Below are 133,078 nucleotides of genomic sequence, written 5' to 3'. Positions count from 1 at the left end.
ATATATATATATATATATATATATATATATATATATATATATATATATATATATATATATATATATATATATATATATATATATATATATATATATATATATATATATATATATTAGTTCCACCTAAGGTCTTTGTTTTAGAAGTCATTTATTTAATTATTTGTAACTTTAAGTAACATTTAATGTTAATTAACACTATAGTTGAAACATCGTATAAGATCAACCTTTTTTACTTCATAAAATTTATTTTGTAGTATTTCTGGCATGTTGTGCACAAGCCAGTACTTAAAAAGGTTTGTAATCTTAAAAAATAGAATAACTTGCTTTGCTTCCTAAACCTTTTCATATAATATTACAAATCTCTCAAACCACCCATTAGATCTGGCTCCAATCTGGTATGATGCCCACTTTTCACAAGCCAATCAATTTCCTATGGATATAATCAAGTGCGGCACAACATTTTTTTTGAAAATACATAAAATTAAGGAAGTAAAACAGCTCATGTACATTTTTAGTTATAAGTTATTAGTTATATATATTAGTTATATAAAATATATATATATATATATATATATATATATATATATATATATATATATATATATATATATATATATATTTGAATATTTTTACAATTAAATAACATGCTTATCTTGTGGCTTTGTGGGTAATATAAATATCTAAGTATGGATAAATTCACTTAATCGTTTTGAATTACTGATGGTTTAGGAAAAATATTCTTAGAACTCTCTTCCTTTTTTATGGAAAAAAGATTTATTTAACTTAACAATGATACGTGACAGGTTAGCTGTGATCTCATTGAGAATATGAGAGTCAGATTGCAGTACCATCATGCTTCTCATCCATCCATGCATCATTTAAACCCGACACATGATGATAAGAAAACATGATGATGCTCCGATCGGCTGTGGCTTGTCTTGAGAAGGGAGTTCTGCAAACAGAAACAAATAAAGGAGTTTCATAACATGTCTCCATGTGGATGGAATCTGTGTTTGACAGTGGAGTGGAAAAAAATGAAGAGGATGACTGTTGTTTATTATGTCTGAGCATAAGGCACTCATCTCATTGAAATCAAATTGAGGGAAACGCTGCTATATCACGTACAGCATCTGAGATGTGATGTAACTCAACACCAGGAAACTCTCTGAGATTGATTTAAGAGGAATCAGCATCTCAACTTTGATGCCACATGAATCTGGCTGGATCATGAGCACAGCCATTAATCAAGCTTTCTGCCTTCATACGGGCTTGCTGTCAACCCCCTGTTGAGTGGTGTGTGTTTTAGGCAAACATAGTTCTTCACCTTTGCCCACACATTTAAAATAAACCCCTACAGGCTTTAGTGGAGTTCTGCCCAGTGGAAATGAGTCTAGCTGGAGATTTAGAACTGCAAACCCTTGTGAATAAAGAAGGACATTTGCGTATACTTAAAAAAAAAAAAAGAAAAAAGTACTCATTATGAAAATGATATATTCTTTAAAATATCTTCTTTTGTGTTCAGCAGAAGAAAGAAATTCATACAGGTTTGAAACAACTTGAGGGTGAGTAAATGATGACAGAATTTTCATTTTTGGGTGAACTTTCCCTTTAAGTGCAAACTGAATGTAATGTCTTCATCCACTTACTCTGTCATTTACAATTAAATGAAAATGTATTATATTTTAAATGCAAATTAATTTAAAGTGTACTGCCGAATGTACTATAAAACTTTGTCACTTTTATCTCATCATGTAATTATTTGTAAGTCTTTTGTAATTATAAAGTTGCAATTTAGTACATTTAAGAAAATATTTCCTTTAAAAGTAATATTGAATAACACTGTTAAAATGATAAACAAGTACTTCATATGTGCTTTAGTAGGCTATTAGTCAAGATGTACACCAGTAATGCTTTTTTTACTAGTGAACATTTATAAAAGCTACTTAAATATCCTAATTGAACTAAAGCCTGACCCTGGCTAGGCTAAGCCCTGTCTGTGAAACCGAGCCTAAGCGTAAGAAACATGAAAGTGTACATTCTTTAAAGGGTTAGTTCACCCGAAAATACAAAATTATCCCATGATATACTCACCCTCAAACCATCCAAGGTGTATATGACTTTATTCTTTCAGACGAACACAATCGGAGATATATTTAAAAATATCCTGGCTCATCCAAGCTTTATAGTGGTAGTGAATGGGGGGCGTGATTTTGAAGCCCAAAAAATTCATCCATCCATAATAAAAGTAATCCATATGACTCCATATGGCTATTAGGCCTAATAAAGGCCTTCTAAAGTCAAGGGATGTTTTTTTTGTAGGAACAATATATATATTTAAAAACTTTAAAGGTGCCCTAGAACTTTTTTAAAAAGATGTAATATAAGTCTAAGGTGTCCCCTGAATGTGTCTGTGAAGTTTCAGCTCAAAATACCCCACAGATTTTTTTAAATTCATTTTTTTAACTGCCTATTTTGGGGCATCATTATAAATGAGCCGATTCAGGGCTACTGGCCCTTTAATTCTCGTGCTCCACACCCATGGAGCTCGCGCTTGCCTTGAACAATGCATAAACAAAGTTTACACAGCTAATATAACCCTCAAATGGATCTTTACAAAGTGTTCGTCATGCATGCGGCATGCATGCGTCGGATTATGTGAGTATTGTATACTGTTATATTGTTTACAATGATTCTGAATGGATTTGAGGCTGTGCTACGTGGCTAACGGCTAATGCTACACTGTTGGAGAGATTTATAAAGAATGAAGTTGTGTTTATGAATTATACAGACTGCAAGTGTTTAATAATGAAAATAGCGACGGCTCTCGTCTCCGTGAATACAGTAAGAAACGATGTTAACTTTAACCACATTTAACAGTACATTAGCAACATGCTAACGAAACATTTAGAAAGACAATTTACAAATATCACTAAAAATATCATGATATCATGGATCATGTCAGTTATTATTGCTCCATCTGCCATTTTTCGCTATTGTTCTTGCTTGCTTGTTGATTCACCTGTGCAGATCCAGACGTTAATACTGGCTGCCCTTGTCTAATGCCTTTCATAATGTTGGGAACATGGGCTGGCATATGCAAATATTACGTAACAGTCGGTGTTATGTTGAGATTCGCCTGTTCTTCGGAGGTCTTTTAAATAAATGAGATTTATATAAGAAGGAGGAAACAATGGAGTTTGAGACTCACTGTATATCATTTCCATGTACTGAACTATGCCAAGATAAATTCAATTTTTGATTCGAGGGCACCTTTAAAAAAAAAAAAAAAAAAAAACTTTATAAACTAAAATAACTAGCTTCCGGCAGAGGACCGTACACATACTACACAAGGTCGACTTGCACCACAAGAGTAACCCCTGACGCCATGTATGATGTAGGCTGTAGGAGTATCGTAAGTTTAAACAACTACACTTAGTAGACAAAAGTCATGCTCCATCCTTGATTATTACTCCAAGTAATAAGACAGACAAGCTGCATTAATCGACACATTTTTAGACAATATTGGACCCACATCTGAATAGCATAACTACAGAAGCGTGAGTTAGCCAGTTAGCAGGAGACGGACTAGGGTGTACGGTACACAACATAACATACAAACCTATGAATTTTGAATGATCGCTAGAAATTATAAACATCAATTATTAATCATACTTACAGTTTGAGATTCAAAGGAGCAAGCTGGTCCAAATAAACTGGGCACTGATCCATTTTTTGAAGGTTTGAGAAGCAGTCGTCAGTAAAATGATTGTACTGCTGTGGTATTGTTGAAAAAATGAATTTTTCCTGGTGTCTGCACACACAATAAGTGGGCAGGCAATATGCTAATGTTTCGTTGTGATGTCACAACGAAACGGCTTGGGATTCGTTTTACAAATGACTCGTTTAATTAACTCAGAATCGACTCTTACTTTTGAGAGGCAGTAACTTTATATACGGTACACTTTCAGATTTAAAACTTTGCAGGATGTTTTCATTCACTTAGAGCTATGTTGCATACAACATGAAAGGTAATTGTAAAAAATCCATAATAGGGACACTTTAAATATATCTCCGATTGTGTTCGTCTGAAAAAAGATAGTCATATAGGATGGCTTGAGGGTGAGTAAATCATGAGATATATTTTTTTGGGTGAACTATCCCTTTAAGTTCACTTATGACCTTTTATTTCACAATATTATATTTACTATTAAGATTTGAAGTACACTACAAGCATTGCACATTCCATACAAATTAGAGTACTTCTTTTTTACAGGGAAGACTTTGACATGGATAAGAGCAAATTAGATTGACATCCAGCATCAGTACCTGGATCAGCCATTCAAAAGACAAGATGACCACCTCATCATTAAAGTTATTGATAAATATGATTTTATTATGATAATGATTTCAACACTACACTTCGTGACTGCAAACATGACGTGAATGGTTCATTCACATTTTTGTATAATTTCTTCCATACAAACATATGCCGTGCGTAAAATGGGTCTGCACAAACATGTGGCACGTCAGGCCATGGCCGCTGGCAGGACAATAAACAAATCACCAAATGAAAACAGCATAACGCATGTTTCCTTTTCCTAGGCGTACTGTAGATTACAGTAAAAGCTCAGACACATGCTCAGAATCAGCAAGAGAAGCAGAAAATGAGAGCTGAGCTTTTCTTGGAAGCGCCCACACTCTTTTTTTTTCCGGTTATGTGCCGTTTGTTGGGAAGAGGGGTGGTATGATCATTTAAAGGATGAAGGGTTGGATGTTTCCTAGGCTTTATCATGTCTCTCCTGACAGCTTCTCTTTGCTTCTGGGTTGAGCCAGAGAGCAACAACTGTTTGTGAGCTGAAATTGAAAACATGTAGCGGAAGAAAAGGCAGGCTCTGATTGTGCTGTTTACTGACAGTACAGGATGAAAACAAACTGTAGAAGAAAGCACGATTGTGGTGTCAGAGAGTGCAGAATCTGTCATGGCAACCAAAAGCGGAGAAAAGTCCTTTTTTCCTCCTGAGAAAATTACTTGCATTTTTAGTATCCCTGGAGAGCTTTCAGTCATTGAATTTGTTTTAGTCTACCCTTTCAGTCATTCAAGACAAAAAAATGCTGGACAGGACTTTTATTTATCCAGTGAAGCACTTAGAGGCATCATCTCTTGTTCAAAATTACACAGGCATGACAGGAAAGTGATTATGCCAAGACAAGAAAGTGATGTAGTTTGAAAGAACCCGTAATGCACTTCTCCAAGCATTTAAAAATGGCACTGAAATTCTGTCCACTTGACAGACTGGGGAAGCAGTCCACAACTCTCTCCCATGGCCTGCTGGCCTTTTTTGATTTATCTATGATTGTAGAGACAGAAATAATCAGCACAAGCTCAAATCACAACGCGGGCACACAAACATTTAAAGGTGCCAACATGAGAAAGATAACCATCAGTTCAGCTATTTTTGCAGGACTTCGGAGATGTCTTTATACCAAAATATGATCTAAAGAGGTTCTTTTGTAAAACATGTCAAAAGAGGAATGGGGAAAAATACATTCCATTATCGATTTTGATCAGTTGATACTAATTTTTATACTAAAAGTAATAGAAATTTTCATTTTCATTCCTTTCACCTTATTTAAAGTCACCATGAAATCAAAATGAAAAAATTCTTATTTTTTTATGGAATATTACAGTATTTATTATACACAACTTGTCTGTACAAATCTTTTTTTTTTATTATTATTTATGTGCCCTCATATTCTTTAACCAAAATAACTTTCCCTCCTTCTTGCAGCAACATATCTTCTATGATGACGTGTTTAACGGCGCAAGGATGGGACAACCTCTCACATGATCACAGCAATAGCAAACCACAACCATCCAATGATCCAGTCAATTCACGATGGACAAAATCAAATCCCGCCCTACATTTTTTGTTTGAGAAGCCGTTCACTCTGATACTGTACGTCACAATAGAGAAGAAAATACTATTGCAACTTGTTTGATGCCGACTTATAATATATATTTTTTAATTAATAAAATATATGTATTATTTATGAAATATACATTGTTGTTAATAATAAATATATTTATTATTATTACATTTTTATACATATTTATACATTTTTACCTATAAATATTGTTGTAAATTTAGTACTTTTATTAAGGTACAAAATTTTGCAGAGATGTTGTCCTGTAAGTAATTAACTGGATTAATAATAATAATAATCATCATTATCATCATCTTTCAGCATTTACATATTTTCCACTGTAAACAATATACATAAAAATACAAAATTCTGTCATGAAACTCTAGATGGCGCAGACTAGGATAGATCCTTAAAGGGTTAGTTCACCCAAAAATGAAAATTTTCATGTCGTTCCCTTAAAGGTGCCCTAGAATTAAAAATTGAATTTATATTGGCATAGTTAAATAACAAGAGTTCAGTACATGGAAAAGACATACAGTGAGTTTCAAACTCCATTGTTTCCTCCTTCTTATATAATCTCATTTGTTTAAAAGACCTCCGGAAAACAGGCGAATCTCAACATAACACAGACTGTTACGTAACAGTCGGGGTATATGCCCCCAATATTTGCATAATGCAAGCCCATGATTGAGGTATAACACAAGGGCAGAACGTCTGGATGTGCTTTGCTGAATAATCAGACTAGGTAAGCAAGCAAGGAAAACAGCGAAAAATGGCAGATGGAGCAATAATAACTGACATGATCCATGATAACGAGATATTTTTAGTGATATTTGTAAACTGTCTTTCTAAATGTTTCGTTAGCATGTTGCTAATGTACTGTTAAATGTGGTTAAAGTTACCGTCGTTTCTTACTGTATTCACGGAGACAAGAGTCGTCGTTCTTTTCATTATTAAACAATTGCAGTCTGTATAATGCATAAACACAACTTCATTCTTTATAAATCTCTCCAACAGTGTAGTGTTAGCCAGTTAGCCACAGAGCACAGCCTCAAACTTATTCAATATCAAATGTAAACACCCAGATAAATACAATACTCACACAATCCGACGCATGCATTCAGTATGCATGACGAACACTTTGTAAAGATCCATTTTGAGGGTTTTATTAGCTGTGCAAACTTTGTTTATGCTGTGATAGAGTGGAGAGCTTGGGAGGGGGCGGAGACCGCGCGATTTAAAGGGGCCGCAACCTGAAATCGGCTCATTTCTAAATATGCCTTAAAATAGGCAGTTAAAAAAATGAATAAAAAAAAAAATCTATGGGGTATTTTGAGCTGAAACTTCACAGACACATTCAGGGGACACCTTAAACTTATATTACATCTTTTAAAAAAAAGTTCTAAGGCACCTTTAAGACCTTTGTTCATCTTTGGAACACAAATTAAGATATTTTTGATGAAATTCGAGAGCTTTTTGACCTCCAATAGACTGCAACGTTACTAACACTTTGAGGGTGAGTAATTGATGACAGAATTTTCATTTTTGGGTGAACCCAGTCTCCTTGCAATCACATCATTCTCTATAGGGCACAGCTGATTGGTTCCTGCTGTATCAGTAGTAGCCAATGAGCTCGACCTTAAAACATTGGGTCAGCATTTGCTGTAGCAGTTGCAGCACGCTTTCAGAAAGCCACCATCTTCCCCAGCTCCACCTGTATAGATCTGCTATGGGTAAATCATGTATGCTTTATTGTACGGCAGCAAGATGTCTTACTTGCTCACAGCAGCGTGTTGTGTATCTACTGGCAGTAGTAAGTCCCATATACTTGCTCTGCAGCAGCGGCAATAACCAGCAGCAGCTATGTAGCAGATCTATTCCGCCAAGACCAAACATATCAACATTGTCATAGCCATTACCATGCCAAACACTTCGAGAGTTGTCATGATAGAAATGTATTAATAATAAATACATGTTATAATAAATGCATGATTCAAAAAGACTAGGCTTCTTTGTCATATTTTTAACCAAGTACACACACACACACACACAGTATCCAATGCCTAATCATTTCAAAACCTGACAAGCAATCCAGGTCAAGAAACTAAGATGTTCTTTAAGAACACTGGAAAAACGCTGGATAAACATGGTTAAGATTTCACCACTCATAAAAACCCCACACAGCACGCTGCAGCCAGGAAACAGGCCTCTCCATATTTTCTTAGGCAGCTCTCTGGCCACCCCCCACCCAATTCTGTCTCAAACACACACACATATAAGTACATTTTAAACAGAAGATGATATACTTCATCTAACGGCGTGTCAGTACATTGTGATTGGCAAATTTATGACAATAAATGTTTGCCTGCTTTGGTCAGATTAAGTGCTCTTGGAAACCCTATAATTACATGGTCAGAGAATATATGATTTACACCGGCTTCAGTATGGAGTACCTTTTTCCCTGTGGGAAATTCTGGATCCCCGTTGCCAGTCTGCTATGTATTAGCATCTCTTGGACAAAGATAAGCCGATTTGCGGTGAATGTGAATGAACTGCATGCCTGACAATGATGCCCTGGTTGTTATTTCCATAATATTATGATTTCTTTTGTTCAAATCTAGACTTCCAGGTCTCAGTATATTAAACCACCACAATCTTTAACCAGCAGTAATTTTGGAGCTCTTTGTACAGTTGCATCATGAATAGATTCAGTTAGGCAGTCTATTCAGACTGTAACACTGAGAGACCCCAGTAACAGATGAAGCCGTAGCAGGGGTCCCCCACAGATCATCGTGCAATTACACACATAATCTCTGATCTAAAAAGAAAAGACTGTTGCATTATGGGAAGCCTTTGTTTGCGAGCTCTTTGATGTGATTGTTCAGTGTCTTCTGAGGTTATGAACACAGAAATGCGCACAGAAACGCTCTCTCTCCTATACATACACTAACAAGTCTGTTAAGCCTATTCCAACATCAAACAAACAAAGCTAAACAATTCCATCCACAGTTTCCGATATTCCCTGGAAGCAGCAACCCTTTCAAATTCGATCTGTAAGAAATTCCATCATAGTCTCACAAAAAACGAACAACCATCCGTCTGTCGCCTTCCCATCTTATCGTCATCTGAATCTCTCCACTTCCCCCCTCTCACTTTCACTCTTTCTCTCCATCTCTCTCATACTGATTCATGAGATAGCCTGACAGTCTTTGTCTGCGTGTGAGCACACGCCAGGAAAGCACATAGTTCAAACAGTCATAAACAGAGTCATTCTCCTTTATTGTTTTTGTAGTTTGCTACACTTTGCTGTCAAAACTACACAAATTCTTCATGTTTTGGCATGAAAATTGTGAAATCTTAAACCTTTTTTTTTTTTCTCCACAGGCTTATTACTAGTTCACTTAACCCAGAGCCTCGTGTTTCTTCTAGTGACCCCTAAACGACACTTGCAACCCCCTTCTGTGAGGACCACTTTGCCCCCTACTGTCCTAGGAAATCCAGAAAGCCGGAAACCACAACAATACCTCAATATTGACAGGCTGTGTTGTTCTAGGTTTGGGCGACAGTTTAAAATTTTAGTTGAAGCCAGGTTACCACTGACTGCAGTATTGTATCATGTTCGGCTACAGAACAGACACTGTCTCTCTGTCAGGATGAGCAGCAGTCTGGGCTAGGTTGTTTTTATTTTAACTTCTTCATAACCCTAAACCCTCTCACTGGGACCTTTCCCTTTTGTTTGACTTTGTCTTAAGTTACTTAGAGTAGCACAATGGCCGTTTCTCTAAAGTTTGTTCTCACAAACTCTCGCAATACCATGAGTGGGCAATAGAGGGCACTGTTTTAAAAAACATTCACGGTATTATAATGAAAACAGCAGGTAGGCTAATGCACCAAAAATATATAAAAATTAGCACAAGCTCAACGAAAAAAAAAAAAAACAAAACAAAACAAAAAAAGACCTTCAAATATAAATGAAGACATTTGGTCTTGACTTAATCATGATTCATGAGCTCATTCAGGGGAGAGCTGTGAAATGTCAAAGCGTCAGTTCTCGGCCTCAGAAACACGAAAATACGCGACAGGAGGAACCTTGAGGTGAAAGACATTACCCACTCCATCATAAAATGCAGATTGACGGAATATGAGAGCGCAGACTGTTCTGTCAGCGTGTTTGTGGTTGAATGTCCAGTTGAAGGGTTCAGTCTGACGATGAGGTGAATGAATGACAGCGCTGTGACCATAAAAACATACACGCTCTTAGGCTTATGATTCCCAAGGCATCTATTAAAGAAACAACCAGAACATTAACTTTTAACTGTTTTATTTCCACTATCCGCATGCACAATATATGTGCTTCATGTTCTGGAGCAGATCCAGGAATATTCGCGCACTCACCAGCCAAGAATGTGAAAATCACCCTCAGACCCCGAGCTCTTCCAAGGCGTCGTTTCAACAGGTAAATGCTGCAGGTGGCCACAGGTGATATAGAAGACACGTACGAAGGTAAAAACCCTCCATAACAGAACACACAATGAGAGAAGGCACATGTGGGCTCAAATTGACATTCACCATTCGAGTAACAGTCAAATAAACCCGCTAAACGGCACATACGGTTAATGAGCCGTAGAATAACACAATTAAAAGGGATTATCTATCATTCAAACTGAAAACTGATTCTCACTGAAGCTCGTACTGTAACTGGAGCACGTGGGGTAAACTGCGAGGAACATTTTAGCTAGAGCTGTTCATTACATTACTGTAACCAGATATATAATTTAATCGTTCATCAACACTTGTGATTGAAACGTGCTGCTTTAAAACATACTGATGCTGCACATCATCAAGGCCTGGTTGAGCAGGCTCACACTCACATAAACAAATATAAGGTTGTAATCAGTGTGGCGTAATCATTGAGCCGACAGAAAATATACAGTAGGTAAGAGCAAGTACGCTGGAGTCGGAGCCACATACAGGACCTGTGGAGAGTCTGGAGAATGAGATGTGATGGAAACACAAAGGGGCTCTTGTGTCGACCCTTTCTGCTGTCACCAGCGGAGCTCTATGTAGCGCTCGTTTTGAAGGATCCGTATGATTAATTGCCCACTACTTGACACTGTCACTCAGCCATCCACTCGGACAATAACATGGGTCACGGCACCAGAGCTGGCACAGCGGAAAAACGACAACTGGCTTTCAGCGCAGCCATTCATCCACCAGTGGTACTGGCCGGAATGACACATCCTTAAGACCTGGAATAAAAAACAAACTTAAAATTTATTTTTTTGCAGGCATTATTTCCTACAATGTTTGGATCCATTAATCATAGCTAGGCCTGTGATCCAGTACACATCAATGCAAAAATGATTAAGTCAATGGCCACAACGCATTACTGTCAAATAGATGGTGACAGTGATGAATTGAGGGTAAACGGTACAATATGTCAGAAACTAAACATTTAAGTGTTAAAAGACCCGGATTGCATGTATTCTTTAGACCTAGAGGGTGAACATGATTTCACCAAGTACAACATGTTCCTGGATCAACATATTTTTTTGATCCTGTTCCAATCAACCAATAAGATTTGAGGGACAAGTTAACAGTTTATGTCAAGTTTAGACTTAAGCAGGGTTAGGTGATTCTATATCAGTGTTATTCATATCATTTCCCTCTGATTTTAGAGATGTCATGGGTAGGGTTAAGTTTAGAGCGGGTTAGGACTACATTTTCGGACAAGAATGTTGTTCCAGGATCAACAAAGTATATGATCCAGGAACATATCTTACTTGGCAAAATCACAGTGACCTTTCTATACAGAATGCTATGAATTCATGAAGAACGTGTCAGTTTGTGCTGTATATCATGGAAAAGAATCAAAAGGAAAAAGTTATCTTAAGAATGAAATATGCAGTTTTAACAGAAAATTTAAACGTTATAACTGATAGGCTAGATTAATGGATAAGTTTCATGGTAAAATATTTAAAAATGTGATTAAAGGGTTAGTTCAAAAAACAACAAAACTACTTATTTAGTGATAGCCGATTTCAAAACACTGCTGCGAATCATGATTCAGATCGCGTGTCAAACTGCCAACGGCTGAAATCACGTGACTGTGGCGCTCCGAACAGCAGATTCGATACACTTATTTATCTGTGCTCCGATGCTTCCCGAAGCAGTGTTTTGACATCAGCCATCACTAAATAAGTCGTTATTTATTTATTTATTTATTTATTTATTTTTGGCGCTCCAAAAATATTCTCGTCACTTTATAATATTACTATTGAACCACTGTACTCACATGAACCGATTTAAATATGTTTTTAGTACCTTTATGGATCTTGAGAGAGGAAGTGTCGATTGCTCCCTATGGAGGCCTCACGGAGCTATCGGATTTCAACTAAAATATATTAATTTGTGTTCTGAAGATTAACGAAGGTCTTACGGGTGTGGAACGACATGAGGGTAAGTAATAAATGACAGAATTTTCGTTTTTGGGTGAACTAACCCTTTAAGAAAGTAGAAAGCATATTTTACAGTGCAAGTCTATATTTAACAATATAATACATGCACATATGTAATGATAAAAATGTATTTTTAGTAAAAATACAAGTTATAATTTACAGTGAAACACAGTAAAGGTATTTCCAGAAGTCCCAAGATTACATCTATACTTACATTTTTAAATTAGGACTAGGCTACTTAAAAAAAAAGTTATGCACATTAGAGTGTAACACTTTATTTGTTTAGTTAATGTTTTTACTGTCGTGTGTGTTACCCTGATGTGTAACACAGTAACTGCCTATACATTTTATTCGTGGCCTAATTGTTCATCACCTACCGTCTGTAAAATTCAGGTGGTTTTTATAGTAAGTCTGGAATATTAACATTATACTGTATTAGTAGACAGATGATTCTGTATATGAAATGTAAAATATACAGCACAAAACGTCTTCCGCAATGACTGAAACGCCGTCAGGTGAATTTCTGTCGACAAGAGTTGTCCGTTTCACAGCAAAATGAACAAGATTTTTTTAATACAGTAAAGTCCACGTCCTAATGAAAAGTCTTAATACATCTAATGAAAAACGTAATATTTTCAATATATAGGCCTAGGCTAAAGGTTATGTTCCTTTCCATGACCTTCGAAATGCTACACACTCGTCCTCCGAAAGAACCTGCTCTCCCCTCCTCTTGTAAAACACGCAGAGGGGGAAACATTCAAGGCGTTTCACGTTCTCGACGCAGTTAAACTGGAAACTTGAGGGACGCAGCGCAGAGTTTGTGCTCTGCACAGCTGGGCAGCTGGAGAGAGAGAAAGAGAGAGAGAGAGAGAGAGAGAGCGAAAGAGAGAGAGAGACAGGAGACAACGCGAATCTCTTTGAAAGTCTGGGGCAGTAGAATGGCGGAGGGGCAGAATGCTTCCCTTTCGAGACGGCAAATGTGAGGCAATTATCATAACCGGCGGAAAACACTTCATTTGTGCTGTGAAACCAGGACAAACTTGTAAACAACCGAGGTAACGGAGCTGAGGGAAACGCGAGGTGTCTTGTGCCCTCTCATCTCGAAATGAACTGTCAGTCGGGACTACGATGGTTGGTAACTTTATGCGCTTTCTTTCAAGTGGGCTCACCCCGGGACACGCACGAGAGCACGCGGCAATGTGACAAGCCCGTATCGGTGAGTTTATCTCATACGCACTTTCTGCAGTTGCTTCGCGCGCAGTGCACGCACCTTGGAGATTCTAAATGGCATGTTAACAAGATCTATCTTGCATTATATTATAAACAGAGTGATTCGCTGTTTGATCTTCTCCGCTGATGATGTGGACTATTTTAAAGAGGTGTTTTTATTATCAACAAGTGACATTTTTTAGATTGTAAAGACACTAAATCAAAATTATTAGAATGGATGTAGGCCTATGTTTAATAAAAGTTCATTTTTTTTTTTTAGTTTTGATTAAAGAAAATTGAATGAATTAAAAATAGATAAATTTATCATTTTTCTCACATTGCATCTGATCACTAAAATAAGTCTATTTTGCAAAAGTATTTTAACATAAAACATTAACTTGCTGTGAGGTTTAGTGAGGTCTTCGTTTCTTATTATTTACTTCGTTTCTTAATTATTTCTGCACGATATTGTTCCTCTTCGTATTATTATAAACAACACCAAATATAGCCTACATAATATTACAAAAAATAAAATAGTTATCAAATAAATCGCTAGTGACATTACAATCGCAATAGAAACAATTATTTTAATATAATTATTATTAGATGTATTGCTTCCAGTTAATAATTGAGCCATAGGAGAATATATTGTTTTAAAACAATTATTTTAGTGGCGTCCAGCCAACCGCGTGTCATTTCTTGTCATATACTGGTAGGAATCTGGGCCTGAAAAATGAATTGTTGTGCCAAGTGAAATACTGTTAAACTCCTGCCAGTGCAATGCCAGTTTATGTGTCAAAGGAAAAAGGGGGAAGCCCACGGGTGAATAGACTTCAAATGCATTTATATGGGAAAAAAATCACTGACCCCCATAAACTGATCAAGTTTCAGTGAGACGAGAACTGTTAAAGTAGTTATCGAGCATATTTACTTCATTATAATTTGGCAAGTGCGCGGGGCTGTTTAACGCAATTAAAGTCTCGCTTTCATCTGAGCCATACATTGTGTTGAGGAGAGAATTCATCATCGGTCGAGGTGGAAATCATAAGAAAAGATGCATTATATTACTTTAAACATAATGACTATTTCAACATTCAATAGTGTTTGTGTATATTTAGGCAAAAATGCAACAGGCTTTGTTAAATATAATCCGAATATTAATGCATTATGCACGCTAAAGTTTTGCCAGTTTACCTTTCTGTTTGTTTTGACAATTAATGTTTAGATTTTCCTGGAGATTTATATCATTAATGGCCTCATTGTCCAGGACATGACCTGTGCATTCTTTATGTAATTCATAATGCGCGAGTACGGCGAGGCCTGTTTTTGGTTAAGAAATTACTCCATAAAACAGAGCAGAGGGTCTGCGAATGTGACCTGCTAATACAGAATATATTACTTTAGTATATAAGCTTCTCTCCAGTAAAGCTGGTCAGTGTTTGAGTCATTTTCACAGGTGTCCATAAAGGCTATTATGAAGACACGAGCGTCGCACGTGGCCATTTACTTAGAAGACTTAGGAAAAAAAAGTAATAAAGAAATATAAATAACAGACACATTAGCAACAATGACAATAATGGTGTGCGATTAAAAGGAGAACTAATTTTAAAAGCTACACTGTAAAAATTATTTTCATGATTTGTTATCACATTTTTTTCTTTTGTCAATGAGGTTCAGATAACATAGTATTTTGAGTTTCTGTTGATTAAATCAGTCGCCTTCATTGTATTAACTCATTTTTTTAATTTCAATGAACTCAAAATTTTAAGGCAACCAGGTAACTTACTTTTTTAAGTTAAACCAACAATTCTTTTTACAGTGTAGTATTAAAATGTGCTACGTTCTTAGAAATGTATTCATATTCATGTTGGTTTCATACATTTTTTGAAAAACATTTATATTTATATATAACATCTAACATATATATTTTTTAAAAATATTTTGATTTAATGAAACTAAAATGTCACATTGTGTAACCATCAAGTAAACAGTACTAAAATACTTTATGTATACATAGCTTAATCGTTATTAAAAAAAAACAATTTTCAGCATGGAGAGTTACATACATTTACTCCATTTGATGTAAACCAAGATCCATCCATAAAAAGGTCAAAAAAGATAATGACAGTCATGAGGGTCTTAAGGGGTCCTCACTTGCTTGTGTTTTTAGACACATGACAGCAAAACGGCTTTCTGCATGCAACACCCTCATAAAAATATTAAAATTACTAATTCAGAAATAATAGAAGAGGTGTATCAGTATGAACTGCATTTCTTAATGTACTTAAAAGAGTGTCATGTGCAAGCATAAGGTATTTGAAATAAAAAAAAAACCCTCAAAAAATATAGTCAAACATCACTTGCAGTTCTTTCTGCTCTCAGTACCATCAGCTCTGACTAGTGGTTAATAAACTCTAAACTGCTCTTTCCTGATCTGAGGTGGATGAACAATTCATTAAATTTAAAGGTTGACCGTTTAAGAGTGAGTTGTTCATTGAAGGTTACATTTTACAAGGGCAAAGCTATTGACAGCCTCAGCAACTAGTAAATACTTTAGAGTTTCAGAAGGTGCAGAACAGCAGAGTTTTGCAGCTCTGTGGAGTGTAAAGGCCCTTTTTACGAGGAGAGGCACACTGTAAACTAAGAACCCCAGTTAAACATTTCCACCACAGATTTAATACGCCAGCTCTATCAGTGCACTGGCATGAACCGACTCCTCTGTGATACAGCTACTATACGGTGCTTTTTCCCCCCTCAGTTTGTGAATAAGGAAAAAGTTAAAGCATGTGAATGTATGACATTGTGGAAGAAAGTTGAGATTATTATATCGGTGTCCAAAACTTCATCAGTGTGGTTTACTTTGATTTATGCAGTTAAAAACATGGATTATGATTTTTTTAAATGATACTTTTCTAAATATAAAGAGTTAAAAGAAATAACCTTGACTGTATTCATTTCAGTCCAGTGTTTTAAATCTCCTCTTCTTCCTTTTCTCTTTATCAAGCAGAAAGACATGAACTCCTTCCTGTGGACCGTGAAACGGCCTGCTCCTTACCCTCCGTCCTATCTGTTTGGGACAATCCACGTCCCCTACACTCGAGTCTGGGACTACATCCCTGAGAACTCGAAACGGGCCTTCCAGACCAGCGCCAATGTTTTCTTTGAACTGGATCTGACAGATCCTCTAACCATCTCAAAGCTCACAAGCTGCCAGCTTCTTCCCAACGGAGAAAACCTCCAGACGTTACTACCACGTGACCTCTACCGCCGCCTCAAGCGCCACCTGGACTACGTCAAACACATGATGCCCTTCTGGATGACGGCAGATCAGCGTGGCCGGGGACTTTATGCTGACTACCTCTTCAACGCCATCGCAGGGAACTGGGAACGCAAGAGGCCCGTATGGGTGATGCTGATGGTGAACTCGCTGACGGAAGCAGATGTGCGGTCGAGGGGAACTCCGGTGCTAGATTTGTTCTTGGCGCAGGAGGCCGAGCGTCTCGGGAAGCAGACAGGTGCCGTGGAGAGGGTGGAGGAACAGTGTCATCCCTTGAATGGACTGAACTTCTCACAGGTCAGTGAGCAGGCAACCAGACAGAGAGGCCTGTGTGTGTGTTTTGGCAAGTGTGCATAAGAGATCCGGTGGTTAAAAAAAGGTGTTGTTATGGATTAAGTGATTAGGAATATCCACCGACAGACCAGAGCAGGGAGGAAATGAGATAAAAGTCTGACAAAAAAGTCTGAAGTCACTTAAGGGGGGGTGGGGGAGCAGCTGTCAGGTTAATAGATTGGTGTGGAAATCAATGCTGAATACAATTTATGAGGTATAGAGGGAGGAAATAGAATGACTGTCTGCCTGTGGGGTCGGGCTGTCATCTGACACGTCTTGATTATCCTATTGCTGTCTGTCGAATGTAACATTAGAGTGAAAGATGGTCAAACTTACCTAATTGCTTGATGATATGCAGGTGGAGGGTATCCAGCTTTGATTTCTGGCCTTAAAAACGAAGTGGGTCAGAAATATGTTTAAAGTGTAGGAGCTATATTAAACAGGCAGAGAGAGTTTGTGTTTCACACACACACCCACATATATACATATATATGTAACCTGTGCTCGTGAAATGAGTCGGAATGCGCACTGGCTAATTTCAAGCTACAGGAAAAACAAGTGAAAAATGTAAATTTTGTTCGAAACTGAGGTTTTCACAAAAAATTGTTCATTAAGCCCTCGTCTAGAGATCCCAATGCTCCAAATAGCATTTAAACATCCCAAGATTATCTTTATTTGTATGTTTTCTCATAGGAGCGCCTTTACTTTGTCCATGAAAAATGCTGCTTTTCTCTGCTCGCTTCTGGATGACTGGTGCTTCCCCTCAGCACAAGTTTGGTATTGTTGTAAAGCACAGCATTCCAACTTTGTGAATATTTATAGTGAATTCTCCATGGCATGAGTCTGAACCAATGAAATGTGATTTTCAAACTCATGCTGATGTAAACAAAACAATCTTACTTGCGCTGACTGGAGATCCTGAAGCACGTGCATAAAGACGCATCAGACAGTGCGCGATTCTGATATACACATACACAGAATTACAGTATTTAAAAAAATCTGTCTTGGCAAGTATTCGCTCAAACATTATCTGTTATGTCTTAAGTGAACGTTTGGTTAACTGTTGGGGAAAAACATCTGATGTGTAACATTATGTTAGATCCGTTTGGTACAGTAGGTCTTAATAAATAGGCTGTCTGTTTCATTAATGTTAATCAAACAATTGTGGATTCATGGGAAAAAAAGTTGAATATGTATATTTTCCCTATAGATATGGGTTTTGACTTGGTTTGTGCCAAATTCAGTGGTATTACCAGGGATTTTAAGGGGTGATTTTGTTTCGGAACCTTCAGAACACTTTAACTCAATTTTTTTCTCAAAATTGACTTTGCTGAGTCTATCGACTTCAAACAGCTGTAGTTCAGTAATTTTTTTTTTGATTCCAACTAATCATACACCATTTTGAGTTTTTTTTAAAAATATAGAATCTGAGAATATCAATAATTTATTGCGACTCATTTTGTCAGCATGGATCACATATATATATATATATATATATATATATATATATATATATATGCATACATAAAAACAAATATACATCCACAACCTCAACACCACAAAACCTGCATCGGTGGCAGCAACACAGACATAAAAGCTCACACTGCAACTGAATCTGTGAGACGGGGCCCCTGTGTGACAGGCAACAGGGCTCCTGTGCTAATTTGAGAGGGTACAGGGGCAACATAGCCTCTCCACTTTCATCAGCACCTCCTAACTATGCTGTCAAAAAAGAACATGCCTTCAGGGCTCGCCATCCAGCGCACCCCCTGTAAGGAATCGTGGGAAATGTGGACCCAGCACAGGGTGACAGCTCTCTCGTCTTTAATCTGGGAGAGGTCAAAATACCGCTCTCATTCCCAGGCTGAGCGAGTCAAAATATCTTTTTTAATGTAGCAGCAAAATAATGCTTTCAGACAGAATGGGTTTTAGATAGAATTACAGTTTGGATATTTATTGCATCAAATATTTCTTTGAGTATGAGTTTATTTTACACTGAATTGCATTTGTACACCAAATGTCATCCGAATGGGCAGAACAGATGGAGTTAGGCTCTGCAATGTGAACTGTTACAAAGTGCTCTTAATGATTGTAGAAGTCTCTGCTTTAGATTCTGGCGAAGGCTCAGCCAGCGATCCATTTTAATCACAGGGCTAATCAGCAAGCTTTTGAACATCTGAATTTCCTACAGCTTTCCGCCCAAAAATAGTCCCAGAAGAAGTAAAGAGCATGAAATGAAAATGACAGGCAAATGATTATGCTGTATTAGAATCTGAGGGATAATTTGAGTGCCGTGCTCGCCTGGAACGCTCAAGCAGGAGTGAGGTCAGACGGCAAGATCATGCGTGGAGGCAAGAAGGAAGGGGTTGGATGATGTGTAGGCTGTGGTGTCGCTGCGAGGCTTAATCTGAAACATGAGCCACGGGATTGTGGGAGATCAGAGTTGGGAATGCTTCCAAATGCCGCTAGCCGGCGTATTAATCGTTCCCAATAAAAGTAACTGCCTACGATATCCTCAAACTTGCAGTGCTCTCTTTCTCGGGGCTTTGTGGCGTGAGTCATCAGTTGTCACTGGCATTGGCCTCTACCTTAGGTTAAAGCAGTTAGCGTGACCTTTTCCCTCCCTGTTCACTGGGAATCGTCGCCAAGAGCTCAGGAAGTGCTTTAAGCTCAGAAGGTGCTACAGAAAAACAGGTCCCATCTCAGTGCTGATGTGGTTCCTGGGGGGATAATGGGGTGTGATGCCTGGAGGACAGAGCGGTTTGCCTGGCCTGGCACATATCCATGTCTGGCTTTTGGATGGAGTGCAGGGGGAAGTTGAAGAGCATTGGGGAGGGTTTGGCTTTCTCCTTGAAGCAGGAGTGGTGAGTTTCAAAGGCCGCATGGAGCGCATGGTTCATCTCTAGCTTTGCAAACGTGGATGAACACAGACAGCTGGGCATGACAGGAAGAAAAACACACTTACTTAAACCTGAAAGCATGCAGAATACACTAAGCAATAGCAGTACAGGGTGTATATGGAGTGGAGAGCAAGCTGCTTATCTCTGGTTTTGTGTGAAAAGCTCCCATAATGCATCACTGGACTGAATGCCTCATGCCTATGCTAGAGCAATGTACGCATGTGCTTATTTATTCATTTTGGGGTCACTTCGTAGCTAGAATTTGACAATTGTGGAGCAGACAAAAAATGTACAAGAAACATCATGTATATGCCTACCTCCTCTGGGCTGAGGTCAAAGGTCACGGCTTTGCTGACGACGCAGACGACCCCATGTATACTAGAGTCTCTGTGTGATTCTGACCAGCAGAAAGGGAAAGTCACAAGGCCATTTTAGCCTCTACGTATGGAGTGAAAACCCCACTGCAAACTTAGACTAACAGCATAAAGTTGTTGGATCTCACACTTTAGCAGAAGCCACATCTGTTTTCTGCTGTGAAGAAGTGCTGAAGTGTTGATGGACCTTGGAGGGATATAGTCTGTTAAAATGGGATTAACAGAAATATATAGGTCAAATACAGCAGAAATGTTTGTACACTCACTGTGAAGTTGTCATGAGCTTTTCGCCATATTATTATACAGCAATTAGTTCCAGTTCACTGATTTGTTTGAATCACTGCTTTTCCGTGTTTGCTACGGAGTATTTTTGTTGGCAGTGCAAAAATAAACAACGTGGCCAGCCTTATTGTGAATGAATATTAATTTGTTCAAAATCTCTTTAAAAAAAAAAGAAAGAAGATAATAATCTTATTTAGCAAGGACACATTAAAATTGACAGTAAAGGCATTTACAATGTTACAAAAGATTTCTATTTAAAACTTTCTTTTTAAAGTTTATAAAACTTTTTATTAATCAAAGAACCCTGAAAAGAAATGTAACACATTTTTTCACAAAAATATTAAGCAGCACAATTGTTTTCAGCACAAATGATTTTTCAGTTATTTAAAAAGTCTACAAGAGCAATAGAACCAAAACCCACAACGACACTGACCAAGCAAATAAATATAGTAAACAATAGAGTAAAAACGACACATTATTTCCATGTTTTTTGGAAATAAACCCAAAAATGAAAATTCTGTCATTAATTACACACCCTCATGTCGTTCCACACGCGTAAGACCTTCGTTCATCTTCGGAACACAAATTAAGATATTTTTGATAAAATCCGATGGCTCGTGAGGCCTGCATTGAGAGCAAATTAATTTAGACGTTCAAATGCCAAGAAAGATACTAAAGTTATATTTAAAACAGTTCATGTGACTACAGTGGTTCAACCTTAATGTTATGAAGCGACGAGAATACTTTTTGTGCACCAAAAAAACTAAATCAGGACTTTATTCAACAATATAATAGTGAAGGGTGATTTCAAAACAGATTTATGAATCTTTTGTTTCAAATCAACAAGCTCAAACTGCCAAATTCATGTGTCAGTAAATGAGGCTTCGTTACATAATAAGTGTTTCAAAATTTTAGTGGTTCACATGACTTTGGCAGTGCTCTGAACCACGGATTCGAAACAAAAGATTCGCAAAGCTTTGAAGCTTCATGAAGCAGTGTTTTGAAATCGCCCTTCACTAGATATTGTTGAATAAAGTCGTTATTTAGTTTTTTTTGGTGCACAAAAAGTGTTCTCGTCGCTTCATAACATTAAGGTTGAACCACTGTAGTCACATGAACTGTTTTAAATATGTTTTTAGTACCTTTCTGTGCATTTGAAAGTCTAAGTTAACCTTGCTCTCAATGCAGGCCTCACTGAGCCATCAGATTTTAATTTGTGTTCCGAAGATGAACGAAGGTCTTATGGGTGTGGAACATCATGAGGGTGAGTAATTTTCATTTTTATGTGAACTAACCCTTTAAGGATAAAACCTGACAAATGTCATCTGAACAGGTGTTGAGATCCGCTTTGCTTCATGACCGCATAACCACCACAGGTGTGCATTATTTTTTAATAATTCAATGGCCCGGCGTCAATTATTCCTTACTTAACGCATTAACTAATGTGAAATAATGGGACCTTATTGTAAAGCGTTACTGAAATATTTCTTGAGCACCGAATCAAGATATTATGATTTCTAAAGGATCATGTGACACTGAAGACTGGAATAATGTCTGCTGATTTGTTTTTTTTAAATATCATTATTTTATAATATACATTTTTTAAATATATTAAAATAGTTATTTTAAACTGTAATAATATTTCACAATATTAATGTTTTTTTTTTCTGCATTTTAATCAAATAAATACAGCCTTGAATAGACTTCTTATAAACTAGCAACTTAAAAATGAAGAACACCACAAGCAAACACCCGAATCACAGGCATTCAGTGCACAATTGAGCTTGTATATTGCTTAATTAGAAATGTTATTGATACTATTATGGAAAAACTGTGTAAAATTTCCATCATATATTTTGCAAATAGTCAACTGGCTTGTATTCAAAAGAGTTTATAATCAGCATTCTGCTACAAATATTTACTCAATACTCCATGCTGTAGCCATCTGATGGACCTCAGATAAATAATGCATATTTAAATAATAGAATTAAATAGAATCTGACATTTGCCGCATTTAAATATTTACATTCCAGGTTTCATGTGTAAGAACTGGCCGCTATGGTCTGCTGGCATGAGCAACGGTGTGATGGAAAAAGCAGCCACCTCTCTGCTCTCGCTGGATAACCTCCTAGCCTGAAATATTCTCCTTACCTCTCTATGCCTCCTCTCTTTCTCTCGTCCTCTTCGTGGAGGCTTTTTGCACACCTTTGTGACACTCTACCTGCAGAGTGGAATTTTAATTTCAGCACATAGAGTGGAATTAGAATAAATGGAGATTTAGAATCTCAGAATATGGGAATGTGAACACATGAGCTTCAGTCTGGTGGAAGCAAAGATGTTATCATCAAATTCTTTCCTCATTGTTTCAAGATGGTATTAGAGCTTGGTGTTTTCACGTGGCTGATTGGATGATGTTTTAAGTATGTCTTTAAATATTACCCAAGATTCTGGCACTCTCTATTTCATAAATGCTTCTGACTCAGGAATGACCTCGGTTTGTATATCCACGACTTAATTTTCTCAATCACCCATCATGCTCTTAAAGAAATGCAATTTCCATCTGGAGGATGTCCACTAGGGGACTTAAGCTTTCAATGTTATCAAGAGTAAATGTGCGTAGAAGTGGCACCGGAGCCAAATCAGGCAATCTGCGGGGCCTGTAAGCATACACGCGGCAGTCAAACCGCTGGCCTAATTACTTAATTGGCCTTTCTAATGACTAAATTGCCCCCTGCTGTCCAGGACCACTTAGACAATTAAGTATTGGCCTGAAAAGGAGGCTTGCTCTGGAATTCACTGAAGGGGAAAAGCCAAGCCATGGATACCGTGAATGTTTACTTTCATAAAATGGGAGGTAGTTACCTACATCAAAGTGCCATCTTTCCCCAAAGCGTGGCACACACACAGAGAGGAAGCAGTGGTCAGCAAGATCAACTCCGTGTCTGCGCTGAGGGTGCGCCCTTCCTCGCAGAGGTAATTATCCATGCAGTACACACAGGAGTTTGTGTCCCACAAACATCCTGTCCTGTGGCTTTTTCGCCTTTCTGTCAAGTGGAAAATAGAAGTGGATACTGTTAATACACAAAATGAATTTTGACTCCATAGCAAAAGATGTGTGCCTGTGAGTTTCGTGTTTGTAAGACTGTTTTTATGTGTTTGATAGAAGTCTCTTATGCTCACCATACTTAGTATTGATCCTTCATTTTCACAGATTCTGCAAGTGGTTCCCATACTTTTTCATGCAACTGTATGCGTTTTCGGCTACCTCTGGAAGTGATCGAAAGTGGACAAGCTCAAAACGGTTTACACCCCGTTTACACCTGTATTTAGCATCCACTTGTGATCCCATCGACCAAAAAGCTTGCTAACATACTGCTCACTGTCTGTGTGCTAAAAACCTTCTCCTTTAAAGAATTGTCACTAAAAATTTTCAAGCTAAAAAAAAAGCCAAGTGGCGAGTTTATCATGTTTGTCTGGATTAGATGAATATTCTCCTGCTGAACTTTCATTTAAAACACTATATAAATATCTTAACAGAAATCGAGTCGGATTTTTGAGCATTCAAGTTGCCATAAAAGTGAACGATCCCTGGTGCTTCCTATTGTTAGTGATTCATGAAACATCTCAGTGACTGAATGAATGGAATGTCTTGCTAAATCTGTTGTGCTACAGTATTCCAGCGCTAATGAATTCTGCACATTGGGGATAGATCGTGCTATGAGCTCCCAACAGCTGGGAATGCACAAGACAGAGTGCTATTCCACACAGCTGTGATCCCAGCGCCAAGATCCACCTTTCTTTTCCTTTCTCTTCATCATCTTCACTGCATTCTTCCTTGAGAATGGAACAGTCATTTCATCTTTGCTTTAATGGCCTCACGTCACGCGAGAGTTCGCCCACCGGCTGTCTTACCTATCAGTGAGAACAAGGTCTATTTTACAACAACAAAAAAATACAACCAATGGTTGTAACAGAGTTAAATCAGATAACGCACTGCAAACACCCTTCAAACAGTCAACAGATAAAGAGGTTTGGAGAGTGTTCCCTCTTCGTAGGAAAGATTCTGAGGCGACTGACCACAAACATGGCACTCTTTCAGAAATATGAGGAGACTTTCCAGCAGTGCTTTTGTTAGTGGAACAAAGAAGATTGAAATGAGACATTTTGGTCATGTACACACACAGACACAAAACTGGAAATCCACTTGTGTGGTCGACTACATCACCTTTGAAAGTACATGAACTGAAAGACACTGCGTTTATATGAGAAATTGAATATTACTGTATTGGGGTCTTTTTTTATTTAAAGAAATTAATACCTTCATTCAGCAAGGACGTATTAAATAGATTAAAATTGACAGTAAAGACTTTCTATTTTTATTCCCAAAAAATGTGGTTCTATTCAACAAAGAATCCCAAAAAATGTATCATGGTTTCCACTAAAATATTATACAGAACAGCCATTTTTAATAAGAAATGTTTCTTGAGCCAACATCAGCATATTAGGAGGTTAATGATTTCTGAAGGATCATGTGACACTGAAGTAAAGGCTACTGAAAATTCAGCTTTGCCATCACAGTAATATATCACATTTTAAAATATATTCACATAGAAAACAGTTATACTAAATTGTAGTATATATATATATATATATATATATATATATATATATATATATATATATATATATATATATATATATATATATATATATATATATATAGCTCTGGAAAAAATTAAGAGACCACTCCAAGTTCAGAAATCAATGTTAAGTGGTCTCTTAATTTTTTCCAGAGCTATATATATATATATATATATATATATATATATATATAATATACACACACATACACACATACTAACCAGGAAGTTTCAGGAATTTGTCATCACAGAAAGTAAATGTGTTTCAAAAACTGTTTCATGATAATCCAGAGACCCTCCATGCTTGGTTCTAGGGTGTTTTTCTGAATCATATCAGGTCCATAGCACACATGGGCAGCCGCTCGGTGACCTCTGCTCTAACATACTCTCCCTAAACACTCCTCTGGGTCCTGCCCGTACATGTCCCCACAAACCCCACGAGATGAGTAAAGATGGGAATATGGCTACTTGTGTGACCCCATGGACAAGCAGGCACATGCATGCAGAGTCAGAATCATTGCCCTAATCATAATATTCATGATCCTAATGGACAGTTTTGCACCATAAAGCTTCTGTCAGGCTGCCTTTGCTTGAACAGATTCTGCTAGCCACTGAGTAAAACACATCTCTCTTCTTCTTTTATCATTTCTACCTCCACTCAGACAAAGTTTTCAAAACTCACCCCCACCAGGTTGGGACTGATATGAAAAACGCCCGCTGGATCTCTTGAAATGCAGCTCCTCTCGTAAAATTTTACTGGCATCCACATAAATCCTCTGATTCCCTGTCAACCTCTTCCCCTTGAAACCAGTTTCCCCTCACTTTGTCACTGTAACCTCCGCAGGCTCAGAGACTGAACAACCCCTGATCATCAGCGCCTGAGGGTTGCAGACAGGCTTCAGTGATATTAACAAGGTCTCAGATGCACTCAGATGCACAGTTATCGCCATTCCGCTCTTGAGAGAGGCATCATGGGAATGATTGTATATCCCTCCATCCATTTTTTTAATGAGATCAGAATGAGATCAGGCAAATTCAGTCCCAATTCATCAATAAAACAGGGCTGTAATGCAGTGCTCACTGTTCATGGCTGTTGGAGAGTGGATTATATAGCTACAATGGGAAGCAAGTACATCTTTAGTACTTGTTTATGGCATTTGGAGGGCTTTTTTTCCCAGTCCGTCTAAGACGGCAGCAGATAGGTCCAGATTAGCACACTATTAGGTTTCTGCACTGGGCTAATACTGGTTTAGAGCTAGTGACATCACAGGGGAAACAGTGTACATGTATCTATTACTAACAGCTCATCACCCAGTCTCGTTTTATCCTCTTTACTTTTATTAAATATTATATACCCATCTCTGCTCTCACTCTCACCCCTACATAACCTTCATTTAATGCTCATAATGCTCCCTACAAAGTCTTCATTTAAGATACCCATCAAAAGTTTGGAAACATTACAGATTTTAATGTTTTTGAAAGAAGTCTCTTATGCTCAACAAAGCTGCATTTATGTAATCAAAATACAGTAAAAACTGTAATATTGCAAAATATCATCACAAATTAAAATAACTGTTTTCTGTTTTAATATATTTTAAAATGTAATTTATTCCTGTGATGGCAAAGCTGAATTTTCAGCATCATTACTCCAGTCTTCAGTGTCACATGATCCTTCATATTCTGATTTGGTGCTCAGGTAACATTTCTTATTATTATTATCAATGTTGAAAATTGTTTTTGCTGCTTAACATTTTTTGTGGAAATGCTGATACTTTTTTTCAGGATTCTTTGATGAATTGAAAGTTCAATGAACAGCATTTATTTGCATGTATTAAATGTATTTATTAAATTTATTGAAGCATTTATTAAATAGAAATATTTTGTAACATCATTTTTTAAAATCTTACTACAAATGTTTAAATATTGTTTCCACAAAAAATGTTAAGCAGCAAAAACTGCTTTCAACATTGATAATAATAATAAGAAATGTTTCTTGAGCAGCAAATCCTCATATTAGAATGATTTGTGAAGGATCATGTGACACTGAAGACTGGAGTAATGATGCTGAAAATACAGCTTTGCCATCACAGGAATAAATTGCATTATTAAATATATTCAATTAGAAAAAAAAAATATTTAAAATTGTAATAATATTTCACAATATTACTGTTTTTACTGTATTTTATAATTAAATAAATGCAGCCTTGGTGAGCATGAGACTTCTTTCAAAAACATTAAAACTTTTGACTGATACTGTACTCACCACTGTGTCAATCCAAACCTGTATAACTGACTGTCAGCGTGGAACACAGAAGTAGTTTGAAGTGTCTGTGTTCCCTAATAAAAGTGAGCACAATATATTTTTTATTAAATGTGTTAATAAATACTGCTACTAAAATACAGTACTTAAATTAAATGGGACAGTAAATTTCCCTCACTAAAAAAAGAAAAGAAATGAAAAACGCCAGTTGCAATTTTGGACATAATGTAGTCAGTGAGATTTATCTGCACATCTTAGTTGCTTTTAAAGGGAAAAAATTATATTTTTTATTAGTTTGGCACTTCTGGTTCTCTGTCCCTGGTCCCTTCCCAAGTATGGACAGTAAGCAGTTTTGACATTTTGCTAAAAAAACTTGGATGAAAGTTATATGGGTTTTATAAGTACATGCGAGTGAATAAATGATACCAGAATTTTCATTTCTGGGTGAACTATCCCAATGTCCTTGCTGAAAGTTTTTAGGTCTGTCTTTGGTTGATCATTTTCCTTTGCTTACATTCCTTACAATGCACCAAACTTCATGCTGTCCTTGAGTTAAATACTTCAACAATCTTTTTTTTCCCCAGAAACAATATACTTTTGATTCAGCCTACAGAGAGATTCTGGTTAGCCACTCAGCTTTGCATTGGTTAAGCCTGTTGTGGAGTTGGGACATGGTGTTGTCTTTTACCACGGTTGTCTGCTGGTTGAACTTTCAACATTCGGATGTTCTTGTTTTGCGCACGTAAAAACAGATTGATTGAAAGAAGCTATGTTTTGTCTTTTTCCCTATTTGTGGCCAAGAAAAGAGATGTTTTGAAGTATCGTTCCTCTCATCTTCCCTGTTTTTCCTCCGCCTCAGATCTCGCTCAATTTCACCTGCCATTTAATGTTCCGATTCCTGTTCTCCACCTCTCTCCTTTCTCAGCTTTCCCTCTGCACTCACTGGAACAGCTTATATGTAATATCAAACACATGGCAACGTTTATAGAAGGCAAATGAGTTGAGAAATCAAATTTGCTTAACGATTCCAGCTCTGGTTCCTCAGGAACCAGTTACCATGGGAGATGATGATGGTCATCTGAAATTACACCCTCCAGACAGAAAGACAGGAAGACAGGAGGAAAGAGAGAACGAGTGAAAGAAATATCAGGTTTTTGGGTTCAAAAGACTAAATGTAATACAGTAAAACAAAAACTGAAGTAAATTTTAAAAACATAAAGCAAATTCCAAATATTAATACATACTATAACAGTATATAAACAATCCAAAAATAAAATTAAAATAACAAAGAAAGAAAGGAAAACTCCTTAATATACCATCATTTTATAAATACAGTTTAAGTGTGAAGCAACATCAGCTATGAATGAAAATGAGGAAAAACATAATGTTTGGGAACAGGGGAATAATACGGTACCATCTCACATTCTTTCTGCTGAGAGCTGGACACAGAGAAAGAGAGAGAGAGACGTTTGGGGGGGAGTGAACACGCAGGCCTATTCAGATAGCATAGTTTGGTTTGGCAGCGAAAAGCCTGTGTGTAAGCAGTCTGGGTAATTGGTTTCTGATGCCCCTGTCAGTTTTCGGCCAGACCACCTGCCCAAGGGAGGAGGTTGAGCGAGAGAGAGAAAAAGAGACTTGCACTACAGCATCTCTATCCCACCCATCAAGCTCTTAACCCCTCCCTGACTCCCTGCTACACTGCCCCCATTGCTACACTGGATCATTGACGGGGCCCATGTGCAGTGTATTCAATTATGATGATGGTCAGATAGGCATCGTAGTAGGAGAACAGCTCCTGCGAGGCTTGATCGTCCCCCAAGAAGGGTGCCAGTGGATATGTGCACCACAAGGCAACTTTACAGAACCTCTAATGTGAAAAATATGGCTTTAGGCACTCGTCCGTGCCAGAGAGCGCTTTTCCGTGGCTAGCCGTGATATTCGATCGACATGCATTAGCAAATCCTTTCGTTTTCAAGCACATAAATCACGTTTCTCTGTTCCGGCTCTCACAGGTAACAGTCCTAACAGCCATTTCTCGGTGTTTTAAGCTAAAAAAGCTCAAAGCACTGGTCTAGAGAGACCGATTTCTTTTGGCGTGCCAAAAGCTAAGGGAGATGGAGAAAATAAATGAGTAAGAGAATAACGGACACCTTCCAGACGTGGCTCAGCTATTATGGCGGCCAACTCAAGCACATGGCTGCAGTGTGAATGGCTTTTTAATGCCTGCTAACAGGAGTGGTATTTAGCACGGTAGAGAACTGGAGATGGGAAGAGAGTGTCGACAGAGCGGGGATGGGTCTTTCCAACCATCCCTCACTGAGCTGAATACGTCAGCCTTCCTTGGTGTCCACTAATCCTGAATTTTACCACCATCAATGCTTGTTGGATTCAGTTAGATCTACACATAAAGGCAGCCAAAAATGACTTGAAAGGTTTAAAAAACATCTTGGAGAGGTTCAATTAATGGTATAATGTGTTTTTGCTGGAATAATGCTACGAGAAATTAAATGAGAGTTTAAAAACATGAGCGTGGAAAAGTATGGGGACATTGTTGTGATTCCTGGGAGTCTGTTATTACAGCGCCACGTTCGGCCCGCCAGCTGAAGCAATTACAGATTTTCAGGCTTTTCAGCCCAAGATTTACATATTTCAGCACCTTTGACTTCAGCCCTGAGATGACCTCAGTGTCTCCACAGCTTTGAATGGCAGTTATACCGCTCAGCATGCACAAATGCTTCCTGTGTTTGTATATCTGTGTGTTTAAGACACTCTCTGTGTCAGCTGGTTTGTATACAGCCACAACTGCTATAAATTCCCCAACAAATTCCTAAAAACAGGTCAGAGGAGGGTGAAACAGGTCACTATGGAGAAGATACAGTATAAGATTGAATACACTTTGGAGAGGAGAAGTTAAAGGAATGTTCTAAGTTCAAAATAAGCTAAACTCTATCAGCAGCATCACTGTCATGCTGTTAACTATACCCAAAAAATAATTTGGATTCGCATTTAAAGGGTTAGTTCACCCAAAAATGACATTAATTACTCACCCTCCTGTTGTTCTAAACCTGTAAGACTTTCGTTCATCTTAGGAACACAAATTAAGATATTTTTAATAAAATCTGAGCAATTTCTGTCCCTCCATAGACAGCTGCACAACTACCACTTCGACACTTCGAAAAGTTCATAAAGAGATCGTAAAACTAATCCATATGAATTGAGTGGTTTAGTCAAAATTTCTGAAGAGACATAATCACTTTATATGATGAACAGATTTAATTTAGGCTTTTATTCACATATAAACTGTCATCATCTCACACATTATGGTAAACAGAAGCTCAGACATGTTTGCTTAATGTGCGAGAACCAATGAGGTTCATTCTCGTGTGTTACGCAGCTTCCACAAGAGGTTTGTTCTCATGCATCAAGCAGGTTCAGCTGAGCTTCTGTTTATATTCCCTGATCAATGTTTATATGAGAATAAAAGCCTAAATTCAATCTGTTCATCATATAAAGTGATTGTGTCTCTTCAGAAAAATTGGACTAAACCGCTCAATTCATATGGATTAGTTTTGCAATCTAGTTGCGTAGATGTCAATGGAGGGTACAGAACTGGCTCAGATTTGATTAAAAATAATTTATGCTCTGAAGATAAAAGAAAGTCTTAAGGGTTTGGAACAACAGGAGGGTGATATAATTAATTTTATATATATATATATATATATATATATATATATATATATATATATATAAAATTTTGGTGATCAATAAAAATCATTTTAAAGTAGGCTATTCACAATAAAAGCATAAGGTGTAAGGCTTTGTGCTAGAATAAATGTTAAAAATACTCAAAAGTATAGCCCAAAACAAACATTATGTGTGTTTATGAGTAAAACTTGTACTTTAGTATTCTGAACACACAATGTTCCATTAAATATCATTGGATAGGTTCCGGCTCTAAAATCTGATTGAATGTGCCATGTGGAATGTACATTACCCAAATAACAAACACTTTTCACTGCACATCAGTTGAATTCTATATTAATGCAGCAAGTTGATTTTCAACCAGCCTACAGTTAAAAGCACAGCATTTCTTTGTTCAGTGGGCTGAAGTAACTAAGAAAGGGGTTAAAATGTACAAAAGGTTTAAAAAGAGATCTATATACCAGGGGGTTTCTGTGCATGTGTGAGCATTCTCTTCCATAATGTCTTTACCGGCCAAATGCGGACCCCCTCCCACCTTGCGTTCTACAGAAGCCGTGACCCCGCTGTGTAGAGGTCGAGTGTGACAGCGCTCCGTATATTGCGAGAAAAGCACACAGGAGCTTGTTAACTTACCAAGCCACATGGCCCCCTGCCGCTCACTCTGTTTGGAGTGCCATCCGTCTCGTGGGGGTGAACGAGCTCTGAAACGGCGTTACAAAGCAGCAACGGTTCCCCCCACCCTTAGAGCTGTCCAAGGTGAAACAGCCATCCATCAACATGTAGAATAGAGGCCTACAGGGGCCCCTCTCGAACCTGACATGGGCCCTAGCCAAACTCAGGAGGAAACATCCCTCTCAAAACAAACCCTTCGAAAGGCACCCTGTGCCACAGGAGAGAGACAAAGAGGGATGAAAGAGATGCAAGAAGTCATTTGAAACACATTATCTATAGAGGAAAAGTAGGAGCTAATGATTTTCCTCTGAGGGTGAACTGGAGATGGTTAGAGCAAGAGAAAAAGAGCATCTTTAGCGGGCTGGTCTCTGTAGGACACTTTGCATCCAAGAAAAACGGTCTTGCCTTTTTGTTTATTATGATGATAAAACGTTTACATTCTGATTCTGCATTGAGACTCTGTCATTATTGGCTGAGTGTGTGATCTGGGTCAGTTTTAAGGCTGATGTTACTGTGGATTTAATGAATCACAGGGATCTTTTGGTTTAGTCTTAAGTCTCACAACTCCTAAATACAAATAAATACTCATTGTAAGCTCTATTCCCTTAGGATTTGTTTCAAAGAGTGAAAATTAAAGTAGTGATGCCCTGATATTAAACTTCTGCTTGAAACAATAAGTCAGTAATTATTTCCATGTTATATGGCTGACAACAGATAAACAGCCAATATTAAAATACTATTTTGTCTAAATAAATACAATTTGAAACACACACAAAAAAAATATATTGAAATGTGAGTTTATGCATCACAACATTATAATATACTGTATGAAAGTACTCATTTGAGATTTGCTGAATAATACATTCGTGACCCTTGACCACAAAACCAGTCATAAATCACACGGCTATATTTGTATCAATAGCCAACAATACATTGTATGGGTCAAAATGATCAATATTTTGTACATTTCCTACTATAAATATATAAAAAGTATATTTTTGTGAGTGGATATGCATTGCTAAGGACTTTATTTGGACAACTCTGAAGGCGATTTTCTCAAATTTTTTGAATTTTTTTACACCCTCAGATTCCAGATATTCAAATAGTTGTATCTCGGCCAGATATTGTCCAATCCTAACAAACCATACATCAATGGAAAGCTTATTTATTCAGCTTTCAGCTATTTCAAAATTATTTTCAGCTATTTCAAAATTATTTCAATTGACCCTTATGACTGGTTTTGTGGTCCAGGGTCACATTTAAGAGTGCTATTAAAAAAAATAAAAATAAATAAGTGCGTGTTAGATAATGGCAAAGGTAATCTTAATTTAAAAATAGGAGAAATGAACATGCACAATTAAATATATTAATAAAAAAAATGATTTACGGCCAATAACGAATAATGTTGTGAACTGCTAAATGATTTTTTTTTTTATGTATTCTTAAAAAGTAAAACTTTTTTCAAAATCCTCAGAATTAAAGCAAAGTTCAAAAATAGTTTAAAAATATACATAAAATAAAATAAAAATAAAATTAACAAAGAGATGCTTCTGAGAAAAAATTTATTTCTATTCTCCCTTTCAGTGAGATTGAAGCCTTTCAGACTTTCCCATAATCGTTCTCTCTCACTCTCTGTCTGTGTATGGGAGAGGAGTGGAGGGGAAAAGGTCTTCTGAAAGTGGATCCAAACCGCCTGCTAATCAGGATGCCAAGCCTAACAGGCACTGACAGCCTTACAGAATGTCTGTATGTGTGTTTTGAAATGGCACGCTGCCCCGTCAAATCTCCATTTGGCTTTTTTTCCCCCCACAAAGTCAAGCAGCCCACACATTTACTCTGACAAACCACTGTTTGGACTGGTGATCCATGTGTATCTATTGGCTTATTATCTGCAGCAGATTCTCAGAGCTGTATTGTATTATGGGAATAGATAACCTCCACTTTCTACATGGGAAAACGGTTTAGAGTCCAGCACTGACATACATTACACATGCTCTGATTCCAAACCCCCGATTCACTTTCACTCATGGATGAGAAGCAGATGAGAGCGGGTGAAAATGGAGAGAGAAAGGAAGAGAGAGAGACAAAGGGGAGATAAAGGTAGGGAGTTCAGAGCGGGGTTTAGGAAACAGACAGTCACCCCCGGATGAAAGGAATCCACAATCCCCTTCAATGATAACCATGTGTCCCGGTCCCTGCTCTGGTCGGAGGAAGAAACACATCAGCGCTGACCAAAACCAAATAAGCTGCCTAACTAGACAGCATTTGTAGACATCATTAAGCGTGTTACAGTCTGTTAGTCTCCTCTTGTTATAAATAGGTTATAAATACTTTTATATACTTCTGTCTTCTCATCAGTGTCCTGCAATCTGAAACTTGTCTCAAGCATTTTGATTCCCAGTAATCCCTATATAAGCTGTGCAAATGATAAATGATGTGCTTCTGATGTGAAGGATGTTGCAAAAGGCAAGCAGCTTAATTACATTGCCTACTAAAATATCTTCTGCCAAATTCAGGCAGCATGGCATTTACTCTTAGAAGAAAAAGCAATCCTAATGTCTTGCATTGAGGTCAATAAAAAAGAAAATCCAATATGGAGGATGAGTTGAGAGAAAAGTCCATTTTAAATAAACATATTTGACTCAACACTAAAAAGTATCAATAAAATAGATAAATCTAATTTATGCATTTATGATGATTTATCCATCATTAAAGGCACAATATGTAAGATATTTGGATTAAAATATCCAAAAACCACTAGAACGATGTTATACATTTTATTGAAGCGTGTACTTGAATTATCCCAGGAATGTTTAAAGGTGCCCTAGAACTTATTTTTAAAAGATGTAATAAAAGTCTAAGGTGTCCCCTGAATGTGTCTGTGAAGTTTCAGCTCAAAATACCCCATAGATTTTTTAATTCATTTTTTTAACTGCCTATTTTGGGACATTATTAACTATGCACCGATTTATTTTTTTATTTATTTTACTTTTTATTTCAAAGTGTTTTTATTGTTTTAAATGTACATAACGCAATCAAACCAACATACATTCTCTTATGTCATACAAGGCATACAAACCTCATACTTTGTATACATTATCTCACATATCTCCTTTCGTCGCAGATTTGCATCCAAGGTTCGTACAAGTACTGAGAATGCACACAGAACACACACAAAAAAAAAAAAAAAAAAAGGGAGGAGAAGAAAAGGAGATGAGAACCTTTATCTAAAGAATTAGCATCAAATGCATTTTCATAATAATCCAAGAAAGGTTGCCATACATTCTGAAACCTTTCTGCTGAGTTTTGGACTGTAGTTCTTAACTTTTCAAGCTGGAGGAAGGACATAGTTTCGCACACCCAATGCGAGTGTTTTGGGGGTGAGGGAGATTTCCAATTTGTAAGAATTAGTCGGCGAGCTAACAGTGTAGAGAATGCTATTAATTGAGATTGGCCTCTTGAGACCCCAACTCTACTGTGTACCACCCCAAATATTGCAATGATAGGGTCTGGATTATATTCTTTTTACAAATGTAGTGAATGTATTAAATATCTCAGACCAGAATGCGCCTAAGCTTGGGCATGACCAGAACATGTGAGCCAGACAAGCAGGGGCTTGGTGACAACGCGTACAGTTGGGATCCACATTAGGATACATTTTGGCCAATTTGGTCCTAGAGAGGTGCAGGCGATTAAATACTTTGAACTGTATCAACCTGTGCCTGACACAGATAGACGATGTGTATATTTTATGTATAGCTCTTTGCCAAATTTCATCCGTCAATTCTGTATTTAGATCCTCCTCCCACTGTACCTTAAGAGACAGAAGAGATGGGCATTTCATGGCCTGAATAACAATATACAGCTGAGAGACACCACCCGAGAGATGAAGCTTGACCGTCAGACAATGATCAAGAGGGACGCAGATTCTGTATGGACCTGAAGATACCTAAAGATACTTAAGATACCATATTACTAATTTGTGGATGTTTGCAGCCCAATAATAGTATAAAAAAATTGGTAAAGCTAGTCCAGCATTCTCCTTACGTCTCTCAAGAACTGTTTTCCGAACGCGAGGTATAGTTTTGTTCCATAGAAATGTACTGATGTACCTATCAAGTTCCCTTAAAGAATGATTTGGGTATGAAAATTGGGACTGTTTGGAATAAATACAAGATCTTAGGTAGCGTTACCGTCTTTATTGAATTAATACGTCCAGCCAGGGACAGAGGCAGAGTAGACCAACGTTTAAGGTTCTCCTTGATCTGTCCTAAGGCTGATTTAAAGTTATTTTGGAATAGGTCCTTGTATCTACTTGTGGCACTTACTCCCAGGTATGTCATGGGGCCCTCTGTAGTGACTATGCACAGATATATAGATTGCGGCCCCTTTAAATCTCCCGCTCCCCCACCCCGGAGCTCGCGCTTGCCTTGAACAGCATAAAAACAGTTCACACAGCTAATATAACCCTCAAAATCTTTACAAGATGTACAAGATGGATCTTTACAAGATGTTCTTCATGCATGCTGCATGCATGTGTCGGATTATGTGAGTTTGAGGCTATGCTGCGTGGCTAAAGCTAACATTACACACTGTTGGAGAGATTTATAAAGAATGAAGTTGCGTTTATGAATTATACAAACTGCAAGTGTTTAAAAATGAAAATAATGACGGCTCTTGTCTCCGTGAATACAGTAAGAAACGATGGTAACTTTAACCACATTTAACAGTACATTAGCAACATGCTAACAAAACATTTAGAAAGACAATTCACAAATATCACTAAAAATCCCATGTTATCATGGATCATTTTTCACTATTGTTCTTGCTTGCTTACCTAGTCTGATGATTCAGCTGTGCACATCCAGACGTTCTGCCTCGATCATGGGCTGGCATATGCAAATATTGGGGGCGTACACCCCGACTGTTATGTAACAGTCGGTGTTATATTGAGATTCGCCTGTTCTTCGGAGGTCTTTTAAACAAATGAGATTGATATAAGAAGGAGGAAACAATGGAGTTTGAAACTCACTGTATGTCATTTCCATGTACTGAACTCTTGTTATTCAACTATGCCAATATAAATTCAATGTTTAATTCTAGGGCACCTTTAAATCCAGAGAAATAAGCAATTTTAACCAGGACACGGACTATGTCCGTGCATCACTTATCAATGCCATCATACCCGCGTTACCCTCGGTTTCCGATTTTATTTTGTAGAAACCATAGAAACAGCAAAGAAGCTGCGTTTTTATTAGACAGGTCAGCAACTGTTTGGATACATTCAACGACAGAAAACTAATTATGTTATAAAGCTCAGCACAGTAAGTCTTATTGTTTAAATCCCGTTTACTTGATTTACCGTGAGTAGCATGTTTTACCTGTTTTAATACTGATCTAGCTTACTGCAGTGTGCATTGAGTATCTCATAGTAGCCATCGAGCGAATGCACAGAGAAGCATTATAACAACATTCAACACACAAATGTATCTAATATGATAAAACAGTGCTGCATCACCCCACATACGCTTGACCAGAAGAAGTGGAAGCGGTCATCTGCGGCATACTGCTACTGGGCCATGCTGTGTTTGGCGCTCGTCTCTCATTAGCAATCGCTTCAGCGGCATCGTTCCTCTCCAGCGGCTTTCAGCCACACCCTGCTTCATACTACAGTAATGTTAATAAATCTTTAATACATTAGCTCATCCATTAATCCTGTCGGATTCTTTTCCACCGGCTGTAGACGTGAGGACAATGCCTTCCATGATTACGCAAAATCAAGGCGTCATCAAGCTACGCCTTTGTTTTGAATAAGTGACCTTTAAAAATTACATATTGTGCATTCATTTATTTTATATCAATATACTTTTCATATAAGGTGCTATTTTTTCATTAATATAAATAAACAAATAGCACATTTTATGAAAAGTATCAATAAAATAGTTTGGACAATTTGTTTAGTCAATAAAATGGACAATTTATATATCCACCCCACTTCAAATCACCCCACCCACATACAGTCATGAATCGTGAAATGTCTCCTAATAGGCGAGATACTAAAATCTTACACGAGATTTCAAATGAAATGTTATAATTTATAAAACCCAAGCCCAAACCCCATCAGCCAAACCAACATCATATCTCAGCTTTACTGTATACATGCCAGCCGTTTGATCCAGTTCTGTGTTCTAGGTGTGTGGGTTCATTTACCACATTGTGGAAAGCTGTTTTGAGTTTGTTTAAATGTACAGACAGAAAAGTAATGACTAAATGTTCTCTAAAAAGGCGTTCAAGGCTATCTTTGAAGCTGTGCTTGGACTGCCCACAAACCGGACTTTATTATGTGTGTGTTGTGGTCTGTCTAATTGACACCTTTAAATTTCCCCTGCAGCCGTCAGCAGTGTTTGCAAGAGTGTGTCTGTGTGCTTTGGGTCTGATGTGACCTGGAATAACCCGAAGAGCTCATCTTCCCTTCTCAAGGACTCTGGTTTCACACTGTTTATGGGGTGAACAATTCACTGCCTGTAATCTATGTGGAAAGGCCTTGAAAATTAAGCATTTCCTCACACAGCCAAGAGTATGAGTATGTCTGTGTTTGCGGTGAACAGAGTGCTTATTTTTGCTGAGATAGTTCTTCTCGTTCCGCCATTCCTATTATGAATAAAGGCACCGACGAATGCGCAAACAGCGATTAAAATGTGGTTCGTTTGTGTCTAGGAGGCAGAGTACACCACACACACACGCCAAAAGATACCAAAACCACAACCACTCACCCGGAGCATCTGTTACTAAATGAAACAAGAGCAGTGGCTCTGCTGAAAGATGAGAGCTGCTATCGCTCACTTTTCAAACACATAAACAAAAAACACATTCCTTGTAACTTAAGTGCTTCTGACAGAGTTTAATGTGAGATCTCTGTCAAATATTTTGATAGAAATAGGCCGAACACAGAAACTTTAACAGTCCAATGCCTATTTCAATTCTAATATTAATTTCAAAAAAACAAAAGGTTCATGAGAAGTGACTGGGTCCATGAGCTTTGGGTCAGTCATACACACTGATATAGACACTCAGGTTGAGGCTTTGACACTGTCAAAGTCATTCATATTCACTAATTCACTAATATTTGCGTTCAAGTGTTCTTGCTTATGTTGGCAGAAAAGGTTCTCACGCAAAAATTCTGCAAGAGTCAGAACAAGTGCATATGCACTACTACATTATAGATGCTTTCTTTGCAATTGTACCAACATAAACATTGTTAGAGCCTATCCCATATTAAAATATATATTATATAAAACCTAAAGAAGTTTTGAAGACAGTAATACTGTGAAATATTATTAAATATCTTTTCTATTTTAATACAGTATATTTCCAAATGTATTTTATTCCTGTGATGGCAAAGCTGAATTTTCAACAACCAACAATATTTTTTTCAGGATTCTTTGATGAATAGAAAATTCAAAAGAACAGAGTTTATTTGAATAGAAATATTTGATAATTTCATAAATGTCTTTGTTTCTTTTTTCACTTCAGATATGTCTACAACATTTTTTTGTAAATAAGTTTCTTTGTGAAAATGTTTGCACACATACTTCATGCTTGCATACATCTGTACACATTGTTAGTGAGTGAATGAAATCCACTGTGTTTAAATATAAGACATCCGAGATAAAGAGTGAGTGTGAGAGGAAAGGTTAAATGACCTGGGGCATAGCCAAACCAGACAGTATCTTGAGATCCACAGAGAGATCTGAACAACAGATAAATGTAGGGTCACAGAACGGCTAATCTGAGGCAATGTCAGTGTCAGATATAGCATTCAGTAAACGACTGAAAAACACATCTCCAGGCTCATATTAGAAACCGGGACATTTATAAACCTTATCATCACCCTGGCTCATGAATATTAATTAGGTCAGTGTGTCCCAACCTTTTTTTCAGTCATGGCATTCTTATACCATGGGGAGGTACTGCCATATATACTGTCATTTATTTTTAATATTATCTAATTTTTTTGTCCATCCATTGAAAGGCAATCAATAATTTCTTCTGAAGAGATCACTTGATATGATGACAGATTTTAATTTAGGCTTTTATTCATAAACATTGCTTAATTACCATTACAACTATCTCACCTAAATGTTTGCTCACTCAATATATTTGTGTTTTTATAATGGGCTAATTTTCTTGCAATTGCACAACATTGATTTCAAACTCAAAATTGAAGTATACAGTCAGTAATAAGTCAGAACAAATTACTAATGATAGCATAAATAAATACAATAGAATAAAGATACAAATTAAATATAGTTTTTCAGGTTGGTTTAACAGTAGTAGGGCTATTCAGATAAGAAATACTACAAAAACTGAATAAAGTAATTAAATGTAAAATAACCTTGGATAGTCTTCATTGTAAAAATTAAAATACAGATAAATACAGAAGTTACAAAAGATTTTCAGTCAAGAGCATTGAGTGATTTTCTCTTTGTCTTTTGTTGTTTGATTAACATTAAAAACAAGAACAGCAGCATGTTTATTAGGCTGCTGTCACTTTAAGACCTGACGTACGGATCCAATATACTGTTACACATGCGTTTTCTTTCTTAACTGTTAATGTTCACTTAGGACATAACATATTGTCACAATGTCAGTCTTGCCAATTATTCACATAAACGCAATCCGTTTATGTGAATACTTGGCAACACAGACATTGTGACAACATTTTTGTTTGTTTAAACGTTTAAGCACAACAGGCCACGGAAAAAGAAATTTGGCACTCGCGAGCTTTTTGAGAGGCGGCTTTATCTGTGCGCACTTTGAATGTGAGCTCAGAAATGAAAATTATGCGCATCCCCCGCAATCCCACTCCTTTATTGTGATTTGCATTTTTATTATGAACTTGTGTGTCATTTGTTGTTATTGGAGACTTCAGAGATTGATGCTTTTTATTTTTTACACATTTTAGCAATTTAAAAATGTTTGAAATATTTTTTTACACGGCACCCCAGGTTGGGAAACTCTGAATTAGGTGACTTTTCTTTTAGTAATTTTAATGGCACTGCAGCATACTATTATTGCCTGAAACATAAGGAACTTTCTTATTTCTATTCCCCCATGCAGTTATAACAGTTGCTACATCCTTAACTGTGCCCCATGATGCCTTGCATCCATAATCTGCTACATAATACCCCTGCATATCCCCTCACACACATTTACCCTCTCTTCCACACCTCCCACAGCTGCAAAAGACTCTGCCTGTTCCCTTAAAGACTTAATCAGCACCATCTATTACAGAAATAGGAGACTTTAAACCAGCTTTACCCAGCACAAAGTCCTTTGCTCCCAAACAGAACGGCCCCATTCAAATTTATGAACAAAATTAGAGTGGTAAAGTAAGAGAAAGTGAGAGTGAGAGAGAAAGAATAGTAGTTGAGAGTCCAATAAAAGAGCTCTATTGTATGCATTCCCGCGAGGCCTCAGTATGGCCCTAATGTGATGGGAGGCAGTGTTGTCCAGAGCAGGAAAGGGACGACTCGTTGAATTAAATCAGCTGAGATCAGCCTGGCAGGGACCGCTGGATTTACTGCTCACAGCTGGTCCAGCAGAAGTAACGTTTAGGGCTACCGCAAAATTACCCTCTTCCTCACCTGCTCCATCACAACTTATCAAACTTTATTAACTGGATTGATTCACATTAATGGCACTATGTCCCACAAGGACGAATAAATCTGTGACTGTTAAAGTGTTTTCAAGATTAAAAGGCCGTTTAAAAGTCTGATCATGCTTAGAATTAGTGGTGCTTGCTAAGACGATCATCATTAGTACTATTGCTTGTACTTAAGGTTTGGGATTTGGACACATCTTTGGCATGTAGTTTGTCCTGCACACAGACATGAATGATCCTCAAATCATGTGGTTTGTTGAGGAGAGGTGTGCTATTACTTTTTAAGCAATCAGATTTACGATTTTGACTGATGGACAATTAAACGAGCGGAAAAATCCCCTAGAGTTACTTGATGGACCCGAGCCATGTTTTGGGCCTATTATATCATAGAGACTTGAGGGTGAACTCTTTTGACTTAGGCCAGTAACCATTACCTAGAAGCCACACAGAATACTCTAGCAATCGCACGGCAATGTCCCAGCCCAGCAACATCCCACCAATGCAAAATAAGCATTAAGCACCACTCATTGTTTTGCTAGGAAAAAACAAACAATATATATATTGTTTGTTTTTTCCTAGCAAAACAATTATATATATACACACTGCTCAATAGAATTAAAGGAACACTTTGAAACAGACCTCAATGGGGAAAAATATCAAGCTGGATATCTATACTGATATGGACTGGGTTGAAATTCAAAGTGAAAAAATGATGCAGCAGGCTAGTCCATTTTGCTGAAATTTCATTGCAGCAACTCAAAATGGTACTCAGTAGTTTGTCTGGCCGCCATGTGCTTCTATGCATGCCTGACAACGTCTGGGCATGCTCCTAATGAAACGACGGATGGTGTCCTGGGGTATTTCCTCCCAGATCTGGACCAGGGCATCACTGAGCTCCGGAACAGTCTGAGGTGCAACCTGGCGGCGTTGGATTGACCGAAACATAATGTCCCAGAGGTGTTCTATTGGATTTAGGTCAGGCGAGCGTGGGGGCCATTCGATATCAATTCCTTCATCCTCCAAGAATTGCCTACATACTCTCGTCACATGAGGCTGGGCATTGTCGTGCACCAGGAGGAACCCAGGACACACTGCACCAGCATAAGATCTGACAATGGGTCCAAGGATTTCATTCCGATACCTAATGGCAGTCAAGGCGCCATTGTCTAGCCTGTAGAGGTCTGTGTGTCCATGGATATGCAAAACTGGTCATGCTGAACGATGTTACAGGCAGCATAATGTTTTTCACGGCTTCTCCAGACCCTTTCACGTCTCTCACGTGTGCTCAGGGTGAACCTGCTCTCATCTGTGAAAAGCACAGGGCGCCAGTGACACAGCAAACCTTCTGGCAATGGCACATATTGATGTGCCATCCTGGAGGAGTTGGACTGCCTGTGCAACCTCTGTAGGGTCCAGGTATCGCCTCATGCTACCAGTAGTGACACTGACCCTAGCCAAATGCAAAACTAGTGAAAAAAAAGTTCAGAAAAGATGAGTAGGAAAATAAATGTCAGTGGCCTCCACATGTAAAACCATTCCTGTTTTGGGGGTCTTCTCATTGTTGCCCATCTAGTGCATGTGTTGTTAATTTCATTAATACCAAAGCAGCTGAGACGGATTGACAAACCCCTCTGCTACTGAACTGACCAGATCAATACCCCACTGACTTGATGCTATTCTCTGATTAAAAAGTGTTCCTTTAATTTTTTTGAGCAGTGTATATATACAATATACACACACACACACACACACACATATATATATATAGTCACTTCAAATGTCTTTTAATAAAGACTCTGGTTTCCGGTGCGTCGTGAGTGTGTATGTGTGCGTTGTCATGGAGTCCATTTGAGCTGTAACTTTATTGGCTAAAATATGGTGGCTTTTGGTTTCCAAGCGTTCAGTTAGTTGGGGCAGAGATTGGTTTGTGATTGGTCACTGGCAGAAGCTGGAAGACAGGATTGTTTGTGATTGGTTGCTGGCCCATCATGTCCACAAGACAGAAAAACAACAGTCAGTACTAGGAAACCAAATCCCAGATCTCTGCTTTTCCTAATGCTGCACATTATTAAAGGTTCTAATGAAATAATAAAATGTTTGTTTTTCAAAGCAAAGAGCCACAAACGAAATACACACACACACAAACAGATACAAAATGTAGTAAACCAAATGCTGTTGTAATTTAGCAAAAGACCTAAGGTTGCCAAATGCATGCTACTACTGGAAGGCAAACAAACAGACATGCACATACACACAAACCACCATAAAACATACACACACAACTACAAACACACAATACAACAATAAAACATTCAGGAAAAACAACTACAGCTGTAAATATACAAGAAAAATGACATCAGCTCTCTGAGCTGTTGGACTGCCCAGAACCAAACACATCATATGAATGATATGAAAGCTGCTAATTACGCTGGAAAACACCTATAAAGTTCAACTAAAATTACAGACACTCACGAAACTGTGTGCAATTTACAGGACCACCACAACTAATGCAGTTTATCCAAAATGAAAATCTGTCACATAGCTACACTACTGTTTAAAAGCTTGTGGTTGGTAATGTTTATGCTCACCAAGACTGTATTTATTTGATCAAAAATACAGTAAAATATTGTAAAATATTACAATTTAAAATAATACTTTCTATTTTAATACATTTTAAAATGTAATTAGCGTCATTGCTGAATAAAAGTATTAATTTCTTTACAAAAAAAAAAAAGATCCAAAAAAACTGACTTTTGAACGGTATTGTGTATGTTACATAAATCCTCATATTGTTGGTCACTGAATTTTCATATTTTGATATATTATTTCTTTAACAAAGTCAGAAACACACAATCTAAGCCCCTAACAGCACTCTGTACATCCTAATGAGGATCCATACGAGTAACTAAACCCTGAAAAGTAACCTTGCATCATACTCAAAGTGATTCAAAAATACACAAAACACACAAATAAATAAATATACAAATAAATAATGCTGTGACAGGCTAATGGATACTAAAATGAAACAAGACTTAAATGAATGCAAATATAGCTATGGTTTCTGCAGTTTGGCATGTTTCACTTTGCAAGTTGCCCAGTGGCTTATTTACAAATTGGCCTTGCCCTCACCTGTGGAACATTCTTGTAAAGTAATAAATGTCTCTTTGGTTTGGAGACTTGGGCATGGCCAAGAGAAAGTACGAGAGAAAGAGACACTAAGAAAGAAAAAAATGGAGAAATAGAGGGAGAAAGAGGTAGAAACTTTGGATCCCACTTTCTAATTAAGACCAGCACATAGTCAAAGAGGCGCTCTGTTTGTGTGTGTGTGTGTGTGCGTGTGGGTCTGTCTGCCTGGCTCTCTCTGTCTCTTTTCCTTGAGTTCATCCTGTCGTCTGTCTGTCTGTCTATGTTGGTCTTATCCCTCTTTCCATTTCCCTCTCTCACTGTCTCATGTGCAGGGTAAGATAAGGATCCAGCCAGCTGTAGAAACGGAAGCGCTGTCTGTGTGTGTGTCTATTTCTGTATGTGTGTGCATAGTGGATGTGTTCTGGGATGCGGGTCTCTGTGAGAGTAAAAATGCTCTTGTTCCTGCCGAAACACTGGCTGTGACTCCCCGTCTTCATCTGCTTCTAATTCACACTCTCCTCTGCCAAGCTACCCGCTCCCTCTCTCTGTGTAGTGATGGGTGTGGAGGAGAGGGAAAGAGCTGACATGATGTATTCTGATGATCTGAAAGAGAGCTGGGCTTTTCCTGAAAAGGCAGTCCGAGCCGGCATGCACCTCACACACAAACCTTTGAAGCCGTTTTAGTGAAGACTTCTCATAGAAGCGATGGTTTTCATGCTAAAAAATGATTTACTATACACCTAATCCTAAGCCTTACAGCTGACGTTATTAAATTTAAAGCAAAATATGATTTGGCAGATTTATGAACATCTTAAATAGTGAAGTCCCGAACCTGGTGTTCTACAGGTTTCGTTGACAACATATTTGAGTAGTGAGGGCATTTTGGGGGTCTTTCTCTTCATGTCTGCGTCATATCACTCTATTGGGCTTTACATTAAATTAATTAAAATATAAATATAAAAATCTCTTTTTTTAATCCAGTGGCACAGAATGATATGGAAGCTTGTTTCTGCCACTAAATAAAAAAAAAGAAAAGAAAAAAAAAGGTAATTGCGACTTTTTATCTCACAATACTGACTTTTTTCCTAACAATTGCAAGTTTACATCTCGCATTTCGGATAAAAGATATAAATTCACATTTGCAAGTTATTTTCAGAATTGCGAGATATAAACTCACAATTTCGTGTTATACTTGCACAATTGCAGGAATCAGGATATATACTTGAAATTGCTAGAAATAAAGTCAGAATTGCGAGATATAAACCCGCAATTCTGAATTTTTCTCACAATTGTGAGATGTAAACTCGCAACATGTTATAAAGTCAGAATTGTGAGATACAAACTCGAAATTCTATTTCACGCAATTGCGAGTTTATATCATAAAATTCTGACTATATAACTCGCAATTGCAAAAACTTTTTTCTCAGAATTTAGAGTTTATATCACACAGAGAAAAACGTCAGAATTGCGAGATGTAAACTCACAGTTCTGAAAAAAAAAGTCAGAATTACGATATAAATTTGAAATTCTGATAAAAAAAAAGTCAGAATTGCGACTATCACTCAATTCTGACTTTATAATATGCAGTTGCAAGTTTATATCACACATTTCTGAGAACAAAAAGTCAGAATTGTGAGATAAAAAGTCACAATTACCTGTTTTATTCAGTGGCGGAAACAAGCTTCCATAGAATGGGACCCCAATACACTCTGAAAGTGTATTGTTTTTTGTTCAATTTCTTCAAAATTTTCATCTGTATGCATCTGTATAAATACACACTAGTGTATGATACACAGTGCTTCTGAGCCTTGAGATGGTGAGAGCCAAAAACAGAGAGCGAAAGCACGAGAAATGTATGACATAAGACTGCTTAAGCACTCTACATATTTTCCATCAGGAAAAAAGTGTCACTTCATTTCTGGTTTCAGACTCTGACTGCATTCTAGCCAGCACTGAGAGAGCGCTGGCTTCCTCCACAGAATCACACGGTGAGTCTGTGCGCCAGTCTGTGAAAGCTCCATCAATATCTGCTGAGGCTCAGACAGCTTGTTCTTGTTGCAGAGTATACGCACATGTTGACAGGAACCTTTCGTGCTGTAATGGAATACATTGAAATTGACGGAGGAGGCTGACCCCTTTGGATGAGTGCAGTTGCCTTTGTACACACACACTCATATGTATTCAACACACATGTTAATGCTCCTGATATGACAGCACACACACTTCCATGTTTTCTGTCATCAGGTCACATGTACTGTACACACAGGACACAGTCAAGACAACATATGCCTGCCATTAGCCAAACACACAAACACACACACACACACACACATTTTCTCTGGTTCTCCTCTATTGTAAGAGACAGTGGCCTGCAGGCAGTGCTGGCGCAGACTATGTGTGAAATTGGACTTTTCTGCAAAGATTTGCCATGAAATGCTGTGTTTGTTTGGGCTTAGGCTGCATTAGTGCACCATTTTTGTGCATGGTTTGACAAAGTCACATCCAGACTACTCAGTCCTAAGTGACAAACTCTCTGTCTTCAATCTCAGTCTGTGTTTATCCTTAACAGCTGCATCCGTGACATGCAACAAAAGCTTTTGTTGGCTGCCGGGTTTCTATTTTTTTTAATGCTAAAGAGCTCCACCTACAGTGAAATCTCATTGGTAAAAATTATAATAACTATAAGTGATAAAATAAAACAGTTTTCATATATATTCACATTAAATGTATTATTTATTTATTAGTTTTTTTGTATCTAGTGAAACAGAATGGGTAACAAATGGCAAAACAAGTGTTTTTTTTTTTTTTTTTTGGTTCCCCTCCATTGAAAGTTTGACAGTTCAAAACGTTTATAACAATACTGTAAAAGAAATCCATATAAATTGATTGATAATTGGATTAAATTAATTTTTTATGAATGTTTTAGAAGTTTTTGGGTGAATGAACTTTCATTGGAGGGACAGAAATGCCATATAGGCTTCATTAAAAATATCTTTGTTTTGAAGATGAGCAAAAGGGTTTGGAACGACATGAGGGTGAGAAATTGATGACAGAATTTTCATTTTTGGGTCTTTAAAGCCTTTAATGGTCCTGTTTTTCAACTATTTGGTCTATTTTTCTCTATCAGCCAAAATCAAAAGTGGCATTTTATGGCATTTTTGGCTGCAAAAAAAAAAAAAAAAAAAATTCATCAGTGCATCCTACAGTCATGTAAAAACCAACTGGAGCACATGTTGACTATACAATCACACTCACACTCAGATTCGGCCAACATTAGTGGACACACACATATGCACATGAAAGGAAAATGGCACAGGAAGGGCAGGGAGTAGATGAAAGGAGAATAAACATTATGATGAGGATGAATCGTAGAGAGAAAGAGAGGGAGAAAGAGGACGTGATGTTGATAAGACTGCAGGTTTGGGTGGAGAGCAGCCCATCTGTGCTCCAGATCTCATCTGTGACTCTGACACACTGTCACTGTCTGCTTCTCATTTAGACTCAAACACACACAGGTCTGTCTGTATGAATGAACAGCAGTGGTACTCCTGCTTTTTCCCCCCAGTTTCCTTAGCACATTTATCTTCATATTAAAACTTATGGGTTTCACTCAGGTTTCAGCACACCCTCCAGCAAGAGTTTGTGAAAACTGCAAATCACTCAAGGAGAATTACACTGTCCGAGGCCATTAAACGGACGAAAGCCTGTCCCGTAGAAAAGAGAGAAGTTGGAAGGAATCTCTCAGTCTCTCTCTTTGTCTTTCTCTCGCGCTCTGCTCAGGAATGAGCATCATATGGTTTAGATGCTATCAGATGCCCCAGGGTCTGATAAAGAGTAGTGGGGGTCAGTTATCTCTCCCAATGGGAAGGGCCGCTATCTTCAGAATGTGAAAGGATCAATGCAAGAGTGCAGTATACACACACACACACAAATGCGCATGCACACGTTTGTTTATCAATCATGAGAAATTTTAATTGACTTCTATTGTTTATATTCTGAGCGAATTATATTTTCTATTCTCTGACTCTATCCCGTTGCTCACAATTTTTTTTCCCCTCCATTTTTATATATTCACATTAAACATATTTATTTTATATTTTATCTGGTCCTTAGCCCTGTTCTGACAAGAGACTAGTTTTCCCTGAGGAGGTTAGGCAAATTTGTGCTTAGTGATTACTTGGTGTACCTGGTGATTTTAATACCATCCGAATCAAAGATGTATATTGTTCTTGCACAACTTTGATCAAAATTATGAAGCAAATTATCAACTTTTTTTTTTTTTTTTTTTTTTTTTTTGGGGGGGGGGGGGGGGGGGTCCTTTTTCCATTTCTCGTTCAATGTCTCTGGTGCACCTTCATTATGGATTAAGACATGTTTGGCATCTTTCTGACTAAAATGTAGGTACTTAAACCAATAAGGAAAGTCCACTGGCCACTATACACTAATGTTCAAAAGTTTCAGGTCAGTACATTTTTTAAAAGAAATTAATACTTTTATTCAGCAAGGATGCATTAAATGACATTAACCCTCTACTGCACACATGTTGATGGCACATGAAAAAAATATTCCACATCATTTTTTGGTTCATTTGGGAACATTTTATTGATAAAAAAAAAATGTACGTCCCATCTTTACATGGTGCTTGATAATGACTCCAACAGCTTACTGGACTGTTCTTTGGTACTTTCTCAGCCTTTCTAATTGGTTGTTAACATTTAAAGAACAAATTTACTAAACATAGGGCTAAAGAAAACTTTCCGTTGCCTGAGGGTTAAAGGCATTTTACAAAACATTTTTATTTAAAAAAAATCATAGTTTCCGCTAAAAAAGACTTTAAAGGGTTATTTCACCCAAAATGAAAATTCTGTCTTTAATTACTCACCCTCATGTTGTTCCAAACCTGCAAGACTTTCATTCATCTTTGGAACACAAATGAAGATCTTTTTGATGAAATCTGAGAGCTTTCTGTCCTTCCATTGACAGCCTATGCAACTACCACTTTCAAAAAGTTCAGAGATTGTAAAAATAATGCAAATGAATTGAGCGGTTTATTCCAAATTTTCTGAAGAGACATGATTGGTTTATACGATGAACAGATTTCATTTTGGCTTTTATTCACATTGATCAGTGAACATAAACAGAAGCTTAACCGAAACCGCTTGACACGTGAGAACAAACCTCTTGTGGAAGCTCAAATGTGCTGCGTAACACACGAGAATGAACCTCATTGGTTCTCGCACGTCAAGCAAACATGCTTGAGCTTCCGTTTACCACAACTGATGTGTGAATTGATAAATGTTTATATGTGAATAAAAGCCTAAATTCAATCTGTTCATCATATAAAGTGATCATGTCTCTTCTGAAAATTTGGACTAAACCACTTAATTCATATGGATTTGTTTTACAATCTCTTTATGAACTTTTTGAAGCATCAAAGTGGTAGTCATGTAGCTGTCAATGGAGGGATAGAAATCTCTCAGATTTCATCAAAAAGATCTTAATTTTGTTCCGACGAAGAAGAACGAAAGTCTTAGAGGTTTGGAACGACACAAGGGTGAGTAATTAATGAAAGACTGGAGTAGTGGCTGCTAAAAATTCAGAGTTGCCATCACAGGAATAAATTACATTTTAAAATACATTCAAAATAGAAAATATGTATTTTAAATTAGAATAATATTTCACAATATTCTTATTTTTACTCTATTTTTGATCAAATAAATGCATCCTTGGTGAGCATAACAGACTTCTTTAATAAAAATAATAATAATAAAAACACCTCAAACTTTTGAATGGTAGTGTGTTATATCATACATCAGACACACCTACATACGTCTCTATTTATTTCAAAGGGTTTCATGATGCACATCCATAGCACTTGACCTTGCAAAACATCCACATTCAGAGACAGACAGATCCCAATCTCGTCCGAATCAGAATGAAAAGACAAGAGTTGTATGTTAAACTGTAATGTCATTTAGAAAACCAATCCTGTCCTAACAGTGCTCCCCCCTCTACAAGGCAAGCAAAACCTGACTCTCTCTCTCTCTCACACACACACACACACACACACACACACACACACACACACACACACACACACACACAGGGGTTAATAAATGTCCCAAAGCCCCATGCAGCTCAGCTCATCTCTACTGGCATGTTTATTCAGAGCGGTGGGCTTTCAGGAGGCTGAGTTTTATTTGACCTCTGACCCCTCTCAACAATGCTCCTCTCCTACTCTGTTTATTCATCCCTTCATTCCATCTTTCCCTCAGCTCCTAGAGACTGGCCTGAGCGTTTTCCTGTTTCTCAGTGGTGTACCCTTTCACTTTCTCTATACGTTTCATACTCTCTTGTAATTTCCCACTTTTTTCTCCTCACAGCACAGAAGCAGCTGGAGCGCTGAGCAATAGTTGATTATTTTCCTGCTCTTTCGTCTTGTTTTCCTTTTTTGTTTGAAGGGAAAGAATGGCTGAAGACTCTGCTACCGGTGCTGCCAAGTCAAATGGCAGAGTTTGTTTTTGGACAAGTGCAAAAAGTGAGAGAGAGGGTGTGAGAGAGAAAATAAAAGAGAGGAAAAGAGAAACTCTCTCCATGATCTTATTAAACAGACACAGATGGTCACTGCAGGCTGACAGCGGGTTCAAGACAGAGACTGACAGGATGGAGACGACTGCGTGGAGAGATTAGACAGAGAGATGAAGAGATTTGTCAGGAAGGAGAGGAAAACCAAATTGTACCAATGTGCTACCAAACTTATCTTGGCAGTAATTCATAGACTCCTGGACTAAAAGAAAAGACAAGACTAGGAAAGCATATTAAAAAGTACGTGAGCTAGTAACAAAGAAACCCTGAAAGTGAAAGGGTCTGCTCTGTTTATTTAAGGCAATGCCTGAACTGCTTACCTCTAAATACACAAATAAAATATTTTTCAGTCAAATGAAGATGGAAATCATAAGTTTTTGATGTTTTTGCATCTGATAAAATGTTTAAAAACAGTACGAAAAAAGGCAGAATGGTTTAGAAGAATGTCAAAACAACATTAAAATCTCACCTTCTTTCATTTAGGATTGTATGTCATTGGAAATTGAATTTAGTATGCCTTTTAAACTTGAATTGAATTCAAATTGAAATTTTAGGATGTACAATAAAAGAAATTAATATAACTTTGTGTAATTTTTAATGGACTAATTAATGTTAGAATTATAATAGTTCATTAAATATTACAAAATAAATAGATAACAATTTTGATATTTTTAACTGAAACAACGTGGTGGAAAATATTATTGATTTGACAATACTAAACTTTCAGTTTAAATTCACATTCATGCATGCCAATTCTTACAATATGAATTTTTCCCAACCCTTCTGTAAAAAAAATAAAAAATAAACAGTTCTGCTCATGCCATGTATTATGTTTTGAGTTATCTCAAGCTAATCCGCAAAATGCAGTACATCTCTGTGACATGTAGGGGGCAGTCAAGAGTGAGAACAAAAGTGCAGAGATAAACATGGCAAGAAAGAGAGAACCTCTAATTAATGACCAATAAAGAGCAAGTGTCATCCACAAGATGTTGGTTTGAAGTGGTCAGCTGTTTTTCCTTTTCTGTTTGGAAACTCTGAGCTGATTTTGGCTTGCACTGCCCACCAACTGCACCTGTGCCCATCTGCACTTTTCCCATAATGCCTCTGACCACTCTAAAAGAGACGAAATCACTTCCAGCTGTGGTGCACATGCATTTGCAGCCAGCTATTATTTATTTTGCCATCCTCTCTCCCTCCACCCCTCTGTTCTACCTCAGAACTTTCCATAAACAACGATGAAGACAATCGAGTCAAAGAATTGATTGAAGAAAGAGACACAAAGAATTCAAGGTGCGAGAGTGATAATGTCATGAGCTGTATGTTGGTCGTGAACTGAAAGCGTCAAGATCTTCCATACTCACATGTGTCAACGAAATAGCATGTTTCTTTTTCCTCCTCTCGTTTGGGAACATTACATGGGAATTAACATTCTCCTCTTTTGTGTTCCCCTCCCTCACTTGGTCTGTTTCTTTATTTATTCTCTCCAAACCACTAATAAAATATCGGAATGCAATGCTTGGATGAAGGTAAGACGTTCCAGAAGCAGGCTGGGTTCTTTTTTGTTTGCAAAGGGGTTTCTGTGTTTAATCAGTCCGTGAGACTCTAGCCCCGTTTACACCTTTTATCAGTCTTCAGTAATCTGATTACAAAAAGGAAATTCTCACCACTGTTTCTCCCAAATACACCTTTTAGATTTATTTTAAATCCGGATCTTTGTATTCAGCATCATCTTGTTTAAAACTGACCTCCAAGACGGATGTTATTATCAGATGTAAACAGGGCCTCTCACATGTCAAGATACACACAGAAAAGTCCATCTGGGTCGATCGCACACCTACCACCCTGTGAAACCTCCATTACCAGAGAGAAAGCGCTGTGAAAATATGCTTTTGTTTAGCACAAAAAATGCTAAAGGGTGTTCACACTTCAACAAATGGAACATTCTCACACACTTTAGCCATCCTTCATCCTACATACACACACACAACATCAGGCCTTAATGTCTGCGCACCCTTGTACTCCGTCCATCAAATGAACAGCAGAGGAGCACAGAATGATCCAATTCTCTTTCCTGGCTCGCTTCGTCTTCGCCGTCCCATCCTTTAATCCCTCTATCTATCACATCCCAGTCGTCCTTTCATCTCTCTATTTCTCACATGGAATGTGCTTAAGGTTAAGGGAAACTCCTAATTTTTGGCACCAGCACAGAAGCAAGGCAGATGGGTCAGACACCCGTCAACTAATCTGAGCGTGCCATGGCCGCTGCTGCAGCAGCTGGCATCACTATAAAGCTCCCATGTGTGGGCACATACCGTGGCACACGGAGCCAGAGCACATCTGTACAGGAGGGCAACACCCGACATGACATGGCAACATAAAAAATGAAGACAATAAAACAACACACGCAATATCGAAATAAATGGCCGGCGATTACAAGGCCGGCAGGGGGTGGGGGGCTCAGAGCACAGAGCGCTGGCTGGATGTGAAGTGCGATAGATGGAGTGCATTCATGCTGTTCTGGTGCTGGTTTGATCGTGCTCCATATTGGGATTACCGCACTGGCAGCGTGACAAAGATCTGCACAGCACTAGGCTGAAAATAGAATTGTTTAAAAAGCGTTTAATAGATCAAATAGTATCCCTAACCTCACGCTGACTGTGACATCATGCTCAGGTAGTGTTGGGAAAGTTAAAGGGGACCTACAATGCCCCTTTTACAAGATGTAATACAAGTCTGTGGTGTCCCCAGAATGTGTCTGTAAAGTTTCAGCTCAAAATACCCTACAGAAAATTTGCCACTATTTGGGTGTGAGCAAAAACACGTGTGTCCCTTTAAATGCAAATGAGCTGCTGCTTCCTGTCCGCTTTCCAAAAGAGGGCGGAGCTTTAAAAGTGATGAGGGCAACTTGCTAAGCAATGTAGCCTGGCAATGTTGGCGTGTGATGTTGCTTGGGCACTTTCCCATTGAGAATGGGCAACAAATTTCTATCTCGATAATTTAGATCGAAATTTGTTGCCCATTCTCAATGGGAAAGCGCCTATGCAACATTGCTCAAAAAGTTGCCCTTTGTATCATTACCTTAACATCTCATGCTTCGGTTGCTCAAAAGCAACAAAGCCGGAGAATCTCTACAACAACTCCTCCTCTTCTCTAATGCTGCGTTCACACCGAACGCGTCTGGGGCGTCTGATTTAAATGTTAAGTCAATGTAAACGCGCGTCTAGGTGTCCTGCGGCGCGAATCAAGCGTCTAGCGCGGTGCAAATAGTCCGTTGACGCGCGAATTGAGCGTCTGACGCCCAAACGCCCGAGTTGAAAAATCTGAACTTTGGCGTAAATTCGCGGCACGTTAACCAATCAGGGACTCTGCTTTGGTAGTAACGTGTTTATGATGTGATCAGTGATGGAGACCAGAACAAAGATGTCGCTGTGTGTGTGGCCACCCTGAGATCTATGATGTGTCATTATATTTTTATCGAGACAGGAATAAAAAGGACCTTGCCTGGAAGAGAATACGCGAAGAAATCGGACAATCTGGTTAGTTGTAAAACTTTTTGCATGATTTTAGCCGTTGATACTAGCCCACCTTCTGGCATAACAGAGTTAAATTGCCGCTAGGTTTCCAACTGACGAGATTATGTGTTTATTCAGAGGATCTGTGCAGAAAGAGATGAAAGCCCCTCCCATGACGCAAATTCGCGTCTGAACACACTTTGTTTAGACGCGCGAAAAGAGCGAATTTTACGCGCGTCTGAAGCGTCTGACTTCAAAATGTTCAAGCGTCCAACTAGACGCGTCTGGCGCGAATTTGACGCCCCAGACGCGTTCGGTGTGAACGCAGCATAAAGCAGCTCAACATGGCCTCACCCTATTTGCAGCATGTTCTCAGAGGCAGGGTTTATGTAAATTTTAGGGTTTGTGATGTCACTAACCCGGAAAGAACCTCGTTGTAGTCCCTATCAGTCCTTAAACAGAGAATTCTTTAAAAGAAAATATCTCCCTTTGCATTGAACTTTGATCATTGAGCGCTAACTTTGCGTAACTTTGCAGATGTTGCAACATCAACAGCAACATTACACACTAACTAAAGTTAAAAAAGTGTAATCATAATCAATCACCTCTTTAAATAAAACTAAAAACAAAACTATTTAAAATCATTTTCTGTATTTGAAATAAAACTTAAATACAATTTTAAAAATTAGATGAAAAGTTTAAACTTAAAGGTGCCATCGAACGTTTTTTTTACAAGATGTAATATAAATCTAAGGTGTCCCCTGAATGTGTCTGTGAAGTTTCAGCTCAAAATACCCCATAGATGTTTTTAAATAAATTTTTTCAACTGCCTATTTTGGGGCATCATTAACTATGCACCGATTCAGGGGCTGCTGGCCCTTTAAATCTTGTGCTCCCTGCCCATCGAGCTCGCGACTTTGATTCTGAATGAGTTTGATAGTGCTCCATGGCTAAAGCTAACATTACACACTGTTGGAGAGATTTATAAAGAATGAAGTTGTGTTTATGAATTATACAGACTGCAAGTGTTTAAAAATGAGAACAGCGACGACTCTTGTCTCCGTGAATACAGTAAGAAATTATGGTAACTTTAACCACATTTAACAGTACATTAGCAACATGCTAACGAAACATTTAGAAAGACAATTTACAAATATCACTAAAAATATTATGTTATAATGAATCATGTCAGTTATTATTGCTCCATCTGCCATTTTTCACTATTGTTCTTGCTTGCTTACCTAGTCTGATGATTCAGCTGTGCACAGATCCAGACGTTAATACTGGCTGCCCTTGTCTAATGCCTTTCATAATGTTGGGATCATGGGCTGGCATATGCAAATATTGGGGGCGTACACCCCGACTGTTACGTAACAGTCGGTATTATGTTGAGATTCGCCTGTTCTTCAGAGGTCTTTTAAACAAATGAGATTTATATAAGGAGGAAACAATGGAGTCAATGTATGTCTTTTCCATGTACTGAACTCTTGTTATTCAACTATGCCGAGGTAAATTCAATTTTTAATTCTAGGGCACCTTTAAAAAAACTTACAAAAATAAAGTTATATAGAAATATTATGACAAATACAATGCAAACTACAATTCAAAGTAATTTGTTAAATTACTAAAACTTAAACTTCAATTAAAATGAAAACTGAAAATCTAAAAATAAAAGCTAATTTACAATTTTAATACATTCTATAATAGTATATAGAAAACAATGTTGAAAGAAAGGTATAGCTAGCTTAGCTAAAAAGTGCTTTATACAAACATTAGTTAAGTAGATAGATAGTAAAGTAGATAGTTACTCTATCCCCGGTTTTCACAGACAAGACTTAAGCTAATCCCAGAAACCAGGCCTATACATTTCAGGGGAAAAGTAACTTACTACATTGCATATTAATGTTTTTTTTTTTTTTTTTTTTTTTTTTTTTTTATTTTTGTGTGAAAATCTGTTAAAAGCATCTTCAAAATTGGTATTAAAAAAAAAAAAAAAAAAAAACGTGGCCATATGTTGTACATGTATGTTTGAGGAAAAAAATAATAATGTGGCATTGCTTCATAGATAGATAGATGAATCTATAAAATCATTAAAAGAGGGCAATAAAGGATCTGGAGAAGATGGGAGAGCAAAGGTTCTAGGCTGGGCTAGGCTATGAGTCTCACGTTTTTAAACAAAGTGATGTTAAGCTTGGTTTATTGGCAATGCTCACAGTGTAGCAAACCAAAACAGCATTCTGTATTCCATTCCCAGTGCTAAATAGAACAGACTCTCATTTCCAACCTTTCTGCATGAGGCAGGAACTAAATCTTCTGTAGCCTTTAAGCTAGTACATAAATCAGTCAGCATCACTACTTTCATTGACCATTTTCATTACTGTATTTCTGTCACAAACGCTCACAAACACACCCTCCCTGTAAATCTCCAAGGCAATTAGTGTGAAGGAATCCAGCCAGAATAGAGAGGTGTAATCAAGTACACAAATCAACTGACCACACATGATCGGGTATGAACGCATTAGCCAGCAGAGTGCACGACAGTGTGAAATTCGATCTACCTTTCCATGCAAAATAACAGAAAAAACTCCCTCCTCCCATCTCTAACGGGCTGTGCTGTCAAAACGCTTAGCTTTGATTGACAGCCAGAGTTGAGCTATTCAGCCAGTCAGGCGTGGTGTGAAAGCGGAGTGGGCGGGAGTGTGAAGTTTAACCCCAGGAGTCTGGGACAGCTGCAGTGTCACTGTGGTCTGTGGCTGTTGCACACCATAAATTCTCTCTAAAGTGAGTTTATTTTTCATTTTAATGGGGGCTGTAAATTTATGACCCTTGGACCCTGGAGATAGAGCCATTTTTAAAGGAGCACTCCCTGTCTTTTTTGTTTCTCTCTCATACCTGTTTCTCTAGAAACTGCCTGCTTTACACAACATATTTGTACCTGGCAGTATGCTGGCGTAATATTTGGGCACCTCCAAAAGAAAAATTGTTCTTGTGGAGTATGTTTATAGTGTGTGAATAAATGAAGAGTGCGTTTGTGACTTAAATCATGTGTGTGGGAGTGAGAATGACTAAACTTGTGTATTTTATCTGTTCAAAATGACAAACTGACCCTCTTTCTCTGTGTGTGTGTGTGTGTGTGTGTGTGTGTCTGCAGGTGTTGTTTGCTCTGAACCAGACTCTACTGCAGCATGAGAGTCTGCGTGCAGGCATTTTGCAAGGCGCCTTTACTACTGAGGACCTCATCACACACTACAACTGTGGAGACCTCAACTCCATCATTTTCAATCATGACACATCACAGGTACACACACACACACAAAACACACACCTGTTCTATGCATCATATGAGTATGTGTGTAGTGTAACTGTATGTATGTGATGTATTGAAGTCATTACGAGCTTAAAGTTTGAGCAGCAACAGGTTCCTTCTGATGGATGGCCTATAATTCTCCACTTCACCTTGCACGCTAAGAGATTAAAGCAATGCCACACACACATAGTGAGAGAGAGAGAGAGAACATTTCAGGAAAACTGTAAGGGAGCAGTAAGAGGAAGGAGGGAGGGAATTTCTCTGTTGTTCCATATTTCCTGCAAAGATCAGAGGCAGGGCAGCTAATGGCTTTACTGCCTGATAAGGTATCTGTGCTCTCCCTTTCACTGCTTTATGCCTCTCAACCTCATTCCCTCTCTCTATTTTGGTTTCTATACTCTATGCGGAAATTATGTAGTACTTGACTTAGAGCTTGAGTTGAGTTTTCTGCTTGAGTCTCTTCATTACAGACAGAAATCCAAACCGCATTCAAGGATAAGGTATACATATATAACTCATTAAAAGTAAGGTTCCCTCTTTTTACCAAATTTCCATGACTTTTCCATAACATTTCCAGTAATTTTGAGAAGTATTTTGATTCAGTAATGACTGAATGACTGTGAATTGTATATATATATATATATATATATATATATATATATATATATATATATATATATATATATACACAATTATATATATATACAATTTTGTATATATATATAAAATTGTATATATATATAATTGTGTGTGTATATATATATATATATATATATATATATATATATATATATATATATATATATATATATATATATATATATATATATATATATATATATATATATATATATATATATATATATATATATATATATATATATATATATATATATATATATATATATATATATATATATATATAAGCAAAATACATTTTCATGGTCTTTAATAAATTATTTCATCCATTGGACCTTGGTTTTAACCGTCCACCCTCCATCTTCTGTAGGGACCCTGTTCAGATCTTTAGATCTTAAGCATACTGAAGGTTTATAGGAAAGGAGGAGGAGTGAGAGAGAGTATAAGAGGGCATTACGGGAAAAGCCTTCTGTAAAAGTGGTTTGGATGCTTACAGGGGTACAGCAGTTCATCGATCAGTGTCTGAATACAAACACACACACACACAGTGGAGCCAAACGTATGCAACTTCAGTTCTTTAGTGCACAGCTCAAGCAGGAATCTCTCAGATAAACACACGTGCACAGCCATATTTACCCTTTCTGCCTCCCAATTTCCAAACTGTTCTCTCATTAGAGGGGCGAATGGATAAATACACACATACATACATAGTATTTAGACGTTCCAGAGCTCTGGATTCTAACAAGAGGCCACCTCACGGTTTCCCTTTTAAGTCTCTCTCGCTTCCTCCGTCCCTGTACCATTATCCCCCCCCCCCCAATCTCTGGTGTATGTATAGCCAGTCAAGACATGGGAAGCGTTGTGTTTCCGACCATCAATTAGAGCGAAAGGTCCAGATTTGAGCTACATAACCATATATTTCCCTAATGCCCTGCTCTCTTCCAAAGATCCATATACACTTTTCCAATTCTAAAGATGGATTCCAAACATATAGAAGCTCAAGTAAAAAAAATAAAAAGGTAATTGCGACTTAAATGTATAAGTAAAATTGTGACTTTATGTATGACATTTGCAACTTTCTCATAATTGAGGCTCTTTATCTCACAGTTGTGACTATATTTCAACTTCTCATAATTGTGACTACATCTTGTAACTGCAGCTTTATATCTTACAATTGCAATTTTCTATCTCATATGATGTATAAAAGTATAACATTTATTTTAAACTCTTACAATTATCTGTTTTATTTTTTACTCTGAGGCGACAACAGGCTGCCATACAATGGTTTGTGCACACCTTTTTTTTCTAGCCGTGATAAACCTTAAAATCGAAAATGCATTCCCATGGACTGAAAAATGCTGTGATGATGTATCTTTTTTTCTTCATTCTATGAAAAAAAAAAAAACCCTTATTGACCAATAAAATGTAAGTTTTTGGTCGACAATTTTCCTAACAAAAATAAATAGCCTAGGCCTTAAAACTCTACTTTTAAGCACTATGGAGTTTAAAAATCTTGAAATGATTAGAAAACCTCAACATTATAAACAGCATTGAAGAGGAAAACAGGAGACAACTTTGTGCCATAAAAGCAAAGCTTCTCATCCACATCTCTATTACTATAATTTATTATAATTTTAATTTACTGCGGTTTATGACAAAAATGTTATAGTTTCATTTTAAATCTAAAAGAGGGAATCCATTAGACTTTTATTCCATTAAAAAAACCCAAAATACTAATTCAATTTGACAAGCTCAATCATTTAAATCGGAAAAACATCACCGCATTGTGGAAAAATCACGGGGACTTTAAGATGGCATCTTCACTGTCTTTCCCCAATCTTCCTTTTCTTTTTCTCTTCTACTACTTCTTTGAAATCTATTTTCCCTTTTCTCCTTCCATCTATTCTGTCCATCCCTCTGTATTAATAGCAAGCAGACCGACTGTGTAGACCAGGGGTGTCCATACTTAGCTCCAACCCCAATTAAACCCACCTGAACCAGTTAATCAAGGCATAACTACACTCTAAAAAATGCTGGGATAAAAACAACCCAAGTTGGGTTGAAAATGGACAAACCCAGCAATTGGGTTGTTTTAACCCAGCGGTTGGGTTAAATGTTTGCCCAACCTGCTGGGTAGTTTTATTTAACTCGACTATTGTTTAAAAATTACTGTATTGCTTAATTAAAATTAACCCAAAGTATGTTGGAAATGAACATTTATTAATGTTCAATGAATAATTATTAAACAATAAACATTTATTAAATTGCTTATTAATAAATTTATATTAATAAACTATTAAACTATAACATTTATATTAATAAAATATTAAAGCTTATTAATAAACATTCACCTTTTGTCTATTATTGTTGCCTCTAATTGCATCTGGTTTTTAATTTCCCAACTATTTTGGTTTCATTTTAAGCTAGCCATATAGCAATTTTTAAACAATAGTTGGTTTAAATAAAACTACCAGGTTGGGCAAACATTTAACCCAACCGCTGGGTTTGTCCATTTTCAACCCAACTTGGGTTGTTTTTAACCCAGCATTTTTTAGAGTGTAGGCATACTAAGAACATCCAAGCAAGTGTTTGGAGATGGCTGGTGTAGACTGACCCGGCCAGCTGTAGAAAGCTTTCTATACACTTTACCCTGCATCAAATCAATCAGTGCATATGGAGTCCAAGACAGGAAAACAGCATTTGTAAGTGTGTGTGGCAGTCACGTTCAACAAAGTGGAATAAGCTTCTCAGCTGCCCAGTTTCTCACTCATACACAGACTAAGATTCATGCCAGGCCTTTAGTAACAGGCCTCTCTCTTTTTTTTTTCTCTCAGCTTCCACATTTCATCAACAGTTCCCTGCCAGCTCACGAGCGCTTGACAGCGCAGCAGATTGACAGTTACCTGCGGCAGGAGCTCATTTACAAACGCAACGAGCGAATGGCCCGCCGTGTCTCCGCCCTCCTTCAGAGAAGCCCCACCCAAAGCTTCTTTTTTGCTTTCGGAGCTGGTGAGTCACACAAAACTTATAATCATCACACACAGACACAATCCTAACACTCCTAAGATGAGGTCAGTTGACACTGACTAGGAATAGATCCAGCTCCACATGCAAAACAAACGCGTGCACACACAACCTCCCCCAGATGACAGTAAAACCAAATGGCCCTCAGAACTTTTCCCACGACTGAGAACACATCAGTTACATTCCTATTCTGCGTGTACCTGTGTTTGATTGCCTGTTTGACAAATGCATACCTGACATAATGCATTATTTTCATGAATTCTAAAATTTGAAATCATCCAAAGGGTTGCATATAGTGAGAGTTTGTGTGTGCATTATGCTAATTACTAACTCTGGCCATACGCTGTAGAATAATCTGGATTCATTAGAATGAAAATAGAAATGCATGTGTGTACACACCTGTTGTAAATCAAGCACAATAATGTTTTGTAAACACATAACTAAGAACACTTGAATGCATTTAATAGTGAATGAGACCCGGTGAGAGGACTGACAGCTACTCTCATCTGTGAGAGTGTGAGTGGTTTGTTTTCATTTGCATTCCAAGCTAATGCTGCTAATGTTTCTGAACGCTTCATCAAGTCCTGAGGGATAACTGTGTGTATGAGCACACGTTTATGTTTGTGTGACGTTCATTAGCACCGATGGGGTAAATCTGAGGTTTTCTACTGGACAAGTGTGTGTGTTAGAACCTGTGTGTCACTACACACTGTGCTGGTAAAGTGGTTAAACAGGCCATCCGTCTTTGCTCTACAGCAAACCTGCCACCCTTGCTTTGTAGACTTTCCAATAGCATGTTTTGATTCAACGGGAAGCTATGGCACAGGCTAGAAAGCTCTTTTGGAAAATCATACACATGTGCACTCACACATACCCCCAACCCTGACTCTTAAAAATGACACCAAAGCACATTTTTGTAAAAAGTTTCCTTAAAGTCATCCATATAATTTCAACCTTAACTCTACCTGACACATTCACATTCATGAATGAATCATTCAATAGAATTGGTTATGTTCAGTGAATCAACTGACACTCAGTTTACAAAACTAAATGATTTATTTATGAATAGGATTGGATTCAGTTTTTGAGTTCAGTTCAACACATTGACTCAGTTATCCAGTCACAGTGATTAACAGCTCACTGGAGGGGAAGATTATCGGTAAATAACGACTTGTGTGAAGAATGACTTTTAAGATACTTTATAGGGATTTTGCTCCCTTTTATTAAAAGATTAAAAGCTTTAGCCACCATTCATTGTAACTGCATTGAAAACAAACAGCATGTTCTTGGGGTTGTGATGTAACAGAAGTAGCGACACATCTTTTCTTCCACTATGTGACATACATACATCCAATGAAATGGATTATATTGAAGTTTAAAGCTGCAGCCTGTAAGTTTTGCCTCTTTGTCGCCATCTCTGTTTGAAACCTGCAATTGCAGTTATCATCTTTATGTGGGTTGTGCATTGGCACGGCTCCTCAGCACGTATAAATCTAATGTTTGATGTCAGTCACCACATCGGTGTGGATACTGTACTTCGGAATCACAGATTCTACCTCTTAGAACAGAGATGGACAACTCCGGTCCTGGGGCCAGTTGCACCAGCTGTGCGCAAGTTACAACGTAGACTAGTTTTGACGTAAATGGGCACTAAGTTACAACTTACGCACTACTAAATATTTTTGTGTTGCACCATTAAACTTAGTTGAAGCGTAACTCTACGTATACACTAAATATTTACGGAAGCCTCCTATCAGGAGTAACGGTTGGAATAAAAGCAGACTGACTGAACTGCATCAATAAGCTCTTGTTTTACCTGACAGACTTCATTCTTTACACATATATGATGCTGCTGACATTTACACTCTCTTAAATTTTAAGAGAGAGAACATCATGTGAGAAGATTACTTTGTTAGACACTCTTCAACACGAACCCGTTAAACAGCGCGCCGCTGTGTGCATCGGTCCTATCACTCCGTGTTGTGCATGTCAAATAAAATCAGTCATAATCAATAAATGTAATTTCTTATGTTTTTGTTGTTGTTTCAGTATTTATTTATTGATCCTTATTAATTTCATTTCAAATACAGTTTCTGAATGTTATTTACACATAAAAACATTTATGATTAAGTAGTAGGCTATTATATTTAATGGGAACTTATTTTTACTGTTAGCTACGTGAGGCAAAATAAGTCAGAATGAAGGATAAACTGAAATTCACGGAATTTCAACAACTTTTGCTCCTGTATTTGAAGGATAACTGAAGGTAAACGTCATATTATGCGACTACGCATTACTTTACGGAGACCTTACGAGCTACTAGCTACGTTCTGCCTTAAGAACAAATGGTGCAACCGAATAAAGTACAGAGTTAGTTACAAACTAGCTAGTAGTTACTAAGCCACTAGTGTGGACTTTACGTTCCAATTTAAGAAAGAACTTACGAACGGCTGGTGCAACCCTACCCTGGAGGGCCAGTGTCCAGCAGAGTTTAGCTCCAACCCTAATCAAACACACCTGAACCAGCTAATCAAGGTCTTTAGGATTAGTAGAAAGTTATAGGCAAGTGAGTTTTTATCAGGGATGGAGATAAACTCTGCAGGACACTGGCCCTCCAGGACCGGAGTTGTCCATCCCTGTCTTAGAAGTATGACCAAAATAAGAATTTTCACCAGAAAATATAATCTGAACAAGTAAGTAACATGTCTGCCACTTTTGTTCTGACCAACTGAGGAAAAAAGCATTACAATAAATCACGCTGCCAATGATGATTAAATCTAACGATCGCTCAGCTCGGATCACGTAAAATCATGCAAATTATTATTATTTTTATACTTTGTATATATAATGACATATGCTTGAATTTCCCGTGGAAACCTTGCCTGGCAAGGCCAGACTGATATATCTTCTACAAGATATATCAGTCTGGCTTCGTCGCGATTCGAGTCAACTCCAAACCGTACGGTGCAATCAGATTTGTTTATTTCAGTGACGCAAACAGCATCACTCTAGTGCGGCGAAAGTCCCTTCAATATCAACAAAGATTGCGCACGGGAGACCCGAGAGTTTGTTCTATTCAGCCGTAAATTCAGTTTTAAATGACCAAAAACACATTAATTATTTTCTTTTCGCTGTTGACTCTCTTGTTGCTTTGCTAACGTCATATCCGCCCTTCTCTGATTGGTTTACTCCGCTTCCTGTTTGCTCGGATTTGCTCCGCCCTAGAAATCGAATTGATTCAATGGCCGACCAGACTCATCCGCTGGTACAGTGGTGAGGCTGGATTTTCCAGGCAAGTGGAAACCCACCAGTACCACCCAAATTAGAAAAATATTATTACAAGCTTACTGTTGTAAATTGGGCTAAGGTAAGGAGATAGTTTTGAACACTGGCTGGTTATGCACTTGCTCAAAAATTGATTTTGGGTGAACTAGTCTTTTAAATTTCTGTGGCAGAAATTACTGCCCCCTACTGGTTTGGAGTAGTAAAGCACACTAATTAAAACCAAGTCTTCATGTAGACATTTTTGTTCAAATTCTGTTTTTTATAAGAAAAGCAATTCTTATTATCTTTCATCTGTTCTATTGTGAGTGCGACCTTATGAGAAGGACTGCAAAGTTACATAACAGGTCAGATGATAAGCGGGAACATGCCACCCTGGCACATCTGTTTATGGTACAGATCACAGGCACAAACTTCAGTATATCTTAATATTTAACATCCACTAAGAAACCTATTAACAAGCCTCTGACAAACACATATCTTACATAAAAAGTCAAGCCAATGCTATGCGATGGAAAACGTTTGTATATACTAATAAAAATAATTTTGCCTTCCTCAAACATATTCAGTCACATCCTAATTAGCCATTTGCTGAGCAAGTAGAGTGTGTGTGTGGCGTTTCAGGAGGTTCTCATTTGCCTGGTTCCTCGGTGCTGCGTGGAGTTTCGTGCTCTTATTGAAAACATCCCTAGGAATTTCCTGCGATGGCCACAACCCAGGCACCGCTTTCTTCTTTAATACACACGCTACATTGATAGCGAGCATTTGTCTTTGCATTAATGGCCTCAGATTTGTTTTGCTATTCATTTGACATGCATATGCCATTAATAAATGACAAAGCTAATATCGTGGGCGCTAAAACAGTCAGTTCCAGTAAGCGCACGAGACACTGTTTGTACTGTGTTTGTATAAATATGTGATCACTCATCCGTGTGTTTGTGTGGGGTGAGGAACTCTCAGCACATGTGTTTTGCAGTTGTTTGTGGTGGTCATTGTATTGTCATTCCTTACAGAAGTGCTCAAAGATAATTTCTTCAAAGGGTCCTTTGAATATGTACATTTTGTTGGTGTCCAACCAAGGGACACTTCACTCCCAATGTTCTTTGTGTTGCATTAGAAGCATCAGTCATTGAAAAACAGTAACATACGCTCCAGTGGTTTGGGAAGATGATTTTAAAGTACCTTATTCCATAACTTTAATGCATAGGGCATAGGCATGGTCACACAATTGTTTGATAAAGCTATATGAAGCATTGGGAAGTCCAATTCATTTTAGTAAAATAACTGAAAAACTAAAATAACTGTTCATTCTGATGGTTTGTTTAAATTAAGAACTTTTGTCTTTTGTATTCTTTTGAGCTGAACTGGGATGCAAAAAGCAGCCTGACTGTAACTAAATTACTTTATTTTGAGTAGCTTGTAGCTTGACAAGCAATTTAAAAATCACTTCCACCAGATGGCATCACAATAACCACTGCAATTGGTCCTCTTATTGGTTCGAAATGTTGCATAAAAGAAGGTGAATCTCAAAAGGCAAGCTGGAAGTGTTTTATCCAAGTCATTACAAGGTTCCTCCAAGTTGTTACACTTTAAAAAAAGCTCAACTATTAAATGCCAATCAAATCTAATGGCTTTTGGGACCCTGGAGAAAACAGTCTGTTTGTCTTGAGCTGTGGTGTTGTGTTGGTCTGCATCTCTGAGAACATTTGTGCTAAAGTGACTCTCAGTGCTAATTAGATCAGCAGAGCTTATTATCAGACTCTGCCATTACACGCCTCATTAGCTACTAAAACAACTGATGTGGGTGTTAATGGAATTTAAGCTCACATAACACACATAACACATGATCTTTCTTCACCTACACACTGTTTTACTGTGATGCACTTACACAGATGCGTCTACCTGCACATATGATTGATTTCATCCAGCACACACATACATTCAAAGAGTATGTGGATGCACTCCAAGAAAAAGTCTGTGATTTATTATGCAAATTATTTAAGCAGCCTTGTGTCCCTTTACAACAGAAAGAAGAACTGTGGGAGATTATTGCAGAGTTAAGTCAGAGAGTCTTGGGAGTGACAACCACATTAAAATACAGGAGTGAAATCATTCAGTGTGTGAACGATACAGTATATTATGACCATCAGTTATGCTGTTTATATACACTGTCCATATATTAAATAGTCTTTGGGATGTGCTGGAATAGACTTTACAGAGTGCTCACCTACAAGATCTTAACCAAACATTGATGCACCTCTTGATGGAAATAACACCACAACATTTATTTCCATCAAGAGGTGCATCATTTTTTGGTCAAGATCTTGTATTGACAATGCAAGAAGTGAGCATTCTGTAAAGTCTACTCCAGAACATCCCAAAGACTTTCAATGAAATTAAGGTCTGGACTCAGAGGTGTCAATTCATGTGTAAAATGATTCTTGCTCTCTGAACCATTCTTTCACAATTTTAACCCAGGTGAATCTTGACATTGTCATCCTGGAATAAGGCCATGATGTGTCTTGCATGGTTGTTTAAGAAATGAAAAGCTACACACACCATCTTTAAGGGTTAAAAGAACCGTTGCCAAACATATAACATGCTAGAAACATAATAATCACTATTAAAATCCAAACAGTGACTATATATATATATATATATATATATATATATATATATATATATATATATATATATATATATATATATATATATATATATATATATATACAAAATGTATATAATAGAATTTCATATTATAGCTATATTTATGAAGATATATATATATTTTCATTTGTGATTAAAATATCTTAAAATGTAATAAATGTATACATTTTTTAATTCTGGCATGATTTTATAACATCATATATTAGCATGCAAAATGGTATTAAAATTATATGTAGAAGTCATTGCTTTGTTATGAGAATGTCCTGAACAATGAATTTCATTGATGTCATTCGGAGTAACCAATATAAAGGGATCATTTTGGATCAAGTCATGTGGTCAGTATCATGTGACAGGATGTGACATGTAACTATTTGAAAAATTCATGTTTTCACTTGCTCATACGCATGTCTCGAAACATCAGGTCATTCAATACAACCGCTATAAAACAGAAAATGTTGTAATATTGTAAAAACTTGTACTAAATTCTGTTCTTTTGCTTGCTAGATATCAACCTGTTAGCATTGTTCAAAAATATCGTCATTTGGTATAACCAAAAGGGAAACTCGGTAAAACTGAAATTTCGGTTAAACCGAATGACTTTTTTGGTGAAAAATTTTGTCCATCTTGTAAAAATTGGCAAAAGCAGTGTTAATTGATTATAAAAACCACATAATAACACTTAATAAAACTTCAAAATTAATTAAATCTGCATTATGTTTTTTTTTTTTTTTTTACTTTTAAAAACCTTATTTGTCAATGACACAGTATATATATATATATATATATATATATATATATATATATATATATATATACACACACACACACATACTTTTTGTGCACTGCCTTGTCAATACAAATATAGTTTTTGCTCTTAAAGTATGAGTGCACATACCATTACATATGTATTTATGTGCAAGAAGGGCTTCTTTCTGTTTAATCATGCCCACTGCTTCACAAAGCCACTTCAGCATTCCAAGAAAATAAGTAGAGACCCCAGCTGTCAGAAACTAAAACAAACCATAGGGGCAATTTCCCCTAAATGCTTTAACCCTTGTGAGCTTTGACTGTTAATGTGCTCCTGCTCGCCCTGTTTTTGTCTCTTTTCTACATTTTCACATTTCCCCAACTGTGAAAATGTCCCCATCCATTGGATTGACTTTCTCTCTCTCTTTGGTAAACCTGCTTGCCCGCCGCCACCCCACAGTCACTGTAAAAGAAATGTAAATATTTAAAGCCATAAAGGAAGCAGTTTCAATGTTTCTGCATCAAACCCTTGAACCCCAAACAGACCTTAAAGCAGTTCAGTACAGTTCCCTGAACCCCACCAGGTCCAACGGCAGTGAGAGAGAGTCCCCTCATTACGGAGTCTGCTGAACTACAACCAGAGGGGTCCCTTTGGACAGGTAAAAGAGAGAAGCACCCCCCTAATTCTCACTAATCTCTCGGTTCAGCTCAGATCCCAGGGATGGCCCAAAGGCTGGAATTTCCTGATCTTTAGAGATTTATAGGAGGTGTGAGAGCTGCTCTCCTCGCTGATCTGTGGCCATATACTCTCGCGCACGCTCCGGGCGGCGCGGAGGGTTTGTTGACTCAGAGACCATGTTGAGATTTATAGATTTCCTGCTGCTGTAAAAACTTGCAGAGGGTAGCATGTGTGTGTGGATTAGATGGAGCTGTGCTGCTTTACAGGTCAGTAGTTTGTAGGGTAATCACGGGGGATTGAGCGCTGGATAGAAGAAAAATGAATGACTCAGAGGTGGAGGCTTCCCTTGAGCATCCTCTGACACACACAGCCATAGATACACACATGCTGCTTATAATAATGGACAAGTAGAGAGGAAAAAAAGACAAAAGTTGTACTATGATCAAAGACAACAGCAGCCTGGTGGCCCACAGTGCCTTTCAATTTCATATCACAAGTCTCAATACGTGCTTTCTCCTCTCTTTCAACTGTTCCCTCTCTCCAAGAAATATTTTGTTTGTTGGCTGTCTATCAATAGGGGTCATCGTGATTTTGCCAAGTAAGATATATTTTGTTGATCCTGGAAAAACATTCCTGTCTGAAAATTTAGTCCAACCCTATCCCTACCCCTAAACCTTACCCTACCCATAGCTTATTCCTAAAGTCAGAGAGAAATGATTGGTGAATAACACTGATGTAGAAGCACCTATCCTTTGTTGTAAGCCTAAACTTGACATAAACTATAAACTTGTCCCTCAAATATGACTGGTTGATTGGAATGTTATTCCAGGATCAACAAAGATGTTGATCCAGGAACATGTTGTACTTGGTGAAATCACATTCACAAGTGTTAAGCATATATACAAATAGGTTTTGATTACTGATAAAAAATGTTACAGCAGTTGACCGGGTTTTTGATTTTTTTTTCAACAACAAAAATTAGATGAAAAAGATGCACTATGATGAATTGATGATAATAATAATAAGTTTTAATAATTAAAAACATTTTTATTATGATTAATAAATTAAAACTATACATACTGTTGAGGAAAAATGACACTAAAAGCAACACTGCAATGCTTTTCGAAGATGAAATATGTAAAACTGAACTGGTTTGCTTTAACTTTTGCTCACTATAATTGGTTAATGTTTGGTCTGTTTTGCATATTGATGATATATAAAATGATTTTCTATTTTAGAGTGAGTTAAATTAATTATAATAAAATTGACAAATATGACAAAAATGTATTAACTAAATGTAAGCGGACAATAACAAAAATCCTGCTGTGTAAAACACTGCTCACAAGTTTAAAATATTGGCTGAATGGCCATGTGTGTGTGTGTGTGGTTTGTGTCATGTGTAATGTATCATAAAGGTGCTGACATACCTGGACACAACCCAAAATACTCAAACCAACCCCTGAACTGCTCACAGTATATCTTCTGAGTACGAAGAAGGGGCAAGAGGAGAGGGGGTTCGTAAAATGTATAAATGCACCAAAGAATTCCTGCTAAAAAGTGATTGAGAACCCTAATTACCCCAAGAGAGAAAACGAGAACAAGTCTGTGAAAGTCAGAGAGAGAGAAAGCTCAGAGCTCAAGCATTACAATAAAACCCAGGCCGTAAGGACATTAGTTAAACATTTACATTTATTAATATATGCCAGACACTGTTATTTAAAGCCATTTACAGTGAATTTTATGTATTCATGCTCCCTGGGAATCATGCTTCCCATAGCCATGGAATTGCTCCTGCCTTGCATTACCAACTAAGATACGGGTTGAAAAACAAACTATGGAAACACCACATGTGCTCTATTCTGACTGAATCAAAGGGAATGAACTGACAGTCACTGCACCTCTCTCTGTCTCTGCGAGTGGGATGATTTGGTCGAGGGCTTTGGGCGTAAATTTAAAGCCAGGAGCTTTTGCTAAGCCTCAAATCGATTTGTTTAAGGCCTGTGCGTGTTTTTAGTACTTCTTCACAGCTGTTTGCTCTTGATAATCAGAATATACTAACTGCGGTCACAAAATAAACACCACAAATATACATAATGAATTGTATCAGCCTTTGGAGAGCTGAACCTCCTGTAGTGGAGCGAGTCTGTGCGTATGGAGCACGGGTTTGTTTGTTTGTTTGTTTCTGGGTGTGTATATTTATTTATCGTGTGCCAGTGTTTTGGATGTGGGTGCCTACGGAGAAAGAACAAGAGATTAGTACAGGCTGATTTGTTGTGTAGCATGCATCTGCCTCCTTGCATTAATTAAAGGAGAGCGTTTCAGAAAGACCTCCGTATGCGGCCTAAATAAGTCCTGACAAAAAAAAAACAAAAAACATTTTGTAGCCAATTGACCACCCGTGCATTCACCGCACTGCAACTTAATCTAACTATTTCCTCTAGTAACCAAACACTTCTCGAGTAACTACTTCCTTCGGTAGCCAAATGTCTGTGAGAACGCTCTGTCCAGCTGGGTTATTTATGTGGCTGAAATCTTGCAAATAAATACAGCACATGAAATGAACCGCTCGACTTTACATGCCGAAAACAGAGGCATGGCTGTTTTACTTGAAATTTCCATAAAAGATCATTCTGACTTAGTTTAATATGAACATTAATCAGAGTATGTGGGTGTGATAGCTTGCCCACCGTGCCGCAGTGTCATTGAACCTGTCTGAGTCAGCACTGGGATGGGAGACGAGGTGAGGAACATAACAGGACCGGCCTCAATGGGCCGCCTGTTCCTTTCCACTGTACCGAAGGGCGTAGCGGCATAATCTGGCCGTCTGATCTGACCGACGCTCAGCGGTAGCCTCTTCACGCTCCATGCCAGTCGCCCCAGCAGCCTTTGAACTTGGCGGCCAAGAAAGCGCTGCGGGCCCCTCGCTCCCCCTCCCCCTCCCTGTCTTCACGAGTGATCAGCAAAATAATGATGATAAAGAAGCATGAAAAAAGACAGCCTTGAAGATTTTCAGCATGCCGTTAATAAGCTCATGGAGCATGCTGAGGCGATGAGGTCAGGCTGTATTAGCGCTTATTGCTGGGTTGAGTGACACATGGGATTATCGGCTACGCGGAGAAGTGAAACAGCTTTCATCAGCGTGGCGCTGGAGCGCGTGCGTTTGATGTCTCAAGAGTGAAGGAATTATGAGTGTATTATATGTGAGAGCCGAGGCGGAGAGACAGTAGCACAGGGCATTTTATGTGGCCTCGTTCTTGAAGGAACAAGTGCACCTTAAGATCAAGAACAAGAGAAACAGAGGGTTCTTGAGACAGCGTCCCCCCATGACTATATGCACTTACTGCTTTCTCTTAAAATTTGCACATGGCACGCCCACCTGAAACCTATCCTCATTAACATGGCTGCTACTTGTTTCCTGTGTGCTACAGGTCATTTCCTGGGGAATCATAGTGTATTGGACATTCTGCGGCAGGAGGGCTATGAGGTGGAGCACACACCAGCGCAAGAACCCATCACAGAGTGAGTACACACACGCATACACACACTTCACACCAGGGTTGTGCAAAATTCAGAATTGAACAATTGGTTCCCTTTCAGTTGATGAATGTGTTGGCCATAACCCACAGTTAGTTGAATTGGAATGTGAATTAGAATGCAGTGGAATTTACTGAATTACAATGCAAAAAAATAAACAGAGGTAATGAATTCTGGAAAATTAAAGGGTTAGTTCACCCAAAAATGAAAATTATCCCATTTACTCACCCTCAAGCCTTCCTAGGTGTATGTGACTATCTTCTTTCAGACGAACACAATCGGAGATATATTTAAAAATATCCTTGATCCGCCAAGCTTTATAATGACAGTGAATGGGGGGCCACATTTTGAAGCCAAAACAAATGCATCCATCCATAATAAAAGTAATCCACATGGCTCCAGGGGGTTAATAAAGGCCTCCTGAAGCGAAGCGAATGGTTTTTGAATGAAAAATAACCATATTTAAAACTTTATTAAATATAATAACTAGCTTTCGGCAGACGGCCGTATGCATCGATTGGCAGCAGAAGAGTAACCTCTGACCCGACGCATGACATAATGACAAACGCAGAAGCACAGAGGACAGAGCAAAACAAAACACCGGTCACAAAGTCTAAAATGAGAAATTTTAAAGAGAAATGTCGGAGGATTTCGATATAAGAGGAGCTTGAGTTTGTTGCCCAGCCTTATTTGTATGAACTGCGAGAGGTGTGTAAGCTTACTCTACTCCTACATCCTGCGTCATACATTGCGTCAGGGGGTTACTCATTTGGTGCAAGTTGCAAGTTGATACAGTGGGTACGGAAAGTATTCAGACCCCCTTACATTTTTCACTCTGTTATATTGCAGCCATTTGCTAAAATCATTTAAGGTTATTTTTTTCCTCATTAATGTACACACAGCACCCCATATTGACAGAAAAACAGAAAATTTGCAGATTTATTAAAAAAGAAAAACTGAAATATCACATGGTCATAAGTATTCAGACCCTTTGCTCAGTATTTAGTAGAAGCACCCTTTTGATCTAATACAGCCATGAGTCTTTTTGGGAAAGATGCAGCAAGTTTTTCACACCTGGATTTGGGGATCCTCTGCCATTCCTCCTTGCAGATCCTCTCCATCCTCTACAGCCATTTTTAGGTCTCTCCAGAGATGCTCAATTGGGTTTAAGTCAGGGCTCTGGCTGGGCCATTCAAGAACAGTCACAGAGTTGTTGTGAAGCCACTCCTTTGTTATTTTATCTGTGTGCTTAGGGTCATTGTCTTGTTGGAAGGTAAACCTTCGGCCCAGTCTGAGGTCCTGAGCACTCTGGAGAAGGTTTTCGTCCAGGATATCCCTGTACTTGGCCGCATTCATCTTTCCCTCGATTGCATGATCGTCCTGTCCCTGCAGCTGAAAAACACCCCCACATGCTGCCACCACCATGCTTCACTGTTGGGACTGTATTGGACAGGTGATGAGCAGTGCCTGGTTTTCTCCACACATACCACTTAGAATTAAGGCCAAAAAGATCTATCTTGGTCTCATCAGACCAGAGAATCTTATTTCTCACCATCTTGGAGTCCTTCAGGTGTTTTTTAGCATACTCCATGCGGGCTTTCATGTGTCTTGCACTGAGGAGAGGCTTCCGTCGGGCCACTCTGCCATAAAGCCCCGACTGGTGGAGGGCTGCAGTGATGGTTGACTTTCTACAACTTTCTCCCATCTCCTGACTGCATCTCTGGAGCTCAACCACAGTGATCTTTGGGTTCTTCTTTACCTCTCTCATCAAGGCTCTTCTCCCCCGATAGCTCAGTTTGGCCGGACAGCCAGCTCTAGGAAGGGTTCTGGTCGTCCCAAACGTCTTCCATTTAAGGATTATGGAGGCCACTGTGCTCTTAGGAACCTTAAGTGCAGCAGAATTTTTTTTTAACTTGGCCAGATCTGTGCCTTGCCACAATTCTGTCTCTGAGCTCTTCAGGCAGTTCCTTTGACCTCATGATTCTCATTTGCTCTGACATGCACTGTGAGCTGTAAGGTCTTATATAGACAGGTGTGTGGCTTTCCTAATCAAGTCCAATCAGTATAATCAAACACAGCTGGACTCAAATGAAGGTGTAGAACCATCTCAAGGATGATCAGAAGAAATGGACAGCACCCGAGTTAAATAAATGAGTGTCACAGCAAAGGGTCTGAATACTTAGGACCATGTGATATTTCAGTTTTTCTTTTTTAATAAATCTGCAAAAATGTCAACAATTTTTTTTTTTTTTTTTTTTTTTTTTTAAATATCTCTGATTGTGTTCGTCTGAAAGAAGATAGTCGTATACTCCTATGGCTTGAGGGTGAGTAAATCATGGGATAATTTAAATTTTTGGGTGAACTATCCTATAACTAGTATTCTTCCAACAGGTCCACAGAAGTTCAATCAATCAATCAATCAATCAATCAATCAATCAATCAATCAATCAATCAATCAATCAATCAATCAATCAATCAATCAGTCAGTCAGTCAGTCAGTCAGTCAATCATTCTATCAATCAGTCTATCTATCTATCTATCTATCTATCTATCTATCTATCTATCTATCTTTAAAAACATATTCAAAATTAGTTATTTAGGGGGGTCTAAATAACTTCATAATTCATTGTAATTCTACTTCCTTGCATTGCAGTTTGAACTGCAATTCTGCATCCTGTTTGCTACCTCAGTTCAACCTCAGGAATTGAATTTTTAACACAACCGTGCTTCACACTTTTGGCTTTTCCTCCCCATTAAGATTCAGTCTTCTGCTAATTCCTTTTCCTCCCATGCCAATATTATGCACACACACATAATAATTATTAAGTTAGGATTAAGTTTGTTAGTTTAAACAAAAAACCTTCATGAATATTCCGTGGCGCAGAATATAATGACGTGTACTACATACACAGACTCAGTAATGCATCGTATTTCACCACATAGAAACCCCAAGCACTTTGTAATTCACCAGGAGGATATTCCACTTACTCTGCTAAACTGCAAACAGTGCTAAACTATGCCTTTGATGTCCCCCTGCTAACCATGACGAGGTGGGCCAGACCAACGCTCTGCCAAACTCTGCCTCACCCAGTTATCTTTTAGAGAGGGGTTCTATGCCTGCTCAAACAAAGAAAACCCACCTCCATTGTTGGCATACTTGTACCATTACTCAACAGGCCTTTAGGGGAGGTGGAAGAAGGTGATCCAAAGGCTGTGTAGGTTGTACTCGTTAAATAGATGTTGTAATGGCTCCAACACCCAATCAAAGGCGCAAATGGAAAAATGAGAACGGCAAGCAAGTGAACAGTCCCAGAAAGGCATTTAGAACTCAAAAAGAACCCAACCACTGCCACAACAGGAGGGGGGGGGGGGTCTCAGTTTGCTGGAGATGATGACAGTGGCTGTGGTAACAAGCTGACAGCTGGATGGACTGGCTGAATGACGGACTGACTGTGGTTTAGAAACATGAACTCTTCCAGCTTTCAGGCCTGCTCCCTCCAGCTCACTTTCTCTGTTCTGTAATGCAAAAAAATGAGGTGATATGATGGGCAAGTAAAACAACGTGCAGTGGCAGCTGGACATGTGTTTACTAAAGCTCACAAACCACAAACTCGAGGCCTGAAACCAGTCCTGTAGTGTGTTTGTGGTACACATATGGGTGATTACGAGATTCAAACCAAACAAAACACTTCATGGATGTACTAAACACAGTAGGTTGGCCTAACCACAGTGAGGCAGTTTGGAATGAAGTACGGTTTACCAAATGTCGTCATGGTTACACGATGAAATGCCCCAGTGGGCACAAGAAGCATGAGGTGACAAGTATAGTGTGGCATAATCTTGAGCAATGCTACGCCCTACTGGTACACTATGGTAAAGTCTATGTTCAAATGTCTATAATCTCAAATTCTTTATTCAAAAATGATGAATCAAGAGAGTCGTGACTGTATAATACTAGCATTTAATAGCAGTATATGGATTGGTATGCAAGCCTGAATTTGGATATCAGTAAGGAAGCTTAAGACTTTGAGGTTGTAGTTTTGACCTCACTGGCTCTTTGTAAATTCTTAGCAAGCCGAAAGGTTGATATGAAGCTGTTTGAAGTCCAAAGTATCTCCAAAACACACGCACACACACCCTAAGCCAGAGCTTTTTTGAAACACTACTAGGATTTTATCTCCAGTACTTCAAAGGTGTCTCCTGACACTGCCCAGTTCTCAAATAACCTTCATATGTATTAATCCACTATTTTAAGTAGGTAATAGGGATGCATCGATATTAAAATTTGGATCTATACTGATAATATGTTATAAAAGGCTGATATTAAAATATTCTTTAATAATACATTTTAATTAAAATTATCTTGAAATAAATTTAAAAAACAATAAACGCTAAAAGGAATCATTTTAAATTCTGTAACTAAATTTATATTAAAAGTTTTAATTATAAAAAATGATTGAAAATTGAAAACTAAAACTGAAAATGAATCATTTTAAATGAATTTAGATATCACAATGTTATAATGTAGTTTAAAAATGGATATTCATTTTGAGATTTTCTAAAAAATATTTACATTATTAAATTAATAATGTTTTAAAAGATATGAATGAGCACTGGATCATGACGGTAAAGATCATCTAAATTTAATATGTAGTGAAATTATCATGCCAATATATAAATATCAAATATCACCTAATATATCCAATATTGACAAATACAATAAATAAAAAAATGGTATCATATACTGTATATATACATAAATATACATATACATTCTCACAGGCATTCCCACCATATTTTTATAGATATTACTGTTATTTTGTAACAGAGCGTAGTATTTTTAGGCAAGAATATAGTTGTTTAGACCTCAGATATACGATTTATATGTTAACATAGCGCCTATTTGAAAATTTTATTTAGACGCTTTCGGAGATACAAGCTCCAGGCCGTCAGCAACCGTTCAGTGCTCATGTACCCGCAGAGAACAGCTTCATCTCGGCTCCGGGAATTTGCTGTTGTATAAATGCAATATCACACTTGTAGCCGTGCAATATTGCTGTATATCAGCATGCTGTGATTCGGCTGTAGACATGATACACTACTTTTGTTTGACAGTTTCTCATTAAAATTCTGCATCCCATAAGTTTCTTAATTTCCACATGTTCTCACAGAAGGAGCTGGTCCGAGGTTGAGGGGACTACTGTGAATCCCACTGAAGGCAGCTCTGAGTCGGTGACGGAATGGACATCAGAATCTCCTGAGCTTGAGGAGATCAGCCAGGAAGATCTCTCACATATGCTGCTGCCAGACAGTCTCAGCCAGCTAGAGGAGTTTGGCCGCTACAAACGCCCTCGTAAAACCCATCATACACACAGTCGACCACGGCTGTTCAGTGACCTGTGGGTGCGCATAGGAGACAGGTGAGGACACAACGCGTGCCAGAAACCACCACATTTCCACAGCAGGAAATTCAAAGCTGCTTTTTACTAATAAAACCCTCATTTTTGTTTTCATGTTGACCATAGCACGACTCCACACCTGAATGTAAGGATAACCAATGGCTATGTGACGGTGGAACCTCTTCAAACACGACGGGAACAACAACAAAGACGAACGCCGCTCAGAGACAGACTGAAGCCTCCCAGCCTGCCCACAAACCCCAGTGTACTTGACTCCGCTGCTCCAAGTCCAGCATACGCGCTGACTTGCCTTTTGGCCGGTCTCATTTCACAACTGCTCTTCACGTCCTGAAAAGAGAATGGGTCTCTCGGAATCTCACAAACCAACTCAATCAGAATTGTATCTAAGTGACTTTGCCTGTGGTAAAAATAAATGGCAGTAAAGTACATTTAGGTACTGCTTACTTAGATCAATTTTGGGTGTCTGCCTACAATAAGTTGCTGCAGCATGTAACAGTAGACGTGAGAAATTTCTAATTGTTACATCTGGCAGAATGGTAGTCTGTAAGAATAACAATAAGAGAAAAACAAGAACATTTTGTTATAATTATGCAATGACTCTGCCCAGAGTTGATTCATAAGAGTCAGCTAAGATTGTACCTTGATGTGAAAACCCACATGACTGTTCCCTTCTGTCCCATCAGAGCAGACAGCAAAACATGAATGTGCTTTTTTTCCTAATGAGTGAAATAGGGCAAAAGAAAATATACCAAATTATCAGTATCGTATAAAGGTTAAAAACCTAAATTATGTAATAGAGACTGTTATTATGTGATATGTTCACTGACAGATAACTGAATAACTTAAATAGTTCACAGAGATGACACTTATATTTTGTAAATTGTGCATTTGTTCATACAGAAATTTTATATTTATTATTTCATGAAGAGTATATTTTCATGCATTTCTCAAGTATTAAAGTTAACAGAGTTATGTAAACAAACTTGACTTGTCCTGTCCCTTAATTGCTGAAACTTGAACGCATACTGCCCTCTACTGGCACTCAAAGTATTTCTTTCTTTCTTTCTTTCTTTCTTTCTTTCTTTCTTTCTTTCTTTCTTTCTTTCTTTCTTTCTTTCTTTCTTTCTTTCTTTCTTTCTTTCTTTCTTTCTTTCTTTCTTTCTTTCTTTCTTTCTTTCTTTCTTTCAGTTATTATTTATTGTATAGTTCCTAAAATGTTAACAAATACGAGTAGATTAAATAGAGGGAGAAAATATGGTCGATATTTATTAGTATAGGTCATGCACATTTTCAAAGATGTCCAGTTCTGTTCCAGAATGTAATTAAAGGAACAGTCCACCCAAAATGAAGAGTTATCATTTTGTCACAAGTTCCAAAGCAATTATTTTCTTTCTTCCGTGAATGAGAAGGCAGAATATTCTTAGATGGCTTTTCCATACTATAACGGCGCATGGTTATGTTAAATGCCAAGTTTTGAGTATCATAAAAAAAAAAAAAAAAAAAAAAAAAACAGAAAAGTGGAAAAGTATTCCATATTGACAGATGAGTTGTCCAATATCATTGGCGGTCGTGCTCAATTCAAAAAAGGTGCCTTTAGACGCGCCGCTCTACTGACGTAAATGACGCCAAACCCCATTTGTTCTCGAATGTCATGTGACGCTTTTTAAAACGCAACCCCGAGCAGGTGCACAAGTGGAAAAGCCAGTCAATAAATACTTTTATTTTTTGTTTTAAATTCCTTACACAAAACAACCGTATGGGTTCATAAGATTTGGAATATGATTACCATTCGTGTGGACAAGTTTTATAATAGCCCACTTAGGCTATATCTTTCTTTTGTAGCTTGGCATTTAAAATAGTAATTCGTTTTAATTGTATTGAAAAGCTATCTATATCCATTCTGTTTCAAGAAAGGAAAAAAATAGATACTGCGTTGGAATGTCGTAAGTATACAGTATGCAATCAACCCATCCTGTTTGAGCCACTAGGTGGCAGACAACACCTTTGTATCTGAATGTACCTTGAAATGTTGCATTCTAGACTAATTTTCTACCTCCAGAAATACGTTTCAAAAGACGATTTTGTCTACGTTCAACAATACTAATCTGTCTTTTATAACAATATTATTTTAAGTTAGAATTATAATAATACAATTTTACATTTATATTGAACAATATTGATATAAAACATACTAATACTTAGCCTACAGTATTTTTAAGAAAGATAAATAGCCTAATAACATAATTTTCAATGCTTTCATCTTTGTAAATTCTCTCAATTACACTGCCAAAACACACTGCCAACACGCTATGCCTAATATTAAATGATAATTGGTTAAAATAATTATAATCGGGGGGGAAAAAACGAATCGTTTCCCACACCAAATTAATGCACGTCTTATCTTACTACAATGCAAATATTTATCTTGCATAATTGTATATATGTTTGCCCTTCTTATAACCAAAGGCTACTAAACTGTATTAATACCGCAACTGAGTGAAGTTTGACTTCACATCTCAAGTGTTAAATGAAATCAACAAGCAAAACTATAGGCCTATCAATTTTATGCATATCTTTGATATCTATGCACCTCCTTTCGCTCTTCCTTAAAGTTCCTCTCTCATCCAGGCAGAGAGAAACAAGTTTTAAAATAAACAGCTATTTCGCCCCTTAAGCCAAGACAGGACAATGTTTGCCTTTGCTAAAATACCATTTTGCCTGGGCTTTGGGGTGTTATTTGAGGGAGTAGGGGTCCTGACAGGCTGTGACCCCTTCCTGGGCTTGGGGACAGAACACCCACTGCATATTAATAAAAGATTACTGGGGAAAATCAATGTCTGAGCAAACTCATTAAAAATGCCTCTTCATCGTAAATGATTTCTGTTCTTTACCTCCACTCCGTCTCTCTCTCTTTCTCCCCCTGTTGCTTTTCCCCAGCGGTAATTACTTTCAAAAGTCGTTTTCTGCCCTTTGAGTTGCACCGTTTCACAAATGAAGGTTAAGTTTGTTTAACCGTGCTGGATTTGCCATCCATGTTAAAGCATATAATGTGGAAGGCATGACTTGGCCCACACACCTCCAGGACCCCCTCGGCTTTAATGCCTCCCTTTGCATGGTCATATGGTCCAAGGTTAAGGCCCACCAGGGCCAGACAAAGATGGCATAGTTTCAGCATCTAGATCATGGGGATAGTCAAATTAAATGTAATAATATATTTGTAGATTGTATTTGTACATAACACTTATCTTTTGTCTGTGTGTAGTTTTGTTTGGGCCCTTCAAATGCTTTCTGGAAATAGAGAAGTTCTAATTGAGTATGAATGAAAGATAAAGCAACGGTTATCAACTCAAGGTCTTTCAAATATAACACTACTAATTCAGACTATATATTATGTTCCATTTTATCAATACAAATTTCAGGGACACGTTTCTAAAACACACAAAACAAGAGGGTGGTTTTGTTCCTTACACGGGGGACTGCCACTGGAAGGACTTCTTAAGAGATCATCAGAAATAAAGGACAATGTATTATTTCAAATAAAAGCTATTATTTCTGATCCTTCAAAAGGAACATCTGGGGGAAAAAACATTAGTGCATCAATATTCACCTTGAAAAAATACAGCTCTCCCCACTGTACAAAATATTTATAATATTGTTTTATTACAAAATATATTATTGTTCTGTGATAAGACTATGCTACATGTGTTTCCATTGAGGTTGGATATCAAACAATAAAGCAAGAGCCATGCAAGGATAAATCTTTTACAAGAGTTTCGAAGCTTTAAAAAAGCCTAATATCCTATGATAAACAACATAATGTCTACATAATCTATAAATATAGAATTTGCCTAACTGTAATACAGTTTGTTACTTTTGTCATTATATTTACATATAATTAAGGAAGTTTATCCAATTAGAAATTAACTACAGAGGTCACTATCATATATGACTCGAGGTGACAGTTAGATCCAAGTAAAAAATATTAAACATTTAGGCTACTGGACAATTTTTTTTAAGGTAAGAATGTTTCACATTTTGCTCATAATTTTAATCAGTAGACATTGTCATTGAAAATTGTCATTTGATAAAGAACATCCACAAAGGTTGCACAAAAAAGGACAGCGTCTGCTCTATACACACTTAATGTTTTTAGCATTGTTAGCATGTTTAATGCTAGGCCTATATATATTGGTTTTCGATTTAATTTGCTTTGTTTCGAATTAAATATTTACCATGTTCAATTAAAAGATTTAAATGAAATTAAAGTGGTGATGGAAACCAGCATAATAATTGTTTTTAACAAAGACCATTTGATACCTAACCACGGTAAATTAGCGCACAAAATTTAAAATGAGTTACAAACGTTTAAACAAAATGGTAGGCTACTCCACTACGCGGTCTCCTCTGCGTTTAACAAAGACACTACAATACAATAACAGTTTACATTAAATACGCAAAAAATCATTCTGATTAGGCTATAGGCTATTAGTCTATCACATCGTAATATCGCGCTATGGAATAAATATTTTGCCACCCAGGGAGAAAGTATTTCAACAGGCAAACAGAATGGGAGCGAGGTAAGAAAAGAGTGTGTCGTGGTTCACAGGTTTTCTCGACGTTGCACCGATTCATTTATTCGTGAACAAGGGGCACTTCACTTCACGCTCTTCTTTGATACGGTGAAGCTTAAGAGAGTGCTCTCAAAAACAGACGCTAACAAATGTATTCAAAATAAATAAATTAATAAATAAATAATTGGAACTATCGAGAGAGAGAGAGAGAGAGAGAGAGAGAGAAAGAGAGAGAAGAGAGTGGAAAGTAGTGGTAAGCTTCACTGACACGCACGCGAGGATCCCAAGCTTTGATGCTCCAGTGATGACAATCACCACATAATGATGTCTGATAATTACATACACATGAAAGCTTTTCTGAAGCAGCAAGAGGGTAAAAAAAGAGAGAAACAAATATGATTTTATCCAAAGATACTTTCCACCATAATAATCACTAAATCTAATTTTTGATTCTTTTTATTGACTCAAGCAAAATGAGGCATCATTTGACCCCAAAAGGGTTTACAGATCAACAAACATTGCTCACATCAAATAATGTTCAAGAACAGAGATTGTAGGTTTGTAAAAAGGTAAACTAAAATGAGAAACAGATTTGACTATCCAGTTGTTCACATATAGGCTTCATTAAATAAAAAAAAACAATGCTCTGAATTGTATGTTTTGAAGATCTCAGCCTTTATTTCATCATCTGTGAGCAGACTTGGGAAGACTGTTTAAAGGAGCAGTGCATCATCAATCTAGTGTAATTATTTATATAATTTTCAAGCTCATACTGTAAATTCACACTTTGGAACTTGAGCCATTAGGTGGGTGTTAGAAAAAGGAGGAGGAGGGGAATGGATGGGGTGGATTTGGAAGTGAGTAGACAGAGTGAAAGAAAAAGGGGATGTGTGTTTGACCATCAGCGTTTACTCCTTGGGCAGACATCAAGGCATACAAACACACACCTTAGCCTTCATCTCCCAGAGGAGTTTGCTAGAGGTCATAGGGAAGGTGGAGGTCAAATGGCCCTGGATTAAATTTGATCAAACATTGCTAATAGGTGGGTGTATGTGTGTGTGTGTGTGTGTTTGTGAGTGAGGCTTGTCTGCTAACTGATGCTAAATGCTCACTATGCAAACATACTGTGCATGCATGCACACACACAGGCACATAGACATCCACGCACATACATATGCAAATTATATGTGATTATAAGTGATGAGAAGCATGCACAGATACGAGATCAAATATTTTCCCATCAGTCAGTATCCAAGCACCTGTTTGAAATGTTACAGAAAGTGTTGCAGGGTGCAGTCGATGCCATGGAAACCGCTTTATTGAAGATGCAGACGTACACAAATCAAGGGCATTTGACCCTGGAAACAAACAAAGTAATAGGCCTCAGACGCACGCTGATGGAGAACCCAGGAGACTAACTTAGAATGGGTTTAATTTGAACTCACTGGCTCCATTAACTTAAGATCTTTATCACCTCCCCCAGGTGTATCCAGGTAACCCCAAGGCCGACGAGCTCTTAAACCCGAGACAGTCAAGGTAACAGGTAATTGCAGTGCTGTCTCATAAAAACATCCTGTTTGCCAAAGGCTGACCAGCCTCCTTTTAAAACTAGAGGACAGATGAGGAACTGCAGCATGTAAGCTTGATTCATTTCTTCATCTATCCCTTTTCTCTACCTCAAGCCATTTTCTCTAATTTTCACTCCTTTACTTTGATTTGTTTCCCCTTCGATTTCTTTAAGTAAACATGTATATGTTTCCCTCTTTGAATGTTTGATTGGACATGATAAGAGCAGCCATAATAACTAAGAACTTAATGTGGTCAAAGGCCAGCAGCAAGGCGTAAAATGAGCAAACAGCTCTGCTACACACACACACACACACACACACACACCATATTCATATAGTCACAGTATTGTTGCATATATAGTGTTGAGAAAACAGCCGCTTCTTGAAATAAACCTCCATAGCCAGACACCCTCACAGCAGCTACCTGAGAATAGCACATTCACACTGTTGGCACACATACATGCACATACACAATGACAACAGGTCCCTGTTTACTGCTGGCTTTGCTCACACAGTCTATTTTCTCACCTTCAACAATCACTTGTTTATTTCCATCTGTAAACAAGCAAACGCACAAGCAAAATAGGAGCCATTGACACCGATAGCATTATACTCTTTCTCTCTCTCTGTGTGTGTGTGTGTGTGTGTGTGTGTGATGCTTTTCACCTCCCACACACTCCTCTCCATCTCTCTCTCCCCGTTTCCCTCTCCCTTGCTCTTGTGGTGTGATTTTGCTCCTCTGCTCTTGGCATTATAAATTCATTGTGCACAGCTTGTGCTTGTAAGCTTGATTGAAGTGACGGGCTCTGATTCCTCCGGCTTGCTGGCTGGAGGGTGCTATAGCAAATGGCCCGATGGCACTGTTTGGATAACACTGACCTCTCTCCCGCTGCCGCCGCGCGCGCCTAAGTGAGCGGTTTTATAGGACTCTGGCGCTCGTAAGTGGAAGGGCAAAAAAAAGAAAAAAAAAGAGGCAAATTGATCAATTCAGAACTGGAGAGAGGAAAAAGATCTGGGCGATGGTTTCGGAGCACATTGTAATTTCCACCTGCCCCCTTTTCCTGTGAACAAAAGTGACAGCTATCAAACTCGATTGCTGAGAAGAACACAAGAGCAGAGCGCCTGATCTGCATGCTAGAGGCGCCGTTACCAGGGCGACGTACTGTATGTGGCGGGAAAACCACTCGCGCCACTCCTTAGAAATGGATATTCAGGTCTTTTGTGCCGTGTCATTATTGTATTTATCAAACCAATCGGGGTCGCACGGACACTCACTCGGTGTGCCACATATGGGTAGCTGAGTGCCAACGGGTTTAAATGTAGCGATGAGTGTTGATCAAAGACAATGAGATTAATTGAGGGGCGAGCCTAGGTTTGCATAAAGAGATGCGTGGGTCGTTAGGATAAGCAGACTCTCGGTGATGGTCTTCGACACCCTACGACTCGCCTCAAAGCGAGGCCTCGAATTCACCTGTTTCACTAGTCTATCTGGCTTTAACCTTTAACGAAATTCCTTATCCTAGTTCATTTTAATGAACAAACGGCTTGCCAGAATCTCCAGTGTCTTGTGCTAAGTGCCGTTTTTATGAGGTAAATCCGCAGATACTTCCTGTCTCGCGCTCACACGCGCTTTCTCGTAGTTGTCTTTTTTAAATAATTGTCTTTGGTGTTATGCAACATCGTACAAACAAAAAGTCTGTTAGAAAGTTATGAGGGTCGCAATTATGGCTCATCCCTAGAAGCGGCCAATCGTAAAATATTGTAACTCTCACATGACAGGTGCTTTTAGCGCAGCGCCATTAAACCTGTTAACGGGGCGGAGTCTGACGTCTCCTAAGAATTTCTACGCTGAGAGCAGACTTTTAAACTAGAACGTTGTTGTTGTGTTTTAATTAAAAGGACGGATCCCTCCCCATTGATCAAAAGGTAGGGAGGTAAAGGAGAGAGGAATCAAGTAGGTTTAGCGATTTGACAATGTGCTGGAGTCAGCTGAATTTTCCAGCAACCCCTCCATGCACGCACACGCACGAATACACATAGATAGACTCTAATTTTCAACAATAATATATTATTATATATAATAATATATTTATTTTAGTAGATTAGACTATTTCTATAACAGATGATGAGAAATAGCTACTTGCTTTTAACTTGTAGTGACATTGACTGATGATGCTAAAGGCTATCGTATGGAATCTAGCAGGCCTATATATTTATGACTGAGGCAATATGTGGAGCATATAGTCATATGTTCTTATTTTCTTGCTGCAGAACTTATTAACTTCACAAGGATTCGAGGTGTGTCCAGGGAACTAGCCGGGCGTTGCACTGTATTCAGTGGTCACTAGGAGGCGCTGTTGAACACAGCTTTGTCCCTCTCATTCTTCAACACCGAAACTGAAATCGTCTGCAGGACAGGCAATTTATCCACGGCGATTAGAGAACAACCAAGATGGATGAATGCTACAGTGGCTAGAATAAAATATTACAAATTAGACATCCAACGTACTCTAAACCTGAAAAATTATTTACAAGGAGACATTTAATTGTGCTTATGATACACAAAGGCCTAAGAGATTGATTTTAGCTTCACCACACTTTGCTGAAATACCAAGTGTTGAAATTAGGCTACTTATTTGAACCAGTTTAATGCTGAATTAAACTGTTTTTACAGTCCATCACAAACATAAGAACAGGTCGTAAGCTGTTATTTTGTATCACATATCTGGACCACAAATTAATGTTAACAATAATAAACTTAAAAACTGAAATAACGTTTTATTAAGAAAAATAGGCAAAGAAAATAATTTGAGATGCACAACATGAATTAAGACTTGATTTGTCATGCCTTGTTTTCCTCAAAATTCATAATATGAAATATGATCATTCGAAATTCCATCTACTAGTAGCTTTTAGCAAGTGCAATCAAATGATACTGCTGTGCAAACAATGGCAGATGAATAAAGTTTAAGTCAATATTTTGGACTTAGTGTGACCAAAATCCATAACTCGGCAGACTCGCGTGAAATAATTACGGGGAGGCTATGAGGAGATCGAAGAGGATGAAGAAAACCAAGTGATTCAAGACTTTTCACGCGGTTCCCTATAGAAATGTCCTAACACCAGTGAAGGACATTGTCCTCCTGGTCACCTCTCAGCGTCGATATTTCAATGGAATGCAAATCTCAGGGTCTACAGGGCTTGCTATGGGTGATCCATTGATTTGGGATGAATACAGTGACTACTTTCAACCTCTTCACAGTTATTAGGCCTAATAGAAAAACATAAAATAAAGGGAAGAAAAGAAGAAGGGATCCGCACAAATGGTGCGAATTGCTCGCCTCCTCCAAGCCCTCTCCAACAGTTTGGCCAGCAATTTGCATTCCTTTGTACGACAACTTGTAATCCTCCCCTCAGCATGCCAAGAAACACACAACAGATTTATTGTCCCAGTCAACAAATCGTTTAGGTCATCCCAAACCTATTACGGCCTAATGCGGCGAGAGAGAGCCTCCAGACCCGGCTCTCCCCTCGGTCTCATCACACGAACCAGTGGTTTCCAAACACCGATGAGGAGCCCAAAGCTCGGCCGCTTTGTTGAGACCCCGAGCTATTCATGCCAAATACACTTCTGAGGACTAAACCACTTCTCGAGGTGAGCTGGAAAGGCAATGAACACGGCGGATTCTCAGGCCTGGCCGCACTTCTGTGGAGAATCCGCGAACTGAAATATTTATTTAATTAGGCCTACTTTTAAAACTCTTTAACTTTTCTGTTGATATTCGAGTAGCCTGCATTTGGAACAGATACAATAATGAGACAGACAGCTGACATCAAGCCAGTAAAACGGACCAAACCAACGAAGTTAATTTAACCTATTGGAAGGAATCACATTACTGTTCAGCCAAAATGTCTAATTGACCTGTGGCTGTTTAAGACGGTAATGGTGGCAAGAGCACGTCCTCAAGAAACGGCGCTGAGACGTGTGTTAGTTTTGCGTGCAAGGCTGTTAGTGCAGAGAGAGAAAGAGAAAAGAGGAGACTAGAGCCCATCTGCTCCCCTTTGTGTCGCACAATCCAAGACTCCAATGAGGGGTCATCTGAAGAAGAGAGAGATCGCCCGCGGAGAGAACCACAGAACAACCAAACACGTCTTTGATTCCACTCGTTTTGTTTGGAAACACACATTGATTTAATTCTCGCGTTTTCCATGCTCCTTTTTTTCCAGGTAAAAGGGGGCACTATATACTCGGTTAGGCTGTTTCTACAAAGACAAACAGACAGTTTAAATAAAAAATAAAAACACACACAAAACAGTCGAGTTCACAATAAATAGCCCATAATAAATACTCATAATTTATAGGCCTATCATTATAAAAATAACAAAATAAATAAAATAATAAATAATAATGGAATTCTCTGATTATTTCCTATAGTGAAATCCCACTTTAATCTCAATAAGATTACGTCTTATTTTGGAAAGGAAGCAGCAATTATGTGGCGATTACAACAATATTACAGTAATGAAGCGTCAGGCTTGCAAAATAAATTGCGAGGATCAGATTCCGTTTAAACGCTATCTCCCTGCCAAGCCTTGGTCCAACGGTCTTCTGCTGTTAAACGGAAAGGCTTTATTTATTATTATGTTACTGAATAACACGACAGACCCTCAAACAACACACACACATAGAAGTCTGTTGCTTCTGAAATAAGACACACTGCACAAGGGGGTAATACAGACCTGTGCAGCAGCCAAATTCAGGATTTGTGTAGGCTAATGCCGATTCACTGATTTTAATTGTGCGTTTCCTTCCTCACACTGAAATGTCATTTTCTGCAGTGATTCCATTACATGACATCATTCAGGGAGCATGAAGCGGATGAAACGTCGGCGGCATCTCCAGCTCAATTCGGTGTGTTAGTCGGCTTGGAACTAAAGTTAAAACATATGTTCGTTTGTGGGTTTTCTTCCTCAGAGCCACTTATGGATCGTTCTGACGTTTTTGTGCGGACTGTGAGCAGCAAACTGACGATTCACTGTGACGTTTATTAAATGAATTTCTGGACTTGGAAAGTGTAGATAGCACACAGGCTATATTTTCAACAACAACAACAACAAAAAAAAATAGGACAGGCTAATAGAAAAAAAGCAGAGCTGATATATATATATATATATATATATATATATATATATATATATATATATATATATATATATATATATAATAAACTACTCATCATAGTTAATGTAATGTAAAAACTACAAAGAACAGCAACTTAGCCAACTGCAAATCAGTAACTCAGCCAATAAAAATAACAAAAATAATAATAATCATGATAATCATAATAATCATAATAAAACGTGCTATTATTATTATTATTATCATCATCAATAATCATCAAGACATTACTGTCAATAAATTTACTTTGATAATTTAGACAATTATAATTTATATTTATATTTACGCATTAAAACCTTTTATAACAATAACAACAACAATTTATTATTATTATTATTAGTAAAAGTGAAATATTGCATAGTTTATGGAAAGTTGTCTTCAAAACCCAACTAAAATCTGCCCAAACTGCCTTTCTGTTATTAATTTATCTTTGTCAAGTTTAATTTTCCGTCTTTATGCGTCAACTCTAATAAACCGTGCGGGTTTTCAGGAGCGTGTTTGTAAGTTGTGCTTGGCAAAGGATTGTGGAGCTTTTCCCGATCTGACTTTCTTCAGTTTCAAAGGCTTTATTTATTCATTTATTTTATTCATAATTAATTTTTCTTCCCGGGACAGTCTATAAAATATTGATACAGGCTGAGAACTATTATATTTCTGTCCAAACGGACAACTCACAGCTGCTTTATTGAAAATAAATCAGGTTTTGGACACACACAGAAAACACAGACTCTTTGAAGAAAGCTGTTCTGGATGTGTTTTGAGTTAGGCATAACGTTTCACGCGTGTCAGAAACTGAAGGAAATCCTGAAAACGAAAAAATATATTTCCAGCAGACCCGATTAAGTTTGGTTGTTAGCCAAACACATATTAAAATCACACTTTCAGACATTTTTAAAAATGTCCTGTAATAAGAACGACTGGGTTCTGTTAAATTCTATTGTCAGATTAGGAATATGTTCCTTGTTCGCAGAAGAGGAAGAATGTGCTGCTCTGAGCATCAGAATAAATAAATTTGACCGCCACGCGCACACATGATCTTCGTTTGTGCTTTTACTGTCTTTTTGAACAGTCTTTCCACATACTCAGCCAGCACAATATGTTCCCAATAAGCACTGCCCTGAGTCAATTAAGTAAATAGCATGATTTAATTATTCGAAATTATGTGCTATTCTTTGTTCTCTCGATTTATTCAGCGTGCTAATTATTCAATTAGGCTTAGGCTACTTTCATAAGTTTATTTTCACTCGCTTGAGGTTCGTCTCGCGCCGCGCTCAATCACTTCTAACTATTTTACATGGCCTAGACAAAACACAAAGCTAAAGACTGTTGTATTATAGCCTATTTGATGTGTAATAATAAAGTGATAAATAATGATAGTAGTTAGCTATGTTTTGTCGAGCTACTGTTGTTTACTGTGGAACGCAGCTTCTGTTAGCTAGCGTCTAATTAGCATACGAATAAATTGTTTGAAAACGCTGTTGAAACGTATAGGCATATGTTTATATGTAAAATGCCTACTTATAAGACCCCCTCAACCTTCTTTTGACCTCCTTTGGATGGGGTTCAAGCCTTAATTAAGGAGGTCACACCTCCCAATTCCTCCATAATTTGCACCTTGACTTTATTCAGTAAAGAGCTCTGCAAAAGTGCAGATGTGTGGGAACAAATCTGGCAATCGCAGAGAAAGGGCTGAATAAAAGGGCATTATTTTTCAGCTAAATAACGACTACAAGGCTACAGCAAACGCTATTCCCTTATTCCTATTCCCAGAGCCCATATTCCTGGTTGTATTGGTGAGTCCATCAACAGGCAGCAGGCAGTGGTTTGGATGTGGAGGAGGTGGTGAGGAGATAAGCAGGTGTTTGTTCTTTGCAGTGCTAGTGTGTCTCAGTAGTGAGGCCCCCCAATCCCACCCCTTCCTCAATGATCACAGCCCGCATTCTGCAGCCACCTCCACTTGGCTGTTCCCCCTGTCTTTGATCAAAGCCCTCCCACACACACACAGCTGCCCATGTGTGAGCTTCTGCCTCACTCCCCCCCAAAACCCCTTAGATCACCCCGAGAGAGTCCTCTGGGTGGGATAGCTGTGTTTGTGCAGTAGGGTGCAATGGATTGAAAGAGAGAGGGAGAGAGATCGCCAAAAAGCTTGTGTGTCCAAAAGTGTGTTAGTGCTGGTAGCAACAACAGACTGAAAGCAAAGGAGTCCTTATGAAAGAGAGAGAGAGAGTCTGAGAGAGAGAGTTTACTGTTGTTTTGTGTACATGATTAAGCACACAGACTTTCAGATGTTTAGGCAGACCTTTTTAACACACAAACAGACAAGACCACAAATGAAAGCCTACAAACTCGCTGTCAGTAAACATATGTGAAATTGTATGGACATATGGCGACACCTGTATGTGCTTATTGTTTCACTTATTGTTTCAGATATTTCACTTGAATTGGCATTGTAACTGATACATTAAAGGTTTAGTTCACCCAAAAATGAAAATTCTGTCATTTATCATTCACCCTCATGTCGTTCCATACCTGTAAGACCTTTGTTCATCTTCGGAACACAAATTAAGATATTTTTGATAAATCCGATGGCTCAGTGCGGCCTCTATAGCCTTCAAGTTAATTTACACTTTCAGATGCCCAGAAAGGTAATAAAAAAATATTCAAAACAGTTAATGTGAGTTCAGTGGTTCAATCTTAATATTATAGCGACGAGAATACTTTTTGTGCGCCAAAAAAACAAAATAACGATTTTTCAACAATATCTAGTGATGGCCGATTTCAAAACACTGCTTCGAATCTTTTGTTTTGAATCAGTGATTCGGAGCACCAAAGTCATGTGATTTCAGCAGTTTGGCATGCGTTCCGAACCGCTGATTCGAAGTAGCGTTTTGAAATCGGCTATTAGATATTGTTGAAAAGTCGTTATTTTGCTTTTTATTATTTACTGAAGATGAACGGAGGTCTTACGGGTGTAGAACGACATGAGGGTGAGTAATAAATGATATTATTTTCATTTTTGGGTGAACTAACCCTTTAAGCATGTTTGTTGGAAGAGTGTTGTCACTCAGCCAACAATATGAAATAATTGCTAACTCCAGTTGGTTTTAAAGACCTATGACACAAAATCTTAACATTCAGCAATATACATTAAAATAGATAATACGATTAATATTTAAATAATATTAAAAAATAGAAAATTTCCTTTACTAATAAAGTTGCTAAATTACTAATAATATTCCTTTAAAAATTCTTATAGCATTTATAAAGCATTTTAACAAATTAAATTAAACTTTTTGTCCTCTCCTTGCCTTTAACTTTTTCTCTCTTCAGCCTAGAAACTAATTAAGTTCCAATTATATCATGAAATACTTCCCATAGGCCTCACAGCCATGGTCAAAAAGCTGGGCCTTCGCAAGGAGAGCAGAAGGTGGTGTCGATTCCATAATTTCAACCGAGGGGGAATCCCCCCTCCCCTCCCTGGAACGTGAATTCATGGGCTCCCACAGCAACAACCTGCACCGGGGCACCGGATACCCCAGCCCTGTCGATAGGACACCAAGCAGGTGGGCCGTGCTAAATTGTCCTTATTTTCTGTCAAAGAGAATGAAAGAGACAGAATAAACGTCACTGAAGGGAAATCTTCATAAGGATGAGGATTGTGGAGGTTCACTGAGATAAATGATGTTAAAAAATTAACAGTAATTCATCAATCACAAAAACTCTAAATAGGATAAAAGTTGGACATGATCATTTTGCTACATGAAAAAGCCATGAAAATGCATCAGTGGGCCATACAGTAAGACAAAACACACCTATCATGAGCCTGTCATGAAAACATGGCTATTTTCTTTACATCTCAAGGTTGTTGTCACAGCTCACTTATGGTTGAGATCAAAGCAGGGCATCCAGAAAACTGCCTAAGGGCAGACAAAGCTGAAATACAATCATCAGAGAGAAAGACGAGGGAGGAATGACACATGGACAGTCATGTCTGCACCCACGCCAATATACAATACGCCTTATGCCAACGAGATTCCTCACACAGGCCTGATTTCCACAAACGCCATGTGTTTTGCCACAATAGTGGTTGCGCAGGATGTAAGAATTTCACATGAACACAAACTGGCTGTGTTGGTTTTTAAGTATCGTCTTTGTGCTTCTCGGAAGCGATCAGATGTTTTTAATGAAACAAGGATCACAAGAAATAGCCTTCAGCTGTTCTGCCTCTACAAACAGAGTTTCAAAAATGCTGTGCATTATTCTACATTTTTTCTTTCAATTTAAACCATAATGTGGAACAATTACAGGGTCTTAAATCCAGTCTAAACTACTTCTACAAAACTAAAATAAGCAATGTTAAACTTGCACTTACAAAATTATTATTGCACATCAATAAATCTGACACAGACAGTTTACCTAACCATATTTCTATTCTTAGACCTTAGTCAAAGTAATAAAACGTGCAAAGCATGTTATTGTAATTTACTACCAAGCATTTACATATAAACAATAACACAAGAACAGTACAATGTGAGCCTTTTCCATGAAGATGGAAAGCGTATTCATCCATAATGCATGATGTGATGTTAGCTGGTTGCTCATTCCTTCCAAATGTTTCATCTGGTTCTCCTGACTCTCTTCAAGTGCTGATACCAGACAGAGAGACAGAAACTCATGAAACTCTAATCCCCCTGCCTGTTTATGTAAGCTCCTGCCAGTGCTGTTAAACAGCCTCTTATTTTTGGTTCAACCTGTGGAGAGGCCAAAAACCCAAACTATTCAGCTGGTCTGAGAAAGAGTGTGTGTTTGTGTGACCATGTGTTTATATGAGAGGGATGGAAGAGGAAAAGAAGCTAACAAATACTAAGACATTTTATTCTGCTTTTTGCTATTTTGCTATCTATGCTCCTCATTTTGTAGTGTCTGATGATACTGTAAATAAAACCACAAGAATTTTAATTATTTTCTGGTTAGCAGCTATAGCATGTTCATTTGTGGCCATTCTGTGCTTCACAATTTGTAGATTGCATGTTAAAGTTTCAATACATAGCCACAATTGTTACATTTGGTACTACATGCTCGCATGCAGTACATTTACTCAGGACCAGTGTTGGGGGTAATGCATTACAAGTGATGCAAGTTACGTAATCAGATTACTTTTTTCAAGTAACAAGTAAAGTAACGCATTACTTTTAAATTTACAACAAAATATCTGCATTACTTTTTCAAATAAGTTACATTGTTTTCACAGAAATCCCAGAGGTGTTGTGTGTGTTGTGTAAACATGATGGTTATTCTAGACTAGTTCCAAATTGGATATATTGCCCTCCAGAGGGCACTTTCGGAGTGCCGCCATATTGAAGGGTCGTTCCGAAACGAAGTGCTCAAAACTGGCCACTTCAAAGGGCCCCTCAGAATGAAGGATTTCGAAGGGTACAACTGATGGACACTTCGGGCACCCATGATCCTTTGCACAGGGAAGTTGTTTGACATCACAGAATGCGTACAGGAGGCTCGGAGTTCGATTTTACCTATAAATGTATGTATAGTATTTTTCTATACTACTGTAATATTTATACAAGTTAGATTTGGTACATTATTATGGTCAAAACGACATTGTACTTAAACAAAAATACTTTACAGCTACCTTAATCAGTCCATTCAAATGTTTAAAATACAATAAAATACAATATACAATATGGTGCAATAAACCAAAAATAAATAAATAAACTAATGTTAAACAAAGGGCGCAGCTTGCACAATCTACTTCTCCTTGATTGTCTCGTTAAGATGACGCAGAAGTGCGTTCCAAAAAATTCGAAGCTCTCACTCCGGAGGGTAAACCTTTGAAAGGATCAGGGCATAGGGATGAGCCCTTCCGAATGGAACGCCAGGCCAATGTGAGAATACATTTACTCACATACACTTCTCCTGTGTCCTATTCTATGTATTCCAGAATGGAAGCACAGCTGAATGATTTGTTTGAGTTGCGCCCTCTACTGTACAGGTGTTAATTTGCATTTCCTTCAGTCTGAGGCTTAATTTCACTTTTGGTGTGAAAGGCCCTTTAAATTTGCCAAAACCAGAACTTTTTTGTTGTTATAAAAACAAACAGCCCAGCACAGATGAGGAAAAGTAACACAAAAGTAACGTAACGCATTACTTTCCATAAAAAGTAACTAAGTAACGTAATTTACGTTAATTTACGTTAAAATACTGTAATGCATTACTTTTACAATTAACTTTCTCCAACACTACTCAGGACTGTTTCCACCTCAGTTTCAACAGGTTCACATTGATTTTAGGCAGAGGTGTAAGGAGTGCATAGTATAGAAATAGGAATACAGTGAAAATGACTCACCAATTGACTCACCAATCAAATCACCAACTGAGCCAAGACATCACATCACATCACAATATACGTTCATACTAATTCTGCTATGGCCAGTGTTGGGTAGTAGTAACTATCTAAAAGTTGCAGCATTTTTCAATAGTGTGACAGTAGTACAACTATTTTCACAGGCTACTGTAACTTTTCCAGTAAGCTACTTTATCCAAAGGCTAACGCTAAAACGCGACCAAACGTTACATCGCTGTTCTTATTATAAACACACTTACCAAACAGTCTCCTCCTCTCTCTTATAGTATAGCCTGCAAAAATCTGATTCACAGTGTATCGATTCATCCTAAATGGTCCCCTTTCATATGTATATTGTGTCTGAAAGTCCATTGTTAGCTAACTGTGTAGCTTTGTTCATTCAGATGTTTATGTAAATAAACATATTCACAAACACGATTCACCAGTATCCCAGACTGTATATTTGCAAACTAGGGTGTTGTTGTAGTATTTAGTTAGTTTAAATGTACCTTTTCAAATTGATACTGTCATCTTAATTGAGATAAGCTAAATACTTTTTCAGAACAGTAGCTTGACTGTAGCTTACATCAAATCATAGTTAGCTATAGCTTGACAAGCAATTTCAAAGAACATTCCCCAACTCTGGTTATGACCACACACCCCTCCATTGTCTCATTAAGTCTATGTGTCCTGATAAAAGTGTTGAGACATTACAGATAACAAAACAAAACTGTTACTGTGGAATATAGCCATACTGGCTGAATTTTATGCAGTGATGTGATTTCAAGGTATTCAAAAGCTATAACGCAGTCAGCACTCAAAACTTCACGGCTGATAGGAGACCAGAAGCTGGCGTTTGGACTGGATCACATGACATCTCAAACCTCTGAGTCCTGTAAATCGAGCAGACAGCATCGGGACAGTCAGTTCACTGCAAATACATCAGTAAAACTGTGTAAAACTGTGAGATATACTGCTAATGGGAGAAAGGGAGATGGATGAAAAAAATAGAGATGGAAAAAGATGGAAAGTGGGAGATGAAATGTGAGGCCTGTGACGCGGAAGAATGTAAGGCTTTTCCCGAGCACAGGGAATGGTAACAACATCTATAAATTTACTAGCATTTCTCATGGGCAGATATATCAGACATTCTAAACTATCTTTACACAAAAACACACACACATTGACACTGTCCATTGGCATTTACTGCACATTCTACTGTGCTGATGAAACAGTTTGGAATGTCACAGTACATTTTTTGGGGGAAAAAAATCTCAAATGGAAAACTATCACAAGGAGAACTATATCTGTGATTATCTGATACAATGTGTGAGCATTTTAAACACAGTGAAATCCAATGAACAAAATAGCTTCGAGTTAACCAATTAAGCTCACAATTAACATTAATATAAAGAAGTGCAAACAAAATCTTAGTGGTTTAAAGAAATTTATGTTCAGCTTTCACAATCTGCAGGTTCACAGAATAGCTTAAAAGTGCACAGAAAATGTTTACTATGGACAATGCCAGTAACCAGACAAAATCTTAGAAGAAAGTGGTCATGTCAAGTGTAAGTTCAAGCCCAGGACCTATACTAACTACTGACCCACAGAGGCCAAGCTTTTAGCTCACTGGTCACATGATTCTGAGAGTAGGCATGTCACCTACAAACACCCACATTTCTACATATTGAACCTTCTCTATATGTGACCCTGGACCACAAAACCAGTCATAAGTCACACAGGTGTATATATGTAGCAATAGCCAACAATTCATTGTATGGGTTTTTCTTTTATGCCAAAAATCATTAGGGTATTAAGTAAAGATCATGATGTTCCACGAAGATATTTTGTAAATTTATTTTTTTTGTATATTAAAAATGTATTTTTGTGAGTCGATAAGCATTGCTAAGGACTTCATCAGGACAACTTTAAAGGCGATTTTCTCAATATTTAGATTTTTTTGCACCCTCTGATAGTTGTATCTCGGCCAAATATTGTCCTATCCTAACATACCATACATCAATGGAAAGCTTATTTATTATTCAATTTAAAGAAACCCTTATGGTTTTGTGGTCCAGGGTCACAAATTACACAATTCCCAAATATCCAAGACTTGAATAGAATAGCATTGGATGATCATGTCTAAAATAAAATAAATTTATATAGAATTTATTGTTCTAATGAATTTTTCTAATAAAAAATAATAATTTTATTTAAATAAAAAAAAACTTCATTTTATTTACATATTTTGATTTGATTTATATATTTGATTTATTATATTTATATTTTTATATTATATATTTTACTTTATTTCTTTTGTAGGTATAACCAAAGTGACAATCTGTATTCTACAGGGCTCATTGGAGTTGTCCCACTGACAGACATGCAATATCCTCACTGTGTGTGGTCATTTTGTACGGTTATTAATCATTACAACAGATGCAATTTTTTCCCTCTTCACTGTGTTGTTTTTTAAACCGTTAGCATGAACTGCTTCACTGGAAAATGCATCAAACAATAAACTCATTGGAGAGAGACCGATAGGTAATTCAAATGAAATGTTATCTATAAAATAAATATTACTCTTAAATCTCAAGACATTATACCCCAATCCTTTCCTTCATCTCACCATCAGTCCTTCTTCATTCCTTCTTATATGTTACTTCTGGCATTCTCACATGTTTGTCTCTGAATCAGAAAACATTCTGCAAGAAACAAGCAACTGTATTAACAGATGGACAGAGTCAATAAAACACACACAAATCGTGTCTCTGACACATCTGTTCTCCAGCATTAGAGTAATTTCCTCGCTGAAGAGACCTGGGACAGCAGTGATGGAATGGAGGGGGGGACTCTGGGCTCGCCCCTGAGACCTCTCATCTTTCAGTGGGAGTAAGTAACTCGTCTAATCCCTCTTGGACGTTCTTGATGAACGAGCATCATTTGCATGATCACAATCGGCCCTCCATTGTTGAAGGGGGTTGTTCTGGACACATAGAAAGTCTCCTTGTCGTTTTTTTATGACACATTTGGCACAGGGCTTTGTTTATTTAATTAAGGTTCTATTTCATAGCATGTCACCCCAGATGCTTTGTGTCCATTTTAAGCTAAAACAACACAATAAATAATAAGACACAAACTCTGGACCGTAAAACACACGTATTGTTCTCTTTCACTACACTCACTCTGACAGTAAAGACATTAATGTGACACAGACCTCACACCACCAGCTGAATTGGAACTATGGCTGACCTCAGCAACACAGTTAGCATACAATCCATACTGGAACCCTGCATGGCAGAGCGGCTCAAAGCAAGGAATTTCCCATGATTCAAACGCTCCCATCGAATTACTGCAGCTCTCTTTAGTCCTGTGAGTCATTACTGGCTTTTCTACAAAAACTTTTGTGCTATTAAATGTATATTAATAAACCTCACTGGGGGATGATCTAAAAGCACTGGTAGTACCATGCTGATAAAAGCCGACGCTGTCTTTGGAAAAGGCACAGAACAAACAAGCTGAATTTGTACACCCCATTGTTTTGACCCAAGTCAACAAAATTTCACTATGTTGCCCAAATGTCATAATATTCATAACAATACAGGACAGGAATAGAATAAGCACATGCAAAAAGAACACACTTGGTGTGCAGGTGTATCTGCTTTGTTAATAAAATAAAACAAATAATATATATATATATATACACACACTACCGTTCAAAAGTTTGGGATCGGTATTGGATTTTTAATATTTTTAAAAGAAGTTTTGGTTGCTCACCAAGATTGCATTTATTTAATTAAAAAAAACAGTAATATTGTGAAATATTATTACAATTTAAAATAACTGTTTTCTATTGGAATATAATATAAAATGTCATTTATTTTTGTGTTGGAAAAGCTGAATTTTCAGCATCATTTCTCCAGTCTTCAGTGTCACATGATCCTTCAGAAATCATTTTAATATTATGATTTGCTGCTCAAGAAACATTTATTATTATTATCAATGTTGAAAACTGTTGTATACTTTTTTCAGGATTCCTTGATGAATAGAAAGTTCAAAAGAACAGCATTTATCTGAAATACAAAGCTTCTGTAGCATTATACACTACCGTTCAAAAGTTTGGGGTCAGTAAGAATTTTATTTTTATTTTTTTGAAAATAATTTAAAAAAAATTATTTTTTTTTTCAGCAAGGATGCATTAAATCGATCAAAAAAGACAGTAAAGACATTTAAAATGTAACAAAAGATTATATTTCAAATAAATGCTGTTCTTTTGAACTTTATATTCATCAAAGAATCCTGAAAAAAAATATTGTACACAAATATTTTGTACATCTGTACACAATAAATGTTTCTTGAGCAGCAGATCAGCATATTAGAATGATTTCTGAAGGATCATGTGACACTGAAGACTGGAGTAATGATGCTTAAAACTCTGCTTTGCCAACACAACAATAAATTCCATTTTAAAATATTTTCAAATAGAAAACAGTTATTTTAAATTGCAATAATATTTCACAATATTACTGATTTTACTGTATTTTTAATTAAATAAATGCAGCCTTGGTGAGCAGACGAAACTTCTTTTAAAGACATTAAAAATCTTACCGATCCCAAAATTTTGAACGGTAGTGTAGCCTATATATATTTATAAAAATATTTAATGCAAGTATTTTGTATTTTTAACTGTATTTCCATACTTTTTCATTTCTTTTATTTTTATTCCATTTTATATATTTAATTATATTAATATTATTATCTAATATTGATATATATTTTATTTTTACTTTATATTTATTTTATTTTATTGCAGATTTATTGCATTTATAGCAGATACACCTGTAAACTTACATCCGGTGTGTTCTTATTCCATGTGAAGCACAGTTTAAATCAAATGGATTGATTCCCTTATTCATTCTTGCATTCCTTTATTCATATGCATCTGATGTGCATATATGTGACCCTGGACCACAAAACCAGTCATAAATTGCATTTATCGGGTATATTTTTAGCAATAGCCAACCATTATACACTGTATGGGTCAAAATAAAAAAATCAAATCAATCAAAAAAAATTTTTTATGCCAAAAATCATTAGGATATTAAGTAAAGATCATGTTCCTTTATGATATTTTGTAAATTTCCTACCGTAAATATATAAAAAAAATATTTTTGTAAGTAATATGCATTGCTAAGGACTTCATTTGGACAACTTTAAAGGCGATTTTCTCAATATTTAGATTTTTTTTTGCACACTCAGATTCCAGATTTTCAAATTTCAAGTTGTATCTCGGCCAAATATTGTCCTATACTAACCAATGGAAAGCTCATTTATTCAGCTTTCAGATGATGTATAAATCTCAATTTCAAAAAATTGACCCTTATTTTGTGAACCAGGGTCACATATGTGCTGATTAACTTTCACTTGATAATCCATTGATTCTGCTCCTGTCAAAGTAAACATAACCACATTTATAATACATAGTTTCCACAAAAGCTAGTGAGTGACAACAAAAATATTACTGAAGTAAGAGGGATTTAATCATTCTCTGGTCCTCCACTGTGTAGTCTGCAGGAGTGGCCTTTAGACAAACAGTCACCACATGCTTAACTTTCAAATAAGCCATTATAGATCAAAGGCCATGAATGTGATTAGAGCGTGGACGCTCTCTCTCTCTGTCTGTGTGTTTAAAGGGGCCATTCCAGTACAATAACCATCGCCTTCACCTGTTTTTTCCCCACAAAGTTATTAGAACAAAATCTATCATGGAAGATACAAGCTGACAGACCGACCAAAAAAAAAATCTTTGTGAAGCGAAATAGCAAAACATCAAACAGATTTAATCAGAAGAGGTCGATAAGCATCCAGCCTCGGTTAATTCTCAACAAATTATCTAATCCAGATGTTGCACTTTGAGTGTAAACACAGTACCCTGCAGAATCATAAAACAAATAAGCATGAAAAGGGTTTAGAGTTTCAAACAGAGCCTAACCCGGCTCGAGACCTTTCCACTGCAAACCCCACCGCCCTCCCTCCTGGCTTGGCCTTTTTCAAACAGGAAAATGTAAATATGGTAATATTTAGCACGTGTTCTAAAACAGATCGGTTTTCTCAAGCAGGGAGAAAAAAAAGGAAAACAGGCCCACACACGATCCCAGGCCTCCCCACATTTACTGTGTGTTCCTGTTTGGTTCTGCAGGGATGTGCTTTGCGGCTTGATTCTGTTTGCAAACCGTCCCACCCAGATCTTCCACACTCCGAAACCTCATCTGGGCCAGTGAAAGTGTTTAATGCCACAACAAACTTAACAATAGAAAAACACCACACCAACAGGTCTACTAATCTACTCATGCAAAAGGATAATGTTTCCAAAGACTAGGGAGGGGAGAGAGAAAGCGAGAGAAAGGGAGGAGTGAAAAGGGAAACACTCAAGACATATGGATGTGTTTAAGGACCACCAAGGAAGGGAAACTTGTGCATTTTCGCATAAACCCAGATAAACTCCAAATATGTAATTACACGGGGTTTAGGGCTTGTCTGTTGACAATTCATTCAGGAATCTTATGGCTTTTAGTGTACGGAGACTCTGCTCTGTGATGGAGTCGGTGCCGGATCTACATTCTATGCTTGATCACTTACAGCCAAGGAGCGAGAGAGAGAGAGAGAGAGAGAGAGAGAGAGAGAGAGAGAGAGCGAGCGAGAGAGAGAGAGCGTCCACTCCTGTTTGGCAGAGCAAGAAGAAAGGAGTGAGAGGAATGGCTGAAAGTACATAAAAAGAAAGGAGGAAAAACGAGGACCCTCATAAAATACCTGCAGCACGTTTTAAAACTTTCATCGCGTCTAGTATTTATAGTGCTTCGATTCCATGTCAGTGTTTGTAGCCAATTTGTTGTGTTCCAATAAATAGACTGGCCTATTTATCAGCAGACCACATGGCAGCCATTTATGGCGGCTAATGAGAGGCAGATGTGCCGTGTGTATATTTTCACATGCAGGTTTGACACGCTGACATCCCCGGACAGATAGCTGAGATGTACGGCCTCGGCCCTGACTTCCGTATCAGCTGCACACAGCCACCGTGATTTCCACCTCGTCCCCTCCACAATGAATGATGATCGTATTAATATGTTCATTCCAGACCATTTGGTCCGTGGACACTGGAAAGATTTTCTTTGGCAGGCATGATGAGCGTACGCAGCCTAAACAACTTCAAAGCATCTTCGCTCTTAGAGAGGGAGGATCGTAATCTCATACACATCTGTGCTATCAAACTGTGATGTAACATGAATCATAATTTGGAGGGATTTGGCCTGGCTCTCCCTCACACGTCTTGAGAAAAGCGCATTCATGCACCACAATCTATGTGTGTGAGTGTGTGTGTGTGTGTTGCCAATTACCCCGGCTATAAATACAAGAGCCCCATCCGTCACCGAGTCTTTGGGTGGCTGTTGCACCACCCTAATTGGTTTCAGATGGTCCCCCAGATTTCTCCGCTTGCAACAGCGCCGTCACACAGCCTGTGTGTGAGAGAAAAGCCGCAGGGCAGAGCGAACAAGGGAAGAAAAAAAGATGAGTGACAGTTCAGAAGTAAATATGGGTAGAGGACAGGAATAAACAAGGAGACTTTCGAAGTTCCTCTTCCTTTCTTCTCCAAATCCGTGTGCTCCAGATCCTCTCTAACTGTGAGCCAGATCCACAGGGGTGGGACAAACGGAGGATTAAATATGTTTTAGCTCAACTATAAATTTTCTGTTTCCTATTTTGCAAAAGTTGTTTTATGTGATTATGTTTATAAATGGTAAATTCCTGCCTTGAAGAGAAGGGATTGTTGAATGTTACGCATCAGCCAATACAAATTGTCTCTAGGGCAAGCTTAGCATCACAGGGACCTTTTATAAGGAACAGAGAAGTAACTGAGTAAAGATACGCTCAACACACTGCTGGAGCAGCAGGTGGGGCTTTATCTGAAATAAACAAAGAAATGAAAAATGTTACCTGTTTCCTCAGCACCAGGGTCAAGAAAAAATCAGAAGTGAACAATTGGCTCACAAGTGTGAATTGTAATTGATTTGGAACACAATACAAGGTGAAATGAAATTTGAATTGAAGTGATAGAAAGTGGAATTTACTAAACTCAAAAATTTAAAAATAAAATCAACACAGATAATGCATTCTGGGAAATAAAGTGTTCTATCTATCTATCTATCTATCTATCTATCTATCTATCTATCTATCTATCTATCTATCTATCTATCTATCTATCTATCTATCTATCTATCTATCTATCTATCTATCTATCTATCCATCCATCCATCCATCCATCCATCCATCTATCTATCTATCTATCTATCTATCTATCCGTCGGTCCATCTATCGAATTCAGGCGATCCACACTCCAATCCAGCAGGAGGCGCGCTAACCTATTTTTTTAACCGCCATTAACCACCAATAATCGCAATAAACTCTGTGTTTTGTTACTTCTTTAAGAAACAAAGTGCCATATTTCAAACTGTCCATTTTATCACAAGGGAGCGGAGCACGAGGAACGAATGAACATGAAGGTATGTTGAAAGACACAGTACAACTAGTGTTTCAACCGTGGAAAGATGTCAGTAAAACAGTTTGTAAACAATATGTGACATAGTAGGCTATTACATTTACCTCAGAAAAGCCATTCAGTGTCCACAGCTTGTTAGTTCGCTAGAGAAATGAACTGTTTTGCTAAATAAATGCACTTTATTAGCCTATATATTAATTATATTTTACTTAACCTGTTAGTTAATGTAAGGCCTAAATAAATCCGTCATAGAAACAAGTTATGACAGCCACTGTGTAATAAATATATTTTAACAACGAATTTGAGAGGTTAATGCAAAAACTGCCTTAATGTGTAATTTACATGCTTACAATACATAGATTTATTTATTATTATTTGAGTGTTGATGATTATGTCTTAAAACTTAATTTAAATATTTGGGCTCTGTTGTTAATTAACCTTTAATAGGGGTCCCATACAGAATTGGCAGAGATAGATTTTTTTTCTCATTAAGAAAATTTTAATTATAATTGAATACATTTAAAGACACAGTTGGTTCAGTAAAACATTGGTTACTTTAAAAAAGATTGTTTAAAAAAAAAAGAGAAAAAAATTGTTTTGTTTTCTCACCCTGCAGTACCGAACCCGTACCGAACCGTGACTTCAAAACCGAGGTACTTTCCAAACCGTCATGTGTGTGTACCGTTACACCCCTACTATCTATCTATCTATCTATCTATCTATCTATCTATCTATCTATCTATCTATCTATCTATCTATCTATCTATCTATCTATCTATCTATCTATCTATCTATCTTTTAAAGACTTTTCCCAAAGCTTGATCGTCCAACACTATCTCACAACCAATTCATACGTGGCTAATTCGTACGAATTCATACAATTTGTCTAAACCCCAGTTTAGGGGCGGGGTTAGGGGTAGGTCATTCATATGTAGGTTTTAGCAAAAAAAAAAACAACAAAAAAAAAAAAAAACATGAATTCGTACAAATTAGCCACCTCGTAAAATATGTACGAATTGTCGTGAGATCGGGTTGGATTGTCTTGACAAACACAATTTATTTTTTAGTTAAAAATACCGTAACTTTTTTTTTTATTTTGAATATTTACTTTTAAGAATTACATTTAAATTCAAATTGCAATTTTTGATCTTGTTTGCTACTTCAATTCAAATTCCATACAAATTCAGAAACTTTCCCATTCTCAGTTAAATTTTGAATAGTGCCTTCTGAGCCATTAGGCATTATAACTTATAACAAAGAAATCAATCTAAAATGTAAACAATAATTAGAATCTTGACAATCAAAACATTCCATCTCATAGCAAATATCTTGTGCTACCTTTTCTTTGACTTTGAGCATTACTCTTATCTTGATAGTGTTGCAATGTGTCCCAGCAGCAAATTGTGTGGCTCCCAATTCCCTGGATTACCACCTTCTTTAAAGGCTAGATGTCAAACTCTGCGTGTGGTCATGCCACACACCCTAGGGATATCTGATCAATTGACATCTATTAACACTAAATTAGTATTGATCACCAAGCTGAAGGATGCAGCTCCTCTGACAGCTGGCCAGAGCAAACAGCGAAAGTACCCAAATGACTTTCAACTGATGTGGAATACAGACAAAATGTGAGATAGATTGAACAGAGAAGGAGCTGAATTAACTGAAGATCCAGATATAATTCCTCTAAAAATGTCAAACCTTGTTCATATGATTGGAAGATAATATTAAAACAACTTGAATTTTTTTAATAGGCCTATATCAATTTATCTGGCAATGAATGAATGTGGGGTTGTTATGTTCTTTTCTATTAAAAAAAGTAGCAAAAAAAAAAAAAAAGAAGAAGAAGACGACGACGACAGTACTGCTAATTTAAATAATCTTGGGGCCTATCCAGACAACATGCCAAGAGACAACATCCCGGATATACTTGACTATACATCCGCGGCAAGCGAGCGACCATGGATGACAATCGAATGGACTTTAGGGCGAACTCCATCCGCCAATTAAAGTCATTTGACATCAGGGAGCCTCATACCCCGAGTCCTAAACGGCAATAAATCCATTAAATCCCGCTCATTAGAGCACTAGGCTCATTAAGTCCGAGCGGGAGAAGGAGGAGCAGCGCGTGAGTAACTCTGCATGCGCACCGACACTGTCATTAACGCAAGCTGAGATAATTACGGCCGCCTGTTGTTAGCTAATCAAACCATGAACATCAACATGGACGCTCTTTGGTTTAGCTACTGTGGCTACTAAACTGAGCAATATAAACCTATTTTAATACGCCAAATGTACACAAAACACGAATGTAGACAGGATATAGAGTTCAATTTTAGACGTATAGACGGGATTCATCAGGCGTTGTTAAATGAATAGTTCAACCAAAATTAAAATCCTGTCATCATTTACACACCCTCACGCCGTTGGAAACCACAGAAGTAGGACACAAGATATTTTTAAACTATGGAACCTATTGCTAAAAATCACTAACAATTATGGAAATGGAAAATTATACAAACTTTAAGATAGATAGATAGCACAAGATGAAAATGGCATTGTGAAGCTGTGAAGTAAATGATTGCAATTCCTTTTAATCCTATAATAGTGCGAATACAATCCTTCCAGACACTAATGTTTAGGAGTCAGTCAGACTGTAATTCTAACTCCCAATTATAGAGTCCATTAAAATTTATAGCAATATTCATAAAGCATTGTGACATTTAAAATAGTGCCAGCTGAATCTTATTAAGCATGCTTCACACTATATTCTTTATGAGGGGTTAATGCTTTTTCTCAGCCATCCACATTAAACAGTGTTGATGTTGCTGCTAAAGTTTTAGGAATGGAGAATCATTCTGTACAAAAAAAAAAAACTGGTTAGGAAAATGGTGGAGAATAGAATAGAGAATAGAGAGAGAGAAAGGAAAGAGAGAGCAATGGAAGGAAGAGAGGTGGCTGCAGGTTAAGGAGAGCCGAGTGTTTGAAGTGTGAGCTCTCATCTGGATGAGCATGTGCTAAACCTTTGCAAACCTGTATCGCACAAGATCAAATATTTATATATGCTATTGTCTAATGGAGAGCTCTGCGGCGAGTGCCTTAATTTGTTTTCCTCTGCCACAAATTAATTCCGTCCCCATCATCAGTGTCCTGCGAGGTGACTGCGATTATCTCAGCTCTATCATTGGACGGCTTATCAAGCATGCTCTCCAGACATTTTAATGGTCAAACTCCACTTTACAATTACTTCTCATCTGATACACACATTTCCATAGATTAAAGGTGAGGCAGAAACACTTGAGGGAGATGCACAGATGCCCCTAACTAGCTCTCTCTCAGTTCTCCCTCTGCTACATTTCTCTATTACTCGGTTTTCCTTTTTTCTCTCCTCCATCACCTCCCCCTCTCCCTTCTTAACATTGCTATAATGAAGAGGCAGATTAAAGGAACATCTACATAAGAGCTTATCAACCCAAGAGCTTCACGATTGAAACCATAAGCACATATATTTTCTCTATACTATGTAATGTACAGTTAAAAAGCCAATCATTAGAGGGATAGAAAAGAAGCGAGCAGTGCACACTGCATCAGGGACATCACTTAGTGTAAACAGCATGTAAAGCAGAAATATGCTGGCGCACACTGAGGTAAATGTTTGGCCCCTCCGCAGCAATACAGACTGAGTGTTAGAGCCTGATTGTGCTGCTATTACAGGCAAATGACAGCACTTCCATTCTATCACTGAGCCCATAATAATCAAAGTCATTGATGACACTGAGAGAGAGAGAGAAGGGCCAGAGTCAGGGGCTCTCAGACACTTCTGCTGTCACCTCTATCATGTTGTCATAAGTGGATCAGAGGTTGACCGTGATGAACCTGAACGCGAAGAAGTCACTGGAACTCACTGATCAAATGCAATAGAAAGAAAGATTGGTCTTTCATCTTGATTCAAAATCAAGCCAACAACTGCCTTGCTTCAAACCAACAAACTCCAGGCCAGGGGACACAAACATTAAAGTACTAGACATTATCTGAGCAAGCTGTAAGCAGAGAGAGTGATTTTGATTGAGGGAAACTGAAATTGCAAATTAATTTAGTCTATTAACTTCCATGAGGATGCAGCATAAGCCAATGCGAGGCAGGGTTGAGCCATACAGAATTTAACCGAGAATGCATTTGAATGAAAATTCAACAAATTTGAATTGAGGTAGGAAAAAGAATGCTGAATTCCAATTCAAATTTGTAAGGAAATAGAATTACAGTTAATTATTTTTGTGTAGGATGGCAGACCACTTCCTTTCTTAGAGCGCATTACCATTAAAGGTCAATGTGTCTGTGAAGTATAGGCTACAGATCATTTATTATAACTTGTCAAATTAACCCCTATTTGGGTGTGAGCTTTTGTGCGTGTCCCTTTAAATGCAAATGAGCTGCTGCTCCTTGCCCCCTTTCCAAAAGAGGGCGGAGCTTTAACAGCTCATGCTTCAGTTGCTCAACAACAAAGCTGGAGTATCTCAAGCAGCCAAAATGACAATTGTCAATAACAGTATTCAGCCTTACTTGGTTCAAACCATCGGACACTTATTTAAAGACTTTCTAGAAGTTACAACTAGAATTCATCTGGACGTTTCTGAACTGTTAGTGGATAAATTTACTGGTACACCATTTGCCTGGGAAAACAAAATGACGGCACTGATTAAGGGTAATATTATTAAGGGTAATAAAAGATCCCCTTCCTATGTCACAACGGGAGCAAAACCTGAGCAGCTTGTTTTTCACATGCTTGCAGAGAAAGCCTTACCAAAAGTTACTGGGTTGTCCTTTTTCACATTTTCGGGGTTTGTAGATGCACCAGGGACCCGATTATAGCACTTAAACAGAAAAAGTCAGATTTTCATGATATGTCTACTTTAAATATGTCATTCATATTTCACAACCCAATTCAGCTTCTCTGGTTAAGTGAAGCTCTTGTTATATTTCACAGCAAGACAGGAAAAAGAAACAATCTGTAACTAAGTTCTTTAAAACAGTAACTTAACGTATGATGTAACTGAACGTAATCTAATTTTCTTTAACTCAATTTACATGTATCTGCACCAAATCTGCAACAGAGTGAAATTCAATTTGCTCCGAAAATTCGGAGGGCGAGATATCTTGGAATAATGTTTACAAAGTCACCCCAAACTGAAAGGCTAAAAGCCTGACAAAGACAGCGTGTGATGTCCTTGACCGTTACAGCAGGAAGGTGTGGCTCAGTTTTGAGGAGTTTATTTGAGCTGACTGACAGACACGAGGCGAGAAGTCACAGCTTTCATTGTGGCTCAAGCATCTTCATCAGTGTGAAGCAGGTTCAGGCTGTTAGTGCTCTGAGACGTACAGGAAACTGTGCTGTGATGCAGGATGGGTTAGTCACCCTCAGCGGTCTGGGAAAACTCCTGAGTCATTCCCAGACGGTTTAGTCTGACTGTACGGAGCATAGCAGAACACTGATCTCTGATAAATTCTGAATTTTACAAACCAATGTGAAAAGTTCAACATTAGTACCAGATCCCAAAATAGTAATATTTTCACAAGTCTGATTTAGACTGATACTCTCGCTTCATCCCTGAAGTTAGTACTATCAATTTCTTTAATCTTGTCAGTTGTGTTCCTTTGGTTTTTCTACATGTGTTCGTAAGGAAAAGTAAGATTTGGTGTTGATGGGATTTGATTAAGTTCCAGGCCGAGAACGGATGACCTTTTAAATTCATCCTGACAGAGGAGCAGCGGTAAATGCTTTCCGACATGGGCAGCAGTGAAGTTTTTCTTCATTTTCCCTAACAACCCCTTTCAATTCTCCATTACCATCCACCTATCATACGTTGTTCAGCCCACTCAACCCACTTCCTTAATTCTGTGTCCTTTAGAGCCCTTAATGCCCCTGCCAAATGGCATCAGATGTTATTTAGGAAATAGAATGTGAACACTCAAAATGTTTATGAAATTTCAGAGGCCCATTTCTATGGACTGTGTAATCGTTCCACTATCAGGGTAGGCGGCTTAAGTGCAACAGTATGCGCACCATGTAAAGATTACACACACAAACTCAGTCTCGCATTAAAGACAAATATAGATAGAAATAATGAATTAACAGGACAGAGATTAGGAGATAGAAAGTCTAAGAAACAAAGTTTGAGATCTAAAGATATTGAAAGAGAGCGAGTGCAAAGGGAGATCACTGTGTGTGTGTGTGTGTGTGTGTGTGTGTGTGTGTGTGTGTTGTTCTCTGGCAGGCTGGAGTGGAAGTTGAAGTCAGTAATGGGAACAGTGTGTTTTTCCCCTCCAAGTTCTTTGCCCCAGCTGCCTATCAAAAACTAATATCCTCAAATTTGACGCTTATGTTGTCCTTTGAAATTAGAAAGAATCTGTGTCTAATGCTATAAGCCAAACCTGGCTCCCCTGAACTTCGCTCCACTTCCAGTCTCACTGACTCTCTCTCTCTCTCTCTCCTGCTTTCTTTGTGCCACTGAGACCCCAGGATTTAAAGACCTACAGCGTTCTCCTTCCAGTCCCGCGCCCCTGCTCCCCCAGGCCCCTTGGCCTCTCTCTCCTTCCTCCCTCTCGCTTGCTTTCTCCCTCTACGGTCGGTTCTTTTTTAAATACAGTAACACAATCTGCGGGAAACTGATATAATCTTTTCTAAACTATAAAAGTCAGTCACCCAGAGAAACATCTGCATGGTCAAATTTAAAACAAACTGTCAGGGAATCGGGTAACCCATAAAGAGAACGGCAGAGAGGGAGCGAGGTGCCACGAGGGGCTCCCTGATCTTTTTAACTTCACCTCTCCACAGTCGCTCCTCTCTCCGTTTCTTTCTGTTTGTTCCTTCTTCAGCCTATCACTCCATTCCAGTAAATTCTATCACATTTCGCTTTTTCATCTCAGCAGAGCCCACCCAGGGAACGCTATTCTTGGAGGTTGATTTTATTAACCGTTAAAGACCCGCTAAGCGTTAGGTTTTGACTTTTCCCTCATGGTAGCCATCAGACTTTCCTGTTTTGTGTCACAGGTACACGTTCAGATGGACGTCTGGGAATGACAAACACATTAAGAATGGCTGGTTCTGTCAGAAACGTGGCCTAGAGGTTAGAATGCTTGCTTGACACATTGAGTTGTGGCACTTATGTGAGAGTTCAAATCTGGCTTGCAACTTTTAGCCAGTCCATACACCTCTACTCAGTATTACCTTTGTCGTTATGAAACGCTCACTTAATGTTACATCATTTATCAGCCATATCATAACATTTATAAAAAAATCTGGAATCTGAGGGTGCAAAAAAATCTAAATTTTGAGAAAATCGCCTTTAAAGTTGTCCAAATTAAGTCCTTAGCAACACATATTACTTACAAAAATACATTTTTGATATATTTAGGGTAGGACATTTACAAAATATTTTAATATCCTAATGATTTTTGGCATAAAAGAAAAATCATTAAATTTTGACCCATACAATGTATTGTTGGCTATTGCTACAAATATACCCGTGCAACTTATGACTGGTTTTGTGGTCCAGGGTCACATATTTGATATATATATTACACTTTGTGGCCTATGTTTTACTGACTTTCTTAGAATGTAATATAACATTTGTGGTCAGAATTTGTGGTCAGAATATGATCAAAGAAGGCTGTGAAAATAAATCTGCATTGTTAATCCTTTTGATCTTTCATTCAGAAAAAAAAGAAAATCACAAAAATATAACCTTTCATTGAAATAAAATTAATCAATGTGGGTGGAAACTCACTTTATGAAATAAATGTTTTTCTCTAATACACATTGGCCACAATTATTGGTACCCTATAAATTCTTATGAGTAAAATATATCTGAAGTATAGTCCCCCTCATATTTAGAGTTTTTAGCACACCAGGGTGACTAGGAACATGAAATTATCCAGCCGTGACTTCCTGTTTCACTGGAGTATAAATATGAGGAAACACAAAGGCCAAATTTCCTTAATCATTCATCACAGCAAGTAAAACCAAAGAATATAGTTCTGAAGTGCAGGAAAATATTGTTGAGCTTCACAGAATAGAAAATGGCTAAGAAAACAGCTAAAGCATTGAAAATTTCCATTTCCACCATCAGGGCAATAATTAAGAAGTTCCACTCAACAGGAAATATTACAAATCTGCATAGAAGAGAAATCATGTCTATATATTGTCTCAATGCATGGCAAGGAGGATAGTTTGAGTGGCTAAAGACTCTCCAAGGATCACAGCTGGAGAATTGCAGAAAACAGTTGAGTATTTGGATCAGAAAAAAATAAAAAATCAAACAGCACCTACATCATCACATGTTGTTTGGAAGGGTTTAAAGAAAAAATCCTCTACTCTCATCCATAAACAAACTCCTGCATGTTCATTTGTCAGACGCTACTGGAACTTTAAAACGGGATTGGGTTCTACATTCAGATTAAACTAAAAAAGTACTTTTTGGCAGCAAATCCATGAAATGGGTTTGGTACAAACAGGGATAAAAAAAAAGCACCCTATGTGTACGATTAAATATACTGCTGGATCTTTAATGTTGTGGGCCAATTTTTTTGCTGGAGGTCCTGGACATCTTGTTCAGATACATGGCATCATGAATTCTATCAAATACCAACAAAAAAAAAAATCCAACGCTATTTTACGACCAATTCGTATTTATTTTGTGAGGTGGCTAATTCATACAACCTCACTTGTATGAATTCATACGATTTGTATGATATATGTACGTAAAATATGAGATCGGGATGAAAAAAATAAAAACTTGACAGCCTTTGCTAGAAATCTTATAATGGGCTGTGGTTGGATCTTCCATCAGGACAGTAATCCAAAACAAAACAAAAATAGGTCACTGAGAACAAAATTCCATGGCCATTCCAGTCCCCAACCTGAATCTGAAACTGAAGAGATATCAACATTTGGAGGATCTGTATTGAGAAATGGTCTCTGATCTCTTGTCAGTTGTTCTCCAGACTCATCAGGCTTTATGGGAGAAGATTCAGAGCTGTTAAAAAGGAGGTGCAAAAAGTATTGATTAAAAGAGTGTCATTAATTGTGGCCAATGTGTATTTCATAATGAGATTTTCCTGTTTTCAATTGTTCTACTTTTTTGTGATATCAAACATAAAATAATATTAAAAGAAAAGTAATTCTGAGTGACTGGAAAGACATGACTTCTATGTGTTTGTGTAAATCTGTGTGTGCGCATGTCCTCTTGGCTGTTGAGTCACACTTTGGATGGGTTTAATTGCCACACTGACCCACCACTGTTAGAGAGTGAACCCAGCCTAACACACAGACAAACAGCCCCTACTCACACACTAAATACTTCAGCCCGTCAAGTGTACTGCTTCTGTCTGAGGACATACAGTGATCTCTGTATTTAAACACATCAATGCACACCCTGCTCAGAGAGAGAAAACATATTAAGAAACACATACCCATGACCACACACACACACATACACACACTTGTCCACTCACTTACTCTCTCTGTCACACCGGGCGACTAATCTCACCACAAATAGCTTGAATAACACCCACCGTGTGGTGTTAAATTGGTAGTAAAGTGTGTGCGCGCATGTGTGTCCTTTGTGCGAGTCAATAACTGTGGATCTGGCTAATGCCAGTCCTAAATGGTGTCTCTAATTACTTGGCCTAGAGATGGCTTTTAGCTAAATCACATGCTTTCTGAAGAGCCTGTATCAACAGAGACAAGGGCCTGAACAATTACACTAGTCCTCTCCCATCGGCAGCGCCGTGTGGCTTTACCCATCAGCCCCTGGCTCGTCGACGGTCCCTCATTAGCTGCTCTCCTGGACTAGGATGTTTTCCCCTGTGTCTCTGCAGCCACACACTGGCTACAGAGAAGCCTGTCGTGGAGAGAGCTTACTTATGTTAATGTTTTCACTGGCTGTAGGAGAGAGAGAGAAAAAGAGAGAGAGAGTTATGGATAAACAGAAGCAGACGATGAGTACCGAGTGGACTGTTGGTTTTAATTGATACTGGAGAGGTGTAACATGATTGCTCTGTAGAGGACACTGGAGCGCTGCTGCGCTCACTAACGCACACACACGTACTCAAACTGAGTGCTGTGGGTACAGCTCTCATGTTTAATGTAATGTGATAATACAGAACACTTTGACTTGGATTCATAACCTCCCTGCAATATTTGATCAGCTGTTTTTATTGAACGGTGGCAGAGCAATGAAATATCGGAGGCAAAATACCCAAGTCTCTGCGATATTTAGTGGTTTTCCGCATTTTCTTTCCATTATTTGGATTATTTCTGTCCATGCTTATACTGTACAAAAAATAATGACTGCTTTCGAACAGGTTTCTCAAAAGTTGGCTAAAGTTGTCAATGCAAGACATAGAAAAACAAAACAATCTGAATTTATTTTATTATACATATAAAATAATTATGGTATTGTTATTGTTAACTAAAACGATTAAAAAACGATTTTTGTTAATTGAAATAAAGCTCAAATAAATTATAAATATTAGATGAAAATTTTAAACTTAACTACAAAATTTGAAAAGTTGACTCAAATTTTTTTTAAAAATTGTATAAAATACATTATACAGTTTTTATAAAAACTATAAAATATAAAACAATGACAGTGATTAGTATTTCTAAGTAATAAAAATAAATACTATTATTATTATTATTATTATTAAAATAAAATAATATAGGAAAGAACACAATTTAAGAATAATAATAGTAAAAAAAAAATACACACAGGGCCTCTAACACTGGCTAAATATTTTTCAGAATGGAATGGAATGATAATTTTAACAACTTTTTAAAACTAAAGTGAGACATTTTTTACCCAAGCCTGAGAGTGGAAGAGTCCACATGGAAACATAGAAAAGAAGAGGATTCAAAGAGAGGGAGAGAGAGAGAAAAAAAAGAGGAGTGAAGGAGCTAAGTGGGGTTGGCTCTCTCAATAGTCAGCCTGCTCCACCCTATTAGCCTCCAACCATCCTCTTCATCCAACAGCACCATCCGTAACTCAACGCTGACTCCAAACGCTATCACCCTCTGAGAGATGCAGAGAGAAAGAGTGGGGGGCAGCCTCAGAGTGCGGGTGGCTCTGGCTCTTCAGTTAAAGAGCTTTGCAATCATTGTGCATATTTCATTTTGCACCATTTCCAAATCAACAGTCTCTCTCTGTTCTGAAGCCCATGTGGCAATCACGAGCAGTCCTCTTCACTGCAGTACTTTCACTGGAGCAACATGTACCAGTTCCACACATATTGGTGTTCATATATATATTTTTTTAGAATTTGCTGTGTTAAAAACACGGCATGTAATTTGAGGCCCTAGTGACATCAAAAACCCTGTCTACCCTTGCAAGTGCAAACAGGTAGCTCCACCTCAAAATGACACAGCTAGGTGTTAAAATAACACATTGGAATTCTGTAAAGGGCAACTGGTGGTGCTTAATTTACATACTGCATAGTTAAAGGAGCAGTAAGTGATTTCTAAGAAAAGCTGTTAAAAGTGGATCGGACCGAGAGGCAAAACACACTTGTAGCCAGTCACCATTAGGAGGCGTGTCCACTTATGATGGGGAAGGAGAGATAGTGAGCAAAAGGGAGATTTGAAGAAAGACTGTAGAAAGAGAGATGGCTGAGAGACATTACAAAAAAGAAAAGGTCAGAGGAATATCACTGGAAAAAAGACGCGTTTTGATCAGGCAGCAGCTTTAGGTCCCGTGTTAATATTAGAAAAGTTTTCCAGAGCTGGAGCGACCTAAGCGGGAAGGCCTGAAAACGGACGCTGAGACCAATTTGTATGTATTTTAAGAGGTGGCTAATTTGTATGAATTCGTATGATTTGTCTAAACCCCAGTGATGGGTTTAGGGGCGGGGTTAGGGGTAGATCAAATTCATACGAATTTGGCAACTCATAAAATATGTACGATTTAGCAAAAAACATACGAATTCAAATGAGTGAGGTTGTACAAATTCGTACAAATTAACCACCTCGTAAAAAATACGTACGAATTGCTTTGAGATCGGGTTGAACAGGACAGATCTGAGTGTGATTGTTTGTCTGGAGCTGGTGTGCTGTTGGCGACTAACAACAAACTCTTGTTTGTATATACTCTTGTGTACTGTAGGTTAATATTTTGTTCTTCCTTGTCATTCGTTCGTGATCTTCGCTTTATTTTTTGCTTTATTTTTCGCATTGCATGCCTGTGCATTTTGGAGGTGGAGCAATGAAGAAAGGGGTGTGTTTGTTTGGGTTGTTTTCAAATATCAACAGTGTTTCTCAGAAATCACTTACTGCACCTTTAAAGGTGTAATTTCTGTGCCACTAGCTTTTCACTAATGCTAAAAAGGACTGCAAAAATAGTGGTTGTTTCCAAACACTTCAACCGACAAATCCGCATCAATCGTTAACAAACAGAACAAAGTCACGCTGCACGACATGTCGGGACCCTTAAAAAAAAACATAGTAATGTTTAGAAAGTACTAACGTCTTTACACTTAAGACTTGCTCATAGTTGCACATTAAACTAAAAGTATTTTAAAATGAAAAAAAAATGACACACTTTACCTGTAATGTCGACAGAAGAGATTGAAAAAAAAAAAACTAGAGAGAGAGACAGAGAACATCTATTGAAAACCTGTGGGGTCTGCACTTTCAAGGAGGGGAATTCATAGGGGTCCGAGACAATGGCACCAGTCAACAACGGGGCTGCCCTCTCTCTCTCCATCTCTTCCTCTTTCTCTCTGCCTCTTCTCCTTCTCCCACACAAAAGCCAGCTGGTTGGATCACTCAGTGGAGAAATGAAAGAAGGACATGGCATTTTAATGGGAGGGCTAACAGACAAGAGGAGAAGGGAGAGAAAGAGAGAGGGAGAGTGATAGAGAGAGAGTGTGTGCAGAGCCTAGCCGTGCTGTTCCTGAGCCTTTTTATCTGAGTGATTGCCCCCAATTAGATCTGTGTTCGGGGTGGGTGAGAACACGCTGGGTTCAGGGAGGGGGTTTACAGTGATGAGTGCCCCGTCTCCTGCTCATTAACCCCAGTCAAACATAACCGCAACGCAAAAAGAACATCAAAAACAACACATTATTTTGTTTAATTGCGGGTTTTAATTTTAGACATGTAAACAAGTGTAACAATGGGCTAATTCTATGGCCACTGATGGTCTAGAGGGCACGGTTAGATGCACGGATTTACATAGGTGTCCTGAATCAGTTTGCCACCAGGAATAGGCATTGAGAGGAAACAGATCAGAGGTTCCCAAACTTTTTATAAGCCTTCCTGCTCGTCTCTGAACGATCTTTGTATTGCGGGAGCTCTGCCTCCTTAAGATGAATCACTGATATTCTTTGTTTGTTTTAGATACTCAACTCAATATTCAGCATACAAAGTAAACATATTTTTAAAGGTTGATATTACATTTATTCACTTAGCAGATGCTTTGGATAACACCGTTTGCTCAATGAATAAAGGTGAATGCAAGGTTAACTTTTTAAAATATAATGGATTTTTTACTTTGCATGTACAAAATTCCTATTTTTATTTTATTTTATCATGAATAATTACATAACATTATTACATAATACATTTTTAAAAGATATTGTTTAATTTAGCATATTTTAATCATAACTGAATGAAACCCTCAATGTTTGTGAATCCTCATTTGGGAAACTGATTCAGATCAATGTAATTTCTGTGTTCATAAATCTGTGTTGTTTGCCATTAAAACTTTTAAAATAATGTAAAGCTGAAATAAAATAATACACATGTGAAAAACTTGTTTTAAAGAACTTTAATTAATGTTTTAAGTTAAATAACCTAAATTAATAAAACTAGAACTGAAATAAAAATAAATTAGAGCTAAATAGAATTATTTTAAAAACAAAAAATAGAAATAAATACTATAATAAAATTATAGTAAATATTTTAAATAATTCATAACAGTATTAATAAACACTTTAATATTAAATAAATAATACAATAACTCTAGCCTTCCGACCCATCAGTAACATACATGAATAACTCCCCCTCATCTTTTTTCCCCCCTCTCTATACTCTCTTATATCACAGCTGAGTGAAAGAACACAATCCCTCACTCTATCCTCGTGTACCTCAGACGAGCTTACAGTAAGTCTCATCTACATCTGAGTCTTTCTCTTCTTCTCATACTCCTGATTGAACTGCCAAGCCCTGAGATTCCAGCAGTCTTTCATTGAGCTATAGGGAATACACTGTCATAGCCACATTGAGTTATAATACCAATTTGGATGGTTTGATATCATTTTATGGTTAAATTATTGTGTAATAAATTGGTTCCATTACTCACCAAGGCAATTGTGGGGCAGAAGGGAGGCAGGAAAGGGAGGTAAATCTTCATGGTCTCTCTTTATTTCATATTAAATAACAGGAGGACCATCACTACAGCTGCCTTAATGCACATTAAAACCCACATACATTAACAGATTGTCACTGTCACTGTCACGCATACAAACGTTCATTCTCTCTTTCTCACTCGCTTTCAATGCCATATTGACACAACAGGTGTGGAAGGGCAAGGGGGGGGAGAGAATACTACTGCAATCCCTTGTCTCCACTGGCTTAGACACTGTAGAGAGAGAGAATGAAGGAGGAAGCCAGCATCCATAAATCGCCATGAACGTGTAAATGCCACTGCTGCGCATTCCAGCAGGAGAACAGGAGTCCAAACTGCTACAAGTTCCTTTCTCTCTTTGCTGCTGTTGTTTTAATATACTGCTCTCCCACACACACACACACACACACACACACCTCTCTTTCTCAATTGTGCATTATTGGCATGACAAAACTACACATTTGTATTGCCAAAACGTGTGTACAATGATAAATTGTGCACTGTAAAATAAAATGAGTGCAAATAGACATACTATTAATTAAAGTCTTATTTAAAAATAATAATGATATGTAGCATAAATGGGGTTCACATGAGTGGTACGCAGGTGTGCATGTAGCGATAAAAATAAATGATCGGCACCAGAAAACATGGAAGGAAGCACTTTCGAGTACCAACATTTTTGAGGACAGGTTCACAGGGACACGTTTACTTACAGGAGTAGAATTTTTCTCCATCTCTGGTAAGATAGCAATCATGATGATAAGTGTGCAACGGATCGGTTCGGCACGCATGCGATTCGCGGATTAACTGCTAAATTTAACCATCATAAAGTGAAATTTTATCATTTGGACGTGCTTTGTCTCGCCAATTAACACGGAAGAAGCGGAAGAAGACGTGAAAATCGGGAATCGCGAGTTGTTGGCTGCGTCCGATAACCTAGGTAGCTGTCTTGCTGCCTCGCTGTCTTATAAGAGAATGACTTGTACGGCACGTTGTGCATGAAGGCATCTCACGAAATTGATTTCGGACAGACTTCTGAGGCAGCGTAACAGATTAATGATCTACAGCAAAACAGCGCGAGCTTTGGTGAGAACTAAACAAATATTTAGCTAATTATTACAGTAGTAATTTCTCGATAGAAACGATATCAAAATTGAAATATGTTGGTCAAAATCGTACATTTATACACAAACTGGGCAGCAAACGCAACTTTCGGACGCCATCATTATTTTTCTAACTCAACTGTCACACTGCCTTCCGAGGACACATTTCAAGATAGTAAGGCATCAAGGCACGTCCGAATCCAATGTTAGCTTCACTTCCTCTCTCATGAGATACCTTCCTCAGATCGATTTTTGAAGGAAGCATAGATGTATCCTTAGCTGCCTTTGATATCCCACAATCCTGTGCTTTCCATTCTGTGACAGTTGAGCTAGAAAAATAAAGATGGCATCCGAAAGTTGCGTTTGCTGCTCAGTTTGTGTATAAATGTACGATTTTGATCAACATATTTCAATTTTGATATCATTTCTATCGAGAAATTACTACTGTAGTAATTAAATATTTGTTAGATCATTAATCTGTTACGCTGCCTCAGAAGTCTGTCTGAAATCAATTTTGTGAGGTACCTTCATGCCCAAATGCTGCCGTACAAGTCATTCTCTTATAAGATAGCGAGGCAGCAAGACAGCTACCTAGGTTTTCGGACGCAGCCAGAGAGGGAGACAGAGTCAGACAGCGCTCGAACACCGAAATAATTCCTCTTTTGCGTTTACCTGTGCTTGAACTGACACAAACACACAAAATTATGTCAAAATACCTGGCTAGGCAAGTATTCTCTCGGTTATGTCATAAGCGAACAGTTGAGAAAGAAACCGGATGAGTGTCAGTTATTCGGTCCGTGCTTTCCTTCTTAAAGTGACAGCAGCCTAATATTCTTGCTGTAGTCTGAGACATTAATGTTAGTTAAGTAAAAAAAAAAAATAAATCATTATCATCATCTACCATGTTCAAGAGAAAATAAGAGAGTGAGGAGAGCAGTCAGGAGGAAATTGAAGAGGACAGCTTTTAGGATAAGTGTGTCGCGTAAAGTGTGAGAACCAAGCAACATCTCCAGGTGCTCCCTTGAGAACCAGACCAAAAAAGTTATGTGCACCCCTGATATTAAACTAAGGAAATTGCAATTAACATGTTTAAATATAAAGAAATAGTAATATTATTTGAATTAATAAATGACAAAGACTAAGACTAAATGTGCCTGAAAAATGTGATGAGTGTTTCTTTCTCTCCCTTTGAACCCATTAAAAACATTGATATGACGAAGTAGCAGTGAGGGTTTTGCTATCATTAGCGATTTGATTTGAATGATCCTTATTTTTGAGGATGCACTCCCTCCGTGCTACAAGCTGAGAGACAGAGAAAAGCGCAGTAATATGACAGCGTGTTTCCACTCACAATAGCCAAAGGGTAGAGCCTTCAAAATTACTCGCTTACACCCCACAGTTCAACAGAGAGAGAGAGAGAGTTAGTTTACATTATCATCAGAGTTGCTGGATTCATGTTTATGTTTAAATAACCACTGTAATTATTTGCTTGGACAATACAGTTACTTACACAGTTCACTGCTTCAACTTGTTTGAGTGAGACAAATTGAGTGTGTGGGAGAGAAATTGAACATGAAAACAAGAGATGTTTTTCCTTATTTCGCGTGTGTCATGACATTCTTTGTCATCTCTGAGGCAAGAAGCTACAGATCAAAACAGAAAAACATAGAACAGCCTTAAATCCAAACCCTGAATTATGCAATATTTATTGCCACTGGAAATGCTTTTGGAAATTCACCCCTGATTTTTCACAGACAGCATTTCAAAACAATAGTGAGTTGTAACTCTGTAGTGCATTTCCTCAGAGGCTTTTATCATGCGCTGCTCAGACTCAACATTACACGGCAAACTGACCCGCATCTGTAAACAAAGAAAGATCAGAATCTACATTATCTTTAACTAGAATATTTTGCAGTCAACATCTATAACGTGAATCAACACTCACCTTTCATTGACAGTCATTTTACTGAAAACAAGGCACAGCAACACAGCAACTGACAAGGCATTGAAAATAGGCCTTTCTACAAAATTGGCAAAAAAAAAAAGACCATTAATTAAGTACAATAATAATTTAGAGAATAAGAATTAGAGAATACAAAATTAGATTTATTTAAAATAATCACTCAGCTGCGATTAAAATTTCATTTTGAAAGAATAGTATACTTCTAGACCTAATAGCTTTGTTTTCAATTGAATAAAACTGCAGTCAATCTGAATTTAAAATTGACACTATGTATTTCAACACGCAAGCCTGATCCTATTACAAGCGATTAGTCAGTCAACATTATTATTTTTTTTAAAAAATATTATTAAGAAGATATTTTTTAGAAAAAAAAAAAAAAAAAAAAAAATCATACACTGTAAAAAACAAAAATATGTTCATGATTTATCATAACATTTTTTCTTTTGTCAAATCAACTTTGATAGTTAATTTAGTTCAGATAACATAATATTTTAAGTTTCTGTTGATTGAACCAATTGCCATCATTGTATGAACTCAGTAACTTACTTTTTTAAGTTAAACCAACAATTCTTTTTTACCCTCTAAAAAATGCTGGGTTAAAAACAACCCAAGTTGGGTTGAAAATGGACAAACCCAGTGATTGGGTTGTTTTAACCCAACTGTTGGGTTAAATGTTTGCCCAACCTGCTGAGTAGTTTTATTTATCCCAACTATTGTTTGAAAATTACTATATGGCTGACTTAAAATGAATCTAAAATGAAATTAAAAGGTTCATTTATTAAATATATTAATAAATGTTCATTTTCAAGATATTTTGGGTTCATTTTAAGTAAACAATACTGTAATTTTTAAACAATAGTTGAGTTAAGTAAAACTACCCAGCAGGTTGGGAAAACATTTAACCCAACTGCTGGGTTTGTTCATTTTCAACCCAACTTGGGTTGTGTTTAACCCAGCATTTTTTAGAGTGTACAGTGTACTCATATAAAGAAAAAGTTACAGGTTTGGAATGACATGAGAGTGAGTTATTCAAAATAGAATTTTCTATCGCTTTAGTTAATTACTGAGAATTCTAAATGATTCAGAACCAACTTTTTATCAAAGTTGAGAGTGCACAGTGTTTAAATGAGTCTGTGCAAACACACACATACAAACACCATGAGCCATGTTCTTAACTTGGGCCTGCCAGCTTTCCCTTTACCCCCACCCCCCCACATCAAAGGCCATCAATCTCTCCTAGTACAGAGGGAAAGCCAAATATTTAGAGAAGGCCCAAGCCCCCATAAATCTGTTGTGGGAGAGAGCAGGGAGAACACGATATACCCCTAACACACACACCTAGCTCCCCATCCCAGCGCTCTCCTCACCTCCATCAGCCAGAGGAAGCAGAGGAAGACAGAAGGAATCTGAAAAAGAGAGAAAGCTGTGCTGTGCCCAAGTTGAAAGGTGCTCGGGGAGTCTTAAATTAGGTAAAGAAGTATATAGTGCCCCCTACCTTTTAATATACACATACATAAAGGCAGGCGTATGCTGAGACACAAACACACACTAAAAATTCATAACTGCCATTTAAATCACTGCTACGGCTCACATAATAGCACAAATGCAATCCCCTAAACACAATACACACGCTTGCAATCCAGCAACTTTTCCCTTCGGCCTTTGATTTACAATAACAAAGCTTGGTTCCACTCGAGTAGACTGGCAAATATTCTAGACTATTTATTCCCCCTTTCATTGGAAAACAATATGGTGTTTTGTGTAATAAAGAAAGGAATGCTGTACTGACAGGTCAGAGGTCGTGTTAGGAGTAAATTGAGGGCAGATGAGGCCTAGCAGAGAGTTTAGTTTGTGAATGGAGCCGTGCGGAGGAGAGCAGACAAGATGCAGAGATGTTTGGCTTGCTCTGAGTGCAGAATAAGGAACCAGCCGTAAGAGCTGGAGGGCTCTTAGCATCGCTGAGCTAAATGACATGGGTTTATCCATCTTACAGCTGACCACTTCAATGAGAGCATGCCTATTGTACCTGAGAAACTATTTACCAGTGCATTGGTAACACTCTCACACAGAGTCACACATACTCATATACACAGACTCTCATCATCCACTTCGTTCTTACACACACACACACACACACACACACACACACACACACACACACACACACACACACACACACACACACACACACACACACACACAGAGGACAGTCCTCAGCTGTCTGGCTGACAGGGAACAAGCAGGGATTATGCTGTCTCTCTCTCTCTTTCCACATCCTTAAGAGTTCTGAATGTGTCCTTTACGGTCAGACAGGAAGATTGATCCCATAGACAGAACAGGACAACCTCCGGCCCTGACAGATGCCATGATCAACTACAACTTTCTTCGGGGACCCTGCTGGGATAGAGTGCCACCTTAGCCCATTTAGAAAGCAGCCCTAACACTGCAGCCCAGGGCTAATAGTACACTCATATCACACAGGAACCATAAATTGCCCAATATTTATTCATTTTAAATATTTATAAAAATGATTTAAAACTGCCCCTGGCAATTTATTTATTTCTTAAATAAAAAAAAATAAATATAATAAATGTAAAAATAAATAAAAGATTAAAAGGGAATATATATACAGTCAAACCAAACATTATTCAGACATTTTTGATATTTTTTGTATATTTTTACTAGTGGGTGCAGGACACTCTAGTTCATTTATGTAAGTGAGGATAGCAAAATAAAGTAAAGTGTGACATATTATACCCATATTATATATAATATAAAATGTGTTTTATTAAATATATATTTATATTAAAATTATTTAAATTTTATTTCTAGAATATATTAAATTTGCATTTAATCTTATAAATGATCAAATAAATAAAAAAATAGTATTTTTATATAATAAAATAGAGTATCGGGCTATATATAATACATTTAAAATTTAATATATAATCTAATACATACATTTTCAGCTTTTTTTTTCATATAATAGAATCAGGGCTTGACATGAACTTTTTCTCACCAGTCACTTGTCACAATTTTTACATCAATACCATGGGGGAAAATTGCCATATAGGTATTTTTAATATTATCTCATAATTTGGCAGCAGGTAAGACCTGAGTTTGGCAGCAGGTAAGTCACTTTAAGACCGGACACACAGATCCATTACTGCTACACATGCGTTTTCTTTCTCAACTGTGTATATTCACTTAAAACATAAATGACTGTGTTTACAAGAATACTCGCCAAGACCGGCATTTTGACATTATTTTGTGTGTATTTGACTGTTTAAGTGCAATAAGCAGCGAAAAAGAACTCAGAATAGTACTGAGAGGCAGCTTTAGGTGCGGGAATGAGTAAAATTATGCGCAATAAGCACAATCCCATGCCGAAATTCAAGCCCTGTAACACCAACAATGTTCATCCAGAGCAAATTAAATGAGTGAACGAGGGGAGTCTGGTTTGTGTGTCAACTCTCTGACGGAGAGATGTGAAAGCAAGAACGTGCAGCTGGTATCGTGTATCTATTTGTGGAAAATGAGTATTGGATGCCTTTCAGATATTTCATTATCGATATTTATTTAAAAATCTATTTTTTGCTGCCTTTTCCGCCGACTACAATAAAAAAATGTATACCAGTAGGAGTGACTGCGTTGCACGCCACTCCTGAAATCCACCTGTATTTGGTGCTGTTGGCGGGTGTTAATGTCAAGCCCTGAATTATATTATATTATATTATATTATATTATATTATATTATATTATATTATATTATATTATATTATATTATATTATATTATATTATATTATATTATATTATATTATATTATATTATAATAACCTACTGTTATTAATATTGGTGGCAATGGGGGCAATGTAGGCAATGCGTGAGACACCCATTTGGTCAGCAGTTGCCCTGATTCAGCCTCTGCCTGAGCATCCAGGAAAGGGCAAATTCAGGTGCTTCTGTAATCTCGCGCCGTCAGGTTGTTGGTATTCTTGGCTGTCGTGCCCAGTGAAATGTCACCTCTCTGAAGGCCTCCATCTATTTTGTGTATAAATGTCAATAATGAGTTATACAACCACAATATGGCAGAGGATTCTTTGCACAGGGGTTTTGTAACCTTTTTTCAATGCTGCGACTTTACTTTAAAAAATTCGGGTATGTCTTCAATGTTCCCCTAGAGCAGCTTCCCCCCCCCCCTCTGTTATTTAACTAACCACCTCTCCTGTGTTTCTTTTCTGTGTTTATTCTTACAGCATTAATTCTACCTTTCTTCTCTCTCTGTTTCCCTGTTCCTGTGTGGGCTGTGCAGAGAGAGCTCCCTTGTCTCAGTGTTTGACACGCGTCTTCCTGTGTGGCTGCCAGTACCACTAGGGACAGGAGAGGAACAAAGCTGTCCAGAGGACTGCCCGATTCAATTACACACCTAGGCCACAAAGAAAACTCAGACCGTCTGCACTCACAGGCACAGTGGCCAGCACCTCAAAACCTTGAATGAAGATATTTTGGTCTGGACATTGGGATTTTTTTCTGGGCTTTTTTTTTTAGTATTTTTATATATATATATATATATATATATATATATATATATATATATATATAGATATATATATATATATATATATATATATATATATATATATATATATATATATATATATATATAATGTTTCCATAAAAATATTAAGCATCACAAGTGTTTTTAACATTGATGATTATAATAATAATAATAATAATAATAATAAAAGTTTATTGACCACCAAATCAGCATATTAGAATGATTTATTAATTTAGTAGTAATGGCAGCTTTTCACATTCTAAAATATATTAAAATAGAAAACAGTTATTTTGAATTGTAATAGTATTTCACAATATTACTCTTTTTACTGCAATATTGATTAAATAATTGCAGCCTTGGTGAGACTTCTTTAAACCAAATTATAAACCATAAATGCACTGTAAGTCACTTTGGATAAAAACATCTGCCAAATAAATAAATAAATGTAAAATGAATAAAACTAAAGCAATTACTGTTCTTTTTTTTCTAGGTCTTAGGCATGTCTAAAACCCCCTTAACTGTGGTAAAAATCACTGTAACACATGGTCTGAAGTGGCATATTCCATTTATAAAACAGCAGCGAAAGAAATATGATATGTCACATATATCATTCCTCTTACTCCTCCCCTCTCTTCACCTCACCCCTCTTGTGAAGCCAACAGCCCCCTCCACTGGGCCAGTAAGGGTCTCTGGTCACATAATTACTCCTTGCTGATCCTAATAGCACATCACAGACACCGCCACTTCAGCCGCCCTCCGTTCAGTAGCACCCGGTCTGAGACATTCGTTACCCCTGTGACCCCCCACTCTAGCACCCAGAGAGGGACCCCCAACATCTTCTACCCCCAACACCCAAGAGCTGGCCCCCTTGCACATGCATTGTCCCCTGGGGTTTAATTGGAGCGATGTTCCCTATTGTGCTCACACTCAATGGTAGTGGAGAAGCCCATTGTAGGAGTGAATGAGGCCAGGAGTGTTCATTAGGTCCCGCAGCTGAATGGGTCTATCTGGGGGTGAGGACCACAACACAGAGCGTCCTGGACCTCCATGGAGGGTGAAACCACCGTCGGTCTGACATGCACTGACGCTTGGCCTCATGAAAGGTCTGCGACTGCGGGTTCATTTGTTATGGGGCTTTTGTAGCTCTGAGATAGATGAATCATAGAAAGAAAGAGAAAAAGAAAGGCCTGGATGCCTAACCATACCTGAGGGATCTAGAGCTGCTGTAAGGAGGTGAATAATGTCCTGCAACATTGAGAGAACAATCTGACCAGCTTCAAATAATTCAAGTGTGTGCAAATTTGTGTCTAGACACACAAGGTGAAATGTGGACTATATACAGTAGCCTATATATAGATTTCGAATAAAATCTTTTAAATTTTCTATTCAAGGAATTCTTAAAGAATACGTATTACTATTGCAACTGTTTTCAACATTGATAATTATACGAAATGTTTGTTGAACACACTGTAAACGATAATGCTCAAAATACTGGTTTGAGTAGCACAAACATCAATTAAACAAATTAGTTCGGTTAAATTAACTGTTGAGTATTTAGAACTTTCTTTTTCTTTTGAGTTCACACCACTGACATATTTCAAGTAAACAACTATTTCATTGTTTTGAGTTGTATAAACTAATTTCTTTTCATTTAGACTAACTTAGGTTTAACTGAAACTGGGCTGGGATTTTTTTATTTCCTAGCATGCTTTGCCCATGGCACTCGAAAGGGAGAGTAAATGCTAAAATTATGATGTAACTGATTACCTCAAATTTTTTGAGTTAGCCCAACTTATTGGGTTTATAGTGCACTAAACCAGCATATTAGAATGATTTCTGAGGATCATGTCATCATGTCTAAAAATTCAGCATTGCAATCAGAGGAATAAATTACATCCTAAAATATATTAAAGTAGAAACAGTTATTTTAAATTAGAATAATATTTCTAAATATTACTGCTTTACGGTATTTTGGATCAAATAAATGCAACCTAGGTTGAGCATAAGAGACCTATTTCAAATATTAAAAAATCTTAATGACATCAAACTTTTGTGTATATATATTATATATATATATATATATATATATATATATATATATATATATATATATATATATATATATATATATATATATATATATATATATATATATTTATAGGTGTAAAAAATGCAGACAAAGATGCATGAAACAAGGCAGTCATCACTGCAGTGTCTTGTCTAATATGAATGAATTTCTCTTGGGGGACGGCAACAGCTGGGCATTTCCGCACCTCTGCAGACTGCAGCTGGCACTGTTCCTTTCACCTGGCATATCGCCAGTTCCTTCAGCAGAGTCATGGTGCATCGTCCAGGACAGAGCAATTCATATCATCAGATTAAACTTGCTATAAAACAAACTGAAGTGTGCAACCTTTTTACTGTAACAACAATCCAAGGTGTTTATAGGTGTAATTTTTGCATTTACCGGAAAGTATAAAAGTCTGCCAGACTGTGTCAGCTTTAAACATTAAGCCTGCAACACAGGTTAGTTAAACCTGTCCTGTAACATGTCATATACAATGAATCATTTACTCACCCTCCTGACAAACAACCTCACCATGCTAGTTGTGGTCTAAAGCTAAACAGCATATGGGTCTAACTTTGGTGACCCAGAACGTAAACCGAGCCTCTTAGGTAAACTTACTAAGCTTCCTGCATCCAGACTGCACTGACTCGAGCCCCGCCAGTCTCCGCCAGTCCTGTCACTGGAGCCACAGTCATGGAGCTGTCCTGACAAACTCCAGCTCTCACCCTGACCAGCGCTCGTCACGTCACCCCTCACAGCCCCGCTATTGAAGTTCAGGCTGCTCCAAGAGGACTTTCTCTCAAATACACACACTCATATCCGACTGGAAAACAAAGTCAATGCCAGAGGTCATGCAAATGAAAACACACAGAAGTGGGGCTGAAATTTAATGTTAATCTGACATCATAAGTAGTGTGTGTGGGCACCGTCTTATTCATTAAATACACAAACATAGTGTCTACCAGGCACTTTCCATGAACAGGGTACAAAATAGCATCTGAAACTCTTTAAAAAATTATAATAACAATACTTTTCTTTTTGATGAAATGGGCAGTGGAAGAAAATGCTGATCATCAACCCCAGGATGTCAAACTAAGTATTATTAAAGATATTTTAATTTCAGTTCATTTTATATAAGGACTAAAATTTTTAGAACCCTGATATTAAAATTTGGAGCATATCTAATACAATTTAAAATCCTGATTTGTGTGATTAAATATTTATAAAAATAGACAATTTGTAAGATTAAGTAGTAGCTAACTATTTGGGGACAAAATTAAATATCAGTTCAACATGTTTAAATATAAAATCACCATTTATATTAAAAAAAAAAAAAAACATTTGATGCATTTAACTTATTGTTAACTAACAAAACTAATTATTTTTCATGCTAGTAATGTTTTACCTAACATATCCAACAGTTCTCACAATAAAAAAATCTGCGATTGTTCCTATAATTCTTTTTTGTTGTTGTTTTTTTTACTGTATTCATGGAATGTGCAACCGCTTAAAACACACAATGATTTATACTATGTCTCACACAAAACAAACTTTCCTTCTTTCTGTCAGTGTTTATTTTACTCTATGTAGCATGGCCCACATTATACACACATGCATGTACTTACATTTAACAAATGCTTTTATCCAAAGCGACTTACAAAAAAGCAACAAAAGCAATTTGTCAAAGAACCAAGAGCAATTGTAATATACAATGCAGTTTATTAGTCAACTAGGAGCTTCATCCCACAAACATAAGGCACACACTAACACACATCCTCGACATATCCACCTCAGTAAAATCACATTGAAGCCCTATGAAAGCAAATTCTAATACACAGCCACAGATCCAGATAGTATCTTGATTAAATAGTATCTAGATAGTATCTGGATCAAATGGTCTATGACATGTTCTGTCCTTTCCTGTTTAGCCTGGGTGTCTGCTGGGCGTCTGTGGGCAGTAAACAGACGGATACGTAACCGCTGTGGCACGTTTAGAGAGATGGGATGGTTTTCATTTTGGTATAGGAAACACAAAGCTGATCAGACATTCTACAATAAAAGAAGTATTTTTGACAAACTCTGCATCATGCGTAAATGCTCTGTCTTATTCTTACAAAAATCTATTAATTATATTTAAAATAATCTTAAAATGTATTGTTAAAAATCTTAATTTTAAAAAATATGAAAATAAATAATTTCTCTTGATATTGGAATGCAAAATAAATATTTTGATTAATAGAATTTACATTAAAACACTTTCTGCCATTTTTTCTAAATGAGGGAGCACATCATTAGCATAATACACCCACAGAACCTGTAAAGCCAAGTGCACCTAAAAACCAGCTGAAAACACAAAGGCCTAGACCACAAGCGAATGGCTGCAGACACTTTTTTGCTACTCTGAAATAATCAAGGGTCATTATTATTAAGGAAAAAGGAAAAGAATTAATTTTTTTTATTTATTTATTTTTTAAATACACAGTTAATTATTATTGTTGAATAAAGTGAAATGCAAAGTCACTGATGTTTGATGTTTACACACAGATCTTAAGTACTATATATGCATGATGAATGAAACCCATTGTGTTAAAAAAAAAAACAGCTCTGTGACATTTCCACCTCGCCCACTTTTCTCTACTTGTTTTGGACCAAATCAGCATTTCCAGCTCCTGCTTCTCTTTAATTTAGTTCCCTTTTAAATTCTTCTGCTCTTTCTGCTCTAATTTCTGCCACCCTCTGCACAGTCAAACCCTAGAGTTAAAAACCCTAGACTGCCTTTTTTACAGAAACTCTCTTGCCATCCACCCCCTTCCCACTCCAACAGTTTGATCTACTGAGAGTCTTCACTTTTACAGTGACATCTGTGATTAGAAACCGTGTATCTGCCCACCCACGTGCTGCACATCACACAGAACAAGCTGTCGAAGATGTAAAGACATCACGTTCTGCCAAAAGCATGTACAAACGTCACCTCGAGATCTGGCTGACAGAGCCGTCCTGGGATCACATGTTGGGGTGTGGGTTTTAATAGGCAGCCAGGCTGCATAAAACTCTCTGCTTTGTTTGTTTTGCAGCCTTCGTACTGTAAAATCCTAAAGCGATTCTCAGCACCGCCCTCTTCCATTGAGTATCTGCAGAACAAATGTTCCCCACACTGGAGCTGTTACTGGCCACACGGTGGAGGAGGATGTTTGGAGGAGAACAAGAGAGAGTATGTGTGCTTGTGTGGTGCTGAAACGGACTGATGTGTGAACACACACACACACACACACACACACACACAGTGGAAGGCAGGGCCCGAGGGCCGTGGGGTGTGTGTAAATGAGCATTATCCTCTCTGCAGCCCCTCACATCCTGACTCACGCCACATCACAGAACCAGACCCAGTCAGTCCACGCTCATCCAGCCATACATCTGTCCCCGAGCACTGAGGGGACTGAAAAAGACAAACAGAGCGGAGAGCATAAGAGAGAAGCGGCCGCACTGCAGCATGCCGGATAAAAAGAGGAAAAGGAGTGATGGAGGAAGGATGGGTAGAGCAAAATGGATACAAAGAAAGAAAGTAATAGGGGATTCCAGCTGTGTCCCATTAGAGGTGGAGCACAGGAGGTGGTTGGGGTTGGCAGGGTGCAGTGTCCAGGAAGTGCTAAGAGGGACATACAGCGGCCTGGACAAGGGTTTTATTAGACAAACTGCCCTCTGTCTTTCTCCTTCTCTCTCTCTTTCTCTACGCCCTTGGGCCTTGCAAGGGCTACACCAGTAGAAAACTATTAGAGCTGTGGAACTGAGGCCGGACCACCCAGAGACACACATATTATAATGGCTACCAGGAGGAAGTCCTGCCATCAGGGCTGCAGCTGGAGAGAAAAAGAGACTGAGACTGAAAGAGAATGTGGATGAGGCAGACGGAGAAAGAGGGATAGATAAAGGCATAAAAGAGGCGAACCGCTGAGGTTTTGCGACTTGTGAACACAGCTCTCCTTTGATTTTTTTTTTTGCTTTCTGTCACATTTAAATCAAACGTACCCCCGCTGCCTTTGCTAATCTTGGCTTTCCACACACTGTCGCTGAGGAGACGCAGGTTGAAATAGCTCGCGTGTTTGCATCGCAGGCCGCGCCTGAGAAAATGCGCGCGGAATCTGAGGGCTTCAAGAAATGCGCACGCGCGCCTCAGTGAATAGACCTCGTCTGCAGACGAATCATTTCTCTGGTATGCCGGTATATTAGCATATTCATCACCATCGCCTTAGGTAACGTAACCAAAGTTTTTAATAACGGTATCTCACTTTAAAAAGTAACTGAACCGCGACAAGCATATGTGGAGAATTTGACACAGCCACCCTCCGTGTTAACATTCCGGAGCAGGATGTGTATACCGGTAATGAGCCTTGGCTCGGACTTCTGGGATCCTTTCTTGTATTGTCTTTGATCTTCTCCATCTGAGTTGTATATTGTACCGTCCAAACATGCGCACCGTCGCTGTCTGCAAACCACAAGAATGTTTGACCAAATAACGTGATTCCTCGGCAGGAGTGGTG

The 133,078-nt window shown here is 37.8% G+C and overlaps 1 protein-coding gene across 3 annotated transcripts; it reads left to right on the top strand.

The window, feature by feature from the left end:
• Positions 1-13,287: 13,287 nt before the first annotated feature.
• Positions 13,288-79,095, top strand: trabd2b (TraB domain containing 2B). Of its 3 annotated transcripts, none has more exons than XM_067393633.1 (7): positions 13,288-13,599; positions 16,600-17,166; positions 58,071-58,217; positions 61,700-61,874; positions 72,693-72,783; positions 77,970-78,218; positions 78,324-79,095. In XM_067393633.1, exons 1-7 carry the CDS (start codon positions 13,489-13,491, stop codon positions 78,547-78,549), a joined length of 1,566 nt encoding a protein of 521 aa, XP_067249734.1. In that variant the 5' UTR covers positions 13,288-13,488; the 3' UTR covers positions 78,550-79,095. The 3 variants fall into 3 exon arrangements, with proteins under 3 accessions (XP_067249734.1, XP_067249733.1, XP_067249735.1); XM_067393632.1 differs by having other exon boundaries at positions 16,597-17,166; XM_067393634.1 differs by lacking the exon at positions 58,071-58,217 and having other exon boundaries at positions 16,597-17,166.
• The last annotated feature ends 53,983 nt before the right edge of the window (positions 79,096-133,078 follow it).

This window comes from Chanodichthys erythropterus, chromosome 9, assembly GCF_024489055.1.
Source record: "Chanodichthys erythropterus isolate Z2021 chromosome 9, ASM2448905v1, whole genome shotgun sequence".
NCBI classification, from domain to species: Eukaryota; Metazoa; Chordata; class Actinopteri; order Cypriniformes; family Xenocyprididae; genus Chanodichthys; species Chanodichthys erythropterus.
This window is presented reverse-complemented; position numbering and strand designations above follow the sequence as displayed.

Coding starts and splice junctions, on each gene's coding strand:
- trabd2b (XM_067393632.1), top strand. CDS start 13,489: ATGAACTGTCAGTCGGGACTACGATGGTTGGTAACTTTATGCGCTTTC. Junction 58,218..61,699: donor TCAATCATGACACATCACAG/GTACACACACAC, acceptor TTTTTCTCTCAG/CTTCCACATTTCATCAACAG. Junction 72,784..77,969: donor GCGCAAGAACCCATCACAGA/GTGAGTACACAC, acceptor ATGTTCTCACAG/AAGGAGCTGGTCCGAGGTTG.